A 144,179-nucleotide genomic window follows, 5' to 3' on the forward strand; every position below is an offset into this window, starting at 1 on the left:
AGTAGTAACATTTTGCAAAACTACAGGATAGTGTCACCTCCAGGATTTTAACATTGCTCTGATGTACCTATTTTATTCATATTTCAGCATTTTACTTGTAGTAGTGTGTGGTTAGTGAATGGACACACATGTGCCTATTAAGCTCCATACTGTTTTCTAATTAAAAACATTTTTTATTAACATACAATGTATTATTTGCCCCAGGGGTACAGGTCTGTGAATCATCAGTCTTACACAATTCACGGCACTCACCATAGCATATACCCTTCCCAGGGTCCATCACCCCGCCACCCTGTCCCTCTCCCCAACCCTCCAGCAACCCTCAGTTTGCTTCCTGAGATTAAGAGTCTCTTACGGTTTGTCTCCCTCCCAATCCCATCTTGTTTCATTTTTCCCTCCCTTCCCCCACAACCCCCTTGCCCTGCCTCTTAAATTCCTCAAATCAGAGAGATCATATGATAATTGTCTTTCTCTGATTGACTTATTTCTTAACTCCATACAGTTTTATTACCTGTCTGTTGATGCATACATCAACCATCTCAGACAAGTTCCAACACCACAGAGACCCCTCAGTTTGTCCTTTCTAACTGCATCCGCTTCCCTTTAGCACAGCCTACAACTGGCTTGTCCCTCACCCTCAGCAGCCTCCAATCTGGTCTCCATTCTTAAACTTTTGTCATTTCAAAAATGTTAGAGAACCAAAATCATATAGTAAGTAGCCTTTTGGGATTGTTTTTTTTTTTTTTCACTCAACACATTTAGTTGTTGTGTGTCAATAGTTAGTTCTTTTTTTATGGCTGAGTAGTTCTAGAGTAAGTATGCACCACAGTCTGTGGAATCATTCCTGTGGAAGGACATTTTAGATTGATTCCAGTTTTTTGGCTATAACCAATAAAGTGGCTATGGACATTCATGTAAAGATTTTTGTATAAGCATAAGTTTTCATTTCTCTTGGGGTAAGTACCTAAGAATATAGTTGCTAGGTGGTATGTAGTTGCATGTTTGGTTTTATGAAGAACTCCCAAACTGTTTTTCAGAGTGGTTCTACCAATTACATTCCCACAGCAAATTGTGAATGATGCAGTTTCTCAGGATCCTCACCAACATTTGGTGTTCTCCTTATCTTTAGTTTTAACTCCTCTGTTAGGCATGGAGTAATAGCTCACCAGAGTTTTCATACACATGTCCCTAATAGCTAATGATATTGAACCTCTTCAGGGTGCTTATTTGCTATCTGTATATCCTCCCCAATAAAATGATGGTGCGTGTCTTTTGTCTATTTTCTAATTGCATTGATTTTTGTTGTTGCTGTTTTTCCTGTTTAATACCTATTAGTGGTTACCTCCTGCCCTTAGGAAAAAGTTTAAACTCTAATGTGGAGGAAAGTCCTCACTACCTCACTGTGAGGCCACTCTTCTCTGCATTTCAGCCAGACAGAGCTACTTTTAGTTCCTCTAAGATTTCTGGCTTTCTCTGTCTTCCCGCCTCTGGGACCATATTTTCCTATCTTCTTCTCCCCTTTGCTAATTCTCTCAGGTTCTAGCTGTTCTCTGAGGCTTCTCCTTCTATTTCACAACACTCGCATCTGTGCTCTCAAAGCACTTGTCACAAGGACATACTGTGCATCTTTCTCTGCTTTCCCATTTGTGAAGCTCCTTGAAGGCAAGAACTACTTATTCACTGCTGTCTTTCCTTGGCTTGTCAAAATGCCTGCCACCCCGTGTGGCCAGACCTAAGTCACTGACCCCCGCCCGCGACCTACAGTGCTGCTCACAGGACCACCCCTCGGGAAAAGAAAACAAAATCTAACCAAAACATTAGCTCCAAAATGAACAACACCCTCCTCATCTCTGATCAACTTTCAAAACACTCTGAAGTTACAAAGCTGCCTTTATTATTGAGCAGTTGTGTGTGGCATGGTATTTTGGCAAAGTATTTTATAATGAGCTTGTTGATTGTTTCTCAAAACCCTGAAGAAGAAATGTTCGCCTCCTGTCAGAGACCAGGGAACGGAGCCCAGATAGATCAGAAAACCGCATCTGAAATCATATGGCAAACCATTAGCTCTCACCGCAAGTGGTTTCGTCTACTTGGCTTTGACCTTGATATGTACTGGGGAAATTCAAGAAACCCACAGAACACCCATAGGGGGTTATCCAATACAACTTTCTTTTTTGAACCATTAACCAAAGTTGAATGATGATTATTTTAAATGCCTGTTGAATGTATGAACTGAACAAATACAAGCCTACGTTTAAAATGTGGAGCTAGGGTTCCTGGCTAAAGAGGTAGGATTTTTATGAGTCATGCTTATCACTAGCTTACTGAATATTTTCTGGATTATGGACTAGGTTCCATAGATTAGTATAACCCTTCCTTTTAGCTTCCATAATATTGGAAGTAGAGAAAAATCTTTGCAAACAGCAGGAGTTAACTGTCTTTATTTTGCACAATTTAATCTGGATATCTTCTCTGCTAGTTGAGTGGATTTATAGAGAGCCATTGTAACCCACCCACATTCTCAGATGGACTTGAGCCCTCAATACTAGGCCCTCACAAAAGAAAGAAGGGCCTACTCAAAGGGAAGAGTGATCAATAAAGAAAATTCAGGAAGGCTGACCAACCCATCCCCCATGCAGCCTCCTCTCTAAGTTCTAAAGTAATGGCCACCTTGGGGTGGCCATGTTTGGGCTGAATGTGATATTAGACTTCCCTGTCAGACCAAGGCTTGATTGCCACTGGATCTCCATCCTTGCCTTCTTGCCAGAGGGACAAGACACAAAGAATGGGTCTGTCTCAAAGTATCAGCCTACCAGTGAGCTAGGTATACCAGCAGCCCCAACTTGCTGTGGGTTCAAGTCTCAGACCACATCTATCCACTGGAGCAGGACCTGCTTCTCTCTGGTTGATTCGCCCCAGGACTATTGCTTCAGGAGCAGAAGTTTACTTCTGATAGACATCTTTTCTCCTAAATCCACTCAGAAGTATTAGAGACCTAAGTGCTTTTATCTTGATTATGAAGGTAACATTAACTGATGCTATTCAAGTATTTCTTCCACATGTGCTCACTGAGTGCTTCCTCTGTGCCAGGCACTGTATTTAGCGCTGAGGATAGAGTAACATAATCCAACCTCTGCCCTCTGGAAGCTTACAGTCTAGCAGGGCAAGGGCCTCATATTAAATGGTCATGCAAGAGCATGACCAGCCTATGTATGCAACATTTATTTGTTCAAAGATACACACACACACAGAGCACCTTTTATATAAAACACTCTCTAGCAGTGCATTGAGTCTGTGTGTATTTCTCCCATGCTCAACCAGGGCCAGTTCAGCCACTGGAGTAACACCCACCATGCTGTAAAGACCCTCAGCCTGTACGTGTTTCTGAGCAGAAACGCTGGGCAGCTTACATTCAGCTCACATGGAGCTGAATGCTGCCAACAACTTGAATGAGCTTGAAAGTGGATTCTTCCCCAGAGCTTCCAGGCACCTTTGACTTTGTAGTTCCCAGATGAAAAAACCAGCCAAACCTATTAGATTGCTGCGGAACCACGAGTTCATAATTAGTGTTGTTTTAAGATGCTGAGTTTGTGATAATTTGTTACAGAAACAGAAAACTAACAGAGGGGTAAGGGCATGGACACTAATCAGGAAGTTATTGCAGAGTTGTGACTACAGGTTGGTGGGCTGGACCATACAACTGTATGAGAGAGATAAGAAATGGTCCACTTCTACATATTTTAAAAGTAGAACCTGAATGAGTTGCTGATGTGCTGTATAATTGGGAAGAGCCGAGGGTGACTCTGGGGTTTGGTCTGAGCAAAGGTTGAGGAAGGCTGAGGTTTCTGCTTCGAGTTAACTGTGAATGGAGCAGTTTGCAAAGGTGAGTTTAGAGAGGTGGATAGGAAGTACATTATACAGAGTTTTCTGAGTTACGTTAAGAATTTTGAAAGAGAGTAGATCTCAAAGTTCTTGTCACAAGGGGAAAATTCTTTTTGTAACTGTATGAGTTGGATATTAGCTAACTTACTGTGATAATAATCATTTTGTAATATATGTATGTCAAGTCATTATGCTGTGTATTTACACTTAACAGTGTATATACACTTATACATTTATACAATTATATTTCAATAAAACTAAAGAAAGAATTTCTAACATCATCTTAAAAAATAAAGTCATTGAATACTTCTAAGTAGACAAAGGCTAAAGCAGATCTGCATTTTAAAAAGAGCACTCAGGAGCCCTCACTATTTCTCCGTGGAGAAATAGATGTAGTCGGGTTTATCTACCCAATGTAAGTAGGTGATTTACACATTTAGGAAGACCAGCAAAGCTAGGGTCCTCCAAAATGAGACCAAGGAGTGTCTCCTAGCTCATTAGAACAGAATTTCTCCAATGTTAAGTAATGAAATGAGACACCATTTCAACCAGGCAACCAGGACTGATTTAAGCTACTTTAATTACAATGTTACTAAAATATGTACTAAAACTAAACATAAACACTCTTATACAAATCATTGCTCTTATACCACATAAGACCAAATAAATTTACAAATTAAACATGGAGAAAAATATATCTCAAATTTGGAACATTAATACACTATTGTAAAAGACAATTGTTTTGCAGAAACTAAATTGCCAAGGCTTGACTTAATAGTTGAAAGATGAAGTCTGTGTCTTTTTGTTTTGTTTTGTTTTTTTTAAGCAACAATACAAATGCAAATGCTTACTCTCTAATCTATTGTAAAAAATGATGTTACTAACATCAAAGTTTTGCTTGCTAGTTCAAGGTAATCAGATGTCATGGTAGTCAACATTTGCCAATGAAAAATCTTCAAATGGCATTTTTAATGAGGCACAATTTGATAGTTCTGTGAAGTTTACATAATGGCGTCAAGATGAGATAGCATTGTAACATCTGTAACATCTTAGAAGTTTTCATTAACATGACATTAAAAAGTTTTGTTGAACATTTATCATTATATGTTTACCTCTCCACTTAATAACAATGAACTATTGCAAATAAATGCTTACAAAAGTGGAACTTGTGTAACACATCTGCTTATAACACCACACAATTCTTTCAATTTAGCATGCCTATGTGGAAGAAGACAAGGAGAAGAAAGTAAAACTGCAAAGCTTAGAAAGGAAGAAACAAAATTGAAATTACTTGCAAATGATGTGGTTTTGTGCAGAAACACTGCAAAAGATGCTTCAGAAAATTAGTAGAAATAACAAGAGAATTTATTTAGCAAATTGCTGGAAATAAAATCAAATAAATGTTGGCATGCATTTCACAGACCAGCAGTAGTTGAACAATAAAATTAAACATCTGATTTTAAAATAATAGAAAAAAAGTATGTAGTAATAAAAATGATAACAGAGGCAAAAACTTCTTGGGTAAATGTATAAAACTTTACTAAATGATGTTTAAGGAGGCCCAAGTAAATGGGAAGATAGGCCATGTTTATTGATTGGAAAACAATGTTTAAAAAAGGTTGACTGTCTCTAAGTTGATTCAGTGAAAAAGTAGTCATATACCCAACAGGTTTTTCTTTTTTGAAAATTAATAAGCTGATTATAAATTTTGCATAATGCAAAAAGTCAAGAATAAGACACTTTTGAAGGAAAAAAATAGGTGAGTTGACAAGTAGACATTGCTTACATAAAGTACTACCAAGCTAAAGTAATTAAGATAAGTTGTTGGTACAGGCAGAGAAAAATCTAGTCTTCCCAAATAGATGCCTTAACAAATGCACTATAGTACTGCAGGTCAGTAGGGAAATTATGATTTTTTTTTTCAATAAATCATCCTGGGAAGTTGACCCTCCTTTCAGACAAAAACAAAGTTGAATGCCTTTCTCACACCAGAAATAAAAAATAATCAGGTAGACCAAATATCTAAATAAGAAAGCCAAAAATTATCAAACATTATGAAGATAATATCATAGACTAGGGCTTTAAGGTCATAAATTATGAATGTTAGTCCTAAGTAAATAAAGGTAAACTATAAATTGTAAATAAAAGTTATGTTGTAGATATTATATAAGGCTCATTAACTGTAAATGATTGATGGATTTAATCACATTGCAGTTAAGAGTTTGTGTTCATCAAAAAACACTGCAAAGAATGAAATGACAAACCACACCCTGGGAGACAATATCGATGACACATCAATAAGAGGGGAGAGGCTAGAGTTTCCTCTCCAGAGGATCTGCATAAAAGAAGTTGTGATCATTAGTAGCTCAAGGTCTTTGGGAAGGTGAGAGGAGCACTCAAGGAGAGACATGTTTTGGGTAACTATGGCAACACTTGTCCATAACACTTTCTGTGAATACAGAAAGGACAATGGCAAGCACAAAAACAGCCTTCAGGTGAAGTCTCCAGGGGGTCTAATGTCACCAGGGGGATTATTTCAGTGATGTCAAGGAAGCAGAGCCAATGTCCAGGAAAGAAGTGGAATGTAAGGAAGATGAATGATTATGGGGCAGGAATTCCAGAGATCACAGGGGTTGGGTAGGAGGGTGGGGAGAAGCTCAGGGTTTGGTTTAACAGATAGGACAGAGAAAACAGCAACACGGGAAGGAGCCCTCAGTGGATGGTAGGTGACCAGAGATGCCTGCCTATGTTTCATGGGACCCACAGAAATTCAGATAGGAGGTGTAAAGGAGGAGGGGACCGCCATGATTTAGTAGGACTTGACTGTGTTCTGGAAGTAAGCTCACTGACAATAGTGGGAGGCTTGTGTGCCTTCACTGGCGATGGTAGGCATTGTGACCGGAGGATGTTTGGAAAAGATGCACAGCAAGAGTGAAGCTGGGGTCTCTCAGTGGCAGAGAGAGTGGGGTCAGCAGTGACCCAGGTTATTCTTTCCAGGAATGGGTTTGTGCCATGTGTACTTTAAGGGTCCCCCAGGTCCAAGCTGTAACACTAGTCTTTTCCTTTTCCTCCTTCCCAGGGTGAGATAAACTCAACTTTTAAAATATCTCATGTAGATATTGGCAGTTGAGCCCTTTATATTGTTGAATATGAACATTTAAAGGTCTAAGCTAATGATATACTCTGGGTTAGTAGACCAGGGCTAACTAAGTAGAAACATTGGCTAGTTCTGTTATTTTAGGGGTATAGAACAGATCCTGGGGTAACGCCAGATAATATATGTCTTATAATAAAAGAATTCTATTTTTCAGAGGCACATAGTACTATGAAAGGCCTCTGAAAATAACTGGGCAAGTGTGGTAGCCTTATTATATCAGCAGGGGTTTGTTGTTGTCAGCCACAAGGCAAATTTGGGTGGCTTTTGACAGAACAGAAATTTAGGAAAAGGAGCACGGATAGCTCCGGGACCCCCTGAAAGGGCCCGAGCAGAAGGGCCCTATACTGGCAGAGACCCACCCCTGCCAGGAGGGGGCAGCTTTTTCTTCTGCACAGAAAGGCCCCTCACAAGCTCGCTGAGGCTTTGGGTGGAGATGTCAGGGTAGGGTGACAGACCTAGAAAATGCCCCCATTCCAACAGAGGGCTGGTCTAAAGAAGCCATCACTGCTACCTCCTTGAGTGCAGACTGGGGGTGATCAGGCAAGCACAGGCTCTGTCCACTGCACTGGACCGTGTCCAAGTCTCTCTGGTCCCCGGGTGGGAGACTCCCAAGTTGCTTTCAGCCCTTGCTCCCGAGGAGGTGAAAAAAGTCAGTCGCTGATTTATTTCTGCTTTAAGGATAAGCAATGTCTGAGTCGCCCAACCAGACTCCAAGGTGAGGACTTCTCCAGACGCAGGAATTGGGTTAGCACTTACTTGGTACTGTTTCCTTTATTTGGACTTCAACCTGGCATTCTAAAACACAGGGAGCCGTGGTGCCTCAATACAGTAGAGGGCTCTGGATCTCAGTACTGTTGATTCAACTGCATACCACAGCAAGGAGCATTTCAACTATAAGCCAACACGTCTTTGATCCCGGGTCCATTTAGGTCAATTTAGTAAACATTTATTATTTGTCTCTTATGTGAAACATAGGCAGTTTTTTTTTTTTTTAATTCAGCAACAAATCTTGTCTCTCCTTGTCTCTTTCTTCACACCTCATAACAGATTTAGCTGCCCCAGATAGATACCTCCTGTAAAAACAAATAAAATGCATGGAGGGATTTAGACAAGATGTCCATAAAATAAACGAATCTGTTATTTAGAAAATATTAGTGAAAGACTTCTCTTTGTCACAACCCCTTGTTTTGTTATTCTTTAACATCTGAAGACCCTGATTTTAGTACAGCACACAATAGCAAACTCTAAATATATTTGCAGGGGCGCCTGGGTGGCTCAGTCAGGTAAGCGTCTGCCTTCAGCTCAGATCATGGTCCCAGAGTCCTGGGATGGAGTTCCGCATCTGCTCGCTGCTTGGCAGGGAGTCTGCTTCTCCCTCTGTCTGCTGCCCCCCACCCCACACTGCCTGTGCATGGCTCTCTCTTTCTCTGACAAATAAATAAAATCTTAAAAAAAAAAAAATTTGGAGATCCATAAACCTATGGATCAATGAAATAAAGCACTGCTTTCTGCAAGAGAAAAATGTTAGGAGATGCTTCTCTCTCTTTTTTTTTAAGTTCTCTTTTCCAATATTTGGAAAATATATGCTCATAAAATAGTGAATGATATTAAGAAATGTATATGTAAGATTAAGAAAAAAGTTCCAAGGCACATAATTTACAAGACAATGACTAAGGTGTTACTGTTTAAATATGCTAGATAAAACTTGAGTCACTTTATTGGTAAAACACTCTTAAAACTGAACCAGGGCTATGGTGCCAATGCCCTAGGAAGGCAATGGTTCTGAGCTTGCCAAAGCCCAGGGGAGGAGGGCTGAGGGACTCTACAGAGAAGCACATTAAACTCTAATTAAGAACCTAATAAGGACACAGTTGTATTGCTTTTAATCTAAAGATCTATCCTGTCATTGAACAGTCCTGAAGACACGATTGGCTATTACCAGTACAAGTACTGTGGATTGAAGATAGTTTGCCAAAGGAGATCCTTGCTGGCAGAGTTAAAAGGAGAATGGTGATTAACAGAGTCTAAAGAAAAGGGATTTGCTTAAAGCGAATACGTGACATGCATGACCAGCTCAAAAGTCAAGCTCGGGGCACCTGGGTTTGGAGACCTTCAAGCAAGAAGTATGCGTAGCTCTGTTTTTGTTTACGTGTTCCCCCCTTTCCTGCAACCTTCTTCCTAATCTTCACCCTGGCTTTCAAGCCCCGTACATACCCAGCTCTAGCCCCTTTCTGAGCAAATGACCTTGCCTCCTACCTTTCAGGGAGAGGAGAACTCTCCCAGAGTCCCAACTTCTGCACTGACATAAAGAAGTGTGTAATGATTTGTTTAATGTCTGTGCATCTCTCCTGCGGCGCGGAAAGCTCCCTGAGATCGGGGATGGAACCTGTTCACCGGTGTCCCCTACACGTACCAGCACATGGTCTCCCCGGGGTTCCGGAAGTATCTGTTGCATGAGGGCAGGAACCCACTTCCTTTCCCTCCTTGATCAGTTTTTGTTTTAAAACACAAAAGTTTTGTTTTTAACAGAATATATTGTCATGGGAAAAAAAAAATTCAGAATAGTACAGAATCAGATGGAAGGGAACTGAATTGTCCAAGTCGCCCTCTGCGTGGAAATTCCACTGGCTCCCTTCCTCACCTCCTTGTTGGCCTCCAAGCTCACCTTCCCCTGCACCCAGATTTCATCCTCTTGCTGCGAGCTCCTTCTGGAAGCACTTCCCCTCCACGTGGACGAGTCAGGGAGGGGGCGCTTGGCAGGGCCTCTGCTCAAGGTGGCCAAGAGTTGCAACAGCTGAGGTTGAAAGCAATAGTGTCGCCAAGGGGAACAGTGGCTCCGTGCCTGATAAGCTAAATCCGTCATCAGACCTTAAGGGTAAGAGCAGGCTAAAGGAAATAAGAGGCAAAGTAAAAGGTCAGGGGAATCCAGCAGGAGGTCAAGAATGCACATGCAAACCCAGACCAAGCGAGAGGGTACAGCGCCATATCGATGAATCAAGAAGGGATAACAAGAATGCATTTTTTTTTTTAAATTTTGGGGTGTTCCAGGGGCTGATGAGGGCTGGACTGGCACTCTGATCCCTCTTTGGAACTTCAACCTATTAATTATCCTCTCTCTCCCCTGTAACTAATTCCAATTCCTTTCTCCGACTATAAATATGCTAACCCTCTTCACCTAAAAACAAACAAAAAGCCTCTCTCTCAACCCTGTCTCCTCTTCAACGTACCCCCACCCAGGCTCTCTTCTGCCAATTTCAGACGCATTTCTTTCTTTTTTTTTTTTTTTAAAGATTTTATTTATGTATTTGACAGAGAGAGATCACAAGTAGGCAGAGAGACAGGCAGAGAGAGAGGAGGAAGCAGGCTCCCTGCCGAGCAGAGAGCCCAATGCGGAGCTCGATCCCAAGACCCTGGGATCATGACCTGAGCCAAAGGCAGAGGCTTTAACCTGCTGAGCCACCCAGGCGCCCCCTCAGACGCATTTCTTGAAAGAACCAACCCAAGCTCCATGTCTATGTTCCTCGCCCCTTACTCGCGGACTGGCTCGGTTGACTCTGCCTTCTGTCCCACCACTTCCCTGAAAACCGTCTCTGCCAAAGTCATCCTCGGCCTCCATATTGCTGTCATTAGATCCAGGTTACACGGTCTTGTTTCCCTCTGAGCGGACTCTTTGGAGCTGTGACCACCGCCTCCTCATTTGGCCTCTCTGACATACCCACCCCTCTGAGGGCTCTGCCGCTCTGTCTGTGTCTCATCCATTCCGGGGTGAGGCCCTACATCTCCACTCACTTTTATCTACTGCTGCCTGTGGACCTCGGGTATCAGGAAGCAACCAGCTCTAGGTGTCTGCCCATTCTCAAGCGGTTAACATAGCGACGCTGCCCAGGCACCATGTGTGGACACAAAACCCTGCTCACGGCTTCCTTTTCCTTATAAGAAAGCATGCTTTCCCATCTTTTTGTAATAGTATTATGGTAATAATTCATGGAACATTTGCTATTTGGGTATTCACTAATTTATACATTTGGTTATTTTTTTTTTAAATTTTATTTATTCATTTGCCAGAGAAATCGAGAATGGGCAAGTAGGCAGAACAGCAGGCAGAGATAAAGGGAGAAGCAGGCTCCCCGCTGAGCAGAGAGCCAGATGTGGGACTCAATTCCAGGCCCCCGGGATCATGACCTGAGCCAAAGGCAGATGTTTAACTGCCTGAGCCACCCAGGTGCCCCTCAGTTATTTCTTTAGGCTGCAAATATTTACTGACTCTTACCTTGGGATAGGTGCTGTGCAAGTGTAATCCTTAGTTATTACAACTCACTTAGAAGATAGCATATTGTCACTTTATTTTTTTTAAAAGGTTTTATTTATTTATTTGACAGAGAGGCAGGCAGAGAGAGATGGGGGAAGCAGGCCCCCCACCGAGCAGGAAGCCCGATGTGGAACTTGATCCCAGGACCCTGAGATCTTGATCTGAGCTGAAAGCAGAGGCTTAACCCACTGAGCCAGGCAGGTGCCCTATATTGTCACTTTAGAAGCTGAAACTGAGGCTAGCAGTTGTCCCTCCTGCCTGCCATCTAAGAGTTCTTAAGAAGTACACTAAGAATTTGGATCCACAGCTCTTTACATTTCCCTAAGGTACAAAAAAATAAATCTAAAGCCCATTTTTCATTTTATGCCAGGAGCTTTCCCCTCATTGACCTTATTACACAAGTGGCACCTGATGTTATTTTTGAAACAGAGAGGGAGAGATCAGAGCAATGGAAACCCAGGAAGCTATAATATTGTTATCAGAACTACCCACCCCCCCCAACTTGTTTCCACATGATCCAGGAAAGACTATAAATCATGTAGCTTGAGATTCACTTATTTATTCATGTTTTCCAGTTCTTACAATATATCCATAAGGTATGGGGAGAGGTGGGAAGACCAATTTTAATCAAATAAATGAAAGAGTATATTTTTACACCTAAGAAAAGTCCCAGGACAAAAAGAGTACAGTTGAATACAAACTGATAGTAAAGAAACTTGACCCAGATTGGGAGGTCAAGGAAGCCTCCCTAAGGAAATAACATGTGAGTTAAGATCTAAGTGATGAATGGAAGTGAAGCCCATAAACGGGTGAGTGCTTCCTAAGGAGAGAACAGCACATGCAAAGGCTCTGGATAGAAGAAGAGGCATATTGCTTTCAAAACCTAGCAGTCAGGGCATACAGTGAGGGTAACAGAAGGGTCCAAGAGGTAGCCTGGGCCATACTATGCTGACCATGCTCTTTTTTATATTAAGACTCAGAGTCCAGTAGGATGAGGGGTCTTACCAGATTTGTGTTCTGAAAAATCTACTGCTGTGTGGAAAATCTGCCAGAGGGTCTCAGGAAGGATAGGGAAGAGTCAGGAGGCTATTGCCTTGGACTAGTGTGGTCACGGGGGAAGATGGAGAAGTTGAAGAGTTTAATATCTATTTGAGGAGGTAGAATTAGTAGGACATGCAGATAGATTTAAAGAAGTGCTGTAGTCTTGGGAGTTGGAGAGGACTAACTACACGAGTGATGGCACCATTTGCAAAGACAGAAAAAGCAGTTGGAGGAAATCATGGGTTTGGCGGGTTATGTTAAGATGGAAGGGTCTCTGGCACAACAAGGTGGGTTTTGGCTATACCAGTCTAGAATTTCAAAGAGAGACCTGGGTTGAAGATAGGAACTAAGGAGTCATCAGTGGAGTTGTAATCAAGCCATAGGCATGAATGAGACAAGTCGGGAAGAACTGGAGAGTGAGAGGAAGCCTTGGATAGAGACATCCAGAAAGCCATCATTGAAAGGACTCACTTTCTGATCATTTAAAAGAAAAATATGTTCTGAAGAAATTTAGCAACTTCTTAAGATAAAATTTCTCTTAAATAAATTTTGAAATATTAACATCAATAAGAAGATTAAAAAACAAAACAAAGAACCCTGCACCTCTCTGGCCCCAAATGAATCTGTAATGTTTTACTTATATTTTTAAAAAATTCCAAAGCATTCAAGGTAACAACATTGTTTAAGTCTAGGGGTGAATACATAGGTGCTTTTTATATGTCTTTGTAGATTCTGTTTGAGTGAAATATTTCATAATTAAACAAGTAGTAACAATAAAATGTTCCAGGAAATAGAGACTAAGTCAATGAAAATTCAGGCCAGAAAATTAAATACCAGAAGCAGTTAAGGGGGAAAAAAAAAAGGATTAGAGATATGGCCAAGGAGTCATTTGGCCCCAATATGAAAGATTTTGGCCCAGCCTAAGAAGATGTGCCCTGAAAGATTTTATTGATACATTTTCAGGAATTTCCAACATTATGGAGACCGTAACAAATAAAATCTTGGCTCTATTTATATTTCAAGATAATGAGAAGCAAGAAATTGGCCAATATTATTTGTTTTGGCTGCACATAAAAGTCATTCGCCTGGTTTAATGAATAGATGGTACTTTTGTGAGCCTTCTATACATAGCATACTTAAAATTTGGAAGCAAGTTACGTCTGAAACAAGACTAGTGATCTACAAGTGATGTCTAATTGGCAATGACTTTGATAGTATAACAGGACAATGAAACCACCGTCTGCCTCCCCAGAACCACCAACTACCACAACCACCACTGTCTCTTCTTCTTCACTACCCCCAAGAGGAGGATTGTTGAAGCATATCACCTCTAAAAACTTACTCTGGCCCTTATATTAAGGGATATATGGCTCAACAATGGACCTTTTCTCACAGTACCTAGAAGAATACAAACTTCATAGTTTTGAGAAGCTAGGCTGGAGAGATGTGGAGACAATTAGAAAAAGAAAGGGCCATAGCTGTAGCTCACAAGGATGCTGTATGGAGTGCTATATCCAGCCCTGATTTTCCTACCAAACTGCAGGGCTGCCAAACCCATCTTGGACCATCCTGTTTGACTCATCCCTATGGTGTTCCTCTATTAGTAAGTAACTCAGACTTAAGGAAATGGTTAATGATGACCAGTCCCTTGGACTACATGCTGGGGAAAGGGAAGGGCTCTAGGATGAGGGCAATCCCTGGAGTACTGAAGGGACAGCTGTACTGTGAAGGCTTAAAGAAGGGATTCTCCTGCATGGTTCATGGGCCTGAGGTAGAAGGTCTGTTACTCATGGCATGATGGCTATGAAAATTTTCATTTCTTGAGGAATCTTTTGTCTTTTATCATGGTGAGGTTATAGATGCTTCCCCTTATAGGCTAATAGTTCCTTTTTATTCTTGACAAATTTCATCAAAATCTGATGAACCCACATAACTGTGTATGATGACATTATAGAGGGGATAAAAGGATAGGCTTCAAGTGCAAGGATTGCTTCACTTTTTGTAGTGGGTTGAATAGTGTCCTCCAATAACTCACGCCCCACCTGGGACTTTAGAATGTGATCTCATTTGGAATAAGCTTTTGCAGATGTAATTCAGGCAAAGATCTCTAGATTAGATTATCCTGGATAGGGTGTGCCCTAAATCCAGTGACTAGTAATGTCCTTTATAAAATACAGAAAGGAAGAAAGCCTAGAGATGAAGAGAATAAACCATGTGAAGACAGAGCCAGAGATTAAAGGGACCCATTAGCAGGAGCGTTAAGGACTGCCTGTGGTTGTCAGAAGCTAGGAGAGAGGTGTGGAATTCATTCTAGAAGGAACCAACCCTGCCAAAACCTTGATGTCAGATCTCCAGGCTCCTGAACTGGGAAGAATAAATTTCTGTTGTTTTAAACTGCCCAGTTTGAGACAATTTGTTACAACAGCCCCAGCAAACTAACACATCTCTGCAAACGCCCTATGAGGTTGGCATAATTTCTTTTAGAGTGACTAGAATCCTTAAATTCGGGGCTGTGAAGAGCAGTAAAGTAGGCAGTGGCCTGCTACCGAGAGCTGAGGAGCAGAGTGGAACATGAGTAGTTCGAGTAGACTGCTTAGAAATCTATATACGTCCAGGGTGCCTGGGTGGCTCAGTAAGTTGAGCATCTGGCTCTTGATTTTGGCTCTGATCATTATGTCAGAGTTGTGGGCTTGAGCCCCAGGTCTGGCTCCAGGCTCTGCAGGGAGTCTGCTTGGGATTCTCTTTCTCTCTGCACCTCCTCTCCCATGCCCAATCTCTATTTCTCTCCTTTTGAGTAGATAAATAAAATCTTAAAAGTAGATAAATAAAAAGAAATGGACATAAATGTAACTGTACCACTTCCTCCCAAATGCTAGAAGGAGGTAATCTAAAGGAAGAGGGGGAAAATTGATGCTTGAGTTCCATTAGAATTCCCCTACAGGTAGGTGGCGCCGGGGTGGCTCAGTGGGTTAAAGCCTCTGCCTTCAGCTCAGGTCCTGAATCAAGCCCCGCATGGGGCTCTCTGCTCAGCAGGGAGCCTGCTTCCTCCTCTCTCTCTCTCTCTCTCTGCCTATTTGTGATCTCAGTCTGTCAAATAAATAAATAAAATCTTAAAAAGAAAAAAAAAAAAAAGAAGAATTCCCCTACAGGTAAAGTGTCCCCAATGTCTATGTCCTCTTCTCTTCCTATCTTCTTCTAATGACCTTCAGACTTCATGCACAGCAGAGCCACACATCTCACCCGTGTCCACATTCATGTTGTTCTGAAAATTACACATAACTTGGGATAAAGCAAGCTTCAATTCAATCAAGGTCATGCAAAACTTCTTGGGTATAGGCAGAGAATGAGCTATCAGGTAGAGTACTGTTTTTCTCACTTATAACAATATAACAGCTTTATTGAGATATAATTCACATATTATGCAATTCACTTCAAGTGTACAATTAAATGGTTTTAAGTATATTCATACACTTACACCAATTACCACAATCAACTCAAGAACATTTTCCTCACCCCCCAAAGACATCTCGTATCCATTAGCAGTGACTCACACCTCCCCCCACCGCATCCTTAATCCCTACCCCCATCCACAACCAGTCCCTCACTTTCTCTCTTTTCTGGATGGGGGTGTCATGCATGTAGCCCCAAGAGTAGTTGGCAGCCATCCTTAAGAAGAAGGCAGCCTTCCAAGACTGAAACAAGAAGAAATTGACAACCTGACTGGACCAATATGAGATTGAAGCTGTGAATAAAAACCTCCCCAAAAAACAAGAGCCCGGACCTGACAAATTCCCCGAAGAATTCTACCAAACAGTCAAAGAAGAAATAATACCTATTCTGAAGCTGTTTCAAAAAATAGAAACAGAAGGAAAACTTTTAGACTCTTTTATGAATCCAACATTACCCTGATCCCCAAACCAGGCAAAGACCCATCAAAAAGGAAAACTGCAGACCAATATCCCTGATGAACATGGATGCCAAGATTCTCAACAAAATCCTAGCTAATAGGATCCCACAGTACATTAAAAAGATTATCCACCATGACCAGGTAAGGTTTATCTTTGGGAGGCAAGGGTGGTTAAACATTCGCAAATCAATCAATGTGATAGAACAAATCAATAAGAGAAGAGAGAAAAACCACGTGTTCCTCTCAACTGATGTAGAAAAAGCATTTGACAAAATACAGCATCTGTTCCTGATTAAACCTCTTCAAAGTATAGGGATAGAGGGAACATTCCTCAGCTTCATAAAATCTATCTATGAAAAAACAAAAGCAAATATCATTCTCAATGGGGAAAAGTTGATAGCCTTCCTTCTGTGCTCAGGAACATGTCACTCTCGCCACTGTTGTTCAACATAGTACTAGAAGTCCTACCAACAGCAATCAGACAACAAAAAGAAATAAAAGATATTCAAATTGGCAAAGAAGAGTTCAAACTCTCTCTTTGCAGATGACATGATACCTTATATGGAAAACCCAAAAGACTCCACCCCCAAATTACTAGAACTCATACAGCAATTCAGTAATGTGGCAGGATACAATATCAAGGTACAGAAATCAGTCACTTTCTTTTATATTAACAATGAAATAATAGAAAGGGAAATTAGAAAATTGATTCCATTTACTATAGCACCAAGAACCATAAGATACCTTGGAATAGGGACACCTGGGTGGCTCAGTTGGTTAAGCAGCTGCCTTCAGCTCAGGTCATGATCCCAGTGTCCTGGGATCGAGTCCCACATCGGGCTCCTTGCTCAGCAGGGAGCCTGCTTCTCCCTCTGCCTCTGCCTGCCATTCTGTCTGCCTGTGCTCGCTCTCTCCCCCTCTCTCTCTGATAAATAAATAAAATCTTTAAAAAAAAAAAAAAGATACCTTGGAATAAACCTAACCAAAAAAGGTAAAGGATCTATACTGGAGGAACTACAGAACACTCATGAAAGAAATTGAAGAAGACACAAAAAGGTAGAAAAGCATTCCATGCTCATGGATTGGAAGGATAAACATTGTTATAATGTCTATACTGCCTAGAGCAATCTACACTTTCAATGCCAACCCAATCAAAATTCCACTGGCATATTTCAAAAGTGCTGGAACAAACAATTGTAAAATTTGTTTGGAACCAGAAAAGCCCCCGAATTGCTAAGGAAATGTTGAAAAAGAAAAACAAAACTGGGGGCTTCACGGTTGCCTGATTTCAAGCTTTACTGCAAAGCTGTGATCACCAAGAGAGCATGATACTGGCACAAAAACAGACACATAGACCAGTGGAACAGGGTAGAGAGTCCAGATAATGGACCCACAAATCTATGGTCAAATAATCTTCGACAAAGCAGGAAAAAATATACAGTGGAAAAAAGACAGTCCCTTCAATAAATGGTGTTGGAAAAATTGGGCAGCTATGTGTAGAAGAATGAAACTCAACCATTCTCTTACTCCATACACAAAGATAAACTTGAAATGAACAAAAGACCTCAAAATGAGGCAAGAAATCTATCAAAATCCTAGAGAAGAACATAGGCAGCAACCTCTTCGACATCTACCACAGCAACTTCTTTCAAGATATTTCTCCAAAGGCAAAGGAAACAAAAGCAAAAATGGACTTTTGGGACTTCATCAAAATCAAAATCTTCTGCACAGCAAAGGAAACAGTCAACAAAACAAAGAAACAACCCATGGAATGGGAGAAGATATTCACAAATGACACTACAGACAAAGGGCTGGTATCTAAGATCTATAAAGAATCCCTCAAACTCAACACCCAAAAAACAGATAATGATGTCAAAAAATGGGCAAAAAATATGAACAGACACTTCTCCAAAGAAGACATACAAATGGCTAACAGACACATGAAAAAATGTTCATCATTGTTAGCCATCAGGGAAATTCAAATCAAAATCTCATTGAGATACCACCTTACACCAGTTAGAATGTCCAAAGTTAACAAGACAAGAAACAACAAGTGTTGCCTGCCTCTCTGCCTACTTATTTTTTCTGTCTGTCAAATAAATAAAATCTAAAAAATAAATAAATAAATAAATAAAATTAAGAGTATTAGTTGCAAATGCAAATGTGAGAAAGTAATGGAATCAATGACCTCCCTAAGAACAATAATTTTTAAATCTGGTGTTTACTGAGTATTTATTACATGCGGCACTATTTTATTCCATTTTCTGTATTGTCTGTCCAGCCTCACACAGTCTCATGAAGTATAGCATTACTCCCCCAGTTTTGCTAAGGGCAGCACAGAGAAGTACAATGGCTCACTCAGGGAGTGACCAGTGGAACCAGGGTGCAAGCCCAGGGGGACTCCCCAAAGCCACTCTGGTAGACAGTTGCTCACAATTCTAAGAATTCCATGTTTATCAGAATCTGGTAAGATGCTGAACTGGAAGATTCTTCCTAAACTAAGTAAGTTGTATCTGATCTACCAACCAATGAAGGAAGAGTAGGTATAGAAAGTATTTAAAGATAGTTGGGGGGCGCCTGGGTGGCTCAGTGGGTTAAAGCCTCTGCCTTTGGCTTGGGTCATGATCCTGGAGTCCTGGAATCAAGCCCTGCATCGGGCTTTTTGCTCAGCCAAGAGTCTGCTTCCCTTCCTCTCTCTCTGCTTGCAAAATGTCTGCCTGCTTGTGATCTCTGTCAAATAAATAAATAAAAATATTTTTTAAAATATAGTTGGATTCATAATATTAATATTAATGTAATATTAATTTAATAAATAATATTAAAATGATAATATCGAAGACATAGTCATGAGATGAGAGAGGCAGTGATGAATTCTGGTGGCCTCTGCCATGTGAGCTCTGTAGTATGGGACAGTCAAGCTCTTACCTCATAGGGCAGCATCAGCAAGCTGAACAGCATGGGAAGTGCTTGTCCTGGTGCCCAGCTCCTAGTAAACAGCCAATAAACAACCGTAAATATACACAAGATCTGGTTTCAGGAAGCTATTCAGTAAAATCAGCAGATTTGATGAAAGAATGTATAGGAAAAGCACTTTGGGAAAGGACTTGGTGCTGTTCAGAGTCAGTCTCATTAATACACCTGATTAAGTTGCATTTACAAACTAGAAAACTTGTTTTCTGCAGGTGTTCATTCACATTATTCATCAGCAGAACCAAGTCTCTTTCTCTCTCCCTCTCTCTTTTTTTTTAAAAATATTTTATTCTATTTTATTTTGAGAGAGAGAGAGACCATGAATGGGGATGGGCAGAGGGAGAGAGAATCCCAAGCAGGCTCCATGCGAAGCATAGAGCCCGATGTGGGGCTCTATCTCAAGACACTAAGACCATGACCTGAGTCAAAACTAAGAGTCAGACACTAACCAACTGAACCATCCAGGCATCCCCCAAGTCTCTTTTCTGTCACCATATTATCTTTCACATTCTAACTTGGCAATCACTAATTGTAGCAACCAGGTTTTCTCAGAAACAGTTCCACTGCCAAATCACTAAGAAACCAACTAATTACACCTGAACCATTTAAAATAAATCTGTCCAATGAAGACATATTTGGTAAGTGCCCCTCAAGAAGTAGGGTAAAAGTATTCCTCCAAATTGAAACCCAAACTCTATGTTTTTGCAGAGAAATATTTGTTTTGTAAAACTCTGGTCTAATGGGAGTATTTCCTCTGGATTCCATGTCCCACTTTCATCAGTCAGCAAGACCATGCTGCCCCGAGTCCCCATCCTTCATGATTCTTTGAGATTCAGGTGTTATAGACTGCATGTATCTCCCCAAAATTCATCTGTTGAAGTCCTAACCCACAATGTGAAGATAATTATATCTGGGAGGTGATGAGGTCATAATAGTGGAAACCTCATAAATGGGATGAATGCTATTATAAAAGGGACCCCAGAGGGTTCACCAACTCTCTTTCTGCCATAAGAGATGACACAAGAAATTAGCAGTCTGCAGCCAGAAAGGAGATCTCCCCAGAACCCCACCAAGCTGGCACCTTGATCTCAGACTATCAGTCACAGAAATAGATCTCTGTTGTTAACAAGCCACCAGGTCTGTGGCACTGAGAAACCAACGTCAAGGCATCAGGTTAGAGCACCTCTTCTCATTCCCTCTGCCTCCAGGTGCCAAGTTCCTTGTCTGGCTCTGGGTGGGCACCTTATGCTTAGCATGCCTCCGTCCCTCCACTACCATCTTGAAAACCCATTTCTGTCACCCCCATGAAATTGTGAGCTCTTTCCTCATGTTTGTACTGTGTAATAGTAGAGAAAAGAGAAGTGTTGAAGAAATGGTCATCAAATGAATAAAAAACTTCAACTTTTTCCTTTGCAAAAAGAAAAGCAACCAAGGGAATTACCTCATTGAGTTGAGTTGCCCAGATTCTTCCTTTTCTTCCTTTTCCACATATGTATTAGCATCATCATTACTACTTCCATGAACACAGTTATGCAGTAATTTGAAGTGATGGCTTGGAAATTCTATCTCAGGGTTTCTGAGGCATCATTCACCCCAAAGGGGTCCAGGCTCTTGGGTAGAGATGTTACTGAAAGAGCTGATCTCTAAATTTCTTGTCAGAGGCTACATAAGAGGAGAGAGAAATGGGAGAAATCCAGCAAACCATGGGATTCTGGTGTGTTTGTCAGGAGAGCCTAAAGAGTGCTCTGCTTTCAATGTCAGACAGGGTTATATTTGTACCACTCTTTTCCAGGGATCTCAGGTACTAGGAAGCTAAGGAGACCTCAAAGACACCCAGCCTGAGGCCAGGAAAGTAGAAACAGCTCTTTCTATCCTCTTTCCTCAGTCTTACCCCCAAGGCACCCCTGACCCAGGCTCTAACACTGGGGTCCCAGAGAGGAAGGGAGGGCAGCTCACTCTCCCAGACAGGACCTGGGGGGCCTCAGCTTCCTAAAGTGAAGGTTTTACTCTCTCAACTTGAAACAGATCATAGCTGCACATGGGTCCCAATTCCTTTGTCAGTGTGAGTACTAGTTACTATACTTATATGTGAGGTTGTAATATGCAGGAATGGAAAGCCACATTCCCCAGGACTTTAAATGAAATTTTAGTATTGGATCTTTGTATGTTTCCCATAGCAGTAAAAACAGATTTTCCAGAAGGACAAATTAAGTTAACAAAATACTAGCATTATAAGCACTTCCAATATTCTTACCCCTTCTCCTATCTCATGTAGAGGAAAAACAACACTAGCCTACAAACAATTTTTGCCTAAAGACCATAGGAACGAAAGGCAATACTCCTTGGTAGTTGTCTGAAAGCTTATTAAAAACAGGATATAATTATTTTCTCCCAAGCGTGGGTTCAGCCATCACTCTAGAAGCTGCCAGGTCTTAGCTCCTTCTCACCAAACCTGCCCCCCCACTCCACGCCCTTTAGTCATTTCCTGCCAGTACCATGTGTGGGGAAGACTTTTATCACTGGAAAGCTGGAGACTGAGCTAGAGGAGGAGGCAGATGCTGGGACAGATGGGTTCTTCTTCCTGCCCATGGCCTAAGGAACAGAGAAGTACATTCTTCCCACCACTGTCCCAGCCCCTCCAGGCACTAATGGATGTACAGGAATTCTGGAGACCACACTGTGAGTGTGGGCTAGGAAATACTCTGAGCTTTTCCATGTGGCTTCTTGGACAGCTGTGGTGGAATGGGTGCCAGAGGAGGAAAGGAAGAACAGCGTGTTGACTATGGAAGACCATAGTAATTGGTCTGTGTGAGGTGTGTGAGGTGTCACCTTTGGACATACTTGGAAATAAATGGGGCACTTTGAAAGGAGAGGAACTAGCTCCTTCAGTTATTTTGATAGGAGATTACGTATCTATGTATATATTATATATGTGTACATATACACATAGCATGTAATATATATGTATAAGTGTGTACATGCACACACATGCACATGTAATATATTATGTAAATAATATAACACAGTATGTAACAAATGTTAATATATATTATAAATGATAATATAATACCATATATTATATTATATATTATACAATGTATATAATATAGTACTATTTAACCTCTATTAAATTTAGGCTTATATGTTGGTACAGACAACATTGCATCTTAGGATAAATAGGCAATAAATATCTGAGTGAAAAAACATAACTTTAAGATGCTAAAGTTCTGTCTAATGCCTTTATACATAGATGTGTAGAAAGAGAAAATGGATGACTTTATCCTTTTGCTTAATTACACATTTATTTATTTATTTATTTATAAGATTTTATTTATTTATTTGACAGAGAGAGAGATCACAGGTAGGCAGAGAGGCAGGCAGAGAGAGAGGGGGAAACGGGGCCCCGGCTGAGCAGAGAGCCCAATACAGGGCTTGATCCCAGGACCCTGAGATCATGACCTGAGACAAACGCAGAGGCTTAACCCACTGAGCCACCCAAGCACCCCTTTAATTACACATTTTAAAAATTTGTTATTTATTCCAATTCCCATAACACTAATTACTGATAAAATAATTTAAAAAAAAAACACCTCCAGAATGGCATTGTTTTAACTAATGTCTACTTGTGTACTTAGTTATGCACAGTTCTTTGCATTCTTTTTTAAATTCCTTTTTGTTATTAAAATGGGCAAAAGTTTTCCCCATTTACTGGCTGTGTAAACTGGCCCAATCTTATTGGTTATATAAAGCAGCTGCTTTTCATAAGTGAAACTAGAAATGATGGTTTTCTTTTTTTTTTTTTTTTAAGATTTTATTTATTTCTTGGAGAGAAAGAAAGAGCACAAGCAGGGGGACTGACAGAGGGAGAAGCAGACTGCCCGCTGAGCAGGGAGAGCCCGATGCGGGCCTCAACCCTGGAACTCTAGGATCATGACCTAAGCTGGAGGCAGATCCTCAACAGACTGAGCCATGCAGGTGCCCCCAAATGGGGTTTTTTACAACTACTCAGGGTTCAGTTTTCTTATAATCATTTTCTTGTACCATGAAAGATGGGTCTCTAGAGTTCAGGGACATGGCTTTCTTCCAGCTATTAGGGTGCTGTGGTCATCCTCCTCTGCATCTCAGCCTTCCCAGCAATGCCAGGCTGTCAAGTGCTGCCTCCTTCAGCCTTATACCTCTCTTTACTCATGGTGGCCCTTTGACTTCTATCTGCAGAAGCCCATTCAACTCAGTTTGGAGGAATCTCATATTCAGAGACTCCACCTCGAGTCACTGCTGTACCCAGAGTTCACAGCAAATTGCTACATTTTGCCTCCCATCTTAATTCTTCTTTGGGAATCCACCTTGGACCCCGGTCTCCTTGGAGGACTGGTGTCCTGCCCCCAATTCCGAGTGCTGTAACTAGGGTCCTTCTGCTGAGAGAATCCATGACAAAAGTATTTCCTGAATCTCCTACATCAAGGTCTCCCTCCACCCTCCCCATAGCACCCCCTAGAATTTCCTCCTCAGCCACTCCCCTTGCGCAGACACCACGCTCCCCTCCATTATGGTGAGTTGTCACCAGACCCTGTAGGTACTATATTTGGCCACCTGGACCTGTCACCTTCCGACACGGCCCTCATCTGTTGTCTCAGTCAGTGGACCTGGTCAAGATGTTCTCAATAGGAGCAAGAACCACTTGAGGAATACTTTTAATATGGACTAAACTTGTTAAAATTAGATTCCTGCTCATTCCTGAGATTCTGATTCAACAGGCCTGGGGTAGGATTCGGGAATTTTCCACAAGCACCCTGGAGAACTCTTATTCAAGTAGCCATCCAAGGGACACTGCTTGCAAACTATTGATTTGGCCCCAAGGCCCATCCTGCTGAAGTTCATGGACCAGGATTCTGGAGCAAGCAGCATCCATGTAACACATATGGACACCCAAACACAATGAATCCCATCTGTTTGGGACCTACGTCACTGTTTGACATTGAGCTATGGTGCCAGGAAAGGGCGAGAGCTGGACTTCCAAATAGACATGCCCCAACCTGGTATAATTTCAGGCGTTTCAGGACATCATGAAATTTTCAAACTTGGCCATACATGAAAATGACCTGGGGTAGGTGGTTAAACTCTATTGAGGCAAAGGCCAACATTACTGAATCAGCTTCTCCAGAATGCAGTCTGAGAGTTTCTATTTTACCCTCTGCTCTGCATCAATCTGGTGTAAACCTCCACATAGGCCTGTCAGTAATCTGGCACTATAGGGACAGAGCACCTTCCTTCTGGGTATCTGAAATTTCAATGTAGAGGGTCTAGGTCCTTTGGCCTAAAGATTGTTTTATTATTCTGTTAATAGTAAACATCATTAAGGAAGAAGCCTGCTTGAAGTGCCAGAGAAAATAATTAACATTAAACACTACCTTGCTGCTTTTGGGAAGGTACAGAGATATGGTCCTACCATGTCCCAACTGGAACCACGAGGCTGCTTACTTCATATTCCTCTGGATGACTTCCTCTGCACCGGTCACCACCCAGTGCCGACAAGGACTCTGTTTTCAATAATTACTCTTGCGGGGCGCCTGGGTGGCTCAGTGGGTTGGAGCCTCTGCCTTCGGCTCAGGTCATGATCCCAGGGTCCTGGGATCGAGCCCCGCATCAGGCTCTCTGCTCAGCGGGGAGCCTGCTTCCTCCTCTCCCTCTGCCTGCTTCTCTGCCTACTTGTGATCTCTGTCTGTCAAATAAATAAATAAAATCTAAAAAAAAAAAAAAATTACTCTTGCATGTATGACCCCCTCCACTAGATTGCACATTTAAAAAAAACTGAGAATGTCTAATTTGTCTCTCTTGTATCTTAGACATTATCTAGCATAAAAATAGTCAGTAAATTGTTGCTTAATACGTAGAAGATAGTACTTTAAACCCTCACACCTCAAAGCCAGGGAGTTTATCAGGCCTTGCTTCTGAGCAGGCTTTGATATGGAGAAGGATGAGAATGGGAGGGCACTGTCCCTTCCAATTCCACACCCCCATCCCCTGCCACGGACACATGCCACCTTTCATGGGGCCAGAGAAAGTGGAAGATATATTAGACAGATGCCAAACATTCATTTTCAGAGCCAAGGCCAGTTCCAGAAAGGGTGATACCTTTCCCATTTCAGGATACCTCTTAGGCTGCCCTAACAGCTCTCTCTAGGGCCTGCTTTGCAAGCAAGCTGAGGAGGCAACTCTGTAGGTTTGGGTTCCTAAAGGGAGTTCCTAAAGGCCTACTTGCCTTACACATTCAGGTGCTGATATTTAAATAAGAGCAGGCCTATAAGCAGATTTGGTTTGAAGAGGCTATTTGGAAATTATAGTTGGAAACCAAATGTCATAATCATGATGACAGACTTACCTACGCAGTCACCTTTGGTAGGATTCTCCCTTTATGTTATAAGTTAAATTGCTAGCATAAAAATTGGTTACACTGAAAAACATAAAGCTCTTATGCATCTAGAAGTCAATCACAAGAGAAAATCTGGAAAGACCATAAATACACGGAAGTTAAATAACAAGCTATGAAGCAATGAATGGGTCAACCAGGAAATAAAAGAAGAAATAAAAAATACACATGGAAACAAGTGAAAATGAAAACACAATGGCCTCAAACCTCTGGGATGCAGTAAAAGTGGTTCTAAGAGGGAGACTCACAGCCATACAGGCCTCCCTCAAAAAGCAAGAAAAATCTCAAATGAACAACCTAACCTTGCACCTATAGGAGCTAGAAAAAGAACAGCAAACAAAAATGTAAAACCAGCAGAAGGAAAGAAATGATGAAGATTAGAAATGATGAAGATTAGAGCAGAAATAAATGATACAGAAAGAAAAAAAACAATATAACAGGTCAATGAAACCAGGAGGTGGTTCTTTGAAAAAAAAAATCAATAAAATTGATAAACTTCTAGCCAGGTTAATCAAGAAAAAAAGAGAAAGGATTCATATAAATAAAGTTACAAGTGATGGCATGGATGCGGAGAAAGGGAGACCCTCTTACACTGTTTGTGGGAATGTAACCTGATGCAGCTACTCCGGAAAACAGTATGGAGGTTCCTCAAAAACTTGAAAATAGAGTTATCCTATGACCCAACACCCCTGGGCATTTACCCAATGAATACAAGAACATTTGTTCGAAGAGATACATGTACTCCTCTGTTTATCACAGCATTGTTTACAACAGCCAAGATATGGAAGCAGTCCAGGTGGCCATCGGTTGATGAATGGCTGAAGAAGTGGGGTGTGTGTGTTTGTGCACATGTGTGTGTCATGGAATATTAGTCATCCATAAAAAAAGAATGAAATCTTGTCATTTGCAATAATATGGATAGAGAGAGAGAAGATGATCCCAAGCAAAATAAGTCAGAGAAAGAAAATACCCTATGATTTCACTAATATGTGGAATTAAAGAAACAAAACAAATAAACAAAGGGAAAAAATAAGAGAAGGAAAGACAAATCAAGAAACAGACTCTTAATTATAGAGAATAAACTGATGGTTACCAGAGTGGAGGTGGGCGGGAGGATGGGTTAAACAGGTGGTGGGGATTACGGAGTAAAAAACAAAACAGAATAAAACAAACAAACAAACAAAAAACCCACAAAACCCAGAACATGGGATTGAGGTGTGACTTTGTCCTTTACACATTAAATATTGCAGAATATTGCAACATGTCTTTCCTAACGTACTACATGCTGCAATATGTCAACATAAGTTTAAGAAAAAATGCGGGGACTGACTGTAAATTTCACTTCCAAACTGACTTTACCATTTTTGTTTGTTCAAGATTTAAAGGAACCTCTGGATCATGGACCATAGCTTTCTCTAAATGGAGGTACCCCCATGCCCCATTTTTGGGGCTAATTCCTTACTGACTCACTCAGATAGCCCTTTAGTTTACAGTCAGGCTTTTTTAAAGAACCAGAAATTTTTTATTTTTTTATTTTTTTAATATTTTTTTGCTCTTGAGCTCTCGATGGCAAGTTGAACTAACAGATGCCTCCCTCTCCCACCTCAATCATCACCAGACGATCCAGAATGAAAAAGATTCCATCAGGCTGGATCATTCCTTCCAGACAGCAAAGGGAGCAGCCTTGACAACTAATACACAATGATTCCCATTGCAATGTGGTTGGTCTAAAGCAGTACAGAAAATTAATTGAAAGCACAGTATTCAGGTGGGATGAGCTCTATGATTCTTAAAGAATCAAGCAAAAGATTAAGTAACTCTGGTTATCTCTAGGTGGGTAAAGCATGTTCTGCAAGATGTGCTGATTCACAGGGGACCTAGAAACAGACCAGTCAGTTCATGGCTCTTACTGGCAGGGAGACAGAACAGAATCCCACATTTACCTAATTTTTGACATAGGAGCTTGTCCGCCTCTGGAGAGGAGTCCTTCTTGCGACCTGAAATGGATCTGCACCTCTCCTATCTCAGGAGCAACAGCTCAAATGCTGGCATGGGCTGCCCATGGGCACATGACTATGCCAAAGTCATGACTGTCTTAAGAAACAAAACTCTCCTCATGTTGATTCTTGAATCATGGTCTCAAGGAAGTCTTTCCCTGGACCCAGTGGATTGTTCCTTCACTACAGTCTTTGTCATTTTCTATTTATTTGTGTCACACTTTGATGAAAATATTTTCTCTTGCCACATTATAAACTCCACAAGGACAGGGATCATGTCTGTTTTGCTCATAGTTCTGTCCCTAGCACCTAACACTGAGGGGCACCCACTAAGTGTCAATTAAGTCAGAAGGTGAGTAGCTATGGACAGGACTGGGTTTTCTGAGGGAGGAGATGGTGTTCAAATCTGGGGTTACCAGATTTGAATGGAGAGGCTAGCTGTGGGTAGGCAAAGTCCAGAGGGGAGGAATGTCTCAAGTGAAGACAGTGTTCAAGAGGCTTTCTGTCAGAGCCATCCTTTGTACACTCAAATTAGTCCCATTTTCAACCTTCAAACTCTCACTTTGGAATACCCTTCTGAGATGTGCCTCACTCTTCAGAATTTTAACACATCTACATAGTCCTGTGTTTGTGGGCAGTTGAGGACTGACGGGGTGGGAATGCTACAGAAGAGAAGGGCCCAGACCTCCTATTTTGCTGAGACCCTCATCAAAGAAGGGGCTGGAAGAATGCTTCCACTCTGGGAAGAACAGAAGGCAGACTCCACCCTGGTCAGTGGCTGGAATGACACAGAAGATGATCTCAGTTAGACTCAACTTCTCCAAGGTCCCATATAGGATAGGAATATCTCCCCCAGTAACACCAGTTATAATTTTAAGACCAATAAGTGCCAAAGTCATCTTCACAGTAGTGTTTTAATCTGAAATGTTTTTGTTTGGTAAAAAGTCCATTTTTTATTATTCAACTTTTTAACTTCTTGAAAAGCAGAGAAACATCATTGATGTGCCCATCCATTCTTTTATTTATTCAGCAAATATGTCTTGACAAAACAGCAACAGAACTCACAGTCTCCAGAGAAACCATGCCAACAAGGAGAAAGAATGAAGTAATGTTCTACCCTTGGGACCGCTGGAGGCTAGAGCCCAACGTAAAAGTGAGCACATATTTCTGTCCTCTTTCACACCACCTCTCCTACATTTGAAGACTAGAAGTTAAATGCTTTCATGGAACTTAGCAAGTTTTGTTTTGTTCTATTTTAGATTGAGTCTTCTGAAAATTAAGAAGTAGATTAATAATTGTTTCCTGTCCTCCATCTCTTCAGAAGGCAAATAGGAAACTGGAGTTTTGTGGTGATGGCAAGGGAATAAAGAACACTCAGAAGCTATTCATTTGTAGAGTGTAGATCACACAGGATGCAAGGGTCAAACAGTCTGTCTCTTGTACTAAGGATGAGGAAACAGGCCCAGGGGACCTGAATAAAGTTCTGGGGTGGTTATAAGAATTTTTCACCAACAAATGATGTGACTATTACCAGCATTTTCCATTTTGTGTGTGTGTGTGTGTTTTAAAGATTTATTTATTGGTCAGAGAGAGAGAGAGCACAAGCAGGGGGAGCAGCAGGCAGAGGGAGAAGCAGACTCCCCACTGGGCAAGGAGCCTGATGTTGGACTCGATCCCAAGACATTGGGATCATGATCTGAGCCAAAGGCAGCCACTTACACAACTGAGCCACCCAGGCATCCCAACATTTTCTATTTGAAAAGGGTATGTGGTGCAAGTGACTTAATTAAAGTTTTTTAAACAACTCTGTGAGGGGCACCTAGGTGGCTCAGTCCTTAAGTGTCTGCCTTCAGGTCAGGTCATGATCCCAGAGTCCTGGGATCGAGCCCTGCATCAGGTTCCCTGCTCAGAGGGGAGCCTGCTTCATCCTCTCCCACTCCCTCTGTTTATGTTCCCACTCTTACTGTGTCTCTCTCTGACAAATCAATCAATCAATAAAAACAAAAAACCCAACTCTGTGAATAGGTACAACAATTATCCCCAAATAACGGCTGAGGAAACTGAAGTATAGAGAGGCCGATCATTTGCCTAATTATTGTGTAACTACTAAGTAGTTATTAGCTGGTAAGTGAATTCAGAGCTGGAGTTCAAATAAAGGACATCTGGTTCTAGAAATTCGAAACCAAGTGTTTCATTTCTCATTTTCTGTCTCCTATACATTTGGAGTTCGTACATAAATTTTTGTACATAAGAATGTACATGTTTAAGGAGAATGTGGTAATTCTCCTTAAACATGTCTGGTTTTGGCTGATAAATCTTTTCATTTGATTTTTCCTGATAAAGAAAATATGAAGTTAAGACTGACATGAATTAGTTTTTAACTCTCGGAGGAATGTCACATGGGTAAAATTTGCTTTTAGACTACCTTGATATCATTTTCCGAAAGCCGCCATGCTATTGTGTTACCTGGCGATGTCAAATCAATGTCAGTCCCTGTTCAAACACCAGTTGTGCAAAGCACGTCAGAGTAGCTGGTGGCCTGGCAGATTTCATCACTGTCTCTCTGGGCACCAAAACTACAGCTGGACACCTAATCGTGGTGCCTCATGACTTACGAAAAAATAAATAGAGAGAAGATACAGATTATCCTTAGGAATAAATCACAGATCATTTCATTTAATAACTCAGGAATAGAAAGTGTTTGTTACAGTACGCAAATCATAGAGCTTTCTTCATTCACTCACTCACTCATTGGCTATGGGTACTGAGTTCCTAGTGTCAGATGCTATGGCAAATGCTTGGAACACAGATCAGAATAACAGAGACTGGCTGTTGAGGGACCCAGAGTCTAACGGGGGCCAAACAATGTATTATGATCTATTTCTTGAGCCCAGTTTAATCATGGGACGGAATGAGAAGAGTTTGGAATCCCATCCACCTGAGTCCTAATTCAATTCCCACCTCTTGCAAGCCACAGAACTCGGTCCCTATTATCTCATCCGAAAAGCAAGGGTAAAAACATCCATCTCCCAGGTTGCTTGTTAAGTACTAAATTCCGCGTCCAAAACATGCTGGTTCTCTTTTTCCAGCCTTCATTGAACTCTCCACCTCCACCCCACGTCCCCAGCCTACCAAGAAAAAAGATAACTGGAGTCGGGAAGGGTTTCATTCACTTCAGTGGTGATATGTGAGCTGAGACTAGAAAGATGAGCAAAAGGTGAAGTTGACAGGCAGAGTCAGTGGCAAGGGCTTCCAGAAAGTGGACAGAATACACTCAAAGGCATGAAGGCATGGAAGACCACGGTGTTGGGAAGCCAGGGGGAAGTGAGCAGTTTAGAAGATGGATTGTATAGATGGCTATAGTTGATTCGTGCCACGAGTGTCGAGTTGGAAAAGGAAGGTGTTGTGTTTGGTGACTATGACTGTTCAGGTGACTGCATGTAATGCCATTTCCAGACCAGAGAGACGGGAGCTAACGTCCCTGGGGCTGGTGTTGAATGCTGACCACACAGGGCACATTTTCCTCTCTGAGCTATCCATGTGCGACATGTGGGCTCTGCTCTCCCTTTTCACCCCCTGGAGGGGGCCCCAGAGCTTAGCCCCTGGCATCCCAATATTGGAAATGAGGCTCTCCTGAGAGCCTAGATCTATTCTGATATTTTGTTTTGAGAACTGGTTGCTAGTTGTTTTGTCATGTGTGAAACTGAGATGGTGAGTGATCTATTCAGCTATCTTTTTCCTAGTACCAGTAAGAAATTGCAGCCCATTTATAGAACATAACACTAAAATTCAACCATAAATACAATTCTTGGTATTACTCAGTTTCTCACATAAATCAAGCTCAAATTCATAGAAAATAAAGTCATTATACTGACATTAGAAATCATGCAATTATGATAGATAATTGCTTTGATAGTGATTACTTTAAAAATCATAATTTTATGGCTAAGCAGGCTATTCAGTGTTGGCTACATTATAGGCAGGAAAACACTTATCAGTCTTAAAAGAGAAAATGCTCACAAGAAAAGGAAGGTGAGCTGTGGAAGATACTGAACTTGAAGCTAATGGTTCATGCTCCAGTCTGCCAATTATTAGTACTGTGTCTTTGGATGAACCACCTAACTCCCCTGAACCTTTGTTTTCTTTCTCATTAAATAGGGAGAAGAATAATATTACGGCTAACTTATTTTAGTATCCGGTGCCATAATACATGTTCAGGTATTTTATAGCCTAAAGCATTTTAACCAATTTTAATAATTATTAGTTGGAAAAATAATCCTTGTTAAAAGTTTACTATCAAAGAAAAATATTTATACGAAGTCTACTAAAATCACTGCCATCAAACTTCTCAACAATAGTCCGTAAACCAAGGAATTTGATAGCACTGTCTTGCGGCCTTAAATAATAATTCTGTTCTAATTCCTTCATCAGACATTCATTTATGCTAAAATCTGGTAATGGGTATACTCTGGATCATCAGCTCTGGGAGATGTTCCTTCAAAATGGGCTCACAGTCGTGGAGAAATACTTCATGCTCTTTAGGGAGATTGATTAAAACTTCTGAGGAATCCCATAAGAACTTTTGACACAATGTTTTCCAAACTTCCTGGAACACAGAGCTCTGTTTTCAAGTATTAGCTTTGGTTCAAAAGACTATTTGGGGGGAATATTTTTCCATGTAGACTTTTCTTAAAAAGAAAAGTATTCATGACAAAACTAATAACCACTCCTAGGTTAATGTGCTTTTAGAAAAGAGAGCTTTTATGTGCTCATTTAATTTTGTGTTAATATATGTGCTAATGTGTTAATACAATTTTAGAGCAGACAGCTTCGATCAAGCCAGCTTTGTCAAGATGGTAGTAAATGCTATCTGCTCTATAAATTTTTTTCTCAATTGCAAACATTTCATTTTCCTCCACCACTAGGTGAGTTTTTAGGCCATCTGAAAATAACTTCAGTCAGGAAAACAATATATTAAGAAATGCGCTCCATTTTTCAGAAGGAGAAAATGAGTCACAAAGAACTTAGTGATTGGGCCAAGGTCACATAGCTCGAGAGTGGTAGCTCTGAGATTCAGACTTAAGCTAACACCTCCGGAGCCAGTGAATGATCTGATGGTAAATCAAATGTGTTTTACACTGTGGTCCTGCAGATGTATTCATGTTGCTGGTTAGGGCTTCTTCTCATCATCTCAAAGACTGGTTTAAGCAGATCTTTGAAGATTGGGTAGATTCATCAGAGCTGTCAGCAGCTCAGGTTTGGGCTGTAGCAGAGAAAATAAAGGGCTGTCAGTTGCCTCATACCATGGAGACGTGGCTTTGAGCTCTTCTTTAACTCTAATGGACAGTAGCTGCAAAAGATGATACACTTGAACTTTGTCCGCCACTTCACTGATTCACAGATGAATGCGTCTCATTTTAGCTCAACACACACCTGATAGCAACAGTTTATATAGATGACTAACCCACTGGGCTCCAGCAAATTAGGCAAAGAAACACTGTTTTTTAATCTTTTCTGTACTAGGATATAGATGCCAAGAACTGATTGAACAGATCATTAAAGAGTTGAGCAGTTGCACAGTTAACTAGTATCTGTCTTGAATTGCATGACGTCATCTTCATTTGTTTTATTCTGAAATAGCTTTTCATTTTAGAAACCTGAGTTTTGTCTTTAATAAATGTTAGGTTAGGCAGAGAGGAATACACATCTGTCTTGATCTCTCACTAATCGTCTCTCAATCCTACTAATTTTGACACTTCAGTAGCTTTGTAAAATATACTTATGTTCATTAAATAAGAATCAATGGGAAGTGTGAGCACAAAAATAATCTAGTTTCAGCAAGTTTAAAGGGACTTGAAAATCATTCTGATGTATTCTAATTTCTCGGAATGGAAACTTCTTGTTATGACAAACTATGCAGGTATACAGTAATTGGTCAGGAGGGAGTAATCTGCTTTCATAAAACAGGTATTTTTTATTTTTTATGTTTTTAAGGATTTATGTATTTTATAGAGAGAGAGTGTGAGAGCACAGGTGTACAAGCAGATGGAGGGGCAGAGAGAGAGGGAGAGAGAGAATCTTCAAGGAGACGCCCCATTGAGCCTAGAGCCCTAGGTCGGGCTCATCCCAAGACCTGAGCTGAAAGCAAGGGCCAGCCACTCAACTGACTGAGCCACACAGATGCCCCCAAACAAGTACTATTTAAATACTGATTTTTATTCATATTTAGGCTCCAAAATGGAAACCCCAGTGAAGGTATTTATTGCATCATCCTTCTGTTGAATTTGCATTGTTGGAGGTTTTAGTACAGTTTGATGTGTATATATGTACATATGCGTATGTGTATATTAATGTTGTTTCTTGAGTGTTCTTGATCATCAGACATTATCTGGGTAATTCTTATCGTTCTATTTTTTGATGTGCTAAGGTGAGGCTGGTGTTTTAGTCAATGGGAACTCTAAGTAAGAGAAGATGGTTCTAGGCTTTCATGGAATGATCAAACAGTGAGACTTACCCTTCTGAATACAGTGATACTGGACAAGCCAGAGTTCAGAAAGCAATTTCTGAACTGTGGCATCAGTTCTCCTTTGGAGAATATTTTTTCCCCAAAGAATAACAAATGAGTATTAAAATAAACAGAGGGTTGTGAACATATTTGTTACACAGGCCTTTTTGAAACAAGAATTTTGCTTAAATCAGAAAATAGTTTTAATATAAACAGTTTTCCTTAAAGTGGTAGGTTAAAGCTTTTAATAAACAATAAAAAATTACAGTGCTATTTATTGTATCCTAATTCTTTCTCCATATGTACTGGGAATAATGTTTAAATTGAAGTCTCAGAAAAAAACATTGCCAAAGATCCCCACTCATGGTTAAATGCTAACAACTTATCCCCAACTTCACTGATCATAAAGTTACTTTAACTGTGTTTTTCATTTGTACCCCTTCCTCAATTTCTTTTCCTCCTTGATATCAAGTTCGTGTTTGATAACCCTAAACCTGGAGGCAGTTTAGAATCACCTACCAGAAAGACTTTTTTACTGACTTAGAAGTGAAGATCAACACCTATTCCCGCATATAGGGCAGATTCAACAAAGACCACATTGACATGAAGAGACTTAATTATAGAACCAATAACCAACCAAACAACGAAAACCCCAACTCACACCAAGATCCTCTCTGTTGTCGGCTCCCAGGCTGGGCTCTAGCGGGACAGCTGGACAACTCAGCCCACCTGGGAGGATGCTTTTGTTTACATCTCAGGTTGCCGCCCAACGATTGGTGGCTGGGCTGGGAGGGAGGGTCCGCAGGAAATGCGACACTGAGGATGCTGCCCCCTATCACATGATGGAAATTTCCACTCTTCGGAAAGGCGAAAAGAAAAGAAAGGAGGGTCTCTCAATCCACCCTTTTCCGATACTTTCCCTGGATCTCAGTCGCAGAGGTAGAAGGCGGCACAGGTGAGTGAAACTTTTCTATTTTCTGCTAGGCTTAGAGACTTGTCAGTGTGCAAACTTGTGGCTGGATCCCAGCTCGGACTGGAGTTTGTGCGCTCCTGTGTGCGTGTGCGCACAGGGACACGCACACGTGTGCCGTCTGGTCTCTCAACCGTCTGGGGCTTAGGTTAGGTATTGCAGCTTTTTGTAATTTATTTGTTGATTGACCCTTATTCTTCTTGTGATTTCACAAAGGATCGCGCTTTGGGTGGGTTATTGCAGACTAATGACCGGGTTGACTAGAAATTAAGGAAACCAGGGCATACGGGGTTAAGGGGACTGACTCTCTTTGCAAGAAAGGTGGCTGTGCCAAGGTAGCCCATTCCCGGGAGCGCTACTCAGCTACCCCTGTCCCCGGTCCCAGATTCCCTAGGCACTTGGATTTCCAGTTAGGTGTCCTGGGACCGCCTTCCACAGCCCTGGCGGGGCCACCAACCTAGCTCGAGTCAGCTTGGGATCTGGATAGGAAAATGCTACCCAAGTTGCAGGCCCATGTCCTTAGGGCGGGGACATTGGGTGCTGGACCTAAAATAGACCCGCTGTCCCTGACAGCTGGGCTGCCTGGGCCCGGCCAGCACGGTTCCCTGGGTGGGGGGCTGCGGGCCTGGGAGTCCCCAGAGAGTCTCCTTCAACAGAGGAGGAAGGTGAAAGCTGCGCTGGGTCTGGGGGCCGTGGCGGGGGGTGGTGGGAACCCTGAGTCCGAAGTTCCAAGAGAGGCGTCCAGCGCCGTGGGACTGGAAAGCCTGGAGCGCGCTGGAGAGAAGGCAGGGGAAGTGCAGAAACGCGGAGAGGGAAAGGCCTGTGGAGACGAGGAGACGGAGAGGGGACATCAGAGAGAGGAGAGAAGCCCAAGGAGGAGGGGAGAAGGCAAGGAGGGGTAAGAGGCTAGAGCGGGAGTGCGTGAGAGTCTGAGGGAAATGGAGATATGAGATTGAATGAAAGAAGTGAAGAAAGAAGGGAGCCTGGACGTAGAGAGCCCCTTGCGGGGTTGGAGGGGAGGTGGGAGCCCGTGGGAGTCCGGAGAGGGGAGAGAGGTGAGCGTGGGCACCAGCGGGCCCGGCCCTGGGAGCCGCTCAGGGAGTGGCTCCTCGCTGGCCGTGGCACGGGTGGGCGCTGCACCCTGGCCACGGGCAGGGGTGGAGGCGCCAAGGTTGGGGCGGTGGCGCCGGGGTGTGGAGTACGCCCCGCGGGCTCTCAGCTCCTGTTAGTGATCCAGCAGGGAGAGTGGGGGAGTGCCCTGCCTGGGCCGACAGCCCAGGAGATGCGCACCCGCCTTTCGACTTGGTTAGAGGAAAAGGATGAATTAAACTGGGAAGCCCAACCTGGGAGGCTTGGTCAGTGGTGTGCCAGTGTTGTGTACCGGGCAGTGAGGGGGCAGTAGGTGGGACCTTGAGAGGCTTGGTGAGGACCGGGAGATCCGGAGCCACAGTTCTAAGCAGAAGTGTTTAGATACCTGGGCCTGGCCGAACAGGAGGATCTTGATGTCAATTTCTCAGTACAAAACTGCATCTCTACCGGTCTCAGGAGCATCTTAGATCCTGAGAAAAGAGACGGAGCGGTAGCTGCGGCCCTGGAGGTGTAAGCGGACCCCCTCGGAGGGCAGGTCCTACCTACACCTTTTCCGTCCGCCCCTCCACCGCCTTTGCCCCCTCCGCCCCCAACTTCTAGCCCAGCTTTCTTTGTTATGCACTTCTGAGTGGCCCAGCTGTCTCACCCTTCAAGAAGGGAGGGAGCCTCCCAATTTCCTGGATTGTTATGTTCATATTTACTTGCTTCCAGGCAGCACAGACCGAGTCGTTTTGACTGAATTGTCTTACGTTATGAAAAGAACTTGCCACACCTAGATCACGATTTCCAGGGCCTGGTGGCCAGGGCTCTGGTTTGGGTTTGTTTGGTTATAGCCTTTTATAGACCTTAACTTTGGGGAGAGGTGGGGTTTGGGACATGAGCCCCACTGCAAACTGTCCTTCAAGAGTAGGGGCGCCTGGATGGCTCAGTGGGTTAAAACCTCTGCCTTCAGCTCAGGTCATGATCTCAGGGTCCTGGGATGGAGCCCCACATAGGGCTCTTTGCTCAGCGAGGAGCCTGCTTCCTCCTCTCCCTCTATCTCTCTCTCTCTCTCTCTCTGCCTGCCTCTCTGCCTACTTGTGATCTCTGTCAAATAAATAAATAAAATCTTAAAAAAAAGAAGAGTATGGAGATTGGGGGACTCTCACCTGGAATGTGTGCACGCACGTGTGTAACACAGCTTCTCGGATGCTAATAAATGAATCTACAGAAAGTCCATGGTGTGGGTGGAGCTGGTGAGGACAGAGAAACTGAGGGAGAGCAGGTGGACTCTTCAATGCCATGTGTTCAGAGACTGAAAGCTCTCACTGGGCTGATTCTATCACAAAACTTTAAGAAGCAGAGAGATTGGTGTAAGGGGGTAGATCATTCTCAAGGCCGCTGGGCTGGATGAGCTCTTCTGGCTGAGTATGCATTACTAGGCACTCAAGGAGGCTAGTCTGTTCTAGGTGAATGAGCACAGTGGCTCACACATATATATCAATTGCCGTATTTCTTTTATGTTAAATCTTCATTAACAGCCTTATGCTATAGACTCTATTATTATATTCATTTATAGAGCAGGACGGAGACATACACAGTCTGGACAACACAGAACCTCTTCGGAAGTCCTATGGGGTCATTCATTATTCATTCATTATTCTTAAATCCAAATAAACAATTCTCTTTCACTGTGTACTTTATAGGAGCAGAACTGAAAGGTGACTTTTAGGGACCCAAAGCTGACCATTTGGCCCGTTACAGACTAATCCAATACTAAGAAAGCCAAGACAGGATCATACAGCTGTAGACTGAATCCTTGCGGCTCCAGAACTAGTTTTTTTCAATAAGTGACATTTGAGAAATGCATAGTATGGTAAATGGTTACCTCTCGGTTTATCAAATGCTGAGGCCAAGCATAATAATTACAGCAGCTTTGGACTTCTGTGTTAAATGTTTTTCTGCTTTCGTGTCATTGTCATTGTTTATTTCCTCAGTGTTTTTCAGGAGTTGATTCCTCTATCTTTCCTCCTCACCTTTGTACTGACTTACTCATATTTTCTAACTATTTTTTTTAAAAAACTTAAGCCTTAGTTTGTTTTTTTTTTTAATTTTTACATATCCAAAGCAATGATTTCTATTAAAAAAAATAACAAAAGTTAATGGGATCTATGGCCACTTAGATATTTTTTGATATTCATCAAAATAATTTAGTTTTTTAAATAATATGCTTCATGTATCACCAAGCCATCTTACAAGCCACCACTGCCTTGATGACATCCTGTAGGAAGGGTAAGGGTTGGAAGTAGGGGAAAGAAAAGAGAAAGGAAAGAACTTTCTAAAAGCCAGATTTTTAGCTAAGCCCTTTACAAATGTGTCTCCCATTTAATCTTCACACAAACCTCCATGCTATAGATGTTTGCTATCTCTATTCTATTTTACACTGGAGGAAATTGAAGCCCATGGAAATTGAGGAAAGAGCCAAGGATCACCCAGTAGTAAATGACAGTGCTTGCATCAGAACTAAGTCCCTTCTATGCCAGAGTTCCTGCTTCCAATAAAGCTGGCAGAAAGAAAGACAACAAGGAAAACAAAAACTTAAGGAGGAAAGAGGCTTACGACGATGTTACCCAACAGGGAAGGATGTGCACGATGGGAGAGATGGAATTGCCAAATGTCTTTCGTGTGACTGCTAATCTTCCCCTGGTCTTCCTTCTACTATTTTTGTAATGACCTAATTCCATTCATTCATTCCACAAACAATCACTGACTATCATTATCTTCCAGGAACCCTGGTAGGGAGTCTCTTTTTATTCCTGTTTCCCTAACACCTACCGCAGTCCTGGGCAAATACTAGGTGTCCAAGAAATGGTTGTTGAAGAAATGAATTAGTCTAGGGGAAGGAAAGAATAAGCAAGCAAACAGGCATACTGACAGCATGTTGAGAGCCAGGAAGAATTCAGGCTTGAGCATGCCACCACTGAAGCTGGCTCAGGAAAGGGTCAGAGAACATTTCAAGACTAGGTAATGAAGCAGAAATAAAAGGTAGTAGGAGAGAATTCCCAACAGAGACTGGCCTTCTGAAGGGAGAAAGGAGAAAGTGGAAGCCACTCTGGGAACTTAGGAGGGAGGAGGCTGGGAGGAAGGTGTGGTCTGTGATGTCCTAGCTCATCCTCTCAGCAAGGGTCCCAAAGTTCTGCCTGCCCTTGAAATTTCAGAAGCTAACTGTGTTAACAAGGGGCTAAATGACTGAATACGGGAATCAGCAACACATTTTATTATTTTATCATTATATTATGCTCCTATAATACTGAACTATAGTGTTTTAGACTCCTTGTAATGTTTTAAACACTGCGCTTAAATGGAAAGACTTGACTTTGTTGTCCTCCTTATGAGAAAATCAAATTACTTTTCTGGCTCTCAAAGGGATAGTCTATTTTAACTAAGGTACAACCTACACAATAACAAAAAAATATTTCCAAACAAATGCTTTTGTGTGTTTTTCTCGTTGGGGAGGGCTAACTGGGGAGGATTTCTCTCCTTACTTTAGTTTTTAGTGGCTTGATTTATTTTAGTGTGGTACACAAGAGTCGGGAAGGAAAAATGTGGTTAAAAAAAATAACATGAGATAGGGCATGGAGTGACAGTAATGATGGCAACCTCCTAGCTCCAAAGTAGATGTTTATGCCAGTTAAGATTCTGGCTTTTGATAGCGGACTTGGAAAACACAACTCCCAGGGTCTCTTGTTTCTTTAGGGATCTTTCATAACAACCTCTCAACCCTGGCTCAGAGGTCTGCATGTCTCTGCACCATTTCCACGCTTAAAAAATACTCGCAGTCAACCTGTTATTTGGAAGGGAATTCAAAGGGTAAATGAAATCCACAAATAATCCAAAACCTAATTTCAGTTAATACATTAAATCCTCCACTTTTTCGCATTATATCCTTAGGCAAGTATATTAATCTTTTTGAGCCTCAATCTCTTTGGCTACAAAATGAGATCATAATAGCACCCACCTCATGGGATTGTTATGAGGATTAAATGAGTTAACACATGTAAAATGCTTAAACGAATGCCTGATTCATAGTGAGCACTCAGTGTAGGGCAGACATTACTGTTTAATGATATTACTCTGCTACCCAGAGAAGTATTTGAAATGTTAGCAAATGTCTATACTAGATGTTCCCTGACAGTGTGTTTTCCTCTGTCATAACTAAAATGAAGGAAACAGAAGAGAGGAAATGGAAAGAGGGATAAAGAATGCGCAGGACAGTCCAGCCCAGAATAACGTCATTCCCTGTATAATAATAAGGTTGAAATGTTCCCTTATTTCCTGTTGGCTATTTGCCCCTATTTCTCCTGATAAATCTAGTGTGCATCCATTATTAAAATGAACATCATCTCCAGTTCCCTTGTTTTCTCTCCTCGTTGCCTCTTCTGGTCATTCTTGTCTCTGTGGGGCCTCCCATGGCGCCCGGCACAAACAGCTACCCATCCGTGTTGGCTGAATGAAGGAAGGAAGGAGAATGACCCTCTTGTGTTTTTTACAATAGTACTTATTCTTCAGGGAAGCATGTTTTCCCTGAAATATGAAAGGCCTCTGCAAAGTGAATGTATGCACTGCCGACAGTCTATATAAATATTGTTTAATTAAATTGTTTATTCAGTGTGTGTTACTGCACACAATTAAGCATGTGGGCTGGGGAAGTGGGGTGTGTGGAAAGGAAGGCCTGTGCCATCACACAGTGGGGTTTCCTGGATTCGGCTCTTGGCTGCTTCCAACTCTGGCTCTCTCACTTCCTACCTGAGTGATGCAGAGAGAGCTAGTGTCTTAGCCTGACTGTTTCCTTCTCTTCACCTATAAAATGAGGGAAACACTTCCTACTTCATGAGGCTTTTAGGAAGGTAAAATAAAATTATGTATGGCACATGGTGAGCATTGGGGTGTTTTTTAAACAGTTATAAGAAATCCTGGTTTTCCAATTAGATGGACTGCTATTACCTACCTTATAGATGAGCATAATGGCTCTGTGTAATAAGCCCTCCAAAATATCCCTCTTCCTAGGGCTACTACTGCAACCCTTTACTTCTATTGTTCCCAGTCCTGACTTGGCTTTACCATTTTTTGGGCCCACTAAAAGTCTTATTGATTCTACCTTACATTTCAGGGTAACTTCCTCCCCACCCGCCCCGTGTTTGTCCTGTCATTTTGCCTTGCGTCATTTGCGCCTTTTTACACTGCATACTCCTAGGACAAGGACTTTGCTCTTTGTTTTGGCGTAATTTTATAACCCTGGGTACACTCGGGGTACTATAAAAATGTTAAAGAAGGAAAAGAAAGGAAAAAAAAAAAAGATGTAATCCCCCAAGAGGCAACTTTGGCCGACAGCTGGTCGGGCGTCGGGGTGTTTGCAGTGTCAGTCCGGGCACCTTCCTGCAGCATCTCCAGCGGTGGCTGGGGGCTCACCAGGGACACGCATCCTGCCCCGCCGTCCTTGGGTGCGTGCGGGCGGCGGCGGGAGCAGGAGCTGCGTTGCCGCGCCAGGGAGGACCGCGGGCAGCCGCCGTCTGGGGGACAGGCACCGTTCCCAAGCTTGCCTGCTTTCGCTGGGACTGCGCTAGAGAAACCAGGCGAGTGAGTGAGATGAACTCGGAAAGAGAAGTAGAGAGCAACTGAGAAAGGAGGGAAGGGGGAGGGCAGCCCGTTCCGTGTTAAGGAAGATTTCCTGCCTGCAACGTGGGGCTATACTCATGCTGTGGTCTTATTTTCTGCACTTTCTCCAGATGGAAGGAATGTGGTCCATAGACGCAAAATGTTTTTATAAACTGTATGATCGGACTGATCTTGACTGTGAAAGTGAACTAACTGAAAGCATTCTTGTTTCCACCCGGGCTTTGTGAGTGCTTGAAAAGCAATCAGATGGTTCAGGGCACTGCATACACGGGGTGGTTTTATTACAGACCCGAGAACACACATCATCCCTATGTTATTTCTTTTGGGTTTCTGAAGCAATTTTCTAGAAGGAGCACACTTAAAAAAAATTTCAGACACTTTTTTGGCATGTGTCACTATGCTATATTTAATTATACTTGCTGTACAGAGGGATCCATGTTTTGGTGGACTTACACATATTTAACGTTTTATTTTGAAGTAATACAGTCACAGGAAGTTGTAAAGGTCACACAGAGAGGCCCCATATACGTTTGACCCAGTTTCCTCCAATGGTTACATCCAACGTAATTTTCATATAAGATCAAAACCAGGAAATTGATGTTGGTGCAACATATGTGCTCAAAATGGATGCCTGGCTTCCACGTTATTTTTTCACATGCACAGATTTGTGCAGCCGCCACCATGACCAAGATACAGAACTTCCATCACCCGGAAGTTCTCCCTTGTGCGAATCCTCTACAAGCAAACTCGCCTCCTTCTCCCTTCCCTGGTCAATGAGGTATTTTCTGTCCCTATATTTTAATTGTTTTGTGAATGTTAAGTAACAAAATCATATTATCTGTGATCTTTTTGAGGTTGATTTCTTCCCCCCCCATTGGGCGTAACATTCTTGAGATCCGTTCAAGTTGTTGTATCAATAGTTGGGTCTTTTTTATTGCTGCATATTATTCCAGTTGCGTCGCCATATTTAGTGGTGAGGTTTTTTTTTTCAATTGGTATCTTTGTCTAGATCTTCAGTCAGGTGCTAAGGGTACTCGGTAAAAGTGTGAGGACAAAATTTGGATGTTTTCGACTTCAAAATGATATTTGTGTGTGATAGGGCAAAGGGAGGAATAAACTACATTTTAATTCAAAACAGACACCACTGGAGTAGTGGAAAGGAAAAAAGGAAGGTGGCAGAGCAAAGTATGTAGTTAGACTGTTAAGATAGAAAACCTGGCACTTTTTAAGATTTCCACACCAATAGGATAATCTATTCTGTGGTTTTTATCTTTAGTTAGGACCACTCAGATTTCCTGAAGCTAATTTTAAAAAATGCTTCTGCAGTAGGAATCCCTGCCAGTCTGTGCTCAGTCACATAGCTGATAACTCAGGGCCCCGGTTGGAAATGACCATGAGTGGTTCTCCAGTTTGACAAGGGGTCACCAGAGTAAAAATAACATCTTTAGCCCCCCCCCCCCCCGCAGGGGAAACCATCAAGGGTCCTGAGACTGTCAATGTTCTATTCTGGTCACGGGCGCCACCCATCGGTGTGAGGAGCATCTCCCAGAGTTCACTTAAGTCAAGTTTTAAAAGGAGGACATGACTTTTCACCCGAACACCCACAAGCAAGGGGAACCTGGACTCTCCAAAGGCTGTAGCTCACTAAGGGAAATGCCACACTTCTGAACAGTACCTAGAAGAGTTTGGCTCAATGCCTCCCTTCAGCCAGTACCTGTGGGAGAGCTCTTGCCTGACTCTGTCCCCCCCACACAAAGGAGAGAACAAATGGCCGATGCCATTGGAAAGTATAAATACCCCTTTATGTTTTTAGATTTTCACTCTTTGGGCTTTTGGACACATAGTATCAATTCACAAAATGACAGAATTTTCAGTCTAGAGCCCTGACTAGATCCAAGTTGAGCTGAAGGCATTGCGCTGAGTCGCGGTTTTAATGATTTCTGTTACCAGAAAAATAGTCCTTATTCCAGACTTCGCCGGTAGATGGAGGGTAGGGAGGGGATGCTGGTTTCAAAGATGAAACACATATGGAGCTGTCATAACTCTAATCATTTATAACTCTTTTTATAGGCAAATCTGCTTTCCCGAGTCTTTCCAAATGGAAGAGAATCTTTGTACTGTTTGTGTAATTTATTTTATTTTTGTGTAAATGTTAGACACCTCACATAGCTTTGCAGGCTGTTCTTGTGGATTGTATCTCTGGTATGTGGCCCCTAAGGTCCCACAGCTTGGGACAGGCAGGGAACGTGGCTCTGCAATCTTTAGGAAGTGAACACTTCCACCTAAGTCAGGAGACTGACCAAAAGGTATGCTGAATTTTGTTTACCTCTCTTATATTATGCTATTTACTTATTTAACTAATAATGACACCCATTCCAAGATGTGATATGAAATGCAGACACAGGCTATGGTTCCCAATATTACAGGCTTTGTTTTTTGATTGAAGGGGTAACTGGTGGTGGTGGTGGTGTGTGTGTGTGTGTTGGGGGGTGCTATTTGTTTCTTAAACTTTTTCTTTAAAAACAAAAAAAATAGAATTTCTCTGAAAGAAAAAATAGAAATGCTTCATGTACTGTATCAATGTAGACAAAAACCAACCAGCTATACAATTCCTTTCAAACAACTTTGTAATACTATAGCAGTATCCACCCTTTGAAGAATGACACCATATATAATGTTTTACATTACTCTTTACACCAGAATTCCAGAAAGTTCAAACTCCTCAACCTGGCAGTCAAGGTGAATCTTAGCCAGACTCTACAAAGATATCCCATGTGAGCTAAAGTAGACTCTAGTTGTTTGGGTAAAACTGGGGCCAAACTTCTCATCCCATTTCTCTTGCCTGGAATCCCCTTCCTCTCTCTCTCTGGAGTCATACTATTCTTCTTCCATGATACCTGTTCTGTTTGCCCCAGCTCCCACACTGAGCTCTCCTGCTCAGTTCCATGTCTTGAAGACAGTATCCTGTTATGAATAGTGTCCAACAAAAAGTAGGTACCCAGTGGTGATGGAAAGCTGTTAGGGAGCTGGGCTCTGCAGTTTGATGTGTGGCTGTACATCCTGGCTTACTCACTTATTTATCAGGTTTCCTATTTGAGCAAATTACTCAATCCTCTTGAGCATCAGAGGAGTTACAAGCCTCACTTGTAAAATGGGGATAATAATACTACTTACCCAAAGGTGAGGGTGTTACTAATTTAGTATATGTGATGGGCTTAGCATAGGGCTGGCTGTCACATATATGATTATTACTAATGAGAACATTAAAAAAATGAGACTTCAGACTTAAAAATTAACAGACTTATGGTCAGAGTGGAGGTTTTAGACTAGAAAACTTGATTGTTTGGGCTTCTCTGTGTCTCTTAACCATAACTGCGGTCATCAGAAGGGACAGGGTCCCTCTATGCCTATCTACACAGGAGACAATCTCTAATCCCACCCACGAAGATGGGACGCAGACAGATTGAAGCAGAAAGATTCTTTCCTCCTTAGATCTAACAAAACTATGTGTGGCTTGGCACATATTTTATTTTTGATAAACAGTAATCAAATGATGAATTAATTTCTGTGAAGAAGGGAACACATCCTAGATATTGGCTTCAGAGAGTCATTAAAATAGTTTCATGACGAGTCATTTGTCCGTGAAGCTATTACAGATCCAATCGGTAGCCTTAGGAAAGGGAAAAGTTCAATAAATTAACTGGTGGTTTGATCTGCATAATACCAAATTAGTAGGTTTTCTGACACTTCCCTACAAATTGGTTGGTATTTCACTGAAGCATAGCTTCATTCCAATCAAAGGCAGAAGCATTAGTGCTCTCTTGCTTACCAGTGTTTGTCTAAACAAACCCTTTTTGTGTTTTAAAGTACAGATCTAAAAATGATGTGTTTAGACCACAGTATGTGATTACAAACAGAACAACAGTTCTTTAAATAAATTGCAAAGTAGATCGGATTTGGGTTGGGTGGGGCAGATAGTCACATATAGATTCTGATTTTATACTATTCCTGGGGCCCTACATTCAGTAATTACTCTTTGTTAAGTGAGTGGACCTCTCTGTGTATAAGTATTCCAGAATAATAACCCCAACCTCTAAGATGTCCTCCAAAAATCACGGAGGGATACATGCACACATGGATATTCATAAATTTCACAGACACAGAAGAGAAAAATTCTGCTTACAAGTCTCATTTGTCTAGCTAAGGATTGAGAAAAACTGTTACATAATTAGAGAGTGTGGTGTTCTGGTTAAGAGGAGATTATACCTGCCATGGATGGACAATTTTCAAAGAATAAGAATGCAGCAAGATCCATTTTAAAATTCAAATTTTATTGAAAATGATTTAATATTTTAGTGTACCTTAGGCTTACTCTATTGTTAACTTCATCTATCAAAACACAAAGATGCTAGGTAATAGAAATTTCTGGTTGGTTGAAGGAATTTATAGTATCTTCCTTCTGCTTTCAGACTTTTTGGAGAGATATCAAGAATAATACATGTAGGGGCGCCTGGGTGGCTCAGTGGGTTAAGCCGCTGCCTTCAGCTCGGGTCATGATCTCGGGGTCCTGGGATCGAGTCCTGCATCGGGCTCTCTGCTCAGCGGGGAGCCTGCTTCCTCCTCCTCTCTCTCTGCCTGCCTCTCTGCCTACTTGTAATCTCTCTCTGTCAAATAAATAAATAAAATCTTAAAAAAAAAAAGAATAATACATGTAGAAGCTCTAAACTAGGAAACTTAAACCTTCTTAATATGGAACATTTCTAATGTATTCCAAAGTTGCGTGTAGAACAAGAACACTCTGTCTTCACAAAACTTCAACAACTACTGATACTTGTCTGTTCTATTTCACCCTCATGCATACCTTTCCTCCTTGTTACCCTTACCACAACCATTACTACATTATTTCCAAGCAAATTCAAGTCATCATATAATTTGACCCATGTAGGATTCAGTATCTATCTCACAAAGATAAGTCTTAAAGAAATCAAATTATCACACCTTAAATGAACCATTTTCTTAATATCGAATATCTAGGCCATGTTCACATAGGCCTGATTGTCTCAAATGGGGTTCACACACTCATTGATTGATACAGAATCAAAGAGACTTAAGAGACATAAGTTCAACCAAGCCTCATCTCTCTTTTTCATTCTTGCAAATTATTGGCTGGGGAAACCAAGTCACTTGTCCTATAAAATTTCCCATATTCTCAATTTTGTTGATTTAAAATGTCATCCTCAAGCTTCAATAGTCTGCCTTCTTAAAATCTAACCCTTATAAAATTGCTTCTCTTTTAAAGAACAATTATACTTTGTCATTTCTTTGCCTGTTTCCTTGAGGATTTTCCAGCCTACCTTTTGCTCAGTTTTGCCCAAATATCCTTCTTTTTAATACCCATGACTTACCTAACACTCCCTCCTAATAGAACCTGGCCAACCAGAAATGCCCTTTGGTCAGGTTTCAAAATGTGTACCGGCCTCCTCCCCCAAGTGCTTACTCAGCTTTCTCTAAATTGTCTCAAGACATCCCCAATAGGGTACCTGTGTGGCTCAGAAGGTTAAGCGGTTAAGCGTCTGCTTTTGGCTCAGGTCATGATCTTGGGGTCCTGGGGTAGAGTCCCACATTGGGCTCCCAGCTCAGTGGGGGAGTCTGCTTCTCCCTCTGCCCCCACCCCCGGCTTGTGCTCACATGCACACATTCTCTCTCTCTTACACTCACACACAAATAAATAAAATCTTTAAAAAAAAAAAAAAAGACATCACCAGTAATCAGTAGGTTGTCTTGATTTTAAAAATTGTGCCACATGACTACTAGTACTTTTTGATTGCTGACATACACAGATATATTTAGTAGGAAATTATATACTTGGGATTTACTTTAAAAATAATGGGGGAGGGAGAGGGGTGGTGTGGATTTAAGACTGGCCATGGTTGGTAATTGCTCAAGCTAAATAATGCATCTGTGGGGTTACACTGTATTATTCTACCTTTATTTGTATACATATGAAATTTTCCATAATAAGAAATAGAAATGAATTATGGTATTTCACCTAAGCTAAATAATGAAACATTTCATTTTAGGGCTGATGTTGGAACACCTTTGCTAAAGATCATCAGAAAATCGTGCCTAAGGAACAAGATACTCGTTTTTCCTATTCCCTAAGTCTGGTTTGCCTAAAACCAAGTCAGCTTCAAAGTAAAATAAAATCACCATATAGATATATTTAAATAAAAGAGGGACGTGGTTTGGAATGATTGAAAATAGGACTCAGGGAGAGGTGCTCCCTAGGTTTGTGATTTGTCTGAGCTGCCCTTCTTAAGATGCTGGCATGGCAGAAATCATGGACATGACCCTGTACTCTCCTAATTGCTGACCAAAGACTCCCAGAAGAGGAGGGACACAAATTACTTGATTAACCTGTAAGAAAGAGATTCTAGAATTATGAAGATCACACTTCTAGCTCTCCCTGCTACTATGCCAGAAGAACGTACAGGTCCTGTCTCCCAAGATGAAAGTCAAACACAGACATTTTCAGAGACCTTCCAGCTTTTAACTTTAGTCCAGTCGCTCTTTGTTTTGTTCAACTGTTGAAAAATAAGGGAATTTAACACTTACGCTTACATTAGCCGTATAAACCAGGGAATGCTTTTTAACGGACATATAGCCTTCATTAATAATTTTGTTGTTTCATTAGCATCGTATTAAATGATTCATAATGGTAGTTTTTAACTGTGATCAGCCATGCACCTGCAAAAGTCACGTATGGAGCTGCTTCATGACATCTTTTCCAAACTCATGTGAACTTAATACCAAGCAGTACGTACAAAGTCCCAGTCAGCCCACTTGAGGATAATAGAGGGGAAAAGAGTAAGAACTGAGGCTGAAAATGGAAAGGAAAGAAAAATGGATGCACAGTCAGAAGAACTGCTTTTGTGTGAAGGCTTGGAACACCTCAGGGGATCTTAGGGCTCAGGGTCAATCCTGTTGGGTTCTTGCTTCAAGGGGAGGGAGATCCAAGCAGTTTGTGCCTTAGGATGTAGTTTTTATGTCCCAGGTTAGAAACACCTGCTTTGAGAGAGGAATAGGCTTGAGAAACATCTACTCATCTAGGCCTAGTAGGTTAATGAAGGCTTTCAGAAGTTTCTCCATCTCAAGCATCTACATTCCTCTTGTTCCTGAGCCTACACTGGGAGATAGCAAGCAGGAGACAATGCCTCTAATCCATAAGCTCAAAAAAGCATTAAACATTTTATGGAAATACGGTCATACACTAAGAATGTGTCCCAATAGATGTGTATTTATGTACAACAAAGGAGTACGAGTTTGCAATTGTTGGAACTCTGGGAGAGATTCTGAAGACATTTTAGTCAGCAAAAGTGAAAAATCTTAATTTAATTGTTTTTATTATTACCAATTTAAAATATGTAATAACATCATTGGTAATATTTTCACTTTTATGAGGGTAAAATATTTTACAGATTCACACAGGCTTGGCCCCAACCCCATAAACTATGTTTTCTCCATAAGCTCCATAAGCTATTAAGTTACCCAACCTGGAATTCTCCTGTCATAGACTTTAAGAATTTGATCCTCTCAACTGGTGAAAAGTTATTCTATACCCAGATCCCCCAGGTCCTCTGAGCTGTTACTTCCTACATAGTTACTTTAAAAAAAAATTAATCAGAATTAAAATAAAAAAACTGTTTGGTGCCCCTTTGTAATTCCTTCAGTAAAACTATTATATATGTATATATTTCTGAGCTTGTAGATTTATAAGCATTTTAAGTTCTGCCAACAATTTAGAAAAACAATTCTATAGCCTATATGAGTACATTTTTATTGTTCTTTTATTCTCTACCAAAATTAATTGAGAAAAATAAATTAGGACAGTATACTTTTGAATAGAGAAAGTAAGGAAATAGGTATGACAGACTGCAAATTCCATGGGATTTCGGTCACCAAATACACTAATTGAGGCCACAGAAGCCTGAGTCATTTATCCTTCTGACATATAAAGTATAAATAATCTTCTCACAATAACCAAGGAAGAAATGTTTTAAATTTGCTCTTTAGAAATTGGTATAGAGTGTTTGGGGGTTCTTTTTCAATTCTTTGGGGTTCACTTTTCACAAATAAACTCCAAACTTACATAGAAAATATCAGACAAAATAAAAATGAGGCGTATTTCCATATTATGTTTTTAATAAAACGATAGTCATTAACCCCAATTTTCACATTGCTAGGGTTGTGTCTTCTCTGCCAGAGTCACTATTATGTACATCTAACATATTTTTGAATGTTCCTTTAATAAAAAATAACTTCTCCTTATCTTAGAAGCACATCTATGATTTGTGTTGCAGTGGTTGTCAAGGCAAGTCTGCATATTTTATTAAAGACCAGACCAGAATAAACAGACATTGCAGCAGACCCCGTTACTACTGGAGGCATCAAGACTTTGTAGCCATTTCTCTTACAGATATCTGTTTTCTCAGAGTGTCCTACATGTGAAAAGTGAACTGTGTGACAAGTTCACACAAGAGAACAAATGCTAATGCCCAAGTGGCTGAATGTTTCAAGGGGCCCTAAAACAGGAAATAAAAGGAAAGATATTTCTTCTGGAGATCTGTGGATATTATAAATAATAGAAGTTTGGAAGCCGCAATAGGCCTCGAAATTAAACTTGCCATTTGGTTTTCAGGCAAGAATACCAACTAAAATTTTTGAATTATGGTTTTGTTGGTATATGATAGTTATTCTTCAAAAAGAATGTCCTGCTTAAGAGTAGGTTCTCATAGAAGCACCTGGGTGACTCTGTCAGTTAGGCATCTGCCTTTAGCCCAGGGCACGATCTCAGGGTCCTGGGATCAAGCCCTGCATGGTGGCGGCGGGGGGGGGGGTGTCTCTGCTCAGTGGGAGGTCTGCTTCTCCTTCTCATTCTCCCTTCGTGCTCTCTCTTTCTCTTTCAAATAAATAAATAAAATCTTAAAAAAAAAAAGAGTAGGTTCTCATAAAAATTTTAAGAACCTAGGCTATTTTATGTGGTTCATGGATTTAAAAATATACAACCAGCAACAACAATAAGTAATATTTACTTAGTGCTTACTATATCCCAGGCCCTGTTCTAAGCTCTTTACATGTCATTATCTTATAGAAAAGTAAACAAAGAATACACATGTCTTCTTTAATAAGCTACTGGTCTGTGCAAAAATAAGGAAGGAAGGAACTAAAAAATAAAAAGAGGTCTTAATTTACCCATCTACTCATGACATAAAGTGAGGACCATTTCCATAGGACTCATAGAGCTATTGAGAATGAGATAGACTCTCATTCAGGAAGGGCCCTTGAAAAATAATTTTCTGCCCAAATCTGGTTAATACAGATGTACTCTTATGTATCAATTATGTCAATTCTCAATTGATTTCAGTGACCACAACATAGGATAACGAATTGTGATTAGGTGAGCTAATGGGATGCTTTAAAAAAAATCATTTCTTAAACATTTTAGGTGAAAACTCACATGCCACAAAGCCAGGTGATCTCATCTATTTCTGCATACTAAAAACGAATCATTTGGGTATATCCAAACATTTATGATGATGTCTATAATAAAAACTGAGTGCTTTTATTTGTTGAAATCCCAGGAAAAAGAATAAACACAGCCCTCCGTTTTTCACTCCAGCTGGAATGATTTAGCTAACTGAGGTCATCATAAGGAGATTTCTCTAAGACATTCGAAAATGCATTTCATCTTTTTGCCACATAGTTCTCAATCCTTGTATTAGTATAATAAAAATAAGCTGTATTGGATATTTAAGAAATATTTAAATAATGTTTCTTATGATCCAAAACATGACCAGAACACACCAAGTAAACTCTTAGGGAGGCTTCCAGCAGCTCCCTGTGGCCTCATTCTCTCTCCTATTTCATAGTGTAGCTCTTGCTGCTATTGTTTCTTTTCTTTATCCGGCTTTGGTACAGGAAAACCTGGGTTTTGCCCCAGGAAAACCAGCCTATACATTGGACAATGACAAATTCAGCAGACTAGCTGTGGTTATTCTACCACCAAATAGAAGAACTGATTTTTTTTTTTTAACTACATTTGCCTTATAAAATTCAAAGTGGGTTGTTGAGACCATGAATCTTAGTAGTCTGGGTAGGTACCAAGCCAAAAGACGTCTATACTTGTTTGATAAATACACTTCAGTATCACTCTGTTTTGGAGGACGACAGGGACTTGTGCATGTGAACATATTCAATGAGATCAGCTTAGTATGTCAGCGACTGGAAGACCAACTCTTTAAAAGGGGAAGAGGTGGAAAGAAAATAAAATACGAGAGTGTACATCACCCTAGCTTTCATCAGCGGTACACTTACTCACATTTATACCCATTCCACCCGATGGCTAAAAAAAAAAAACTGGCATGTTTTTCAGCTAGTTTAAAAATATTTTATAAGAATGTTAAAGATTTTAATCAATTCTTTTTAATTTCTAAAAAGCATTCTGTTGGAAAACATCTGCATGTATGTTTCCTCATGTCTATATCACAAAGAATGAATTGAACTGAAATTAACCAAGGATTTGACTGCACAGTCTTTTAAACTTCAATTCAGATTCTAAACAATCGTATCCAGGTTAACCTCAAATTAATGAGAAGTAGCATCTAGGCATGCTTGTAAGACTTCTTTGTATGTAAGAGACATAAAGATGGAAGTTACGGGGTTCTGTTTGCTCAAGAAGCTGCCTTGGAGAGCCAGTCATCCGTTCCTGTTGCCCTCTTATTCATCCACGGATTGATAATGATGAAAAGCGTCTTGGAACTGAATTAAGTGATGACAATTAGACCAGAACTGGGACTGGCCAGCCTGAGAAGGAGTACTAAAATGCCCAACAATCTCAAATCCTAGAGTGTAAGCAACATGCAAGTCACTTGTTTTTTGGCATTTGGAAAATGTGTTCTTGATATATCTTTCAGTCTTGACGTTTTGTCAGTCTCACCAAAAAGAAAAAATAAACCAAAGCAAAGCCAAACCAACCCCCCAGCCCCCCTGAAATCTACAAGTATATTTACACGTTTGAACACTGGGTCTGAGGACAGGTCCAGGGATGTGTACCATGGTGCTGATCAACTTCACAGGTTGGTTAATGTTAAACAAACACATTGCAAATCATGTCTTCTTACGAGCTTGTTTTCTGAGATTCCATGGGTCAGGGTCAAAACCTGCCGTTTTCTAGTTTTTCTACAGTGCTAATCAATAGTTTAACAAATGGAATAACGGTCTGATTAAACAGTGACAGGACGCTTCCAAAGCAACTGTGCTGAAACTATTTCACGATCAGTTTTGCTAATATCAAATCACTCTTATAAATGAACAGCAAAAAAACCCAAACCAAAACAAAACAAAAATCAAAACAAAACAAAGAAAAACCCCACATGTACCTTTTACATTTATAATGATTAAACATCCATTATCTCAGTGACAGCTCATAGTTAGCTGGTATAATGACTTTTGTTAGACCAGTTTTAAAGAGAAAATTGAGTTCCAGAATATTTACATGACTTACTCAATGAAGATCTATTAAGTAGGTGCCATGCTAGGTTTTGAAGTTAGAGACAATCTTTAAATATGCAGATGCTTACATAACATTTACTATGTTGTGCTTCTAAATTGTCTACAAATATTAATTTCATTATTCCTCAGAACAGCAGTGTAAGGTTATTGCAATAACCTTACAGTTATTACCTCCAGTTAATAACCTATAGTTATTACCAGTTATTACCTCCTCTTTATTGATGAGAAGCTTGACACACAGAAATGGCAAATAGCTCGCTCCTGAGTTGGACAGCTGATGAATGATGGGAATCGGATTTAAGTCTAAGCATTCAAGCCCTACAACCTATATTCTCTGACCTTGTGCTGTGCTGAATAAGGCACAGTGTCTGCTCCCAAGGACTTCAAAGTCCAAAAGGGCAGATGTGTAGACAATTGTGTCGGTACAGCTTGTCGGAAGCAGTACGAAGAAGGAAAGATCAACTAAAACTTGTCTAAAGGTTCTCAGCTGACAAGCAGCAGAATGAGAATCAGATTAGAATCCATGAGTTTGGAATCCAGAGTGAATGTGGTCTCCATTTCATAGGGCAAGCCTGTATTTGATAAGAGTTTGGAATGGCAGTGAGCAAACAATGCACTTACAGAACACAGCCTATGAACCACAGGATAAAGGCTGGACTTCTCTGAATAGGAAAAAAGAAAGTACTGTGGTTCCTAACAGATACAAGTGTAGACTAGATACAGGTATACAGACCTCCCTTTCATCTGTGTAACATAGAATGCATGCGTGCGTAATCCTTATAACACATCATAGATACGTAGATACCAGCAGAACTCTGAAGTGTATCAAGTCAACTGTAAAGTACCAGTTATTCTAAGGCTCACAGTCAATCAGAAAAACAAAACAAAACAAAAAACAGAGTCCATTGTTCTCAAAAGCGAAGGAAAGCCTAAAGACATGGAAACAGAGATGAGCATCCTTCTGGGCATATAAGAGATGTTCAGTGTTGACTGCTGATTAACTGCTTGATTGACTTACTGATAACGGGAAAGAGATCAGACGAGATCGAGATCGGGTGCGTTCAGGGTGGTATGGCCGTAGACATAACAGGAAAAAGAAAGAAAAAAAAAAGATTAGAGACAATGCATTCTCTGTTGTTCACCTTTTAACTTTGGTGAAAATTGTGATGAGAATTAATTAAACTGAAACATGCAGAAGTGGGATTTGATGTCAGCATATCGATTTTTATGTCTAACAGGTCTCTCCCGGATTGCCATTTTGGTATTTCTCTGACTACCATAGAAGTGCAGCTACCTACTGCTTATCTAAGTTTTGTGGTCCAGGCAGTGGCCAAAAGGAGCTCCCCAGGAAGAAATAACTATTTAGCCAGTTTGAACTCAAGTTGCGTTTACAAGCGTGTTCATGGCACATGAACCTGGTACATATCCCTGAACCTGTCTCAGAGCCAATGTTTAAACATGCAAACTATAACAGAAATGGACTATCTCACAGCATTATGAAAAAAATATCTATGTCCATTTTTCTTAACAACATTTTGAGATCTATTTGTGTACCTTCTGCTGGTGGGGGGAAAAATCCAATCCTTCCTTTCAGAACAAACTGGACATGTATAATTTTGTTGGGGCTCTAAATAACTCCTAAGTGCCTATTCAGAGTCAACGATTTTTTAAGAGAGTTGATTGTTGCTGGTCAAGCACCCAACTATTCTCATTAAAAATAGACATTTGGCTAGTGGCTAATATCCAGGATTGATTAACAGTTGTTGCAAAACCTAGGAGAGGAACTCTTTGTTTTTGTTGCTTTTGTTTTTAATAAATGTTTACTGTTTCTCTCATAGGGAAAGTAATCTATAATTTTTAAAGGTTAGCTGCAAACGTAGGTGAGGGGAAAAAAAGATTACCCACATTTCCACAATCAAGAAATAACTGCTTATTCATATTTTGATAGATATACTTTCAGGCATTTTCCCTCTGCATATGTTAGTATATATTACATGTCCATAATTTTTAAAACATAGGGATCGTATTACTAGTAGATTTTGTATCTTGCTTTTAGAACTTTTATAATTTCCCTGTGCCTTTATTATTCCTTGAATATTCTTTGAGCACATGACTGGTAATTCTGCTTTATATTCTGAGCAGGCAGCTCGTTATAAGGAGCTAATGTGTACAGTATGACCAATCATTCTACCATCTCGCCATTGGCTCTGAGCAGAAGAAGGAAGTACCTACTGCAGGATTGGTCAGTTGAAATAATTATTACAATGTTGCTTGTTAAAACTTCATATGTAAGTTCCAAAGAAAGGTTTTGGATGCATAGATCCAACCAGTGTCCTTAATAGAGATTTTCATTAATTCAACATTTATACAGTACCCATTATAACCCAAGCAGACGCTAAAATTAATCAAGGGAAACAAGCAAAAGAGACTGTTTACAACGAATCTAAATTGGCTGTCTAGAATCCTCGAATCCATCTAGAATCCTCGAATCCATCCCCAAACCTCCTATACCGCCAGACCCAATATCTCTTATCTGCTGCTGTCCGGCTAAGTAAAGTCAAGACATTTACTTTAATGGAGTCAATATTTAAGGAAAGATTGATGCACTAACTTGACACCCAGCCCTCCAGGATCCTCACTCAAGCAAACTATAAAGTATAAAAAGCTCAGGTCGTCTTACTGCACTGGGCATTGCTAACCCCTGTAGCAAAGGATGGTACTTCTGTCTGCAGGTGGCCCATGAAGAGCTCTGACTAGTGCAGCCCTGCCCTAGAGTTGCTTACAGTCCAGCCAGAGAAATGAACATTCCTGGCAGAAACCTATGCCTTTCATTTACTGCACAGCCCTGACTTAGGAAATCCTCTGTGTTCCCTAAGAGCAGGTACATTAAGAATTGTCTGAGTCACAGCTCGAGATACAGTTGGGAGTCCCAATGCAAGCAAGAGGGCACCAGTGTTACAATCTCCAATCACTGATGAAATTACAAAATCAAAATGTATAGAATTTGCTCTGCTAGAGAATTCATTTTTATAGGAAAGGGATTGATGGGTCTATGAAAAAGAGCAATGGAAATTAACATGCCATGGCCCCCAAAGAATGTAAACTTTAAACCATCCCTTGCTATTCATTAGAAAGGCAATCCCTCCAACTACCATTGTGTTAATACTGCATTCCGTACAAAGAGATTAAGAAGGTGATTTATCTGGGTGTGTTGTTATCATTATAGTTACACATCTCCTTCCTTCCCAGTTCTGTTTACTCAAGCGGGCATTGCAAAGGGTAGGAATCATTCTTTAGAACCAACTTTTAGAAGCTCTAATTTAACATTTAGAATTTCGTTGTATTATTTAAGTTGTAATCAGCCATAAGCCTCATAGACCTTGTTATTCTTCTTTATCCTAATAGATATGTAAGAGCAGAGGCCTGGAATGAACTTCTGATACATTTTTTTCTCTGCATCATATCAATGAGGAATCAAGACCTAAAACTGGACAAGAATTTGAGTTGCTTCAAAGGCAAATGTCAGAGAACAGGATATCGATGACATGAGCTGTCTTCTTTTTTTTTCTTTCTGTCAGTTGAGGCTAAAAGGAATTTTCTATTTAGCTCTGTAGCAAAGTCAGTTAGTTTGTCAATCTGCACCAAACTTGTTTGCTAGTTTTGCAACATAGTAGTTGACAATTCAAACATTTCCAGAATGCACCATTGTAAACTGTGAAGGTGTTTTCGGCTGGGTTGAAGAGAGGGGCATGCCATCAACTAAGCAATTCCTCAGAATTCAGGGGTCATTACATTTTTTTCTTGACCAGGGAGGTTTTTAGAGCAGAAAAGCCAGGCCTCTCCCAGGGGCCTGGGCTGGGAAGCCCTTTGGAGCCTCGTTTTTGAGAGTGTCCTGAATATAGACTTTTTTGAAGGTATCTTCAAATGAGGCCATTGAAAGTCATTTGGATTGTGTGTGCATTTAAGTGTTGATTTGCTAAATAGCCACGTTGACAATGTACTACACTTTAGTAACCCTGTAGTGGATTTAAGTTGATTTTTAAATACATTTGGAGCCTCAAAAAAAATGGAGGTGGCCTAAGATTCCACAGATATCTGAGAGGCTGTTCTGATAGAGAATTAGAAAGTATTAATCTTTACTTCTGTCTACAGTTACTTTGACATTTGGCTCTTCAGAGTAATATTCAGTTTTGTCTTCTTTTATTCTGTATTTTTTATTCTGTAAATTAAGGTTGACAATTACATAACCATGAAAAGAGATACCAATAGCAATACCTAAGGTTTCATTCTTCTACAAATGAAACAAAGACTACAATAGCACAGGGATAGAAGTACTCAACTCACCTTCAGGAGAACACAAAATTCTGCTATTGGAATAGTTTAAGAAGATTTCTGTACCATTTCAGAATGGATTTTTTTTTTCCTTTCTTGCATCTATCCATATTAAAAGAGATAAACTAAAGGTTTTGGAGTGTGAAAGCATGACATCAAAAAAGATCACAAATTCTCTTCAGCACTATAAGCCTGAAAATTAAAATCCAGAGGGTAAATCCTATGTCAACAAGAAGTAATCAAGATCTTGTTTCTAAATGCAGTTGTGCTAGTACCTTTCATTTTGGGGAATGGCTTAGTAGATCAGATAGACATTTTCCTACAATATGATAAGAAATAGTTGGATTGATGTGTCTGTATTTGGAAGCACTAATATTGACTGTAGGATGACAGACATAGGGTCTTGGGACTTGATCTACTTGATTAGATTTTGAGTTTATGAAGCTAAAGGCTGAAAATGCTGAAACGTAACTTTTCTTGGGGCACCTGTGTGGTTCAGTCAGTTAAGGATCCAACTACTGATTTCAGTTCAGGTCATGATCTCAGGGTCCTGAGATCAAGCCCCGCAATGGGCTCCATGCCAGACAGGGAGTCTGCTTGAGATTCTCTCTATCCCTCTCCTCCCCCGCCCCCAATTCAGCATGCATGAGCATGCGCTCTCTCTCTCTCACTCACTCTCTCTCAAATAATTTGTTTAAAAGTAACTCTTCCTGAAAAACAAGGCATCAGAAAAAGAATGTAGTATAAAAAAGTTAAAGAGAAAGAGAAGAAAAAGGTAGGGGACTTAAAGAGAAATTGAAGTAAAGGCAAAGAAAAGGAAGTAAATGCAGATACAGACACAATGCAAAATTATTAAAAATTAGGTAATTTGGTTTCTTCGTCATTACGGTTTCAACCCGTCATTTTCCAGTTTGGTATAACCAGATCCTATTACCAAGTACTATTTTGTCTCATGACTAGTGTTAGAAATTTGGGTGCAGTCCTGATGAGTACAAGAGGTTATCTTTCCCAGTGTCATTGCAAAATGCCAATATGGTCTGGCTAAGGCATTTTTTTTTGTTTTTTAATTGTTGACTCATTTTGCCTTGATCCAGCTGGAACTTTCTCTTTGAAGACATCATGAAAGGTAGAAATTTTAAACAAGATGATCAAGGATTTTAAAGATGAGCAAGAAAAATGTTAATTCAGTGCACAGGTATGATCTGGATTTATTTCAAGCCAACAGTTTGGTACTTCCCATAGATAACATATTGGGATATACACTCTTTTAAGACCTTCTCTGCACTGTTTGAAAATGACAACCACAGATGGATGGAAAGGATGCTGAAGTGGAGGAGTATCACTATATAGTGTTTTTCAGTACCTGAAGGAAAATGAAGGTCTTATTGCAAGTTTCTTGTTTTTCATAGAATAGTCACATAAAATTCATGGCCTGTATTGTGAACCAGTGAAAGTGATAAATGGAAACAGTACCCAAAGAGTCAAACTACCACTGACCTCAATTTAAATCCTTTCCATCTGCCTTTTCATCTGCCTGAGGATAACAGAAATCACCCAAAGCAAACTATCATTCAGCCTCCCATTGCCCTCCGTGTCTCTGTCTCTATCTCCATCCAATCTTCCTCCCTGCTTGTCTTCCTTCCCTGCTGACTTTATGATTTTTTGTTCCAGAAGATTTCAAGAGATCCTTATCACTAAAATTCTGTGCTTTGTAGACTTAATGGCTTTTACAGTCTGGACTATTCCATTCTATTCTACTTTTCCTTCTTAAAGTCTCCGCTACAACCAGACTGGTTCTCACTCTTGCCAGAATGTGCTTTAGCCTATCTACAATGTTCACCCAGGAGGACTTTCCCTTTTCTCTCTACCTATTGGGATCTCATGTGAACTTTTAAGTGCCCCCCCAAAGGTCCGTGGGTACCCTCATGCCTTCTTGGATGGCCTCTGCCCCAGGGGACTCTTCATCTTCTGGAGTCCTGGAGAATATTGTACAAATCTGCTGACGTTAACTGTGTTATAGTCTGGGAAGTCAGGTATCCCTTTATGTGGACATATCTTACCCTCTGGGCCTCCTTTCCCTGCCCTCCAACCCATGAATCTGTTCCTGGTGGTACTTATATGAATTCCTCATATGGAGGATCAGTTAGAGTGTTTGTCATCTCCCTGTTCAGACTGGCTTCAATATTCACTACCTACATATTTTTCATTTTATTCTTGTTTGTAAGTTGGGACATATTCTGGCTCATCACTTCTTTCTACAGTGGTCCTGGAACCAAATCAGAGACTAAATGAATATGTTGCATTTGCCATGCTTTAAAAATCAAAAGAGCATAGACATATTATCAAGTGTATGTGAAAATACATCATGTATGAATTTAAGAAACATGCAGAACATTAAATGATAGTGTTAAATATGTATTTTCCTTATGAATGGAAACTTAAAATGAGTTCTGTCAAGACCAGACTACACATTTTTTCATTAATTAACATAGCTAAACATAACAAAAATCGAGGGATAAAAATAGACAACAAAGTTCCTAAGCTATTTTAATTCAGCTACTTTTGTCAAATTAATTTTCAAGGTATACATTTGATTTTTAAGGGAAAATTAGGAAAGTTTGTGATAAGAATTTTGCAATTTCAAAGGAAATACAAGATACTTCATAGAAGTCTTTTAAGTGTGCTCTTTATTTTAATCTAATACTCTAATTTAGTATTCTTGAAGAGGATCTGAATTATAAATGAAATCTAAACTTGAAATTTTAAGAGAGGTAAAACTTGAGGTACTTAGACATTTATCTCTATCCTTTTTTATATGAAGATATCATAGTATGAAATTCACATATTTGAATCCTTTTTTTTTTTCAGTTGATCCACTATGAAATGGAATTTTACTAGAAGAGAGGTATTTAATCTTCTAAGAATCAGTGCAGGTTTTTGCTCATTTCATCTGTTAACTTTGCAAAAAAAAAAAGGAAATCTTAAGTTGGACAGATCACAGTTAAATGATGGAAGTAATTTGAAAAGGAACCTTTTAAATTTTTCTGAAATTAAGATTAATATATTTGTTAAAATTTTTCTTAGACCATAATAGTTTTCATCCAATAAAAGACAAATCTACAGAGTAATTTTGAAAAATAAAGAACAAGTTATATAAGCAAATATACCATATATAAGTTAATAGCCCAAATGGGCACATTTGAAAAGAAAATAAGAAATGGGTAACTGGACAATTTACTTAATATTTAATGCCTTGCCTCAGCTTAAGAATTTCTTACTCAAAGAACAATGTTTACTTGCGTTTTTATGGAAATTAGGAGTTGACTCACCTGTTGTAATCCAGCATTTCTTCTGATTGGTCATCAGATTGTTCCCTCATGTCATAAATATTTAAAAGGCAGAGGACCCTTAATTCTGGATTGATTTTTAATCTTTTTCTCACCTCACTTTGGTAAGTGCAACGGATGCATTTTGGTAACAGAATAAATTATATGCCAATACATTTTAACTCCTTCTCTGATGTTGGAAAGCCAGGTAGATTTCTTTGAAAAGTACGAAATGTTCGTTAAGAAATTCTTTAAAAACTCCAAACAGCGTTTTGCTTACTCAGCACCGCGCCTTGGGAATGGTAAGAGTGGCGGACAGAACCAACGATGTTCAGTCTTGCAGTGCCTTGAGGGGTTGGTGCCATTTGTGTCTGTCATCCTGTAAAATCTCCTCTGAATAAGCCAGCAATTCCAAGAAAAATAACTCTTCTCCTCTATAATTAATATTTTCTATGTATTCTTATTATAATTTCATTAAACAATTTGACTCCCTAACAATCATTGTTACTGTATTATTATACTTTGCCTTCGGTTCATAAATCTAGAAATGTTAATTTTCTAAAAGTTTTATCAACCAACCTGTAACATCTTGATACGGAATGATACCAATCAAGATTAAACTTTCAGTAAGTGGAGTATTTTGCTGTATAAAAGCCAAAATTCTAAAAACAAATAGAAATTGGTGTAACCGATGTTTAATCCACATGTACAACAGTAAACTGAGTTAGCTTCTCTTTTTTTGTTTTTTGAAGAGCTGACGCAAGTTGGACAGAGGGAGGTGTTGGGGCGAGGTGGTGGTGGTGTGATTGGCTTGTCTCATTCACGCCCACTGGTCTTTAAATCATTGTCTAGATCCCCAAAGGTTCATATAAGTCTACACTGTTACAAGAGTCTGCCATTCCAAACAATTCCAGAAAGATTGCACAGGACTGGATAAATAATTAAGGTAAAGCTCTTTTTTACATGAATAGTTACAGAGTTAAAATGATGCTTCTTTCTTCTTTTTATGGTGTAGAGTATTTATTTTTTACAGGTTAAATATTTGCATTTTTTCTCATTTTAAAAAAAGGTAACTTCAGTATAATGTCAGACATTGAAATTATTTACCTAGGTCTTAATTGCAGCTTTCTTTTGCAGATAATTTTAGGTTTGGGCATAAAATTAGGACAGTGGATAATAGAAAAGGGAAATATAGCAAAACAAAAAAAATGGTAGATAATAAGTATTTAGTTATTTACATCTCCTGGTTAATCATTGAATAAAGAGTGGACATAATTTGTCTTAAAAAATATGGAAGGTTTTGGAAGTGCATTCTCAATACTACAACATTAAAGAATTTTTTAATCTTGAAAACAAAAACACCCACAAAAACTAACCAAAGGAGGAATATCCCATGACTACAGCAGATATGAATGGCTAAGAGATTGGGCTGCACCATTATCAAATGAAAAAGAAAAAAGAGTTGTGACTTGCCTTTTTATCTTATATGTCCCTTTCAATGGAGGAGTATTTTTAGAGTAAACTTACTAGAAGAAACCAGGAAATTGAAGAGAATAAAAACATAGCTTTAGATTTGGAAGGGTTAAAATCAGTTATCTAAAAATAGAGCTGTACTCCTCAAATTTATCAATTAGATGGAGGAGAATTCTTGGTGGATTTGAGTATCCCCATGTTTTGGGTATCTTACAGAGCGTATAGTTATGGTTTAACTAAATGCCCAGCTGATAGCAGAGAGTCCTTCCTGACTCAGTGAAAAAAATATTTAGACAGAGGATATATTTCACAGTCATGGACAGTTGGCTGAAAGTTTGATTTTTGACACACTAAAGAAATGTAGGTGTGTTTTCTAGAAAAGACTACTGTATAGTCTACAGGCCAAGATCCTCCAGTTCGTCAGATTTATATTTATGTAATGTTTTAGGGTTTTCTTGAACATCTTCATTTTCCTACTCTTAAGAAGTATGTCAGCAAGATTCAAGCACTGAGAAGTATAGTTTTATGGACTAAACTTTCGAGTTTTCTATAACTGTTATACTGGATGCTTTGTAGGTTACTAAAGTTCTTATTTTTAATACATGAGTTACTTTAGAGAAAATAAAATGATTTATTAAAAAAAAAAAGTACCTCTAGAGGTAGCCCCTTATCTATTATACAGAATGTAGACATTTTAGAATTTACTGCATCCACAATTCAGGTTCTTAAATGCCATGCTTTAATACATGAAGCATGAAGAGTTCACTATGATAATATCATACATGGTATATATATTTCTGAATTTCTAGAAGCTACTGATTGGGAAGATAGGAACTGAAATTTATGCACAAATTTAAGATATTTCTTATTGTTTAAGATGACTAGAGAATCTAGGTTGCTTTCTAAAAACAGAGCTAGAAATATTATTTTGCTTATATTTTATTTTAGCCTTTATATTATATTTTATTATCTTTTAGCCTTTATACCTTTATACCTCATCCAATGGCTGCTGGAACTCTTATATTAGCAAGCATTTAATATTCTTAGCAAAAGGAAAAGTTCTCAACATAGGGTTATTTCTTTTAACTCTTCTGGTTCTCCCTACGTATTATTTCTAAGCTATGTCTGAGTAGAGGAAAGGAATGGAAATGCTAGAAGAGGAGCCCCAGCAATAGGAAGTAGTCAAGTAAATACAGTTTTGCTGTCATTAGCTGTTTCTTTTCTAAGCTGTATCTCAGACTGAATGATATTGAATGTTTTTTATGGACATTTCTGGAAGCTAATTTCTGTGAAAAATCATGCCACAAACTAACAAGACATCTGACTCAATATTCAACTAGAATGACATTGTTGGGGAAATTGTTCAAAAGAATTTAATATAAAGGTGATAATAGATTGACTTCATCGTTAAAGCTGTATTCATTTACCTAAGGTACATTTAGAATGTGGATTTAAGTCAGTTCCTTGGATGCAAAGATCATTTAGCTTTTAGAAGTTGTATGACCAGCTACTTCCCACTTGCTCAACCAGAAGGTAAATGACATGGGAGGCAATCTGCTAACTAAGGCTAGATTTCAGAGCAGATTCATCAGAAATAGGTAGGCATTAATGACGAGACAGACTGGGATGGTGGGAAATGCCCTGCCAATGTCAGCTTCCTCTTCACATTCGCTTATCAGGTAAAATAAATGTTTGCAGTCACTAGGGAAGGTCATAACTTTTGCCTCTTGACTCAAGGACAGCTTTGTTTTCCAGATTTGAGGTCTTTCTTTGAAGTTGAACTACCTAAGTAAAATAGAAGTCTGCTTTGCTGAGAATCTCCCATGCTATGTTTCTTGGGTACCTATTCAAAGAAGAAGACACAATTTTTAATAACGAATTTGGCTACAATTTAGGACGTTTAGATAGCTCTCAATAAATATGAAGAAACAAAGCCTTCTGACAGTAAGAGTATTCTAAATACCTCTGTTTCAAGTTCTGATTTTTTATTTTCATGAATAAGTAAATTGAAGCAACAGTGCAGATGACCAGAGCACTGAAGAAGTCTTTGTATCACACAGAAACTTCACTTCATTGAAAAGCTAGACTACAGAAAATTCTGTCGGATCAAATTTGCTTTTTCTTTTAGAATAATTTTGAACATTCTTTGTGCAGCAAGAATGTGGAACATTCTTTGTGGAACATTTTTTGTTCTTTCTTCTGGTAGCCAGAGGGAAATGCTTCCATTTCATTTTGAAATATTAACTTTTTAAGGTATAACAAGAATGCATTCTTGTATCTATAAAGAAGACCATATAGAGATGCAATGGTCTTGGTAGAATATGACACCAAGCATTATGCCACTGTGCCGGGAACATATAGGATCTACAAACCCAGCACTCTTCCCACCTTCATGAAGCTCTCTGCCTAGTAGAAGAGACCGGTATTTATCAAATAATCACATAATTTAAAACAGAAATGCAAAGTGTGAAAAGGATGTGAAGGAGAGGAGAATATGGTACCAGAGCATATAATGGGGGATCTAGTTTGGTAGGGGGCCTTTCTGACCATTTGGCATTTAAAGATTTTTAGGGTTTTTTTGTTTTGTTTTGTTTTTTGTTTTGTTTTGTTTTGTTTTGTTTTGTTTTTACTTTGGGAGACACTTGGGCTTAAGAATGTGGAGAAGAACTTTCCAGGCAGAGAGAACAGCCTGTTACAATGTCCCGAGGTGGCAAGGAGAAATGAAAACAGCTCAGGGTATCCAGTGAATTAGGGGAGGTGTGGTTCAACATGGGCCCAAAGAGCTGTGTGGGGGGGTTAAAGTATGTAGAGACAGATAGAACCTTAGAATATACTAGGAACTTGGACTTTGTTCTACAAAGTGATGAAAAAAATCATTTCAGGGCCTTTAGCCGATAGTCCTTTGGAATAACATTGGTCATGGAGAGAGCAGTGAATGAATTATTTTTAAACATTGAAAGAAAGATTGATAGGACTTGATGACAGATTGGATGTAGATAGGGAGATTCAGGATCGAGAATGAGAGGTGTCAATATCTATAGCCAGACTCCTCCCATGAGCAATTGGGTTAATGAAGTGTTGCCTACTGAGATGGAGAGCAGTAGAAGAACCTCTGCCTATGAAAATTTTATTCTCTCATAATGTTACATATCATGTATCACATATTACACATAATAATTTTTTTCAATCGATGCCAACATCATTCTTCCTAACCTACCCATGCAAAGATTCATTGATTGTTCATTAAGTAGTTATTTAGAGAGAAAAAGTAAATAAAACTGTAAATTATGTTATAATAGAATAGTTTGTTCAAAATCTGTTGCTTTTTTTTTTTAACCTAACAGTTCATCTGGTGCAGGGATTTTGTCTCTTTTTCTTTTTAAAAAAATTTTATTTATTTATTTATATATTATTTATTTATCAGAGAGTGTACGAGCAGGAGGTGGGAGGAAGGGAGAGGGAGGGAGAGAATCTCAAGCAAACTCTATGCTGAGAACAGAGCCCGACCTGGGGCTTAGTCCCACGATCCGGAGATCATGACCTGAGTTGAAACCAAGAGTGAGATGTTGAACCGACTGAGCCACCTGGTGACCCATGGGATTCTGTCTTAATCATGCTTTCTCTTTCATAGTTTCTGGCTCATACTCCATTTTCAATATTTGTTGAATGAATAAATGCCATCTGTAAAATACTTCCACCCTGAAGTATAACCATGTTAATAAATTTTAAAATTATGATATGGTATGAATGTTTCAAGGTATGTACTTTATACTGCAGGCAAAAGGTGCAGAATGTCTAGTTGCTCATAATGTTTTAATTCTTTTTCAATTTTGTTTTAGCTGTTGTTTCCTTAAAATAGGTCAATAATAGAATCTTCAGAGCTAAAGATATAAGCTATGAAAATGTGTTCCAGCTTTTATGAGAAGATGCCCTTGCCCAGGGCTAAAATTAGGATTTGGGGCCAAGACCTTAAATCACTGTTTCATATTTCATGGGCTATGTCATGTCATAGTCAAAAGAGAATGTAATGTTTTATACCATTCTATAAATGCCATGAGATTAGGTCTCACTTTCCTTATTTGGGAAGGGTACCTACGTTGCTTACATTTTTTGTGTGAGTTTTGAGAATTGTAAAGTCCTCTTTTAAAAAAATTATAGATATGTATATAAAATACTATGTACGTTTATATGCAGATAAAGACAACAATTAAATTCTGATTATTGAAAGAAGATTTTTTTGGGGGGGTGCTGTGTGGCTCAGTCAGTTAATCATCTGACTTCAGCTCAGGTCTTGATTTTGGTGTTCTGAGACCAGCCCCACATTGGGCTCCCCGTTCAGCATGGAGTCTGCTTCTCCCTCTTCCTCTGTTCCCCTGCCCCCAACTTGTGCTGTCTTTCTTTCTCTCTCTCAAATAAATAAACAAAATCTTTAAAATATACATATTTTTAAAAGAATGCCCAACTTTACAAAAGGCACTCGGGCCTCCACAGCAGACAAAGAGGGGTTATAAGCAGGAATGGAAGCTCCACCCAAGAAGAAAATACGTGACAGCATTTTTGCTCCCATAGAAACCTGTCCGAGGGGCACCTGAGTGGCTCATTTCTTAAGCATCTGCTTACAGCTCAGGGTTCTGGGATCGAGCCCAACATTGGGCTCCCTGCTCAACAGGAAGCCTGCTTCTCCCTTTCCCACTCGCCCTGCTTGTATTTTGCCTCCCGCTGTCTCTCTCTCTCTGCCAAATACATAAATAAAATCTTAAAAAAAAAAAAAAGAAAGAAAGAAAGAAAGAAACCTGTCCAAGAGCACCTGCTGCATCCGGGAGTGGCATTCTCCAGGATGCTCCACACATAGATACTTACAGAGAAGCCACTTCTGGGACCTACAAGAGAGCAACCCATTAATGAAATGGGGCTGTAAGATTGAAGAGAAACCCTAATACTACCTGTCTCAGTGAACCCCAATACTCTTCATTCATAAAGATGAACAGACAATTTAGGATCACTAAGAATTTATGGAAAACCTGAAAGCAAGAGAAGGACCAAGATGAACAAACAGAATTAATCCCAGAAAAAAGACATAATTTACAGAACAAAAAGAGCTTCCAGTCAATGTCCTTAGAAAGATTTGAGAAAACACTGCCACCATGAAACAAACAAAAAAGGTAGGATGCAAAAAGAAGAAGATGAAGACCAAACTATTACAAATTAAAAACATGATTGTGTAAAATTAGTGGACAGGGTGAAAAATAAAATAGATACAGCTTAAAAGTAAACAGTGTTATTCAATGGAATAGTATTCTGCCATAAAAAAGAAGGAAATCTTGCCATTTGCAGCGACATGGATGGAGCTACAAGAGTATTCTGCTAAATGAGATAAGTCACTCCAAGAAAGACACCTATCATATGATTTCATTCATTGTCAGATTTAAAAAAGAAAACAAGAAAAATGGGATAAAAAGAGCAAGAGGCAAACCAAGAAACAGACTCTCAACTATAGAGAACAAACTGGTGGTTAGGGATGGGAGGCTGGGGGAAATAGGGGATGGGGCTGAAGGAGAATAATTGTCCTGAAGACCACTGGGTGATCTATGGAAGTGCTGAATCACTATATTATATGCCTGAAAGTAATATTATACTGTATGTTATCTCACTGGAGTTTAAATAAAAACTTAAAAAACAAAGTAAACTGTGTTTTTCTACTCTACTCAGTACTTCATCAAACAAAGTTTAAGGGCAAAGCTTTTATCCAACATGAAACAACACAGAAATTTTGTTTACACACATGGACACATTGTGTGAAAAGAGTTATTCGAGGTGGATTTCAGCACAATGCAAAATGAATGGAAGAAAGAAGATGGAATGGAGTTCAGAAGACACTGGCAGCTGAGTGAGACCCAGAGGATGGAGAAGGAAACCATTCAGAAAGTGAAAGGATGGGACATTCACTTGCAAAGTTTTACTAACAGAGGACTTCTAGGTCATTTATTATGTATTTATTATCATTTATTATCCCTTGGCTCTTTGGAACATTCCATTCACACAATCATAATGTTGTCAATGCTGATTGTGGGCTTTTAGTGTTCAGAAACAACCTACAGAAAATCGTGAGAGATTTCATTGTTTTACAGAATAGTAGGAAAGTATTTATGAAACTCAACGTTGTTTAAGTCTTTCATTAAAACAATCAGGAGCTTGTGAGAAGGACAGATAGAAGGAAGTGTGCTAATTTCCTCATTTGTCATATGTACAAGTCTAGAGTTGATAAACCATGTCAGAGAGGTTTTAGTAAATAATTTAAATTTAGAATAACTAACTTTAAATAAGGAACTAAAATAGAAATGATCATTCAGAGTTCCTCTTCTTAGGGGAAGCTGGTCTGTGTGATGGATAGGAGAAACTTCTTTACTCATTTAATAGAAGTTTCTATTTTTTCTCTAACCATATGCTTATCTTCTATCCCCTCTGTGGGCTTTTATATTTTTTCTCTTTAGCTTTATCATATTAATGAGTATATTCATTTTTATTCCTTCTGCTTATAATACTATGTGCTTTTTAAAAAAGATCCTGGGAGCTACTATCTTTTTATTGGTTCTGGACAGTTTTCTGTCATTATGTCTCTCTATTTTGCTTTTCCCTGACCTCATACTTTTCTCATAATAGGAAGTTAAGTGGGGTATATTAGATTTCTTATTCTTGCTTCCCCTACCATGTCCCTCAACTTCATATTTGTCTTTTTAACCTATTTATGATATAATTTGAGTGATTTCCATGGATCTATGTTTCAGTTTCTTGACTCTCCCTTCAGCTGAGTTCTCTTTATTTTGATGACTATATTTTTTTTGTTTAGAATTCCTTTTTTGGCTCTTTTACAAACCAGCCTGATCATCTTCTACAATGTTCTTATTTTGTGGATGTTATTTCTTATTTTGAATCTTTCTATTAGTTTTTATTATATAGTGTTAAAGTCCCTTTTAGATTGCTTTGCTAGCTCCAGTTACTCCGGTATGAATCTTCTTTCTCACTCTCTCTGATGTTCACCCTGAGTTCCCATGTATGTTCTGTGGCTTTTGTACTTAGGGGTTGTGAACTTGGCAGGCAAGTGTGAGCTGCCTGCTACAGATGTGCTGCCCAGGTGCCAGATTGCAGAGGTGGGCTCCTCGCTCAGCGGGGAATCTGCCCCTCCCTTTGTCCCTCCCCCTACTTGTGCGCTTTCTCCTTCACTCTCAGTGCATGCTCTCTCTCTCTCTTGCGAAAATAAGTAAATAAAATTAATTAAAAAAAAATTAACTTGTGCTGGGATCCAATGAATTAAAGGCAGAACAGAACCTAAAAGCTGAGTCTCTTTGCTGTTAAAATGCATTTTAATTTTATATGGATGGTGACAGATACTTATTCAGAGATAAACCTATACTTCCTTTTGGTACGTTCTTAGCGTTGGCTTCCTGATCCAAGTGCTTGGAAAGCAGCTCCCTTAGTGTTTTTACCCTGTGTTGCATGTTATCAGGCATTCTGGGGATGGGAATTCTCTCATACCCAATTAGCAAATTCAAGCAGTAATTTTCTTATCTTACTGCTAGTAGAGACACTTTTAGAGTCTGCCTTGTCAGGTCTTTGTCAACAATTTACTTTTGTCTTCTTTTCTTTTAAGCAGTTGGCTTGCAAACAGGAAAGCTTCTTGAAGTTGGATGCCAGCTCTTACTGTTTTTTCTTCCCATAGTGACTAGCAAAGCACCTGCCATGTTCACCTACACAGGCTCTCTGTAAACATCCGCTGATGTAGCAATTTATTCAATGACTTTCCTTCTTTGATTTTCTGTTTTTATATTCAGTAGAGGAAATTTGCCAGACATAAATTCATAGGACATTTTCAGGAGTATACTTTCTTTCTATGTTTCTGTAGAGATCCTACACAATGTAGGTGATTCATAGTCATTTATCTAATTTAAAGAAAATCATGATTTATATCATGTTCTGCTTGCAGATAAGAGTGTTCTGAACACCAACCTAAAGTGGAGGAGCCTGAGGCTGAAGGTGCAGTGTACTGTTTACACTGAAGGAGCTGGTGTGTGGACAAGAGACGCTGGCAGCTCAAATGGACCCCATGGAGCTGAGAAATGTCAACACTGAGCCGGAGGACGAGAGCATCAGTGGAGAAAGTGCTCAAGATAGCTACACCGGGATGGGAAATTTAGACAAGGCAGCAATGAGCAGGTATGGGATTAAAAAATGACCAGGTCCCATGGAAAAATGTCAGGTTTACAGATGTGCAAAACAAGATTTTTGTCAGGAGGAACTGAATGCATTACCTAATTGCAAGATAACCATGACATTGATGTTCACACATCAACTCTCTGATCCTGAAGTTCATTATTATATCATTACTATATGTCACTCTGTTTTAGACTGTATGTGACTAATTTAGAATTGAGGTTATAGTATTCTTTTCTCCACTAATATAGAACATTTGAAGTTATCTTAACCTATCACTCCTTTCACCTTTTGGACTATTGTCCTCTTCCTTTGACTGCCTCCTCAGTGTTGCGGCATCTCCAGAATTCTGTAGGGAGTCTTTGGTCCCTAAAATGGACCTGTGACCAAATTCATTGACAACTCTCCACGGTTCCACTCACTGAGTGTGCACCATGTCTTCAGCCTGATAGACTTCTCAGCTTCATTTCAGGTCACTCTACCCAACTGTCTACCACATATCTCTGCAGGGTGCCTTGTGTGTCTGAATTGCCTCATTTATAAAGTCAGACTTGTGAGGTCTAATATTGAACTCCTATATTTCTTTTCAAAATCTCCTCCTCCTCCAGTAATCATCATTATGGTAAAAGTCGCCACTGTCCTATACATCTCAGTGAGTAGACCCTGACTATCAATCTCAAATCATCCCTTCCCCCAACCACACATCCAGTGTGTTTGATTATATCTGGTTGGTTCTATCTCAAATCCACCCTGTTCTCTGTACCCATTCTGCTGCCATCTAACTCTAGGATCACATCCTCTGTCACCTATAAAACTTCTCTTTTGTCTCCCTTTTTACATTTTGCTCACCTTCAACTGCTCTTCACATCCCTGCAAAAGTAATCTTTTACAATTGCAAAGTGACTTGGGTTCCATCCCTTAGTAAAGACTCCCCATTAGCTATAAGACAAAGATTGGGCCCTACATTGCTTGGCATGTAAGGCTCTTCATGACCTATCCCTGACCTGGCTCTCCTGTCCATCTCTTGCTCTGCTCCCTTTTTGTAGGAAAGCCTTATTGGGCCACTCCCAGCTTACTGCACCTTCACTCATCCTGCTCCATCTGTCTGGAATGCCATCTTTTTGTGTCACCCACCCACCTTCCCCTTTGTCTGTTGATACCATTCATCCTACAAGATATAGTTCAAAAGTGGAACTCCTATAGAGCCTTCCCTCAGGTGGAAGTGACCACAGCCTCCCTTGTGTGCCCTCTCTCCATCATTCCACAACAACAGTCTACTGGCTTCTGTGGACCCAGCACATAACATACTGCCTGGAACATAGTAGGTGCACAACAGCCATTTGATAAAGGAAATTCATTTCTCACAAAATGGCATATAACACAAAAGATGCATGACTTCAGATATTTAAAAGGAATTGTTTGACCAGCTCAAGGCCTGAAGTAGAGAATATGACCCTCAAACAAGGACATCTCATTTCATTTCACAACATTCAGGAAAGACCATCAGGAGGAAGCCCTGTTCTTCCTCCATGGAGCCATACAGTTGGTTTGTAAGCCGATGGACTAGAGATGATGGAGAAGTAACTCGTGGCATTTTCTCGGTTGAGCCACTCTTGAGAAGTTACAGGGTGGCAGAACTCAGGGCTTTGGGATCTGCAGAGTGGTTGGCTGAGTTGCAAGAAGATATTTATCTTCTCGTGAGCTTCAATGAAAAATGCAGAACCTACTTGCCAATGGACCAACTCTGGGGTCTCTTGTTCCGAAGGAGGCCCAGAGATATGAACCCTGCAAAGGTGACCAAGCAGAGGGGGCATCATCATGAGAACAGTCCTATAAGAGCCACTCGATTTTGGTCCTCTAAAAGCCACAGTGGAAAGATGGGAATGCTTTTGTTAAGCTTCGTACAATGTGCTCTGGACTACTTACAGTGACTTAGCTTTTAACTCCTGACTCAGACCCAGGTCATCATTTTGCAATTTTATAATCACTTTAAGAAGATGGATTTTGCTTATATTTGGTTGGGATTGATCCCTTCAATGTAAATTGTTGGGAAATTGAACATAATTCATTTATTTGGAATCATACTTATGTTCTCAATACATGCTGGATTCGGTATCAAAACATTTAAGACATTCAAAACATTTCTCATATATTTTATCCAATCTTGTCATGCTTTATGATTGTAATTCATCTCATGCCAAAATAAAAACATGTGAATGCCTCGAGAAAGAAAAATCTATTTACTTCCACACTTTAAATTTTAAAAACTACTCACGGACTAAAGGATTCTAATTTATTGACTGAGGTAAAAAAAAAAAAAAAAAATAGAATGTTGGCATTCCAGAGTTTAAATCCAGGTGACACTTTTGCTTTCTAATCCTTAGGCCTGTTTTAGGCTCCATTTCATCTTATATTGTCTGTTTTCAAATATGAACATTATGTACCAATCTCCACATAGGAAGTCTATTAACTACAGACTATTAGAATAAAGCACAAAAAGGGAACAGGGAGTAAAGGGGTTCATGCAGGGATGGGAAAAAAACACCAACAGACATTATGCTTCCTAAGAGAAAGAGGAGAATGCTGGGAGATGTTCCTAATTTACAGCCAGTGGATATCTAGAAACGCACATCAAACTTAGTAACGTTGTCTGCTGGTTTTACCTGTACTTGACATTCTTCTCCTTTACTCTCCCAAAGTAACCCTGTTATCTCTCTTTCTCACAAGATATTTTCAGGATTAGCTTCTGTTATAAAGGGTAATTTGTACAAATCTCCTATAATTACTAGTCAAGCCTTTTGGACATGTGGTTGGACTAGATTTGTCTCCTCAAATCCCCGGCAAATAATCCCAGGATCTGTACAGGACAGCTGTATGTGGAGACCAGCCTCTGCCCAGGTAGACCACAATCACAGTTTTCGTAAATGGTGACGGTGGAAAGCCCTGCTTCCTTCCAAGTATATCTTCAGAGTCATGAAAAACTGTGCACTCACACACAAAAACAACCAAACACAACACAGAGCTAACAGTGAACTATATTCTAGTAAGGAATATGTGACTATACAGGTGGAGCCAAGAAAAGAGGAAAACACTAGTTATGGAGTCCTGCCTGGGACTGCAAGGTGCCATGGAAGACCCTAGACTTGGAGCTTGGTGGGTGTGGGCATGTTATTTCCGTTTTCTGAGGCAGGGTCACCTCTTCTGTAGAGCAGGGACATGAAAGTTCCTCTCGTAGAGATATTTGAACATTCAATGAGATGAGGATCCTGTGCCTAGGTGCTTAATATTTATTGAATTAATATAATCATCTGCTTTTGGTGTGGTAGTAGTGGAGAAAACACAGTCACTGCTCTGTACTTTCTCTTTGGGAGGGCTCAAAATGAAAACAAAATTAGCTGTAACTATTCTTTTTTTTTTTTTTTCACAGTTCATGTGGGAAGAAAAAATGTGTTTTAAAGGAGAGAAGTTATGAAGGAAGAAAAAATGTGTTTTAAAAAATTATTTTCTTCCTTCATAACTTCTCTCCTTCCCAAATCTATTCAGGAAAGGATCCCAGCTCCTTTCTGCAAAGAAAAAAAAAATTTTTTTAAGTGCTTTGTTTTTCCTCCCAGATTCAGTGACTTAGATCACCGGAAACATAACTATAATTCAGAGCATTTACTTAGATGTTTTTCCTTCATTTTCTTTTTTTATGTGCATCCAGTCAATTTACTAATGAAGATGCTGAAAGTCAGAAATTCCTGACGAATGGATTTTTAGGAGAAAAGAAGCTGGCCAGTTATGATGATGAACATGTAAGTGAATCTCTGCTTTGGGGCAGTAAACAGGACTTGAGGGTGCCTGATCTACCTAGGTCTCTGTCGGAAAACAATGTGACTGAAATTTTCCAAGCCTTGATCAGCACATTCTCTGTTTATTCAGGCCCTTACTGGAATAAGGACTTGTTTTTCCTGTTCACCATATGGCTACATAAATCATTTATGAAATTCATTTGTTTTTTGGAGAAATCATTCTAACCCAAATGTAATCTGTAATCAGACATGCTTTCCCTTCTTTACGATACCCAACCGGTATTTTCTATTTTTTTTCCCCAAGACCCCTGCTGAAACCAAGCATTCCTTTGAAAATTATGTGCTTTTATGGAAGCAAAAGCTTTTATTCACTGTGATTTTTATCTTACTCTTCATTTTTAAACCATAAGCTCCTCCAGTAAAGATAATGTGAGAATAAAAATAATTTGAAAAGAGTTCATCCTTTGGCAAATATTTGCTTAAAATATATGCTTTTTTCTTGAAGCATCCTGGAACCACCTCCTTTGGAATGTCTTCATTCAACCTGAGTAATGCCATCATGGGCAGTGGAATCTTGGGCCTGTCCTATGCCATGGCCAACACGGGGATCATACTCTTTATGTAAGTATATCTGGTTCAAAGCCCATGTATGCCTAGTGTTTTTTTAATTAACGATCTCAAGTTTGATCATTATGAACAGGAATGATCTGAGAAAGTATTAACATATTCTCTGGCTTCTAGATAAAACAACAACCTGAGTACTAATCAGAGCAGACTAATCATGGTGCTTGTCCAACCAGCTGCCCCTAAACACCTCGCAGAAAATATATGTGCTCAACCACCCAAAGTACTGGAGCAGCCCTACCAGTTCAAAGGAAGCATTTTACAAAGTGATTCTCTGTAAAAAGACCTTTCCCAGAAGCAGATACAACAATATCACACTGTGAGGGAAAAGATCCCATCCCAAACCAGGCTTACAGAGTCCTGCATGCCCTGGTCCCATCTTGTGCCCCATATCCTACACCCCCTAGATGCCTGATACAATGAGCACACTGGCTTTCTCTCCATCCCAGAAGGTTCCATATTCCCCTCTCACCACAGGACCTTTGCACATGGTCCTAGAATTCTTTTTCCTTTCTTCTTCATCTAGTTGACTTCTCATAGCACAGCTCACCCTTACCCAAGTTATGCCATTGTTGACCTCCATGAATGGGACAAATACTTATTATATACACCCCACAACTTTAATTCTTTAGTGCAGTTGTTTGATTTATTTGGTTAGTATCTCTCTCCTTTGCTAGACTATAATCTCCAGGGGATTGAGCCCCTGTCTGTTTTCACTCACCACATGTCTGTATCCCCGAGACTAGTACAGTGCTTGGGACAGAAATATTTATAGACAGGCCCAAATTTATTCCTAAACCTAGGTACTTGGTCAAATGCTGCCTAAGGGCAGCAGCATCACAACCTGGGCGATGGATACCACATTGTCTGTGACAAATAGCCACAGATGTTCATGTGCATTACATACAGCCTGGTATTTTCTAAGACACAGTTGGCAGCCATGGAATTCTTCACAGGAATATAGTCTAATATTAGGCAACTGTGTGAATGCAGATCACCATCCCTAATGCAATGTTAGAGCGTTAGATAGCTGTCTAAGAATGCAATGCTTATGTTATAAATATATGCCATTTATGTTTCGAGCATCACTTATGATTAGATAATCACACAGCTATTTGAGGGCTAAGGATCAGGCAGAACTATAAATATTTATATTGTGTTACTGCTCTGATCTGTTTTGGGTATAATATTTTTTAGCTGGATGGATTTTTATATCAATGTCACTTTTGAAACAAAGTCATTTTTTAATCCTCTGATTCTTAATGGCTTAGAGATGTATTCATACACACAATTGTATACTTTTGTCATAGTCCCTATCTCTAAGACAGACTGCCTTCTCTTTATTCATTATACATACCATTACAATTAGGCAGTTATCATCGATGACTGAGGAATAGAAAGAAGAGACTCTTCCGCTGACCTTAGGCCTAGGGCCACAAGATGATTTTCATGGGAGGATATTCCACTTTTAAAACCGAGGCCCTCATTTCAGGCCTAAACATTTAACAGATTATACTGTCCAGAGCAATTACATTGTTGGATATTGGAAGGTGTATATCCAAGGAGCACAGATTGAATTTGGTTATCCCCCTTAATTCACAGCAAGTGACACAGGATTTCATTGGTTTTACTTTTAGCATTCCCTGCCAAAGGAAGTATGGTTTTAGAACACAGGGAATGCTCATTATTTTTCCAGGAAACAAAATTCTGTAATCCAAATCTCACCTTAGGTGAGTTCACAGGTGTATGGAAACTTACATAAGTAAGTAATTGATTAGACAGTTCTGATAAATGTATTTTGTGGAAAATAAGAGCACAAGATAGCTAGTGTAGTTTTAAAAATGTGTAACTCATGGCCAAATGTACATTTGCAACATTGACTTCATCAGGAATTACTAAAGAATTAGATCAATTGTGGGGAAAATGTTTAATGTGTTCTGGTCATGTGAAACAAAGAATAAGGGGTTTTTTGGTTTAGGTTTTTTTTTTTTTATGATGTCAGGTAATTTTAGTATTATTTCTTTATTTATTATATAGATGCTTTTATCTATGCTCTTGTTTTTGGAGAAACAATGATCACTATATGCATAAGGAATTCATACATGCCTGTGGACATGTAGAGGGTCCTGATCCAGAAATGATTCTTTCTGACCACAACACAAAAAGACATTTTTCTGAGCCCTATCCTTCCTTTTTTCTGTTTGCTCTGTTATATAGGCAACCCCCTGACCTCTGGCTCACACAGTATCTTATTGTCTCATGTGCAGGATCAGTAGTGATGCAGGTTAGACTCTGTGTGCTCTAGCTTTTGTATTTCTAGATTTTACATTAAAGGTTAGCCAGCTTGTCAAGTAGCCCTTCAATTATAAATGTTGCTGAGAATAGCACACAAATACGATGGACATATATTCATAAGCTGAGCATGTAGATAGAGTATTTGCTAATTCTCCTATACATTTAGCGTCTGAGTATGAACCAGATTCTACTAGTGGGTAACACTAAAAAAAAAAAAAAAAAAAAAAAAGCGAAGAACTTCTGGTGGTATGTTTTAGTACATAAAATAGAGTGACTTCCAAAGAATTTCTCAGCTTCCCCCAATTCCACATACTTTTGGAAAGTTAATGGCTGAAAGGACCAGTGTGATAATTTATGATAATATCTAACACGAGTGTGTCTTATTTATTATAGAAATTTACTGTCTACTCTCCCTTTCCAGAATCATGCTGCTTGCTGTAGCAATATTATCACTCTACTCAGTTCACCTTTTATTAAAGACCGCCAAGGAAGGAGGTAAGCTACCCCTCAAGTCCAAGATGTTCTACTTTGAACCTTGTTGAAGGCTAATTCAGTCTATTGCGCTCTAACTACAGGAGGATTTTAGTCAATTTCACATTTCATTTTCTTCTGACCCCAATGACATGGCTTCTCAATGTTTTTAGTAATTTGGGGCAGCTAAGAGAAGTGAAAGGCAACTGGCTCAGGTTCAAGCCAAATAGGAAAAAGGAGTCTTGATGGATGACAGAAGTAACAGTTCTGACTCGCTGCACAGAGCTAAGATGAATGAAGCCATTGCTTCTTGTCTGCAGAACATTTAACTTGTTTTGTTTTGGCTTCTAAGATTGCATATTTGGGGCTTATAATTTCTATGTGTGTGTATGTACACCTTTGAGACTCTAGTGTACAATTATAGAAATAGTTTAGTCATTAAAACAATACTTTCAAGAGGTTGTTTTTTGTTTCTTTTACTTTTTATTATAGGGTCTTTAATTTACGAAAAACTAGGGGAAAAGGCATTTGGATGGCCTGGAAAAATCGGAGCTTTTGTTTCCATTACAATGCAGAACATTGGAGGTAAGGGCATATAATGTTCGCTACTACTTAACTTTCTAAAGAATGTTCAATAAACCAGAAAACTCTTACAGCAATGAACAAGCACTTTAAATACAGAAAAACAACTGTTTTATATTCAGAAATTTTAAAAATAAGGATTCTTAAGTAGATTTGCTGTCCTTCTTTAATTAAAAATAATATCTAAGAAAATATTATATAGGATCCCACTAAATGAATTCTAGAAGTAAAATAGAAAGTAAAAACTTTCTTGATTTCAAAGGCTATTATGGCTTTCATTTAAATTTACAAGATTAAAACATTAGTGCTTATTTCTGTCATTGCCAGAACAGTTGATATTTCATACATATGACTGAGTCTATTTCATAAACCTGAAAATTAAGTATTTGAGAGGCATAGCCAAATATGAGGGGTCCTTGAGGAAGCCTGCGCAGAGCCAGACTATTGGAGTGTGTCCCGAGAAGTTGTGCAAAAGGAAAAATCTGGCTAGGTAGACATCAGGAGCATTATATTAAAACCACAAATTCCTTGGCTCTACAAATTCTTATAATACCAGAGTAGAACCTAAGAATATGTATTTTTAATAGTGTTCCAGGTCATATGTTTGCCCATCAGCTTCACCAGCCCTATGGAGTCTTTGACCCTCAGAAGGCATCCAGACCCTTGATTTCTATGTCCTACTGCCTACGTCCTCTTAGATGACCTGGAATCTATCATCACACAGTGCTGCTTACTTCCTCACTTCCTCTCCAGTCCCCAAACCTGCCATTTTATTCTTTTCTTCTTTCTTTCCTCAATGAACAATACCAGCAGCATCCATTTTCTTGAGCTGAACATCATAGGTGTCATCCTATAACCTCTCTCTCCCTCCTTAACCCTGAACATCCAATCAGATACCAGCTCCTGTCCATTCTGGTTTTTTACCTGCCTTGAGATGTTCTCTCTTTCCAGCTCTACATCACAGTTCAGGTGGTCACTGTTTCTGCTCAGACTCTTGCAGTAGCCTTCTAACTGGGTTTCCTACCTTGAGTTTCTCCTGCTTCTATCTCTGATTTATCTTCCAAGTTCACTTTCTCAGATGCAAATCTAGTCTTGCTTCTCACATGCATAAAATTCTTCAGCATGACCTTGTTAGTTTCAGGATAAAACTTAAACTCCTTGGCCCACCATAAGGGTCTTCATCTTTCTTCTGCCTACCTTTTGGATAACTTTCCTACCACCCCCCTACCTACCTATCTAGCTAGCTATCTTCTATATGTCCTGTCATACCATAACAAACATATTCAGTTCCCCTACTCTTGGAGTCCCCCAGCCCAAATCCCCCCCCACACACAAATTTTCTTTCTGTTTGCTCCCATGACCCATTGCTTCTCTAGACTAGTACATATTAGTCCCTCTGGATTCCCTTGGCCCTGTTTGTATGTATCAGACATGACACTGATTTTTTAAAATATTTTAAAGCACTTGAGTAGAGAATAGACTTTGGGAGTCTAGTGCACCTAAATTTGAGTCTGTTTTTGTCACTGTCTGTGACTTGTCTAATTTTTCCATCTATGAAAATGAGAGTAATATTTCATCTCACAGGGTCATTGTGAGGGTGAAATCAGATAACATATGGCCCATAATAAGGGTTCAGTACACCCTTTCCTCCCTCGTTCTCGGATTCGATGTCTCTGGAGCCTTCCTGAATATTTTTTAAATGGGCATTTTTATGATTATAAGACAAATATATGCTAATTATGAAAAACTAAAACATTACATAAATATATTAATTATAAAGAAATGTTTATATAACTCACTCTTAGAAATAACTACTCCAAGGTTTTCCTTTATGCAAAATTTAATAAATATATTGTTACTGATAAAATTAAATCATCCTATAATACTGATTTGAAGCTTCATTTTTTTACTTGACAATATGCCTTGAATGTATTTGCATATTATTCTTTTAAATGGCTTTTGAATTTTCCATTGCGCAAATGTACCATAATGGGCTTACTGAATCCCTTATTGATGTTGGATTGTTTCCAATTTTTCACTATGACAAATAATTGCTGCAATAAATAAATTTGCACAGAGATCTTGCAAGGAAGTGACCCTTCTTAAATAAAATCATTGGAGTTATCTAGGATTTCTGGAATAAGGCAATTCTCTTAATAAGTTTTATCCAACTAAACCTGCTCCTACTAATGTATGGTTGGTAAGCAGCTAAATAAAGTCCAGGCATTTCTTAATGATTTGTATTTATTTCTTTTCATATCTGTGTATATTGAGACTATTTTGACAGCAATTCCCTGGATTGTTTTGGGGCCACAAGCCATCCCCCACCAAATAGATTGCTTTACATTTGGTTCAGATTTTCAGACTTTTCAAGACTTAAAACGTCAGGCATTTCATAAGATCACCTCATAGTTGATCTGGTTTACTTGTTTGGATAACTGAAATAACTGGGCAAGCACATATTTAGCCCTAAACCCAATGAGCTAAGGGGCAACAACACTGTCTTTTGCTCACAGTGTAGCTACCATTATGCTTCTAAATAATGACATAAACGATAAAATGGTCTCTCAGTCAAGATGCACACCCATGGAGGAAGTGTGGCTTTAAGGGAATAAAACAAAATTTCATCTACCATTCCTGAAAATGCTCTCACTTTGGTTATTCTATGTGATTAGTAGTTATATTAGCCTAAGGGAAATCATTTGTATTTCTGTATTTAGCAACTCCACATTTAGAATGTTTAATTTTCTCAATCCCCTGAAAAATTAACATTTACCACAGATGTTTCAACATTAGCAGAATAATGTTGACATTACCCAGACAGGTCTGGATCATTCTAAATTTTCAAAGACCAAACACATTAACAGTGGTGACATCACTGAAAGTCAGCAATTAACAGCTCTAAAATTGAAGGGTACCTCACTGAGCCAGTTAATCAGAAATATCTCCTCTGTTTGCGCTCTGTAAGATTTAGCTTTAGCCAAGGTCTTTGTAAAGATTAACCAAATAGTATTTACAGAAGACACATCAGGTATTGTAAAAATCATTTCATTTCACAATAGAGAAGAAACACTGGCCAGAAGTCAGGATCTTATATTTTGCTTGTGGTCTGTTGTTCTCAATCTGTGAGATCTTGGACATGTCAAGGAAGCTTTCAAACCTTTATATCCTCACCTGTGGAATGAAAATAGCCTACACCTTGTTGTCTTACATGGCTTTTCAGCTGCTCAAATGGAGTAATCTGTAGGACTGACCAATGTAGGAAATCAATATCACCATTATTACTTTTGTTGGAGGTTAAAGAAATCCTTTGAAACTATTAATAGTACAATTTGCAACTTAAAAATCTGCTTTCACATGTCTGTGAGCAAAAATTCACCAGAAAGGTGTATGATATACTTAGACATTGCAATGCAAAACTCATCAATCTTATTTTTAATTTAAATTAATAAAATGAATTTTATTTTTACTTCCTGGACCCTGTGTCAAATTAGCATTATATTTCATGGCATGGATGGACTTGGGAAAGAGATGTTGCCTCAAGCCCTACAACTTTAGGCAACATTATATGTTATGAGTATGTATACATATGCATTTTTCCAGGGAGAGGGTTTATAGATTATACCGACAGATTTTCAGAAGAGTACCTGATAACACATCATTCATCACATTTATCACATATCCTATCACTTATGTAGATGCTCAAGAACTTTTGCCATACTCTTTAATTTCTTATTAGGGAAAGGGAGACTGAGATATAGAGAAAGCAAATCCGTTGACCAAGGTGGGAGAACCTATCATCTCTTACATTCTTTGTCAATCCAGTCAGCCTCCAGTTGAGATGATCTGTGCTCTGAAGAGTGGGTGCCCCTCAGGGAGGTTACAGAGGACTAGACTAGCACCCCCTTGGGAACTTCCCTCTTTACTCTGGCCCAGGCCTTTTGTGGCCAGACCCCTGCCCAAGTGATGGACACTAAAACAAGCACTCCGTATAGGCCATGATGACTTACAGCTAATTAGGGGGAAACTTTGAAAGAGCAATGTCACTGAAAACCTCAGAGCTGGATTAAAAACAGAATCACCATTGATACTGTTAGCAAAGGTCCATGTGCAAGAGTCAGAGGGCCAAATATCTATTTTGGAAAAGAACTTGGAAGCTGTACAAAACAAACTGGGTGGCTTTTCTTTCTGTCTGGGGGATTAGGTGCTCATCTTACCAGAAGACTGAATGTCCCAAATGCCAGGACTTCTCACAACTTGCCTATGACTTTAGTGCTATGTACACCACTAAGCTGTCACGTTTTCCATTTTAGCGATGTCAAGCTACCTCTTTATCATTAAATATGAACTACCTGAAGTAATCAGAGCATTCATGGGACTTGAAGAAAATACTGGGTATGTCTTATGTCTTATGTTCTCTCTGTAACATTTGTTGACTCATTCTACTTGGTCTATTCTGATCCTGATTCTTCCTTCCTTCCTTTTTTTCTTTTTCTTTTTTTTTCTTTTAGAGAGATGGGGAGAGATGAGGGAGAGAGAATCTTAAGCAGGCTCACGGTCAGCATGGAGCCTGAAGCGGGGTTCGATCTCACAATGTGGAGATCATGAGTCAAGTGTTGCACGTTTAACAAACTGAGCCACCCAGGTGCATCCTAATAGCCTTGCCACTCTTTCTCTTTCAGAGAATGGTACCTCAATGGCAACTACCTCGTCATATTTGTGTCTCTTGGAATCATTCTTCCACTTTCTCTTCTTAAAAATTTAGGTAAAGTCACTTTCAGTTTTTATTTTCATTTCATATTCTAATAGGTAATCCAATTGTAGATACAATATTCACCTTCCAGAATTTCTCTGCTAACTTTTAGGTTACCTTGGTTATACCAGTGGATTTTCTCTTACCTGCATGGTGTTTTTTGTCAGTGTGGTAAGTGATTTATTGACATGATCCCTGTAGGTCAGTGAGCATGAGACACCTAGTACCTAAATTAGTGTCCTCATTTTTCTCAAGCACTTAACTAGCATGAAATGCTTCTTGCATCACAAGCCATTTTCTTGTATTCTAAATTGGAATGAGGAAAGGGACAGTCATGAGTTTAAAAATAGTTGAGTTAGAATGCCAAGGCCATGGCTGGTAGTATGTTCAAAGCACACAGGATGTATATTTGGACAAAAGGAATCCTTCAAGCAGTAATGTGACAACTGACCATTTAGAAAGGTGAAGGAAGAAGTGAAGAGTCCCTTAAGAGAAATGAGTAGGCTATAGAATTACCCACATCTACATCAACCTGCCATTTTCTGCTGCACATTCCACCCATGAAAAGAGGGCAAACCCAGTGGAATTAAAGAAGAAATCCTTCTCCCCAGTGCCCCCACTCTGCACCAAAAGGGAGATTTTTTTTTCTTTTTATACTATCATGGATGCCAAGTTGTATACAGCATTTCCCTAAGAAAACAAAGGAGGAGAGGAGAATTTTTGATAACTCATTTTTATATTAGTTTGAAGAACTAAGAGAGAAGAAATGTAGTAAGGCAATGATCACCTTTCTCACAGAAGAATATTAATGACGCTTAGGATGGATTCATGCAAAATACGGTCCTGTTGACTCTCAGGAGCAACCATTGTTCCAACTCTTTCCTTAGAGCAGAAGCTGGAGGGAGTCTCCATTGTCCATTAGTCTAAAAGGAGTCCTCAGCAGAGACCCCTCACCTCTACCCCATAAGCCACATATATGGATTTTGTTTCATTATTTTCCTCAAAAGTCTGATTTTTTTTTTTCTTTTAATGCCTGGGCCTAGGTGATTTACAAGAAATTTCAAATACCCTGCCCTCTGCCTGTTCTGGATCACAATGTTGGAAACCTGACATTCAACAATACACTTCCAGTGCACGTGGTAATGCTGCCTAACAACTCCGAGAGTAGTGGGGTGAACTTCATGATGGATTATACCCACCAGAATCCTGCAGGGCTAGATGAGAACCAGGCCAAGGGTTCTCTTCATGGCAGTGGAGTAGAGTATGAAGCACACAGTGATGACAAGTGCCAACCCAAATACTTTGTATTCAACTCCCGGGTGAGTGATGAGCCTAATATTACAGCCGAATCTCTGTTTCATGAGGGGAGATGGTTTGGGATCATCCTCTGTGTTGGAAGGCTACATCGGCATTGTTATCTTTATTTTTCAGACAGCCTACGCGATTCCTATTCTAGCATTTGCTTTTGTGTGCCACCCCGAGGTCCTGCCCATCTACAGTGAACTTAAAGAGTAAGGCAGCCCTCATGTTAGCATGCTAATTTGTTTTGAAAATGTGCTCATATGTTCAAAGGTTTTTTATAAGGTCCTCAAGGTCATGATCTCAGGGTCGTGAGATGGAGCCCTGCATCGGGCTCTACCCTCGGCGGGGTGTCGGCTGGAGATTCTTTCCCTCCCTCTCTTTCTCCGCCCGCCCTGCTCGTGTTTTCTCTTTCTCTCTCTCTCTCCCAAATAAATACCTGAAAGATAGAAAGAAAGAAAGAAAGAAACAATGAGTAAAATGGAGACAAATCCTCAGCTCTCAAAGACAAATCGAAACAAGCTAGGTTTCCTGCACTAGAAATGTGGTTTTATAAAAGCAACACAAGCATACAGTCTTTCACTATTTTTTAAAAGTTTTAATTATGAAAAGAGATACTTCACAAGTTAAAAAACAAAACAAAACCCACAAAGCTTGGTGTTTCCTTTTCAGTCGGTCCCGGAGGAAGATGCAAACAGTGTCAAATATTTCCATCACGGGGATGCTTGTCATGTACCTGCTTGCTGCCCTCTTTGGTTACCTAACCTTCTATGGTAGGTCACCCTGTCAAAGTCATTCTCTTTGTGCAAATCCTAGTTGGGCTGATCTTTAACCTAGGTAGGTGTAATTCTTTTAACCGCCTTCTCTAAGCGGCATGATCTCTAGTACCACATGATCATTTAACCGGCTATGTGAGTCTTGTCATTTGACCTAAGAAAATGGGACCTGATCCAGCCTAGTTAACAGGATACAACCACTTGTGAATTCATGCATATTTTATGAAAACCAGCCTTCATATTTAAATTATTTTCCCTAAGGGATAGATTGTATTTCTTTGACTTGACTCCCTAGGCCATCTCAAGCTAGAAACAATGATGGTGAGTCCAATTGTATATTGGAAAACTCTCTTGGTAGAATAACTAACTACCCAACAAGTGGTAGGAAAAGTACAAAGTCCTGGAGTTGGAATCTGCTTTTTGTTTACCAGGCAAGTGGAATCTGGAGGCTTGGAGCATTTGGCAAGTTTTCTGGCTCATCTCATTCTCTTCTGTTATAGTGAACGGTTTCCCAAGAAAAGAAGACATGACAATTCCCAGCAATCTGGAAATGTACTACCAGAAACAAAGAAAAGCAACTATGGACACTTTAGATTATGTCTAAAAACAATTTCTCTATGGCATCTTAATGGACACAAAAGCCCTATAGACATATTTCAGGGATTCTAACATTGGCCTATTGTCATGAATCAGTGTTAGCAACATAAAACTATTTTTTACATAAACCTCTTTAACTTTTTAGTTTAGTTTTCTTTTTTCTGATTCAGTAAATCAAATTGATTGCAAGACAAATTGTGGAGGAAAAGACTGGGGAGGGGGTACCATTTACTTGTTTTTTTTTTAATTCCACTTGACTAATATTCCACTATTAACCAAGCACTCACTTTGGATTGGACATGAGCTCTTTGTTAGATTGTGAATTAAAAAAATCAGATTAATACCAGGGAATCTATTTTTACCCCCCTCTGTCTGCTTTGGACGGGAGTAAGGAGAAAAAAAAAATCAAACTACATCTGATTCTATAAACATCTCCACGTCATTTGTATCTGGAATTCTGAAAGAATACATTTTCTTGGTGGGTGACATCTTAATCTTAGATCAATATTAATTAGGAGACCCAGTAAAAATCATGCTAATTCATCCTTGCATGTTCCTTATACTGACTCTAATGAGTTTCATAAGACAAGCAAAAGCTTGAAACATCCCCAGAAGTCAGTGTATCCGTGTCATAACTGTTAAACTTAAAAAAAAAGTTAGAGTTCATTTGTCATAAAGTTTCCATACTAGGTTCAGAGAAGCTGCATCAAAGCTCATGGGCAGGTAGGAGTGGAGGCGGTGGCAGGATGTGAGGGACAGGCTGGTGGGGCTTGGCTCTTTCATCCCCTTCAACGGAGCACCTCAGCTTGTCACCTCTTTTGCGAGGTTTCTATGCAGTAGAGATAGACTTATTATGAAGCAAATGAGCTAGAGAGGCACCCTTCATAACTGGATTCTAGCTTCTGTTTTATAAACTTCAGGGTTCCCTTGTTCATTGAAGAAAGGTCACACAACTAATAAGCTCAGAGATATGATTAAAACAGAGGGGTCTAGATTCCCATACCTGGGTTTGGTTTTTGTTTTTATACATTATACTGTCTTCCCTTTGCAAAATGTTACTGTTGGTATTGACAGCACCAAGCGAACCCATTCTCTTCTTCCTCTTTGTAGGAGAAGTTGAAGACGAATTACTACATGCTTATAGCAAAGTATACACATTCGACACCCCTCTCCTCATGGTACGCCTGGCAGTCCTTGTGGCGGTGACACTAACGGTGCCTATTGTTCTGTTCCCAGTAAGTACATGAAACTTTGGTGGAAGAATCCTGCTGAACCTCCTAGATTAGTACATATGTTCTGATTTGATGTGGATTTCATCAATTGCAATGCCTGAAGACGTCATTTTTATACAGCACTTTGGAACCATTTAAAATGGACAATTTAATATGTAAATACAACAAATATTTAGACATTAAGCACTTATAAAATATTAGGAGGGGATCACCAAGTGTATTTCTTTATTTATTTTCCAGCTTTGTTGAGGTCAAAACTTATTGTTAGTTTCAAATTCAAAAAACAGATCTGAGTTTCAATCTTATGGGTTAGTAGAAATGAGTAGGAGTTTGTAGAACTTATGAAAGTTGAAAGCCAAAACCACATTACTTTTCAATTCATTGCATTTTCACCAGTTCTGATGGTATTTAATTCCCCCCCTCCCCCAGTGGGTTCTGCTGCAGTAACATTCAAAGTCTCCTTCATTTGATTCCTTGAAGACCAATGAGAAGGGGAATCCTCTTAAGTAAATTACATGCTAGAAATAAATTTCTTGAAAAATAATTATATTACCGATCATACATCTTTTCTACAACCCCCCAAACTGATCCACGTCCTCTGTGAGACTCCTGCTGGAATTACCTCTTCTTGGCATTTGCCTTTGGCGTCACTTGTTGTGAGATCACAGGGCAGGGCTGGTTGAAGAGATTTGGGCTGCATGAGTTAAAACCACCACCTATGGATAAACACGGGTCTGCATTCTCCTGCCAACTCTTCTCCTTTCATAAACACTGAATTTACTCATTCATTTTAGGGGGAAAAATAAGCGACCTAGTAACCAGCGCCGTCCTGTACAGAATGTTCCATGTAGGGCCCAGCATATGAGAACTACTCCTCTAATGACACTGTGGTCACTTTAAATGCAGCCTGTGTGCTGAAATATTTTTTGACACATTCCTTTTTCATGAGTGCATGAAATCGGATCCTTATTGCCAGGAGGGCTAATATTTTACTCTTAAATAATATCTCGCCTCTCATGTGTCTGAAAGTATTTCCAATGACATGCATACAGCTTTAGCCTAAAATCAGCTCCATCAGGAGAACAAAGCAGAAGACAGCTGTAGACAGAAAGTATACCATAGGGTAAAATTTCTAAGCAAACAGTGACTGAGGAAATAATGTTGAAAGACCTTTTTGTGTGTAAAGATATAACTGACTAAGTTTTGGCACTCAGTAGGCACTCCCATCATTATTGAATCAAAGTAATGTATAAAAGAAATCTGTTATGTGCTTCTGTAAGTGCCCTAAATATAGCACTTTCATGTTGTGGTCTCAGGAGATTAATGGACTTGGCCATGGTCATGAAGCTAGTAAGTCACAGTTGACCAATGCAGTGCTCCCATCAGGACACTGATGGCTAGGGTCGAGATAATGGGAAGTGGAAGTCAGCCTTTCATATACTGATGGTCATTTCACCTCAACATTTGAAATCTAGATCTCTCCATAAAAGTTCTTTCTCTCATGACAGATAAGGCACTGGTATAAGTCTGACTATCAGGTACAGTAGTAGGTGGGAAACATCTCCCATGAGATGGCCCTTAGGATCAAAACAGACTATGAGAACCAAATTTTCAAAAAATAACTGTTATCCTTAAGTAAGAACTTTAACCCAACATTAACATTTATGAAATGCTTTGCACATAATTCTGTCTTTTTTTTTGTTTTTAAGATTTTATTTATTTGACAGAGAATGATCACAAGTAGGCAGAGAGGCAGGCAAAGAGAGAGAGAGAGAGAGGAGAGGAAGCAGGCCCCCGCCTAGCAGAGAGCCCGATGCGGGACTCGATCCCAGGACCCTGAGATCATGACCTGAGCCAAAGGCAGAGGCTTAACCCACTGAGCCACCCAGGCGCCCCCATAATTCTGTCTTTGACCTTCCAATGTTACACTGAGATCATCTGTGTAAGTGCCCACCTTCTCCCCTGGGTTACAAGTCCTGGAGGTTAGGGATGTGCACAGTGACTGGCTCAGGAGCTCAGCAGTGGTTGCCAAGAAAAATGGTCTCCAAAGGAATCTTGCCTTTTCATATAAACTTCCTTTTCCAGCAAAAGCAGAGGCTGTTCCACTTGTTGACATTTGCCATAAACTTCATTTGGGTGAGGATCTGGGCTAAATGATCTAAGCCTCCATGGATATGATGGAGGGGCATAAAAGTGAACATGGAGGGCAAAAAAAAAAAAAAAAAGAAAGAAAGAAAGAAAGCCAGCCTCCTTGCCCAGTTAAACCCACAAGGCTACTTTCAGACACTTTCCCCCTTAAGTGCAAAAAGTTGGTGGTGTGTTTGTTCCTTGTGATTTACAGCCACGACTTTCAACATGTCAAATGCAGTTATGTGTGGCAGTGTTTTCCTGAGGGTTTCTTCAAATTATGAAGCTCTTGACCAATAAGAAATTTATTTACTTTGCTTTGATATATCCACATACAAATCATAAAAACAAACAAAACCTAGTCTATTAGGATTAAATTCTCTCAATTTTAGGAACAATTTTATATTTTACTTCTTTCAACAAATGACAAGTGGGCTCTTTTTCTTCGGAGCCCAAGAAGAGACAACGGGGTGTTTCTGTACTTGGGTGTTTGGATGGATTTTCCTTAGATTATTCCATTTATTATCTTAGTTTTCTCCAGTTAGGTCAGTTTTTTCCTTCTTAATCGAAGACACATATTGAGTGCAAAAATGATTATCAAACAAATGAATAAATGAAGTGAATTGCTTTTTCACTAGTGTCCCAACCTTTCTGCTTCTCATGTTGGGGTGGTGGTGGTATGGGCAGGGCTGTCCATTATGGGACTGCACCTCCTTCACAAAGACTATGAACATCATTTTCAGCTTATACTTCCCTTTATGTTCTCAAGCTCACACATCACTATGAAAAACAGAAAACCAGATAATCCTAATGAGTTTATCAGGAACACAGACTCACATTCCATTTGCCACACCTTAAAAAAAAAAAAAGATCATATTTCAGATTCTCTAGCTACTTCTATTCTATTTTATGATAGTAAAATCTTTCTTTTCACAGTTGCTGCCTTCAGAACCCCTGTTAGAGATAGGCATAGAAATATGGTGACTATTGCTGTGAACTGGAATAGAGTCATGATCCACAGATATTTCCAACACCCTTATCCCAAGCAGTCTTAAAAGTGAAACTGTGATTCACTTCTAAATAATAGTCTTGATTTTTTTTTTGAGAGTTCAGACCTAATACAGGTTTCCACTTTCTACTCTGCCTCTCAGTGGGTCCCCAGATTGGAATATGGCACCGCCTCACACACTCCATATTCCAAATATGCTCTCTGGAAATAACAGATTTTTTTTTTTTCCTAGAGCTTCCAAGGACCTTTCTAGAATCATTCTGGGTCAGAGGCCATGGCCGTTGCTAGGGACTTCCCTCCTCCCTCCACCCTGGCACCTGACCCACATTTCCAGGTTCTTATCAGTTTGTGTCAGTAGAGAAAAGGCGCTTAGATAAGTGGAACAACAGGCATTGCACTGTGGGTAAGAGGCCAGCCCCCCTTGCTCCTGAGGCTCCTGACCATAGGTAAACAGACTGTGGAGGACGCATTGATCCAGGCTCACCTCTCAAGGCTGCATTTTAACATAGAAGGACCAGCAAGTTTCCTTCTATTCTTTTCCATCCCCCCCAACCCCCCACCAGATGCAACCTGCGACCACCCAGTGTGCCCTCTTATCCTTCTAGGAATGCACTGGCAGCTCCAAATACCTTCTTTGCCGTGAGAAGCCAGCTTTCTCCTTGTTCCAACCATGAATCCTGTAAGACTTCTGTACTCTTACATTATCAGTCCCCACCCTAGTCTTCCCGGGAGCCAAGAGACAGTAGGAAACCGAATTTACAGTCAGGGACCCTGTACCTATAGGTTTACCTGTAACCTATAGGTTTACCTCTAACTCAGCCTCTTAAGTAAATAGTATTATTTTAACAAAAGACAAAAAAAGCACATATGTATGACCTCTGCCTGAAAATAACCTGCATGCTACTTGTTCATTCTGTATGTTTAGCATTCTGAGACAAATAAGTCCTGAAGCCATGTGGCTATACCATAGAAAGCTCATTTTCAAGCCTAATGAGACCAGTTTGGACAGACTGAATAAGCACGAATTGTGGATCATAATGTAGAATTTATGGGCAGCTGGGGAAAATGTTCTCAAACCATTTGCTTTCTTCAGCCTACTTTTCAGAGCGAGTTTCATAATTTTCACTAATCCAATTTTTAAAATCCTTTACAAAGTCACTCTTAAACCGTTTCCAGAGACTATCTGGTCTGCCATTCTGGAAATGAAATTGCTTTTGAAACCTAAACAGATGGCTTTAATTTTTGGTGCAGTGGTATGAAAGGAATGTCCCATTAGACACTACAAGCAATTCGGCTGGAAGTTTTTGTCGTGCATGCATGTGTTTCTAAATGCATTTTACATTTTCTCTCTCAAATGAGATCCCATCTCTCCACCAGCAAGAGACTTCAGAAGTAACATTTTAAGTGAAAAATCAACCCCAGCATTTCTAAAAATGTGAAGTCCTAGCTTCACTGACGTGCTCACTTATTGAAAAGCCAATAGAGTAATTCCCCTAAGTAAAAAGTGTCCTCTAAAAGATTCCAGCGATGAGTATTTTCTACTCTGTTGAGCTGTTCAAACATGCAGGGCATTCCCTCTAGCCAAAAGGATCTTTTTATCCGGGGTTACAGCACAGTAACTTGAAAGGCTGCTGCAAATGGAGTCTCTCTTGACCCCTCACCTACTTACTGTAGCCTCCAAAATAGGGCTGAAGTCAGTCAAGGCTCCTGAAGGGAGGGAAGGGATTTGTTCCATTCAGTTTAATTCAACATGTATTGAGTGCCTGCTGTGTGCAAGACACCAAACTATAAACTTTGAAGAATGTTAAAATTATTAGGCCCTATTCTTTGCCTTGCATTTATAATCTATAATTGGGAAGGGGGGAGGCAGAAGGGAAAAATGAGAGAGGAGCAAATACAAAGAGTATCATCTTTTTAAAAACATTGTGTGGCAAAAGTGTTAAATACAATGCCAAATTAAAAAGATTTGTAAAAATTCTATTGACGAGCAGTATATAAATCAATTCAGTGCCTGTGCTTGATACTTAATCCAGTCTAACAGATGCATTTAGAAATCGAAAAGGTTTTTACCGTGTCCCTAAATTCTATGCCTTACCTGTTATTTTATCTCTTTCTGAGATTTTTTAAAAAGATTTTATTTATTTATTTGAGAGAGAGAGAGCATGAGAGGGGAGAGGTCAGAGGGAGAAGCAGATTCCCTGTTGAGCAGGACATCTGATGTAGGACTTGATCCCAGGACTCCAAGATCATGACCTGAGATGAAAGCAGCTGCTTAAACAACTGAGCCACACAGGTGCCCCATCTTTCTGAGAATTTTAAGAAAAAAGTCTGAAAGCTGAGGAAGTGAGCACAAGGAAAACACTCTCTCAAACAAATGTCAGCATCAAAGTTGCACAATAGTATCAATGGACTTAATAACCGACCTGTACACTTAAAAATGGGTAAGATGGTAAATATGTATATTTTACCACAATAATGAAATTTTGAAAGATAAATCAGCATCGGGATCATTTTAGGGAGAAAAAGAAAAAACACAGAAGATGCTTTAGAGGGACAAACATATTTGAAATTGTAGATGAAAATCAACTTTGGACTTTCTTTTTGCAGATTCGTACATCAGTGACCACACTCTTATTTCCCAAAAGACCCTTCAGTTGGATAAGACATTTCTTGATTGCAGCCATGCTTCTTGCACTGAATAATGTTTTGGTGATCCTTGTACCAACAATAAAATACATCTTTGGATTCATAGGTAAGTTTGAGAAAAGCTTTTATTTCATCAACTCAAGTTGATAACTCCTTAAAGGGCAGACAGGGAGCTGGTGGATGGGAGTCAAAGATCCCTGGTCCCATCTTAGGCTTATGGGATGCCTATTAGCCCAGCCAGTCTCCAGCTGGTCACCTTCCCTTCCTCTCAGGTGACTCGAAGTTATTCATAGGATGAGAAAAAAACTTTAGAGGCCATCTAATCCAGCTGCCTTTTCTGAGAGATGAGGAAATGGAGCCCCATAAAAGTCAAGTCATATAAAGCTTCTCTACCCTCCCCCCCATCCAAAAGTTGAGTGTTCCTAGGAAGCCTTTTGTAAGCCTAAAAGGTGTAAAGCAAAGAAGCAATTACTATTCGTTTATATGGAAAATTTTTTGAGCATCCCAGACCACCCTTCCACCCCCAAAATCACCTTCTTGGGCTTTTCTGATACCGGAGGAGACCTATTGGTAGCAAATGCAGAAAATAAATTGAGAGAAAACACAGATATTCAGACATAGTTCAAAAGCTAAGGCAGCTTAATGTCGAGATGGAGGGTAGCTCCCAGGGAAGGAACCTGGTGATGCCACTCTCACTGCTCAGGGTACACTGCCTCTCTTCATGCTTGCTGCACAACAAAGTCTGAATGCTATTTTCATTTATTGCCTTTTTTTCAGAAAGCCAAAAATCCTCTTCAGGTTTCTTTCCATTAGCAAAAATGGGTACTAATGTAGGTCTTCCTGAAAACCAAAGGGGCGTAACGTGAACTTTCAAAATTGGGGAATACCTTTGACTTGCAGGAGATCCAGGCTTTGGATTTAGGTCTTAAAGCTGCATCAGACAGTAAGGAAGATAGATTTTACCTACAGGATGCTTTTTCAGCTCTGCGAGCATCAGCTGAGCATTGCCAGTGGTCTCCGAAAGTAGAGGAAGCTGGCCTTTCAAAGCATATTCTCTTAACTGGGCAGCCTATTAATTTAGTTTTCATCTCCTGATTCGAGGGATGATTCAAATTTTAAAGACAATATAAGATTTTTTTAAAAATTAGGTAAACAACTTGAAGAGTTAGAAGTGGATAGGAAGGGTATATGATGAGCTCAGCTTTCTTAGTATGTGTTTGCATTATCAATTTCCTTTGAATTTTAACGGGCAGCCTTTTATTGTTAATTGTATATTATGTGCACTTAGGATGCAACTGTGAGGTGAGGTATATTTAAAATTTTCTTGATAAACAGATCTTTGAATAAGCAACCAAGACAAGTTGATGGTACCTTTAATGCTAAGATTAGGGTGGGGGTAGAGCTGGTTTCTTTGAAGTGCATGACCTTGCGTCTCTGCCTTGGCAATTAAGACATTGACCTGTCCTGTGCCTCTATCCCCAGGGGCTTCTTCTGCCACTATGCTGATCTTCATCCTTCCAGCAGTGTTTTATCTTAAACTTGTCAAGAAAGAACCCCTTAGGTCACCGCAAAAGGTTGGGGTAAGTAAGGCTTTCAATTTCCCCCATTTTTAAGTTGCTCTTCCACTACTTAAAGCAGAAAAGACACAATTCCAAAAAACAGATGAAGGAGAACCAAAAATCAGATGGGCTGGAACTCTAGTGGAGAGAACGGGGTGGGGGGGTGAATTTCTGGTACTGAGATGCTTCCAGATCTTTTCCCTTCATATTAAGTATCTTGTGCTGAGTCCTTCCTACCTGTTGAACACTCATGGGGTTTTCCCACAGACATGCATGTGTACCAATGCCACCACCAAGACTGCAGCACTATCTATGGGAAATTATGTGGGAAGAAAATGGGCTCCCTGGCGGTGTTAGAAAATAATTTAAACATTTCAGTCATATCTGTTAGGTTTGTGAGGCCAAAAGAAAAGATGTTGCTTTGTTTCCCCCTCCATAGTACCTTGGTGTAGACAGAGATCCAGAACAGAATTATTCCTTTTCCAGTTAACCTCTTAAGATAGAAGATATAATTTTTTTAAACTAGAGCATATTTCTTTCCTAAAATGATGGTATAGAAACATATGCCAGAAAGAATTGTTTTTCCAGTAATTAAATATTATCAATGACTATTTAATGAAGTCTTCCACATAAGGCTTAAAACCAATGCCCCTTAGTGAGTTACGCTGAATTTTGCCCAAGAGCCATTCAACCCTCAGGACTGTTCAGGGACTTCACGACAGTCTGGCATCAAAAACTCCTCTCATCAGCTCACCCCTGAATTCCTACCCTCTTTAGTCCATCTTCCTTGGACTTTTAGGGCAGTGTGAACTTGGCAGATTACTTGTCCTGTTTGTGACCCATTCTGAGTTTAACCAGATGTAAGAACGAGTGAAAGAGTCTCCTATATCCTTTCTAGTGAAAAAAAATTTTTAACTGTTGCTTCCTTATATATAAAATAAAGACATTGATTTAAATGGTAATATAGAAGACCTCTTCAAGCGTGTGTGTGTGTATGTGTGTGCCCACACATACTTTGCCTTTTTTTTTTAAAAGGAATATGAAATTTGTTTTCAAATTTTTTTAGGGTTTTAGGGTTTTGTTCTTATTTGTTTGTTTTATAAAATGTAATCCTATCCTATATACTATGATACACCCATCTAGGACCTGCCCTTTTTCACCTAAAGTATTGTGAGCACCCCCAATGTCATTAAATCTTTTTCTGTCACTTGATTTTTAATGATTACAGGCTATTCTATCATTTCGATGTACCAAGTCAACCATTTCTCTGTTTTGAGGATTTGGGTTAAAGCTCACCCTCTTTCCCCAACTCAGGTTCTAAACTCACTGAGCCACTAGGCACAGCCAACTGAGCTATAAGGATGAGACAAATCAATATGCAATATGCCTTAGTTATAAACAACATACAAAGAGCAAGCTATGCTAAAGATGGTTTCTGTGTGTCCTAACCAGTTCTCTCTGATCGACAGGCTTTAATTTTCCTTGTGCTTGGAATCATCTTCATGATTGGAAGCATGGCACTCATTATAATTGACTGGATTTACAATCCCCCAAATTCCAAGCATCACTAACCCAAGGAAAAAAATACTTTTTCCATTGGAAATGGCTGCAAATTATGCTGCAAAAGACATTGAGTTCTGTTGATTGGAATGTTATTCACAGGAAATAACAGGAAGATTCCAAAGATGTCTAGAGTAACATCACCAGGCACCTGAGGAAGAGAAAAAACATCGTTTTTGTCAAGAATGGCTGTTTATGTGTTTAAAACCTGTGGTGCATGTTGCTACCCATGTTCTCCTAGAGCAGTGTAAGAGGATGTATTTTTGCTGTTATGCAAGCAGAGTAAGGGTAGCTGCAGGTAATGGTCCTCAGATAATACCCCCCCCCCCAAATTACCAAATACTTGTATTTTTGGAACATCAAACAAAAATGCCCAGGAGGCAAAGCTATCTAACTGTTTAATGCCTTTCTGCAATCCAATACCCAATATTCTGGGTTTACTGAATAACAGAGGCAGAAGGCAGGTCTTATAACTGTCCCTGTAAAGTACATGAATGATCAGACAGCAGGCTACAACACGTTACTCTCAACAGTAAGGAATATCTTGCCCATTTTGTTCGTGACATTGAATTCGTAACTTCTTCATCCAATAGATTTTTGGTAAATGTTAAAACATCTTACTAAACACAGACATACCTTGTTTTATTCTGCTTGACTTTATTGTGTTCAGATACTGAGGGTTTGGGGGGGGTTGTTTGTTTTTTGGGGAGGATTGTTGTTCTTTTTTTTTTTTTAACAAATTGGTTTGCAGCAACCTTGCATGGAGCATCATTTTCCCAACGGCATCTGCTCCCTGTGTGTCTCTGTGTCACATTTTGGTAATTCTCACAGTATTTCAAACTTTTTCATTATTATGTTTGTGATGGTGATCTGTGATCAGTGATTAAGACTTGCTGAAAGCTCAGATATGGTTAGCATTTTTTAGCAATAAAATATTTTAATTAAGGTATGTGCTTTTTTTTAGACAGAATAGGTGTGCACACTTCATAGACTATAATGTAAACATAACTTTTGTAGGTACTGGGAAACCAAAAAAAAAAAATCCATTTGACTTGCTTTCTTGTAATATTTGCGGTGGTCTGGAACCAAACCTGCAATGTCCGAGATATGCCTGCATGTCTTAGGACCTGTCCCAGTAAGGTATATACATGAATGATGAGACACCAGGCTAGAACACCTTATTATCAACAGTAAAGGAATGTTTTGCCCATTCTGTTTGTGACATTGAATGAGTGCCTTCTTCGTTTGATATTTTTTTTTTATAAATGTTAAAACATCTAATTAAACAGAGAGAGGGGCTTTATTTAAATGATAGAGCAACAACAAAAATAATTCTTATTGCTAAACTGCCTGATCTGGAAGCATTTGTTTTTCAATACTATTCCTAGTACTCTTGTCATGCTTGTCATTGAACAATGCTCTCCCTCTCGTCTTCCATTGTCATCCAGAAGTTTTAGATAGACCACGATTCATGTGGACCTACATTACCCAGTATTGTTTGATACATTTTTATTTGATAAACATTCAGTGCAGGAAACTGTGATTGCTATATGTTTATGTATATAATCTTATTCTGTAGTCATCAGAATTTTAATGTATGGTACATTTGATTTTTATTTTTTACATGTGTAGTTTTCTCTCTTCACAGTCAAAATGTTTATACTATTGAGGGTAAGGGCAGGGAATTAAGTTGATGGGCTCAAAAAATCCATTTGTACGTATCTGTCTATTGGGGATTTTAAATTTGAAACCTAAGTTATACATAGTTCAGGAATGCTCGCCAATGTTTACAATAATAACACAATCATTCACAAGAAAATAAGTTCCTTGTTTGCAAGTAATTATCAGTGCTAAGGTTGTTCTTTTAACTGAGCATGTCTAAAATAGGATTTAGTTCATTTTGGCTTGCACAGGAGTCTGCTGACATTCATTTGTCATTTAACACAATGTTAAATGGCTCTCCATAAAAATAGGAGTGCTAACACTACAGAGAAATGCAAACTATTATTCTTGCTCACTTCTGCAACACACTTACATGAAATGGATTTAAAAACTAACACTCACTGCCTAGAATTTCTGGAGTTTGCCACCCTTTTTTCCCCCCAAGTCAGTAGCAAGAACATTTATTGTATATTTTTGTATTTTAGTAAAGCCAAGTATGAAATACAAGTATCATAGCAGTATAATATTAAATCATATTTCAATAGTTGCTTTGGAATGTGCCTTAAGAAAATACACATTTGTTTTATGTATCATTTCTAGAGGCATAATACTGTCAAATGGTGCACTTTGTTATGGAAATTGAACATTACTAAAAACTATCATAATTTTTATGTCATTATTATTGGAGAATACTTGCCAAATAGAATCTTTAAGATTGGTTTCCATTTATGTTCACCTAAAGAGTGTATCAAAATGGAAAGTGGGAAAAGATACCTTCTGAGTGTTAAAAAAAAGAAGTTTTAATCTGATTGTATTTAAATGTAAATATCAAAGATTAATTCAAAAAAATTGGGAAAGTATAAAATCTATATATATTTTGAATGCTTTACACCTTTTATATGACTAACTTGAAAATATCAACCTCTGCAATTACACAGATATTCAAGAGCAATACTAGAGTGCCAAATAATGAAGTACCATTTTTCTTCTCATGGCCATTTTCAAGATTAGAACTTACACAGACTGCAGGGCAGACTTACATATGCTATATTGTACTGGATAATTTAACCCCATTTATGAACAGATGAAAATTCTATTTTCTTATTTCATTTATAAGATGGTTCAATGTATTGGGAGGCATTTTTTTTATTACAGAAAGTGTATATTGGTATAATAAATGAACTTTTCAAATGACCATGATTTGATTTTCTGTTGTTGAAGGCTTTAAATTATTTGTATATGAAAATCATTTTAAGTCTCTAAAAAGACTTAAGACATATGGTCTTTTGTCTACTGGCATATGTTCCATTTTCATTGTACTCTTGACATGTAACTAACCTTTATAGCTGTCGAAGAAAAATAGTCACCATCTTCTTCTGGCAAAATACACAACTAATCCTCAATCACTTTCATTTAGGTCATCACATACCTACCTGTAGCATGGGTGTGGGAAAATGTGGCTCTTTATGGTTAATTAGAGAGAATTCATTTGTGATGGAAAAAGAATAGAAGAAATATGAAAGTAGTCAAATAAAGACATGGAAGACATGGAAGAAGGAAAGCAACATGAGAGGATTGGGTCGAAACCAACAGGTGGTGGGACTCACAGGACCTGTGTGCTAAGTTGTGTGCTTGACTTTCTAAGAAAGTTCCAAATAGTTCTCCAAAGCCTTTCTACCATTTTCATTTTCACCAAGAAGATATATGGGCTCCAGGTGTTTCACAGCTTTGCCAACACCAGGCATTGTACTTCATAGCCTTTACAGTGGGTGGGAAATGGTTCCTTTTTTGTGATTTTCATTTCTATTTCCCTGGTGACTAGTGTTGGAAATTTTCCATGTGTTTCATGGCCATTCAGGTTTCCTTTTGTGAAGAGTCTGTTCCAATCTTTCACCCATTTTAAGAATTAAGAGGTTGTTTGTCTTTTTATTGTGGATCTGTCAGTTCTTTATATATTCTGGACACACATCCTTTGTGAGATGGCAAATATATTTTCTCAGTCTATGACATGCCTATTCATTTGCCAAAAGGTGTCTTAATTCTGTCTTTCTGGGGCTGTGTCTTTGTAGCCTGCAGCTCTGCAATTTCTGTCTTACTAAGATAAAATTAATTAGGATCGTGTTATTATTAATGTTTAGATTTTCAAATGCAGAGAATAAGTCTTCTTTTTCTCTTTCTTGGGGTGGGGAGTAGGTAGTAGGTTTCCTTGCCTGGTAGTGAGCTTTATTGAATATATGCAAATAGAGTTCTTATTTTATATGTTACAGGTAATTGTCTAAAAATAACTTTTGCTAAGTCACTCTGTCTCTTGGTTAGGAGACCCACTACCACTTAGATAGGCCCAGGACCTCAAAAATCCTTTGTGGCCACTTGTAATCAACATCATTAGTTTCCTCAGCTCTTGTTACAGGCACACACAGATGAAACGGAAGAAATCTCTTCATGTGGCTCTAATTCACCAGCTTGGAAGTTGTATCATTTGCTTTTTACTCTGTTTTCATCCATGTGTGAAGCAGATTTGCATGTACTCTTGTGACCATCTTTTCCCAAGAAAATATTGGGTACTAATTATTCAATAAACCGTATTGAAGAAACTGATTGGGGAAAAAAAAAAGTCAATTTAGAGCTTTTCTTCATACCACACAGCAAAGTGGAGAAATGCAATAAGAAAGGCAACACATAAGCAACAGCATTTTAGGAAGAATGACATGACAGCTGCCTGAGGAAGTAAGACACAGTAAAGGAAATAAGAAGGCCAACGATGGGATTATATAGCAGTGCATTAAAGAGCAATTAACAAAACATCACCTCCTATAAAATACAGACCAAGATATCCTTAATGTATGAAGAGGTAAAAACCAATAAGGGAACTACTAAGAATCTAATAGAAGATGGTCAATGGATAGGAAATCACTGAAGAAAAATAAATAAATTGTTTGATCTCACTAGGTGTCAAAGACATGCAAGTAGAAACACAAGTACAATTGTTTTGTCTGATGTATTACTAAAAGAAGAAAAGTTAATCCGTTGTGCTGGTGAGTGTGTGGAGCTGAACACTTATTCAGCACTGGTGGCAGAAATCTTGGCTCAGCTTCCCCGGAAAGCTGGCAACACTTAAAGATCCCGAAGGATGTTTGTATTAGGTGGAACGCCCCCCTCCCCAAGATCTAATCAAATGAGCCCTTAAAATCAGAGAACGTTCTTCACCTGAAGTCAGAAGGAGTCAAAGCATTAGAGGGACTCAAACTGCCAATGCTGGCTTAAAGACAGAAGAGACCACGTGGAAACAGAAGGAAAGGAGTTTTGCCAACAACTTTAATGAGCCAAGAAAATGGTTCTCTTCCTGGGCCTCCAGCTAGGAGCCCAGGGCACCAACACTTCGATCTAAAGCTTGAGACACCTTAAGGAGAGTACTTAGACTTCTGACTCCAGACTTCTGACCTCCAGATCTGTGGAGTCATGAGGGAGTGCTGTTTTAAGCTGCTAAATTGATAACAATTTGTTGTAGCAACAGGAAAGTAGGAAATACAATGTTCATGTCTTTTGATCCACTAACTTTTCTAAGAATCTGTTCTTAGGAAGAAATCAGATAGGTGAATTCACTTCTGTCTACTAAAGTATTCTATCACCATATAATGAGGTACATTTTTGAAGCATTCCAAAAGTCCAAAACTGGAATGATTGAATAAATTCTAGGACCTTCATAGGCTGAAATAGGCCTAGTCATTAAAAATGTTTTTGAATGGGGAATGTCTGTGTGGCTCAGTGTGTTGTGCGTCTGCCTTCAGCTCAGGTCATGATCCTGGGGTCCTGGGATCAAGGCCCCTGTCAGGCTCCCAGCTCAGCGGGGAGACTGCTTCTCCCTCTGCCTGCTGCTTCCCCTGCTTTTGTGCTCTCTCTGACAAATAAATAAAAATCTTTAAAAAAAGTTTTTGAACAATCACCAATAAAATGAAAAATTATGGCGTAATATTAAAGTGGAAAAAAAGAATAAATGCTTTATTATACCAGTTTTACATATTAAAAATGCATGGAATAGAAAAATAGAAACAGGAAAAAAGAAAATAAACAATGATAAAAATAAATGTCATAGGTAGTAAGATTGTGATGTCAATCTTCATCCTCCAATATTTCTGTTATTTTCTAAATTTTCTACAGAGATTATATATTCCTTTTTTAACTATAAAAAAAGTAGACCTTTTTCTCTCAATTTATATTTTCTGGAAAAACTAAGATATGCTGCCAATTTCTACCCATTTTTAGATTTTCAGCTGAGTCTAAAGGCAGAATTGGATGAGAGTACAGTTCACAATTAGGAAACAGTCATTAATGACTAGAGCAGACATTGAAAGGATGGGGCAGCACATCTCCAGAGATGGGGCATGCAAAGGACTTAAAAAAGAATGGTGTAGCATAGCCAATAGACCAGGATGTCAGATACATGGTTTGGGGAAGCCACTTAATTTTACTGAGCTTCAGGGTTCTTTCTTCATTTCTCTTGGTATAATTTCTGTGTGATACAATTCCTAAGATGATTTAGCTTGAAATCATTGGAATTCAGAAAGCCCTTATTGCATAGTTGTAACTCTAGTACAAATGCTTGATAGTCATAAGTCAGGGATCATCAGAGATCTCATTATTCTACATGCCTTTATCTTATTTTCGTCATATATAAACCAGGTATTGCTTTTAAGGTTGAAACACTGCGGGTGCAGTTTCTTTGCATGACTTGAGTATTGGTATCTCTTACAGAGAGCATTTAGGGGGTCTCAGGCTAATTCAGGTAAGAGAGAAAAATACGTTTTGTGTTTTTCGAGATATGTGTCATCTTCAGTTTTAGAGATTTTAACAACTAGTTTTTAATGATCAAAATCCTGTTGAGAAGAAATTTTCTTATCGTCTGTCTCTTTTTTCGGATATCTGTGTTCTTAGCATTAAATAAATATAAACAACTTTTGAAAAAAAAGAAGAAGCATACCTTGCAGCAATGATTTCTGCAGCTTGGTTTTAGAAGTGAGTTAGATTAGGTCAGTTGCTTCTGGGGAATACTCCTCCCTGCCACTCAGGCTGAATAATTTAAAGGACAAGCATGCAGTGAAAACCATGCATCAAATACCATCCTAGGCATGAGAATACAGAGTAGTCCTTGTCTTTAAGGAGCTTACAGTATAGAGAGGGGGCACATGTATACAAATATTTATAATATAAAATGGTAAATGGCCTGCCATATACCCGGGATTCTATGGAACCTCTAAGGAGAATGAATGCCCAAATCAAGTTTGGGGAAAGAGAGTAGTCAGATTTCTGGCAGCAGATGCCCATTAAGTTGAATCCCAAAGGACACACTGAAGTTGTAAGACAAAAAGACAGAGAAAGAGAGCAGCACACACAAAACACAATTTCTCCTATGACTTCCCACTCCACACATACAGACACATACATGCATACACCTCCCACTTACTCTGTATTAGATTCCTTTTGCTGCTATAACAAATTACCACACACTTAGTAACTTTAAAGAATAAATTATTATAAAGAAAAATATATAAAGATTAAAACTTAAAAGAATAAATAAATCTTACAGGCAGCTTGAGCAGGGATCAGTGCAAGCCCCAGAAAAATCATAAAAACCAAGGAAAACAACAAAGATCCTTAAGATTAAGCTGATGAGTACTACAACCCCAAAGTAGTCCAAGACCTGTGTGCCAAATCTAAACAGAGTGACTGCTTGCTACAATGAGATATTTTAATGGAATGTCTGAAATGCACTTGAAACACACCCACCATACCAAAAACAAAGAAAATGACAATTTGAATAAGATAATCACCTGATATGAACACTGGGATGAATCAGATGTTCAGATTACCTAGCAAGAATTTTAAAGGAGCCATCCTAAAAATGCTTCAATAATCAATTATTGATTATAGATTATAAATTCTGTTGAACCATATGAAAAAAATAGAACATCCCAGCAAAGAAACAGAAGTTTATAAGAAGAGAAACAACTGGAAATTATAAACTGAAAAATATAATAACAGAAATTTAAAGAAAAACTCATTGGATGTGCTCAGTAGAATGGAGATGGAGAATTAGAATCAGCATACCTGAGTAAGTATCAATAGAATTCATCTAATTTGAACCAAAAAAAAAAAAAAAAGGAAAGAAATTAGGGGGGACAAAAAAAGAAAAGAATAGAACAGAACTGGGCTATGCACCTGTGTGACAAAAACAAAGTCAACATTTGTATTATGAGAGTCTCAGAAGGAAAAGAGATGGATTAAAGCTAAAAGACAATTTAAAGAAATAATGGCAGAGAACTTCAAAATTTGGTGAGAGATACCAAGCTACACACTTAAAAAACTCAGTGAGTTCTCAAAAACAAAAAACCTAAAGAAATCTGCCCAAATAATCATCAAAATTTCTCATAACAAGATAAAAAATCTTGAAAGCATCCTGTGAGAAACACATTACCTATACGGAACACTCATTTGGATGTCTAAGCTTTGCTTACCAAAACACATGGAGATCACAAAGAACCAGCACAACATTTTTCAAGTGCTGGAAGAAAAGTTCCAACAGTAAACTCTATATCTGGCAAAACTATCTTTCAGGAATAAAGGGGAAATAACATTCTCAGAGAAAGGAAAACTAAGTGAATGGTTGCAGGCCTACCTGTAAAGATGCTCTAAAGAACATTCTTCAAACAGAAAATGATAAAGAAAAAAAAACAAAAAACAAAAAGATTCAACTGTTAGAAAATCAGGAGAGAACAAAGGAAAGTCCAGAAATATGGGTACACACAATAGACAACCTTTTTCTTCCTGAACTTCATAAATAACATTTTCTGATTGAAACAGAAATTATCATCACCTAATATTCAAGGCAATGATTTTTTTTTAAGTGAAGAAGGTAAAAGGGACTTCTAGAACTGAGGTTTTCTCAGTTTTCTCTGGGTGGTAAAATGCTGATACCAGTAGACTATGTAAGTCATATTTGTATCTTACAATACCCAGAGCAACTGCTACAAAAACTATACAAAGAGATACACTGAGAAACACCATAACTAAAGGTGAATTTCTCGAAAAATTTTAACCCACTGGAAGTCAAGAGAAACAGAGGAATGAGAACAAGAAAAAACAAAGAAGCAATCATAAAATGGCAGACTTAAGCAATAACATCAATAATTACATCAAATGTAAATGGTATAAGTATACCAATAAAAAAATTAAAAGAATAAATAAAAATCATGACCTAACTGTATACTGAATAAGAAACTCACTTCAAATTCATTGACACAGGTAGGTTAGAAGTAAAAGGGTATAAAAGATATACATGCAAAAAAAAAAAATTGAAAAGTGGGCATAGCTATATTCGCATTGGATAAAGTAGACTTCAGAGAAAAGAAAATATTGGAGACATTAAGGTGTTCTTTGATCCTTTTATTAGGTACCTGACAGGGGTGATCCAGCAGGAAAACATACTAATTCTAAATTTGCACACATACAGAATAGCAGAGCCTCAAAAGACATTACCTTCTCCATGCCTTTTATCTTTTGAAGGAAAAATCAAGCGGAGAAAGATGAATCAATAATTACAGTTGCAGACTTCTACACCCATCTCTCAGAACCTGATAGAACTATTAGAAAATCAGCAAAGATACAGAACATCTGAGCAATACACTCAACCAAAAGGTTCTAACTGAAATATATAGAATGTTCCACCTGGAAGAACACAGTAGAGTTTTTGTTTTGTTTTGTTTTCTTTTATTTTTGTTTTGTTTTGTTTTGTTTTGTTTTTCAAGCATGCAGGGAACACTTACCAAGATAGATCATGTCTTGGGTGGCATGATCCTCAGTTAGAGATAATTGAAATCATAGGGAAGATGTTTGTTAACCATAATGGAATCAACTAGAAACCAATAGCAGAAAGGTATGGAAATTGAAGAATACACTTCTACACAATCTGTGGGCCAAAGCAAAAGCATTAAAGGAAAATGGAGTGTGTAGAATTGAATAAAAATGAAAAAATAACACATCAGAATATAATGTGTGTCTAAAGTGGTGCTGAGAGAAATTTGTAGCCCTCGAAAATTACATTAGTTTTGAAGGGGCGGGGGTGGGAGGTTGGGGGAACCAGGTGGTGGGTATTAGAGAGGGCACGGATTGCATAGAGCACTGGGTGTGGTGCAAAAACAATGAATACTGTTAGACTGAAAATAAATTAAAAAAAAAAAGGAAATGAAGAAAGGTCTCAAATCAATAATTTAAGTTCCTACAGTAAAAAAGTAGAAAAAGGCAAAATAAAGCAAAAGGGAGCAGAAAGAAGTTAGTAAAGGTAAGAGCATGTATCAGTGAAGCCGGAAGCAGGAAAACAATAGAGAAAAATCAGGGAAACAAAAAGCTAGTTCCTTGGAAAACTCCAAATTGTAAAACTTTTGGCAAGACTGATGAAAATTTAAAAAAACATTGGGTCTCAATTGGCAGTTTTCCTCTTCTAGTCATACATGATACAATGGTGCATCTTAAAAATGTAGGCACTCTTAAATTTAATAAAATATATTTTTTGTAAAAAACAAATAAAACAACCTTATTCACATACTTTGGTGTATAGCATATGGGTTCCTTTTTTTTTTTCTTAAGAGTTTCTGTTCATAATAGTACAAAATGTTATGGTTTCCATCACTGTGTGACACTTGAATTCTAGAATAGTTCTGTGTGTGCATATGCATGCATGCATATGGTTTAGATGGGCCAGGCCAGACCAAAGGCGGGGTTACAAAAGATGACCAAAGAAAACATGAACTCACTGCAAACTGAATTATTCCAAATCAGTGTTAATTTTAGTCGAATTGCTTAGCTTCAAGACTCATAAGAAAATGTATCTATCTGTTTTGCCAAAGGGAAATTGAGGCTCCAGGAATGACAGGGTGATAGTAAAATGGCCTCCACATTGCACTTGGCCTTCCTGGTCTCTAAGTCCCCAGCCTGACTCAGGCAATGTGTAGCGCCAGCAATAAGGCTCCTACAAAGCAATCTTTACACTTAGTTTGACATTCAGTTTAAGAGTTCCTAAGCTCAAGTTTTTCCACCAGCCCTGGGAGGTTCCAGGAACAGGACAGAAACCCAATTCTTCCCTGTTCATGGCTCAGGCTCCGTTGACACTGGGTCATAGAGCATTTTATCAGGGTCATTTGTGAACAAGCTACTCAAGAATGATTTCTTTATGGTCCAGTCCTTGGTATTCTCTTCTGAAAGGAAAATTTGTCTGTTCTCCAGAAAGTGATGGACATATTTGTTTTATCACTGCCAGCTTTGGAACTTAAAATTTTGGAAAACCACCAAGTTTTACTAGGTAAGACATTATCTAAACCTGGCCTGGTTTGCAGCCCAAACTTCTGTTCCCAGATGGGTAATCAGCATTTCTTTCAACTTACGCAAACACGGCAATTTAAGGAGAACTAAAACCAGTTGCCATTTTTACATTTAGCTCTTTACCTAAAGGTGTACATCTTGGCCAGCCACTGAGGGCCAGCTAATACTAAAAGGGTCTTGCTACTGCTAAGAGGGCAATAATCTTGCTGTTCAGGAAACTGAAAAAAAATGGGTTGTTTCATCAAGTAATTTACCTGTGAAGTATGTTCATCACATGGTTCATTTTCTATTTAATTCCTGTTATGAAATGAAGTACTGTTTAGCAGAGCTTTATGACAGTATTTTGGCGACTTGCTTCGAACCAGTGGTGATGCCATGGTTGGCCTGTGCTGGCTTGCACAGGATGCATCTCTTTATAACTCCATTTGGTGAGATCATTTCAGTAGCATGAAATTAATAGGGAATCTACACCAGGAAAATTGTCAAATACTGCAAATCAGGGGGTTTCCTTACAGTTTAGTTTTGTTTCATTGGTAAACCTAGTTGTTGAAAATGTAGCAGCACCCCACTTTTTAGATCCTTCTGCAGTCTTCCTGTAGCACCTTCCCTCTATCATACTTAACACATACTATACTTGTTGGTTCTTTGTCTATACAACCCACCAGACTAGAGGCTCTGTAAGGGCATTCTCAGCCCATCTTGCTCACTACTGGTACATTCATGCCCTGCATCATATCCAGCTACAATGTCCTCACCAGGTATTTTTCAGTGGATAGCTTCTTCTTGTCCCCCTCCTTCCATTTGATATCTGACATGGCCAATAACTAACTGTGGCCCAGAAAAAATATGGTTAAAGACACCTCTGTTCCAGGCAATGAACACCTCTTCAGAGGCTCCAAGACAAGCTCTGGGCAGCATCTGTGAATTGAGAGCTAAGTCCCTCCAGCGTGACATTACCCTTTTATCCCCAGCCAGCTTTTAGAAGGGTGGAAGAGGTGAAGCACTTAGAAAACTATGAAGTGTGACTCAAAAGCAAGACTCTGAAAAACACTTCTCCCACTTATTAATGCCTGAACTTGCCCTAAGAGATAAATTATTTCTTGCCTCGATCAGAGAGAGATATAAAATATAAATGTCCTGTTAGAATGGTGTATCTGTTTTAAATTCTCAATTAAAGTAAAGAATTCTATAAAATCTTCCCTTAAAAGCAAGCTTTGATATAGGAGAAGGTGAAGGAGCCAAAAGCTAGAGGATGTTAATTGCCTGAAATAAGGAAAAGAAAATGGTATTCGGTTTACAAAGATGGTGGCCATCAATCCCACAACCACCAGCTCTGCCCATACGCTTGCCACTTGTCCCATTAAGAGATCAAGTGCCCTTGAACCTGGGCTGGTCTTCAGATTTGCTCTAACCAAGAGCATGTAGTTGAAAGGATCACCAAGAGCATGTAGTTGAAAGGATCCTATGCCAGTCCTTCAAGGGGCCTGGAAGCTTCTACTTTCACACTCTTAGTGGGGGTTGGTATTAAGAGTTTGCCAGTAGACTTTGTCATAGATAAAAATATGAAATTGTTTTGTACCATTTTTAAACATAATTTTATATGCTATCTTTATTTCTATAACTTTTTATCAGCATATTTTTTGAAATTTTTGTTGATTCGTGTAGATTGAGTTTATTGCCTTCACTATGACAACTCCATTGTTTAATAGAGCACATTTTAACTATTTCTCAAGTCACTGTCATTTGTTGTTTGTAATTTTTTCATTATTACAAAAATCCCGCAGAACATAATTCATATCTACCTATATACATAAGCAGGTGTTTTTCTAGGTGGGCCAAATAGCACATACAACTTTTATAAAAATGGTCAAGTTCTCCAAAACAACTGTATCAATTTATTCTCCCACTAGTTGAATAGACATTACTCATCTCCTTATAATTTGATAACTTCTTAATATTGTCATTTTGATAAATGTCTTCATGATGGATAAAATATAGAATTTCATTTTAATTAACATGAATTTTATTAATATTTAGAAATGTGTTTATAACCACTGTTCCATCATTGCAAATTTGCTTGTTTATATCCTTTACCCATTTTTTCCTATTATAATTGTTTTTCTATTAATCTGTATTAACAGTTTTTTATACACATTGTGCTAATGTGAGTTTAAAATGATTTGAACATAACCTACCAAAACTGAGACAGGAATAGAAAATTTGAACAGATTAATTATCAGCAATGAAATTAAATCAGCGATAAAAATAATAATAAAAAAATAAACCTGCAAGAAACCAAAAGTTCAGGACCAGATGGCTTCACAGGAGATTCTGCCAAACACTTAAAGAGTTAATACTTATTCTTCTCAAACTATTCCAAAAAATACAAGAGGAAGGAAAACTTCCAAATTCAGTCTATGAAGCCAGTATCACCTTAATACAAAACCAGATAAAGACATTACAATAAAGGAGAACTACAGGCCAATCCCTCTGAAAAACATAGATGCAAAACTCTTCAACAAAATATTAACAAACCAAATCTAAAAATTCATTATAAATTGGGCATATGATCAAGTAGGATTTATTCCCAGGATGTAAGGATGGTTCAATATTTGCAAAAACATCAACATAATAAACCACATCACCATGAGAAAGGACAAAAATCATATGATCATTTCAATAGATGCAGAAAAAGCATTTGACAAAGTACAACATCCATTCATGATTAAAATCCTCTGCAAAGTAGGTCTAGAGTGAACATACCTCAGCATGTAAGGCCTTTACATGAAAAACCAACAGCCAACATCCTACTCAATGGAGAAAAACTTAAGAGCCTTTCCCCTAAGGTCAGGAACAAGAAAAGTTTGTCCACTCTCACCATTTTAATTCAACATCATACTGGAAGTCCTAGGTAGAGCAAATCAACAAAAATAAAGAAATAAAAGGCAACCAGATTGACAAGGAAGTAGTAAAACTCTCTGTATTTTCAGATGACATGATACTATGTAGAGAAGACCCAAAAAGACCACCAAAAAACTACTAGAACTTATCAATGAATTCAGTAAGGTCACAGGATACAAAATGAAGCTACAGAAATCTGTTGCATTTCTATACACTAATAATGAAGCAGAAAAAAGTGAAGTTAAGAAAATTATCCCATTTACAAATGCATCCAAAACAATAAAATATCTAGGAATACATTTAACCAAAAAAGTGAAAGACCTGTTTTTGAAAACTATGACATTTATGAAAAAAATTGAAGACAACAGAAAGAAATGGAAAGACATTCCATGCTCATGGAAGAAAAAAATATTGTTAAAATATCCATATTACCCAAAGCAATCTATAGATTTAGTGCAAACCCCTATCAAGATACCAATACAGAACTAGAACAGACAATCCTAAAATTTGTAGGTAACCACAAAAGACCTTAAATAGAAAAAGCAAACTTGAAAGAGAAAAACAAAACTGGATGTGTCAACAATCCCAGATTTCAAGTTTATTACAAAGTGGTAGTAATTAAAACAGTGTGGGACTGGCATAAAAATAAAACCACATAGGTCAATGGACTAGAACAGAAAATGCAGAAATAAACCCACAATTATGTGGTCAACTAATCTTTGACAAAGGAGGAATGAATATACAATGGAACAAAGACAGTCTCTTCAATAAATGGTGTTGGGAAAACCGGACAGCCACATGTAAAAGAATGAAACTGGACACTTTCCTACACTATACACAAAAATAAGCTTAAAATGGATTAAAGACCTAAATGTGAGACCTGAAACCATAAAAAAAGAGCACAGGCAATAATCTGTCCGACATCTGCTATAGCGACATTTTTCTAGATATGTCTGAGGCAAAACAAAAGCAAAAATAAACTATTGGGACTACATCAAAGTAGAAAGCTTCTGCAGAGCAAAGGAAACAACAAAACCAAAAGGCAACCTATTGAGTGGGAGAAGGTATTTGCAAATGATATATCTGATAAAGAGTTGGTATCCAAAATATATAATGAACTGAATCATTTCAATACACAAAAAAAATGATGATCCAAGTAAAAAATTGGCAGAAGACATGAATAGCCATGTCCCCAGAGAAGGGGACAACAGATGGGCACCAGACATATCAAAAGATGTTCAACACCATCCATCAGAGAAATGCAAATCAAAACCACAATGAGATATCATTTCATACCTGTCAGAATGGCTAAGATAAAAAACACAAGAAACAAGTGTTGATGAGGATGCAGAGAAAAGGAACCCTCTTATACTGTTGGTGGGGAAGAAAACTGGGGCAGCCACTCTGGACAACAGTATGGAGATTCCTCAGAAACACAAAAATAGAACTACCCTACACTTCAGGATTCACACTACTGGGTATTTACCCAAAGAATACAAAAACACTAGTTCAAAAAGGCCACATGCACTCCTATGTTTATGGCAGCATTATCTACAATTGCCAAACTACGGAAACATCCCAAATGCCCATCAACTGATGAATGGATAAAGAAGAGGTGGTGTTTATATACAATGGAATGTTATTCAGCCATAAAAAAGAATGAAATCTTGCCATTTGCAGTAACATGGGTATAGCTAGAGAGTATTATGCTAAGTGAAATAAGTGGGAGAAAGACAAATACCATCTGATTTTACTCATATATGCAATTTGAGAAGCAAACAAGCAAAGGGTAAGAGACAAACCAAGAAACAGACTCTTAACTATGGTGAACAAACCGATGACTACAGAGGGGACATGAGTCGGGGGATGGGTGAAATGGAGGATGGGGGGAAAAAAGACCTGCATACAAACATTTCTTTAAGTTCAGAGCAATGAATCTGTATTATGATGTATATTCTAGGATTTTGTTGATTTAAAAATGCTTCATCAATTCTATCTGTATTTTCTTTGTTGTAACTAAAATAAGTGTACTGACGATTAAAAAAAAGACCTTTGAACCAAGTCTTCTTATCTCGGATATCTTAGTACATGTAGTATTTAGTCATCTGATTTGATTACAGGGGATAATATATTTATAAAGAAAATATTAATAGTGAGAAGATAAGAGGACAGAAAACCATGTAAGCAACACCCTTCTGAAATAAAAGGTTATTTTCTAAATAGTTTGTCTAGAGGTTTTAATAACCATCATGTAAGGAAAATCTCCCACTCCAAATAAAGTTACAATTTAGAAATGTGTGTATGAACCTGGCACCAGACTTCTCCCTAGCCAGTGGAGAAGCTAGGACAGTCATAAAGGAATAGCCAAAATATTCCGAGGAAAAAAGATCTGGAAACTTTTTCCAACCAAATTAGCATTCCAGTATGAGGGCAAAATGAAGATAATTTTGAACATGCAAACAATCTGGAAATTTTGCTGCCCACATAATTTCTCAAAAATAAATATGAAAATATTACTCAAAAATAAAAATGTAATCCAAGAAAGGGAAAGAGATAGGACACAAGAAATAAAACAATAATAGAGGAAATGAACAAGTAACCAGGAGAGCATATCATTAAGACAAATAATTTCCTATAGGACAACTGTAATATATATTGAAATTGTTGAGTGAAGAGTCCCAAACGTAATTTAAAAGCAATCTGTAACAATCGTTGTAGCAGCTAGGAGATGGAGAGGAAGTGGGAAGCCTGAAGAGGAGCTAATGGACGCCAAGACACTTGTATGGTTTTAAGGGAAGGCCAGAGGGAGGGCACAGCAGTCAGAAGGGTTTGGATCAGTGGGAAGAGGGGGCCCCCACTTTCACTGAAGTTTCCATTAATGTCCCAATTCAACTAGCACGAATCCCAACAATTCATCAGGACTCCAGAAACTCCAGAGGGCAAGAGGAGATGCTGCATTATCCTGTCTCTGTTTCCTGACCTCTTTTTTGAAAGTAAGTTGTCCACAAAGTTTATTACCCTGATAATTGATATACCTGAAAGTAGATCAATCTAGATATGATTGAGATTAAATGGGATGATTCACTGGATGAATGCAGGACAATCAATATGAGTGAACAAGGACTGTCTGGAAAATGGAGCTATACAGTCCTCCTACCTATAAGGTAGTCATTAGTCACACTGCCTACACCCACTACTATACACTGGAGTTGGAGAAAACAGCTGGATCCTTGCTTGGCTGCAAATCACCTAGGGGTTTCATCAGCATTGTTGAAGAACTTTCATTCCAACGTATGTACTTCCATGGAAGGGATGATTGGCAAACACCAGGCTCTGTTCTTGAATCAAGCTGTGCTAATGGCTATTCTGGTTGAGAGCCTCCCATTCTGCCATCATTTACTCCTGAGGTAAATCTAAAAATGAAGGTGCCCAATTTGAGGTCTAATGCAACCCTTGTTTAAAATGATCTTTTCCTCACATTCAAAACCTGAGAGGCCAAGACCATAAAATGTTCCTCTGAAGGGATTTAAGAGATAATACTACTATCTCAGAGGTGGAGAGCTCTGCAAGCTGTCTTCATATCCGTTGGTCACAGCTAAGGAAAACATAAGGAAGCATGTGGAGACAAAAAAGACCATCAACCAGGCTTATTAAACCCAACTGGGCTTGAAGCACAGGAAAACAAAGCTGCTAAGAGCTCTAAGGGCCCAGGTGAGCCAGAGTCAGGTTTTCCCACTGACAACCTCTGTCTGCCCCCTATGAATCTTAGATGACATCCTCACCAGCAAGGTTTTCCTGGATTTGGGCTTTCCAGAATGCAGGCTCTGAATGTAGGTTCTAGTACATTCTCTCAGATTTGAAAGTGTTCATTCTGTGTCAGTGTATCCCTGTTTTCTTACGGACTTCAAGGCCTTTAAAAAAGTTCAGGATAGGGGCACCTGGGTGGCTCAGTGGGTTAAAACCTCTCTTTCAGCTCAGGTCATGATTGATCCCAGGGTCTTGGGATCGAGCCCCGCATCAGGCTCTCTTCCTTCTCAGCAGGGAGCCTGCTTCCCCCTCTCTCTCTGCCTGCCTCTCTGCCTGCTTATGATTTCCCTCTCTGTCAAATAAATAAATAACAGCTTTAAAAAAAGTTCAGGATATAATTAAAATCGTCTCAAACATAAACGTGTATGTGATGAATAGGTGTGCAATTCCCTTTCAATTATTCCTGGGTTCTTCTGGAAAACCTGTATCTGGTCTTGTTGGGCAGGAGTACAAGTACGCATGAACAGGTGTTGAAGATCTGCGAAACTGAGCATCTTCTACAACTGGGCTGTTTTTATTTATCATATTTAAGGTTAGCCTCGTGCAGTTAGACCTGACGTTCAGCACCAGCTTATTTTCAACAGTATTTATGGGGGGTAGGATCTTTGCTGTACTAACACTGAATCATCTCCCAGTATTCTACTCTCAGGAGCAAAATTTGGTTTCAATTGGTCCATCTTGGTTCACAGCCAAAGCAGATTAGTTCCTGAAGTTTTGAAAGAACACTACTATAAGACATGGTAGACCCTGGAGTATGCCTAAGGCAGGTCATTTCTTAATTAGTAAATTAAGTTAGTCAATAAATTAAAGTGAATATTTCAAACAATGCTTACTATGTGACTGGAATTGTTTTTAAATGCTTTACAAATATTAACTCAACAACAGCAAAGTCAAAAACTCTAAAAAAAGAATACAAAGTGTTTCTAACAATGTAAAAACCTTATTTTTATGGCAGGAATGGAAACAGAGAGAGGTGAGCAAGAGAGGAAACCAGAGGGAATCGAGAATCAAAGATGAGGACTGAAAGTGAAGTTGTGTCCGGTGGGAAACTGAAGTAATTGCTGAAGGGAGTTAATGATGAGAGAGACAGTGTGAAAAGCTGCTCATTGAAAACGAATCCCCTTCTAGTATTGGTATTTTGGGAAAACCTTTCATAAGAGCACAACACCGGTGGCAAAAAGAAAATACAAAAAGGCATATTTCTACTCTGGCCTGATTCTTCAAATTGTCCCTGCCCTGGAGTCTGCCTTTTCCCTTTTGTTGAGCAATTCCAGGCCAACAACAGTAAAGGGGGCGCCTGGGTGGCTCAGTCAGTTAAGCCTCTGCCTTTGGCTCAGGTCGTGATCTCAGGGTCCTGGGGTCCAGCCCTGTCTTGGGCTGCCTGCTCAGCGGGGAGTGTGCTTCTCCCTCTCCTTCTCCCCTCCCTCGCTCATGCTCTCTGATAAATAAAATCTTAAAAACAAAACAAAACAAAAAACAGCATGAATTGAACATTACCCATGTTACTGGCACTCATCCAAAGTATATCATGTGTATTTAAGTCCTTGTGTCATAGGCCACAGACAATCCCACTCATCGCTATCCCTTTCCAGAGGATGAGGAGGTCATCAGGCAACAGATACACTCTGAAGAATCAAGAGACAGAGGATAAAAAGTGTAAAAACGGTTACTTCTCCAATACCTTTATAGTTCAGCCACTCACAGAGCTTAGGCTAAGCAGTTACACCTGCATGGAATTTGGAAGATTCATATTCTAGGGGATCTAGAAAAATAGAGCACAACTCTATTCCTCTGGGAAACAACATCATAAGAGTATTTCTGTGTCAGACATAAAAGAAGCTGGCTCCCTAGACCATCCCTAGCTTTTTTGAGAGGTAAGGAGCAGAAGATCCATTTACTGTCCATATCACGGTGGCGGTCAGGGGTGAGAGGGTCTCTAGAACCAGCAGTTGTGGAGGCAGGTTCCTATTTCCCCAGGTTCTTAATCACGACAGAGGCACAAGCTCCCTCACTTGGTAGACAAGTTTTGCGATAACATTTTGGGAATCATTCCTAGAAGCTCAGCCTAGAGACTGCTTCTTCACCTTTCAAAGTTTTATAAGCACCTAATTCCCTAACTAAATCTCTCCTAATTCCCCTAACTCCCCTAACTAGCTTGAATGGATTCTGTTATCTACCACTGAACTTTCACTGAGGTACAGGGACTGAAGGGGACTGGTTATCTGGCTTGGTTGGGTGGGAAAGGAGTGAGGATCCGTTCGCCATTTAAGAATGGAATACAAGGTGGGGGGGGCACCTGGGTGGCTCAGTGGGTTGGGGCCTCTGCCTTTGGCTCAGGTCATGATCTCAGAGTCCTAGGATCGAGCCCCGCATTGGGCTCTCTGCCCAGCAGGGAGCCTGCTTCCCCCTCTCTCTCTGCCTCCCTCTCTGCCTACTTGTGATCTCTGTCTCTCTTTGTCAAAAGAATAGACAGAATCTTAAAAAAAAGATTCTCTCTCTCCCTTAAAAAAAAAAAAAAAGAGAGAGAGAGAGAGAGAATGGAATACTTAGAATTCACAACTAGCAGTGGCAAAAGAGCTACAAAAACTATCATTTACAGCCATACATGGAAAGTGCCTGTTGAAGAAATGATTTAGGCATGTGGGGGCTTCTTCCATAGCACAGTATGAAATACGAGTGCTGAGTGTTAAAGGCTTTTAACTACACTTCAGAACTTAAAGAAAATTGCAGGCTTAGTGGTGTAAATGTTTAGACAAAGACAGAGAACCAGGGAGTTTCTCAGGTTACTCTAAAAAGAAAAAACAAAAAACCACTTAAGAATGACACAGTTAGCTAGGGAGATAAAACAGATGGATAAAAACAGATATAAATAAAATGGATATATAGATAAAACAGATAAAATAGATAAAAATCAGATGCAGAGTTTCGTCATGTGGGTTGGGGCATTGAGCCTTACAATGTATTTTATGTGAAACAGCACTGACGAAGAAGAGTGGAACCATGAGAATTAGGTAACATCTGGGAGGATTCGGAGGATTCTGAATTCCCCAAACTCAACTAATCCTCCTTTGAGAGTCACATCAGCCTCCCCGACACTATTCTTGCTTGAAGTGTCCTCAGGTTCCACACATACCTTCTTTCATTGCCTTCAGACTTTTGATTATATCCCAGCATTCCCCAGGAGACCAATGAGAAAGTCAAATCCAGGAGGAGAATGTTCACATGCCAAAAAATTACAAAACCTTGCTAATTAATTTTCCATATTGCTACATAACATTCCAACCCAAAATTTAGCAGCTTAAAGCAATAACAGTTTTATCTAGCTCGTGAGTTTGGTTGTCAATTTGGGCTGAGAAGGCCTGGGTGGTCCTTCTGCTCTGGGTTGGGATCAATTATTCACATCTGAGTTCACTCACACGTCTGGGACCTTAAGTGGATAGTCGAGAAATGTTCACAGGATCTCGAATGCGCCAACGGGCTAGCTTGGGTTTGCTCACAAGGTAGTAGAATGGTTGGTTTCCACTGTGAAAGAAGCTACAAAACCTCTTGAAGCCTAAATTCAGAACCTGAGCAACATCACTTTCTCTACATTCAGTTGGTTAAAGCTAATCAGAAGCCTGCTCATTTTTAAGAAGTGGAGAAGTAGATTCCACTTTTTGGTGGAAGTGGGGCAAATAATTTGTAATCCTTTTTTCAACCTACCATGTATTTGTAATGACAACAATAAAACTAAGTTGGCCAAATAAATAAATAAATAAATAAATAAGGAAATGGATTCTAATGGTACTTGAGTAGACCAAGTTGGGTGGGGGTGGGGTTATCGTTATGTCAGCTAAAAGTAAGGATATGGGGGCACTTAGAGATCTGAGGTTTGTTATACTAGTTAGAGCAGCTAGAAGTGATTTTAGTTTTTTGCTTGGTTGATTATCTTAAATGTGAATTACTGGCTATACTTTGAGATGTGAAAATGAATCAGTATAGCACAGAAGGATAAAATAATCAAAAAGGGATGAAAACCATCTCAAGCTCACAACCCAGGATCCAGGAATAGCAGTTGCAATTAAAGTGACCATTTGATTAAGCTTCTGATACCCTACTGTCATTCTCCAACATCTAGGTCTTCACAGTCACACAGGTGAGTTAAATGGCATGCAGTATGGCCTCATTTTTACTATTTGTTATGGACAAAGAACTGCAGGAGATTTTACTTGACCCTCCCTACCACAAAGCTAGGTCTAGAAATTATAGGAGAGGCTATGACATTTTATTGAAGTGATTCAAATTAGGCCTCTGCATTTGAGGTTTAAAATTATTTGTTATACAGCGGTGTTATTTCCAACTGAGAACAGTTTGGGGAAGGAAAATGGGCACTAGAAATAAATGCATGTATAAACATTACCAATAAGTTGGCTTGTTATTTTGGTATACATGTATAAGACTTATATTCAAAAACTCTTTAAAAAGAAAATTCTCCCTTAAAAACATACCTTTGTACATTAAAACAAAATTTGAAAGAAACTTATCTTGATTACCTAAACATTAAAAATTCATGCAAGAATTTTGTTGGAAACCAATCATCTCTCCAAGAAAAGTAAGGAAAGTAGAATTGAAAGCTTTTTGGGGGCGCCTGGGTGACTCAGTGGGTTAGAGCCTCTGCTTTCAGCTCAAGTCATGATCCTGGGGTCCTGGGATCGAGTCCCTCATTGGGCTCTCTGCTCAGCGGAAAGCCTGCTTCCCTTCCTCTCTCTCTGCCTGCCTCTCTGCCTACTTGTGATCTTTGTATGTCACATAGATAGATGGAATCTTTTTTTTTTTAAAGATTTTATTTATTTATTTGACAGAGATAAATCACAAGTAGATGGAGAGGCAGGCAGAGAGAGAGAGAGGGACTCGATCCCAGGACCCTGAGATCATGACCTGAGCCGAAGGCAGCGGCTTAACCCACTGAGCCACCCAGGCGCCCAGATAGATGGAATCTTAAAAAAAAAAAAAAGAATTGAAAGCTTGTTTTTAGATTTCTTTTGAAACACTGCAGAACTATCTAGGAGTCTGAGGCTTAAAGACCAAGATGTCAGAGAGAAGACAACATCATTGATGTGATATGATGTGAACCCAGTAGGTCTACACTTTTTCATTTGGAGCACTTTTTTCAAATTAGCAGCCTGGACTGAGCAGAAAGCATCGTATAACAGCCTGAGAAAATAAACAGAGCTTTCAGAAGTCTTACTTACTGGAAAACAAACAAACAAAATAGAAGTTAGGACCCAGAAAAGTAAGAGGAGCCTATTACAAACCTTATGTTTCAAGGTAGTCCTACAGACCTAAACACAGGAGCAAGGGGAGCCAGAAATAAACAGGTTTCTGCAAATGCCTGTATTCACCTTCAAGTCAGATCTATGCTTAACTGCATTGAGGTAATCTACCCTATTCTGTCTTCCAGAAAAAAATTAAATTTTCCTGGGAGGGAATAATGACCCCACCCCAAATCTTCATGGTTTTTCATATTGTTTAATATTCAGTTGAAAAAATCATCAAGCATGTTAACAGAAAGGAGCAACAACAAAAGGAAAACCCCACAGATGATTTAGATATTATGGTTATCATGTTAGATTTTAGCAAGATGAAGAGTTTCTTCAAATAAGTGAAATCTATTTTTAAAAAAACCTTAAGGGAACTAGAACTATAAATTAGATAACTAAACTTAAAAACTCAAGAATTGGTTAGCCACAGCCAGCACAGCCACAGACAGATTAGTGAACTATAAGATAGATTAATGGAAAAACTACAAAGTGAGGGATAGTGTTGCAGGACAGATTCCTTAGGAAGTAGACTCTTAAGATAGAAATGAGAATTCAGATTCTTTGGGCAGGAGAGCTTTTGGGTAAAATATCTGGAGGGAAGTAAAGAAAGTGAAGGAAGTAGAATTGGACAGAGGGAAAAATCAGGTCCCATTCAGTCAGCCAATCCCATGGGAAGTGGTCAAACTGGGAGAGCCCTTCAGAATTTCACTAAGGGTGGTTCAAAAGGGCCCAGTTTTATGTCTCTGCATTGATCAGTGATTTGATGCAGGCTATTCCCAGGAAGAGGGCATGAACTTCGGGAAGGTGGCTAGCTTCAGCTGAATTAAATTTTTGGGAAGGACCAACACTTGAGAGTTGTCAGCACCAACACACCAAGCAGTTGGAAAAATAAGCCTCTCAGTCCTATTTGGGGAATGGGAGTGATGCAGTACAGCATCTAAAACATAAAGAGAGAAAAAAATTTAAATTTAAACAAATATATATATATATATATATGTGTGTGTGTGTGTGTGTATAATGTGTAATATATATGTATTATATAATGGAATATGATGGAAGGACCTACCATACATATACTTGGTACTCAGGGAAAAAAATGGGGCAGAAGCAATATTTGAGAATTTTCTAAAATTGACCAATATATCAAATCACCTAATTTAAAATCCTATGAACCCAGGATAAATACAAAGAAAACCACACCTAAGCACAGCATAATCAAATCACTGAAAACAAAACAAAACAAAATAAATTTAAGCAACCAGGTTAAGAGGCATTACCTTCAAGGGAACAACAATAATTCTGAGAGTTGACTTACCAATAAAAATAACAGAATCCAGAGGACAAAGATATAACATTTTTAAAGTGTTGATAGTAACTACCACACAACCTGAAGATAATATTTTTTAAAAAATTATAGTAAAATAAAGTTATTTTTAAGAGAAAAACTGAACACTTTACTAAAAGAACACTAAGAGACTTTTTAAGCAGTAGAAAAATGATCCAAGATTTCCATTAAAAATAGAAATGAATAGAAATGAAGAATGAAGAGTGGGAGGAGTTAATCTAAGTAAACGCTATTTCTACAAAACACTGACAATAATGTCTTAAGGAGTTTACCATATGTGTAGAATCAGAATACAAGAATAACATAAGGATAGGAAGAGTTAATAAAGTGTTCTCTGGTTCTTGCATTATCCAAAAAGTAGTAACAGTGACAATTCATATTAGTCTGCAATCCATCAAGAATGCATGGTGTAATATCTAGGGCAAGCTGTGAAGAATGGTATTAGAGTATGTAATTAACAAACTAATCAAGCAGAAGAGTAGAATAATAAAAGATTTCATTAATCCAAAGAAGTTGAAGGTGGAGAAAAACAGAACAGGTGGGTCAAAGAGAGCACAATAGTAAGATGGTGAGTATAAATTTAAATATATTAGTAGTTACAGTAAAAAGAAATAGAATAGATACTTTAAATAAAAGACAAAAACAGACCCAATTTTAAAAACCCACAAATACATACTGGTTATAACAGATATATAAAAACAAAGAATAAGAGTAAAAAGGATGTCCCATATAATCACTATATCCCATAAAAACACTAACCAAAATATAACGAGTCTTTTTTTTTTAAGTTTTTTTTTTTTTTTTTTTTTTTTTGAGAGAGAGTAAAAGAGGGAGAGGGTGAGAGAGAAGGAGAAGCAGACTCTCCACTTAGCAGGGAGTCCAAAGCGGGGTTTAATCCCAGGACCCTGGGATTTCTGGGATCATGATCTGAGCTGAAGGCAGATGCTTAACTGACTGACCCAGCCAGGGGCCCCCCAAATTGGTAAGTTTTAACTAGTATCAGGATAGTACTTAAGGCAGGAAGCATTACAAAAGATAAAAAAGGTCATGTATTAATGGGAAAGGGGTTAGTTGACTATAACACATTAAATACTAAATCTGTAGTCATCTAATAATTTAGCTTCAAAACATATACAGCAAAAACTTATAGGACTAAAAGGAAATTTATATACTCCACAAATATAATAGATGATTATATATAGAAGATTTTAACATATATCTCTAAGTGACTGCTATAATAATCAGATTAAGAATCTGTAAGGATATACACAATTTGAACAACATGATTAACAAACTTCTTCTAGTTTACATATATAGAACTCTGCACCAACAGTCTCAGAAGACACTTCCTTTGCAATTATCTATGGAATAGTTACCCTACTTAGTCATTGACCTCAAACAATTTCAAATATTGAAGCCATACAAAGTATGCTGTCAAGACAGTGGAATTAAGCTCAAAATCAGCCACAAAAAAAGAGAAATTAAAAATCTCCAACTACTTAGAAATTAACTATAGATAAAAGAAGGTATAACAGCAGAAAATGAAAAATATTTTTAACTAAAGGTTAATAAAAATATGGCATATCAAAATGTGTGGGATGCTGTCAAAGCTGTGCTTATAAGAAAATGTATTGTGTGAAATTTAGATACTAGCAAATTATATCTAAAGGAGGCAGAAAAGAGGAATAATAATAAAGAACAAAGATTATTAAAATAGAAAGCTGGTGCTTTATAGAAATACTCAACAAATCCAAAGGTGGTTGTTTGCAAAGACTAATGAAAAGAGTAAACTCCTAAGAAAACTGATCAAGGAAAAGGGGAAAAACTATAAATACAATGTCAGAATTGGGGGGAAAAAACCATCCTTATGGATCCTACTGATATTAAAATGATAATGAAAAGTTGTAACTTTATGTCTATATATTTGAAATTTTAAATGAACTAGACCAGTTTCTTGAAAAATAGAGCTTCCAAAAACTGGTATTGAAAACTTGAATAATTTTATATTTATTAAAGATGTTCAATCTGTAATTTAAAACCATCCCACAAAGAAAATTCTAGACTCTGATAGATTTACCCATGAATTCTTCCAAACATTTTAGGAATCAAAAATTGATTTTATATAATATATTTCAGAGAATAGAAAAAAAAACAGAGTATTTACTAGCTTGTATTATGGGGTCATCAAAACCTGGAAATACCCTGTGCATAGACATAAAAAGATAGGGAGATTATGGATCATTATTTCTGAACAATATAGATACAAAAACCTCAAATGAAATACTAAAAAATGAAATTCTGAAACATAAAGAAAAAGAAAATGTACAATGACCAAATTGAGTTTGTTCCAAGAATTTGAAGTTGGTTTATCATTCCAGATGCAATCAATGTATCTCACATGCATTAATAGAAAAAAGGATAAAATGGTCATGATCAACTTGAGAGATGCAGAAAAGCACTTAATAAAATGCAACACTCTTCTATGATAAACTTTATCAAATTAGAACTCAAAAGGAAATTCATTTTCTGATAAGGAGTATTATAAAAATTGTGTATTACATGTCATACTTAATGGTAATAATTTTTAAGTGAGAAGATATATTGGAAATACACGTATCTGACAAAGGACTCATATCCAGAATATATAATGACCTCTATAACTATAAGCAAAAGGCAGATAACTCAAGTTTTTTAAAATGGGCAAAAGATTTGAACAGGTATTTCACAATAGGGAATATTCAAATGGCTAGAACGTGTGAAAAGATGGTCCGGCTCATTAGACATCAAGGAAATGCAAATTATCCACAGTACGTTACCAGTAGATATCCACCAGAAAAAAGAGCTACAGAAGGAGGAAGAGAAGAAAGAGGAGGAGGAAAAGGAGACAGGAAGGAGGAGAAATTAGGAGAAGGATAAGCAGGGGGAAAGGAGGAGGAAGAGAAGGAGGGAGAAGAGGAGAAAAAGGAGAAAGAAGTGGGAGAAGAAGAACTGCAGATGTTACTGAGGATAAAGATGCCATCAGCATCTGGAACAGGTACCACAGATAAGCATGTACATCACTATTACTGTTTTGTCAAACTGTCTAGCAGCATCTTTTAAAGCCGAATCTATGTAGACCGTACAATCCAAGAATTCCACCCATAAGACCCAACAGAAAAGCATACAGATATTTGTCAAAAGACTTACACAAGAATACACTTATGCCATTTATAACACTATTCACAAAAGCCCCAAACTGAAAATATCACAAATGTCCACCCACAGAAGAACAGATGAAAAAATTGTGGTACATAAAAATGAGAATAAACAACCTACCACTACATACAAAATCATGGATGAATCACACAAATTTAATATTGAGCATAAGAAGCCAGATGCAAAAGAAGTCATAAATAGAATTCAAGCAGAAGGAAAACTAATCTATGGTGATAGATGCCAGGATAGTGTTTGTCTTGAGAGGGGTAGGCAGACAGAGGTGGAGGGCTTCTGGGGTCCTGGGAGTGTCCTGTTTCTTTTCATCTGATTGCTGATTCCAGTTTATGAAAATTCAGTGAACTCAACACTTATTATTATTGCTCTTTTATATATCCATGTTATTCATAAATAAAATTTAAAATTGTGTTTCCTTGTAAAAATATATAAAATTACTAATTTATACATATTCACAAACTTCAGTCTTACATTACCTGTCTTCAACATCATGTCTATCTTTTTTAGAATTTATCTTTTTAAATATGGCATTTCAAGAAATGTTATAGCTACAATTTTCTCAAATTTACATTTTATGGTTACTAGGTTTTAAATTATTGATGCCTTTAAATAAACCTGTTTTGTAGATTTTGTCTACCAGAGAAGATCTCTCTCTATAAGGTACCTGGAAAGCTCAACAAATGTGCCTAAACTGGGCATAATTCAACAGTCTGGAGCCCAAATATCTTCTCAGAAAATAGCTTTTTGCCTGCCCTCGGGATATAATTCTTTGGTAAATATGTTTACAGGACAGTACTTAATCAATTAAGTTTATGATTTTGAAAGTTTTGCCAGATACTGAAAAATAATTTGTAAAATATGATTAGTCAATCTCAGATCATTGTAGTTGTCCTGGGTTCAGTCATTGGGGATTGTCCCCTGCCCCTCCTTCCCCTGAGGTGGCGTCTAAGTTGGGATTCATGTACCATGATGGCATCCAGGGAGAAATCTAGTCCTTAGTCATCTGTCCACAGTCACCTGCCCAGTCACAGCCATGGTCATGGTCCCGCCGCTCCTTGCTGGCAGCTTCTAAACAACCACATTCTTAGTGACTTTCTAGACATACCATCCTTTGTTGTCTTTTAATGATATCCCCCTAGCAACTGATCTAACAACTTCAGATCTGCCAGTTTTCTCATTGCTATTTTTTGTGCTTTCTTGAGGGTATGGGAAAATTCTGCTCTCCTTCCAATTCCTTGATCTTCTAAAATGGGTTGCAGGAAACTTGCAGGGGCTGCCTGAGACCCCTTGAGCCCTGCAATCCATGTTTCTGTCTCTAAGCATGAGATGCTACTGCTGAATGAACACTTCACAGAGTTCTAGAGAGGAAGCAGAACATCTTCACTCAAGGCTTCTCATATTTTGAAGAATTGTTCTAGTATCTACCCACTCCCGCATCTTGGAGGTAACCATAAGGCAGAGAAGCAGGGTGCAGCTCACCTGTTTAGAGATCCTCGCCATCATCCTGCTTTCTACTTCTACTCGAGGTTTTCCCCTAACTCCTTCTAACACCCCATCCCGCAGGGAGCAGAAGGGCTAATAAACAGACTTGGCAGTTTTGATAGGATAGGACATTTGACACTTAAAAACTCAGGACTTAAGGCATTTATCTTCTGGGTCTGATGGCCTGATTTCTTCTCTGGACAACAGGAGCCTCTAGTCTAGTCCCAAGAGGGGCAGGTAACAGGATAAACAAATAACTAAATAACAAAAACCACATGGGTGAATATGATCCCCCTCCATAGTAGGCAGCCATTCCGTTACAGTATCTGTTCAGGACAGCAAAGTCTTCTTAGCTCAGCACTTGGTATAAACTCCACATGTGCACATGCAAAGCCTGAAATCTTTCTGCCCAACAGTAAAAGCCCTGTTAAAAGGAAAATTTGGCTTTGGAACAAGAATAACAGATTGCATACAGGAGAGAAAAAAAGCGCTGGATGATGAATAGGCCATCAGACAGTAGCAGAATTTAAAAAAAAAATGATTCCTTAATATGGAATAGTGTTTCAACCAGTGTCCCTAGACTCATGGGGGTCTGTAAGTATATATATATATTTTTTTTTTTTCCTTCATTTTTTTTTTTTTTTATAAACATATATTTTTATCCCCAGGGGTACAGGTCTGTGAATCACCAGGTTTACACACTTCACAGCACTCACCAAATCACATACACATTCCCTACAGAAATTCTTTAAGTCTACATATTCTTTTTGATGATAATCTTTAAAAATATTATCAACACATTAGTAATCATCTAGACAACCACTTTACCCTCAAGGAATACTATCATGCAATTTTGGCCCCTGCACCTGCATTTGTAGTAGCTGAGAGGAATCACTTTTAGTGACCACATATAAGTTTTAAGGCATTGGAAGCATGTTTGCCTGATGTTGTATCAGCAGTCAGACCTTGGGTATCCTAATATCAAAACAGAAATGACTATCCCTTACTCTCAATTACACTCAAGTTGAATTATTTTACCAGTTATGAACATGCAAGTTCTCTTTTGAAAGATAGTTTTCTATTAAAAGATTTTCCCATAGCATGCAATCTTGATCTCACATATTAGTTAATAAATGAGATTGATCTGACAACATGAAAAGACCTCTTGTAACAAAGTAATAAATGGACTATTTTAATGATTAAGACTAGGGTAAAAACTAGTGGTTGAGGACTTATGCATAGATGAGGCATTTCTGCTAAATGAAGGCCCAATGATGTCACTGTGTACCTTATGAGAAAAGTTTCTCATACCTCAGATGAAGAAAAGGAAAGGGAGGGTTGAGTCATCCCTTGGCACAAGAGAGTGTAGGTACAGCAAACTCAGAAGACCCAAACGACACTACATCTACATTTCAAATTGCAACTCAGCCAAAGAAAACAATTATCCATCCCACTGAAATAATATTGTTAATTTTTATTATTATGGTTTTTATAGATTTGTTGGGTTTTAGCATATAAATTTTGTCCTTACATTTATATAGGAATTATGGACCATGTGGAGTTTATAACTAGTTCTCTTTTTTTCCACATATAAAAACACGAGAACAAAAACAGTTTGAGTTCCCATCAATAAACCTTCTCACACACACACACACACACACACACACACACACACACACAAGTCCAGGTCCAATGTTCCTACTTGTAAACTCTTCCAAGCATTAAAGAAGACATAACAGTACTTTTATACAAATTCTTCCAGAGAAGAGAAAAATAGTATGCATCCCAACTCATTTTCTGAGGCCAGAATCATCTTGACACCAAAGACTGTCCAGAATATTTCAATAAAAAACTGCACATCAGTCTCTCTCATGAACAAAGATGGAAAACTTCTTCATAAAAGGAGACTTTTCACTGGAGTTTGAGAATCATTGATATATAGAAGAATGAGACATTAATAGTAGAAGAGCACTATGTAGCATTTATCATTAACATAAGCATTTTTAGTGAGAAAAAATTATTTCAAAAGTCAACAGCAGCATTTTGTAGTGAACATATTATTTTTTTTACTTGACAAAACACCCTGATAGGACATGGTTCTGGAAGGTGGAGGTGTGACACAAAGAGAAAGCTAGTTGCTGTGCAAAATGAAAAAAATAGTTGGAGCTCCTTTGGCAGCTCAGGAAAGAGAACATGAAGCATCTAGACTCAAAAGGAAGGAAGGTGAAGGAGGTGAAGCTGAAGGAGGAAGAGCTCAGGATCAGAACATTTGAGACACAGCAGGGACACATTCCTGGCAAATGGGCATGTCCAATGGACTGCTGAAAGCAGAGGTGTGTGATAGTCCCAGGTAAGTTTCAGCTCTGTGTTACAAGCTGCCTCAAAGCTATCCTCAAAGCCTCAGAGAAAATTCTTCTGACGTGCCTTGTGATGGAGATACATTGGGGAAATCTAGGACAAGACGCTGTGTTCTATCTTTGGACCAATAGGTAGATAAAAGGGAAGTGGCAGAGGAGGTGAGAAAAAAGGTGAAAATTCAATAAGCAAGAGCTGCTAGAATCTACAGGAATGTACATGAATGGGGGGAGGGCACTGAAGATAGGCTCTTTGGCCATTTTAATTTTAAAATCAAGAAGAAGATGTCTTGAGAGGGAGGGAAGATGGAGGAAGAGTAGGGATTCAAGAGATCACCTGATCTCTTGAATTCGGTTGGTTATCTATCATATCATTCTGAACACTTGTGAATTCAACCTGAGATTTAAGAAAGAATTGCTGCAACTCTGCAATAGAAAAGTGATCACTTTTTGCAAGATAGGAAATGTGGAGAAGTGAATCTGAGGGAATATATAGGAAGATAAACCACAGAGGGGGCGGGGAGGGAGCTTCCATAAACTGGCTGCTGGAAAGTGATAGAGCAATGGAGTGCAAAATCAGAACTTTTAGAATTCTGCTCCTGTGAGGGACTCTCTGGCTGAAAGGTGTTCAGGTGGTGAAGCAGGGCAGAATCCTAGGTGGGACAGTGTGGTCTCAGGATCCCCAAGGTCACAGAAAGAATGGGGTTAGCTGAGTGCAGCATAATTCCCAAGCATTGGAGCAGGAAGCTGGCTTCAATTAGTGAACCTTCAATTAGCTGAACCTCTCAGCTAGGTGTTGCCATAAACTGCCAACCAAGACAAGATTGAAGACTGCTCTGTAAGCAGGGGCCCAATAAGCAACATGACCTCTCTCCTTTTCCTGGTGAGAAGCTCCACAGGTGTGTGCAGGATCAGGCAAACACTGCTGGAGCAGGGGCCCAGCAAACAGTAGAGCCTAGTAGGACATCCCCTCCTTCCCCAGGGAGGATTGGAGTGGGTGTGTGGAGTTTGGCACAAACAAAAGAGATTGATTGCTTTTCCCTGAGGGTGCACTGAAGAGTGGTGGCCACAATTGTTCAGCTCCAGGGCTGGAGATGGGGCTCTACCATTTTTATTCCTTTTTCCTCCTCTGAAGTGATAAGAAAAGCCTTCGGGGAACAAAAACCACATAGAGCAACCCAAAGGAGCTTACACTGAGCCTGGTCCCCTGCCAAGGAAAGGTGCAACTCCATCCAGGCAAAGACACCTGAGAATCAGGGCAACAGGTCCCTCCCCCAGAAGACTAGCTGATACCAAGTTTACAGAGTACACAGATTAGAAAACTCCTGAACTAGGGGAAAATTGTATATAGAATTCAAGATTTTTTCTCATGAGTGTTTAGTCTTTCAGTTTAAAATTTTCTTTTTCTTTTTTCCCCCCTTTTCAAATAGTTTATTTTATCAAGTCTTTTTTTAAGTCTTTTTAAATTTTTAGTCATTTTTACATTTTACATGTTTTTAATTTTTTTTTTAAGATTTTATTTATTTATTTGACAGACAGAGATCACAAGTAGGCAGAGAGGCAGGCAGAGAGAGGAGAAAGCAGGCTCCCTGCTGAGCAGAGAGCCCCATGCAGGGCTCGATCCCAGGAGCCTGGGATCATGACCTGAGCTGAAGGCAGAGGTTTTAACCCACTGAGCCACCCAGGCGCCCCAATTTTACATTTTTATATTTATATTTTATAGATATGTTCTTCATTTGGGCTTCCTTTTATTGTATTCAGTTTTATTTTTGTGAATATATATATATATATATATATATATATATATACACACATACATTTCTTTCTTTCTTTACAATTTTGGGATCTAGTGTCCGTTAGTTTTTTTATTTAATTTAATTTTTTTAAAGATTTCATTTATTCATTTGACAGAGAGAGCAAGATCACAAGTAGGCAAAGAGGCAGGCAGAGACAGAGGGGGAAGCAGGCTCCCCGCTAAGCAGAGAGTCCAACACAGGGCTCAGTCCCAGGACCTTGGGATCATGACCTGAGCTTAAGGCAGAGGCCTAACACACGAGCCACTCAGGCACCCTAAGTGTCTGTTAGATTATATTCCCTCTCTGCCTCCACCCTGTGTTTTTGTTTGTTTGTTTGCTTGTTTGTTTATTTGTTTTTGTTTTTTGTTTTTTATTTTCCTTTTTGGTTTCTGATCTCTTTGGATGTGTCTAGTGTATGCCTCAATGGGGTTGTGGTTGATATCCTTGATTTTGTTCTCTCATTCATCCATTTTTCTCTGCACCAAATGATTAGAAGGAGAAATTCACAACAAAAGAAAGAACCAGGGGTAATACTCTCTGACATAGATTTAATCAATATGGATATAAACAAAATGTCATAACTAGAATTCAGAATAATGATTATAAAGTTACTAGCTGGACTTGAAAAAAACATAGAACTAGAGAATTCCTTAGTGCAGAAATAAAACCTAATCAGGCCAAAGTTAAAAATACTTTAACTGAGAGTGCCTGGGTGGCTCAGTCTGTTAGCATCTGCCTTCAGCTCGGGTCATCATCCTTGGGTCCTGGGATTGAATCTCGCATCTGGCTCCATGCTCAACAGGGAGTCTGCTTCTCCCTCTCCCTCTAACTTTCCCTCCTCCTTGTGCTCTCTCTCCCTCATGCTCTCTCTCTCAAATAAATTTTAAAAAATCTTTTAAAAAATGCTTTAATGGAGATGCAGTCTAAAATGGATGTTCTAGGAGTGCCTGGGTGGCTCAGTGGGTTAAGCCTCTGCCTTTGGCTCAGGTCATGATCCCAGGGTCCTGGGATCGAGCCCTGTGTCAGGATCTCTGCTCAGTGGGGAGTCTGCTTCCCCACCCACCCACCCCCCACCTGCCTCTCTGCCTACTTGTGATCTCTGTCTGTCAAATAAACAAATAAAATATTTTAAAAAATAAAATAAAATAAAATGGATGCTCTAATGGCTAGGGTAAATGAAGCAAAAAAAGAAAACAAAATGATGGGAAGGAAGGAAGCTGAGGAAAAGAAAGAAAAACAACTAATGGAGCATGAGGGCAGGCTTTGAGAAATCAGCAAGACCATAAAGCAAAACAATATTAGAATTACTGGGGTCTCAGAGGAAGACAGGAAAGAGAGAGAGAGAGTGAGAGAGAAGGTATAGTTGAGGAAATCATAGCTGAAGGCTTCCCTAAATTGGGGAAAGAAACAGGCATTCAAGTCCCCAGGAAACCCCCCTCAAGATCAATAAAAATAGGTCAACACTGCCAACATATACTAGTGAAGCTTTCAAATTTCAGATCTAAAAGACAATCCTGAATGTAACTTGAGACAAGAGCTTGACAGACCTTTCCACAGAGATAGGTTGGCCAGAAAGAGCTGGCATGATATATTCAGGGTACTATGAGAATAACATACTGCCAAGAAAACTTTATCCTGCAATGCTGTCATTCAGAATGAAAAGGGAGATAAAGAGATTCCAGGACAAACAGAAGCTAAAAGAATTTGGGATCACTAAACCAGGCCTGCAAGAATTATTAAAGGGGATCCTGTAAGCAAAGAGAGAGCCCAAGTGTCACACAGACCAGATAGAAATAGAGATAATATACAGAAATGGGGACTTTACAGGTAATACCATGACACTAAATTCATATCCTTTATTAGTGACCCTGAAAGTAAATAGGCTAAATGCTCCAATCAAAAACACAGGGTATCAGATTGGATAAAAAAGCAAGACCCATCCATATGCTATCTACAAGAGACTCATTTTAGACCGAAAGACACCTCCAGATTGAAAGTGAGGGGGTGGAGAACCATTTATCATGCTAATGAACATTTAAAGAAAGCTGAGGTATCAGTGCTTTTATCAGACAAATTAGATTTTAAACCAAAGACTGTAGTAAGGGATGAAGAGGGACACTATAGCATACATAAAGGGTCTATCCAACAAGAAGATCTAATAATTATAAATACTTATGCTCCTAACTTGGGATCAGCCAATTATATAAACCAATGAATAAAAAAACAAAATAAATATATTGATAATAATATAATAACAGCAGGGGACTTCAATAACCCACTCACTGCAAAGGACAGATCATCTAAGCAGATTAAAAAGGAAACAAGGACTTTGAATGATCCACTGGACCAGATGGCCTTCACAGATATACACGGAGCATTCCATCCTAAAACAACAGAATACACATTCTTCTTGAGTGGAACATTCTCCAGATTAGATTACATACTGGGTCACAAATCAGGTGTCGACCAGTACCAAAAGACTGAGATTATTCCCTGCATATTTTCAGATCACAATGCTTTGAAATTCAAACTCAATCACAGGAGGAAATTTGAAAGGAATGAAATACTTGGAGGTTAAAGAATATCCTACTACGGAATGAATGGGTCAACCAGGAAATTTAAAAGAATTTTAAAAACTCATGGAAACAAATGAAAATGAAAACACAACTATTAAAAAATCTTTGGGATGCAGCAAAAATGGTCCTAAGAGAGCTGTACATACCAATACAAGCCTTTCTCAAGAAACTAGGAAAGTTTCAAACACACAAGATAACCTTACAGCTAAGGAGCTAGAGAAGAATAGCAAATAGAGCTTACCCCAGCTGAGATGAGAAATAATAAAGATTGGAGTAGAAAACAATGAAATAGAAACCAAAAGAACATTAGAACAGATCAACGAAACTAGAAGCTGGCTCTTTGAAATAATTAATAAGATCAATAAATCCCTAGCTAGACTTATCAAAAAGAAAAGAGAAAGGACCCAAATTGATAGAATCATAAGTGAAAGAGGAGGAATCATGACCAACACCAAGGAAATACAAACAATTTTAAGATCATATTATGAGCAACCATATGCCAACAAATTAGGCAATCTGAAAGAAATAGATGCATTCTTAGAAACTTATAAACTACCAAAACCAAAACAGGAATAAATAGAAAACCTGAAGACACCCATAACCAGAAAGGAAATTGAAGCAGTAATCAAAACTCTCCCCAAAAGTATCCAGAACCAGATGACTTTCCAGGGGAATTCTACCAAACATTTAAAGAACAACTAATACCTATTCTTCTGAGACCATTTCAAAATAGAAATGGAAGGAAAACTTCCAAACTCTTCCTATGAGGCCAGCATTATCTTGATCCCAAAACCAGACAAAGACCCCACTAACAAGGAAAATTATAGACCAACACCCTTAATGAACATGGATATCAAAATTCTCACCAAGATACTAACCAATAGCTTCCAATAGTATGTTAAAAACATTATTCACCACAACCAAGTAGAATTTATTCCTGGTCTGCAAGAGTGGGTCAACATCTGCAAATCAATCAGTGTGATACACCACATTAATAAAAGAAAGGACAAGAACTGTATGATCCTCTCAATGATGCAGAAAAGCTTTTGGCAAAATACAGCATCCTTTCTTGATTAAAACTCTGCACAGTGTAGGGGTAGAGGGTATATACCTCATTATCATAAAGGCTACCTACAAAAAGCTCACAGCAAATATCATTCTCAATGGGGAAAAACTGAGAGCTTTTTCCCTAAGGTCAGGAATACGACAAGGATGCCCATTCTCACCACTGTTGTTCAACATAGCACTGGAAGTCCTAGACTCAGCAATCAGACAACAAAAATAAATAAAAGGCATTCAAAATTGGCAAAGGAGAAGTCAAACTCTCACTTTTCTCATATGACATGGTACTTTATGTGGAAAACCCAAAAGACTCTACCCCAAAATTGCTAGAACTCATACAGGAATTCAGCAATACCTGCAGGATATAAAATCAATGCATAAAAATCACAGAAATAGGAGGGTATGTGCTATGGTGAGTGCTGTGAAGTGTGTAAACCTGGCAATTCACAGATCTGTACCCTTGGGGCTAATAATACATTATATGTTTATTAAAAAATAAAAAAATTGAAAAATCACAGAAATAGTGCATTTCTATACACTAATAATGATACAGAAGAAAGAGAAATTAAGGAATCGAACTATTATAATTGCACCAAGAACCATAAGATACCTAGGAATAAATCTAAACAGAGAGGTAAAGGATCTAAAAAATACTCTAAAAACTACTGAACACTTATGAAAGAAATTGAGGAAGACACAAAGAGATAGAAAAATATTCCACACTCCTGGATTGGAAAAATAATTATTGTTAAAATATTTATACTACTGAGAGCCATCTACACATTCAAAGCAACCCCTATCCAAATACCATTGACATTTTTCACAGAGCTGGGACAATTAATCCTAAAATTGTACAGAACTGGAAAAGACCCCAAATAGCCAAAGGAAGGTTGAAAAAGAAAACCAAATTTGGTGGCATCACATTGTCAGACTTCAAGCTCTATTACAAAGCTGTAATCATCAAGACAGTATGGTATTGGCTCAAAAACAGACATATAGATCAATGGAACAAAATACAGAACCTAAAAATGGACCCTGAATTCTATGGTCAATTAATCTTCAACAAAACAGGAAGAGTATCTAATGGAAAAAGGACAGTCTCTTCAATGAAGGGTGTTGGGAAAATTAGACAGCCACATGCAGACGAATGAAATTGGACCATTTTCTTACACCATTCACAAAGATAAACTCAAAATGAATGAAAGACCTCAATGTGAAACAGGAATCCATCAAAATCCTAGAGAAGAACACAGGCAGCAACCTTTCAACCTTGGCCACAACAACTTCTTACAAGATATGTGTCCAAGGCAAGGGAAACAAAAGCAAATATGAACTAATGGGACTTGATCAAAATAAAAAGCTTCTGTACAGCAAAGGAAACAGCCAACAAAACTAAAAGTCAACCTACAGAATGGGAGAAGATATTTGCAAAGGACATATCAGGTAAAGGGCTAGTATCTAAGATCTATAAAGAATTTAGCAAACTCAACACCCAAAAAACCTCAAAGAATCCAGTCAAGAAATGGGCAGAAGAAATGAACAGACATTTCTCCAAAGAAGACGTCCAAATGGCCAACAGACACATGATAAAATGTTCCACATCACTCAACATCAGGGAAATACAAATCAGAACCACAGTGAGATACCACCTCACACCTGTCAGAATGCTAAAATTGACAAGTTGGGAAACAATCTATGTTGATGAGGATACAGAGAAAGGGAAACCCTTCTACACTGTTGGTGGGAATGCAAGCTGGTGCAGTCACTCTGGAAAACGGTATGGTATAGCTACCTTATGACCCAGCAATTGCACTACTAGGTATTTACCCCAAAGATACAAAGGTACTGATCTGAGGGGGCACCTGCCCCCTCAATGTTTATAGCAGCAATATCCACAATAGCTAAACTGTGGAAGGAGCTAAGATGTCCATTGACAGATGAATGGATAAAGAAGATTGTATATATACGATGGAATATTACACAGCCATCAGCAAGGATGAATACTTACCATTCACATTGGCATGGATCAAACTGGAAGCTATTATGCTGAGTAAAATTAGTCAATAAAAGAAATACAATTATCATATGGTTTCACTCATATGTGGAATATAAGAAACAAAAAAAGAATCATAGGGAAGGGAAAACTGAAAGGGAAGTAATCACAAGGGGAGGCAAATCATGAGAGACTCTTACCTACAGGAAACAAACAGAGGTTGTGAGGGATATGGGGTAACTGGGTAGTGGGCATTAAGGAGGCATGTGATATGATGAGCAGGGGACGTTATAATTAACTGATAAATTACTGAACTCTACATCTGAAACTAAGGATATACTATATGTTGGCTAACTGAATTTAAATAAAAAGAAAAAACAAGATGACTTTTTGGGATGATGACATTTGAGTTAAGTGTATATGAGAATAATACCAACATTTATTGAGTTCTTAATATGGACTGGGCAGTTTTTCTGTATTAACATATTTAATTGTTACAATAACTGTATAACATAAGTAAGACCCTTATTTCCATTTTACAGATGAGGGTTGGGTAACTTGTCAAAGATCACACAACTCTTACATATAAAGTTGGGATGTGAACCCAGTGGGGAGGGGATTTAACAGAGCCTGTGTTTTTACCTGCCAAATCATACCATCTCTTATAAATGAAACACCTGTGTTTTTTTTTTTCTCTCTTAAATGCTCATTCATACAATAATGCAGAGGAAAAAATAGAGAAATGAAAAATCTACATTTCTGTTGTTTTCATAAGGTCCTGAGTTATATCTCAACTAATAATGTCTTAGACCAGAACCTTCTTATTTGCACAGACCGCCTCCTGGTGGGTCTCCCTTCCTCCTTCCCTAGCTCCCTCAAATCTTTCTCACACTGATTATTCAAAGTATGTTTCTTCACACAGCAATTCATTTAAAACAAAAACTCTTCAGATCAGTATCTGGCCTGAATAGATACTCCCTATCTCAGCCAAGACTTTAGCAATTAGAGTACATAAGACCAGAATAGGCCTTATAGAATGTCACCTTTTTGAAGCTTATTTCTGGGTCCATTTGTGCCCACTTTGCTCTTTCTCTTCCAACAGGTGGGCAGTTGACATTACTAGAGAAAGTCATACTATTCTGCCAATCTGTGTTCTCCAGGCTCTGCTGAGTCTTCACTTCTGCCCCTTGCTTTTTTATTTTTTTAACCTTTGTTCAGCATCTTCCCTATATTCAGTTACCACAGTAAACCTTCACCATGCCCCAACACACTCCTACTCCTCTCATTATTAGCAGGTGGCAATGCATCTTAACTCACCCAGAACACTGGAGCAAGCAGGCTTAAGCTGCTACAACTTCTACATCATCTTCTACTCACACCTCCTGCTGTTCCTGTATTCTGCATTTCAGGTGCTGACAAACTATCCACCCAGCCGGTCTGTAGAAAGGGGATCGTCCTTGCTCCCTCACCAATCCTCAACTAATCGATTACCCACATTTTCCCAATACATCCCTGATACTTCTCAGATTTGTCATTGCTTCATCATTCCTTCTAACATGACCCAGAGTGTTCTTATCATTTTTCAGAAAATGATTACAATGGTTTTCTCTGGGTCTCACTGGACCCATTTCTTTTCCTCTTGAAACTGATCACTCCCACGTATAGACTTTTTGATGGATATCAGACCCAACTTCTACCACATCATACTGTTAACCTCCCTGAATTCTTATGTATAGGATGAAATGTAAGCTAACCTACTTCTTTTCTTCCTCCAGTATTTAATTGGCAATAGTATCATTGGGTTTATGCATTTTAAAGGCACTCCTCTTTCCAACCATCTAGAATCAAAACAAGATAAAGAGGGCTCGCAACTTGAAGCTCTTTTGCAATCCCTGAATGGCAGGCTTACCTTTATGGCTCTCAGCCCTCTGCTTCAGAATGAGAGAGCAAAGGGCCACAGAAATTGAAAAGTTTTTTTTTATTTTTTATTTTTTAGAAATCAGGATCCAGCCATGGTGGAATAGACATGGTGCCCTGGGCTCCTTATCTAATTACTTGCACAGCTAGCCCATAACAAACACAGGCTAATTAGACACACTTAAGTAAAAACATGGCATATGATAAAAGAAAATTTACAACTTATTTTCTTTTTGCAGACACCATGCAATATTCAAGTTAATATCGCTTTTGTGGTGTTGTCATATATTCTGGCACCTTTGGGGTTAGGATGTCTCTTTGTTCCCGAGCCGGTTTGCACATGCCTATGTAGTCTCAGATTGTGCTAGATGCACGCTATTGGAGTTAACACCACATATTTTTTGAATTTGTCATGTCTGAAAGCAGGAGCTTCCTCCTGGTGGAATGAGGCAGGTACTTGCTTGTTTCTGTTCACATCTTCCTTCCCAAAAGGCTTAGCAACTCAAGGAAACTGACAGCTCATTATTTCAGAAATTGGAAGAAGTGTTGGGGTTGGCATGCATGAGCCTGTCTTCCCCATGAAGGCTACCTCCCTGATCCTCAATTCAGTGTCATTTAATTACACAAACTTTCATTAATTGACTTTGGTATAAAGGACCAGGCTGGGCACCCCAAGGAGGAAAAGAAGCATGACACAATTTCTGCTATCAGAAGTCTTGTTGTTGGGCTCCTGGGTAGCTCAGTTGGTTAAGTATCTTCCTTCATCTTGGGTCATAATCCCAAAATCCTGGGATTGAGCCTGGTGTTGGGTTCCCTGCTCAGCCAGGAGTCCGCTTCTCTCTCTCCTGCTCCCCCTGCCTGTGGTCTCTCTCTGTCAAATAAATAAACAAAATCTTAAAAAAAGAAGAAGAAGAAGTCTTGTTGTAGGGGCATTACCCAAATACCTGTACTATATGGTATGGCAAAGTGTCCTGAGAGATGCTCAAAGTACTATGTGGGAGGGACAGGAAAAGAGAGAACAACCTAGTGCTCACAGCATGTGCATGGTGCTACAGACAGTGTGGCTCTGCCCTTTCCTGGCTGAGCAGGGAACTCAACTCAAAACCGTTTTTTTGTATCCTATATCCAAAAGTCATATTGAGTACGAAACATATTTTATGTGAATTTCCATAGTATGCTACCCAAAAGATATAGGAACTTAGTGTATGTTGGTTTCTTTTGCTTTGTTGGTATCTTTGAGATGGATTCTCCTCTAAATGGGTTTGAGATTTACAGGCAGAGAGTGGGACATGGAGACAGGTGTTTTAGGCCCAGAAAAGATCATGAGAGGACGCTGAGGTGGGGAAAATGAATATTGTAAAGAAAATGGTGAATGCTCTCCAATTTTCCTAGTGGGAAGTAAAAAGATTGACTTAGAAAGGTAAGCTAGGGCCATACTAAAGGGATAGTAATGTCTGGAGAGCCAGGGTGGTACAGTGATTAGGCCTTGCCTTTGGAGACTGGATGTTTAGGTCCCAGTCCTGGGTCTGCCATGTCCTTGTGTGACCCAGAGTAGAGTACCAGCTCTCAGCACCTCCATTCCTTCATCTGTAGAATGGAGTTAATACAAGTGCCTTTTCCATATTTCTGTTCTGTGGATTCAAAGGGTTAAAATTTGTGAAATAATCAGAAATGTGTCTTGCACATAGTAAATACCAAATAAGCACTAACTAGTTCTTACTGTTAGTAGGCTGAAATATTCACAGTGAAGTGTCATAGCCAGAAGGCATGCTACAAGTGCTAACCATGCAGAGGAAATTTAATCTGTTTTTATAAATGGGCTTTTCTGATCCAAGAAATGGCTCTGCCTTTTTACCTGATTGAGATGATATAGAGGTTTCTTAACAGATCATAAAAAACAGGTATGATCTGTTCCCTAGGGGCTCCTATTCTTTAACTGATACCTATAAGTCCTTTACCTCCATGAAGTTCCCTAATTCTGCCCCAGTAGGGAGATGGACAACTGCCACCCTAGAACTTCCTCCCAATAGAAGACATTGCCCCTTCTTGTTTGCATGCTGAACAGAAAGAAGACTAAGGGACCAGAGGCCAGCTTGAGTAATAATTGATCAGGTTGGAGGGAACAGAAACTATGGGAACTCTGGATTCAGGGGGTAGAGATTAGTCTGGACAAACACCAGCTCCTGTTCCCTGTGTGACTGTGCTCTAGATGTTGAATAGAGAGAGGAGTCACCCAGAGAGGGACGTTCTGGAGGCCTGGGAGGCCCCTGCATCTCCTTCCCCCAGAATTTATCTTTAGCTGGCAGGCATATTTGTGGGGTAACGCTGTGTTCTTTGGGCTAAGAACATGTATTGCCTCTTGAGTAAGAGACAGGTGGTTGGAATTAATACTTTTGCTTTCAGATAACACACTAAGTGAAAAATTCAATCCACATGGCTTTGAGAAGAGAAATTATATCTGAAAACAAGGACATAATCCCTCAGCAAAGGGAAGAAATTAGGAGGGGAATCACATGTGCACGCCTGTGTGTGTGTGTGGGTGGGTGGGTGGGTGTGGGTGTAGGTGTGTACACTGTAACCGGGTGACGTGGATGAGGGTAAATTCCAAACGTTCAGACTAGGTATCAAGTACAAGACTTACTGGGGAAACGTGTAATCCAAGGAAGTTTGGAGACCCCTGCTCTCTTTATGGTACAAGCTTGAAAGTGGACTTATTAGTGAAGGGAAGAAACAGTTTCTCAGTCTCTGGTGCTAAGCCACCTGAACTTAAATGCAGGCTTACTGGGGGAGTACCAAGAAATGTTAGCTCCCCAGGACCTGGAAACCTTTAGGGTCCATAGGAATCCATAGCCCCTCCCACTATGGAAAAGAAACCACTAGTCCAGAGGCTATGATGTCCTTCCCAAATAGGGTCCAGGTACAGCTCTGCCCTGAATTTTGTATATAATTTCTCTTCTCAAAACATGTGGATTGAATTTTTCACTTAATAGATTTTCTAGGAAATGGGGGCCTTCAGTTCCAGCCAACTCATGGTTAACAATCTACAGGGGGTTCCTGGGCCATTCCACAAGCCCCTTTCCTGGAGCCCCCACACTGGGGAACCACAAGTTTTTATCAGGAAGGGAGAGTCTGAGTTGTGCTCTCATTCCAGCAATGGAAGAGGAGATTGAGGAGGAGAAGCCATGACTGTCACAGCAGCATTTGGACATTCATACAAGCTACAACCATTTTGTTCTGGATATTCAAGATGGTGAAGAGTCCAAAAACCACATCCTCACATCCTCAGAAAACAGTTAAATATACTTTAGAATGACTAAGAGGGACCAAGCTCAAGTTTAATGGATTTGTTTAGTGTAATTCCAGATAACAGACCTGCTAATAATGAGGAAATGTGACCTCCCATAGAAGCAAATGAAGACATAAAGAGAGCTGCCCAGCAGTGGATAAAGCTTTCAGAAGATGAGCTCCCTATTACAGGAGGTATTGAAGACAAGACTGGGGACCATCTATTAGCTATTGTGGAGGTGGGATCTCTGTACTGGGAGATGGCTGAAGGAAATGAAGGAGGCTTATCCGTGACCAACACTCACTAAAGCTGTTTTTGCTCTGTCAATGTCCCGAACTCTTACTTTGCTTTAATTTTGCTCCAGAGAAACCCTGAGTGAAAGAGTTTTGCTTTGGTTTTTCAAGTTCTACTTAGGACTTTAGAGATTATATGAATCAACCTTCATTTTACTGATGGGGAGCTTGAAGTGTAATGGTTAGGTGGCATCAAAGGTTACATAGTTGGTAAGTGGTAGAACAGGTATGAACCTATGACCTGGAGTGCTACAGTGGTTTCCTAACTGGTCTCCTTCCATCTATTATTTCCCCGGTGCTATTTTTCCTACACATATGCCAGACTACTGTTTCTAAAACACAGCTCTGATTATGTCATTGTTGTATTAAATCACTTCAAAAGTTCCTATGCTCTTTAAAAACATACTTAAAATTCTTTATTATGGCATTTTAAAGATTCCACTTTCTTGGTTTTATCTCCAATTCCAGCCCCTCAACCCAATTCTTTATATACATTGAGACATAAATTTATATTGATGGTAATTCCATTTATCATGGTGAACATTTCATCACATATAGAAATGTTGAATCATTATGCTGTATCCCTGAAACTAATAAAATATTTCATGTCAACTACACTTCAATTAAAAATAAAACATTCAAAGACAACAGCTAAACTTCAACTAATTAAAAATTTTAACTGAAGTTTTTAAAACACAAGTTTCCTATCCGCATTTACCACATCTTCTGAGACAACTGGCAAAAGGAATAGATGAGACAACTTTTAGAGGTATTGTTTACTATAGCCATTTCCAAGTTAGAGGTAGTAGATAGTAACAGGGTTTAGAACGGCACCCCAAAATATGGCATTCTGACACATTGAATATTTTAAGCTTAAGGAGTTTGAGTAAAACATAGAAACAGGGAGGTCTCTCTGATCTTCCCTCCACCCTTCACGCTTGAGGCAAGTCATAAGATCTTCACGTGAGAGGTGCCTCCTTATACTCAAAGGAAAGGAGCATCCTTATGTCCAAGACAGGAACACTAAGAAGAATCCAAACAAATAGGCCTTGCTAAGCTTCCCCCAGTTTACTACTCTCAGTTCATACTCTTGGGCTTATCATATCTTCCCCCCTAGATTTCAATTCTTCATCAAACTGGCTTTAAAAAAAATGTGTACTGAATACAATTGTCTTTGAAGAAAACAATTTTATTTATCAGACTATTTCTTGCCATATGGCTCCTTTGTAGGGCTTACTGATCATCTGGTTGTTGACCAACTTGTGATAAAACTCAGAATCTTTTTAAGGATGCTGGGTTGTTTTTTTGTTTGTTTGTTTGTTTGTTTGTTTGTTTTTAGGAAAATTAGCACAAGATATCATGGAGCTTGTTTTGACCAATGATGCACTAAGGGAGCTTCACATGAAAGCCTGTAAAATGTGGCAGGAAAAAAAAAACCATAGTCACAGCCCATTTCCAAGAATTTCTTAGTAATTCCTCTTTCTTTCATCATAAAAATAAATCAGAGCTTTTAAAATGTGCCTTCCAGATACCAATTTCTCAGAATCCATTCTGCAATTATGTGAGAGGATGTGCCTTCACAAGATCAACACCAGCATCTTTAGTATTTTAAGAGAAAAGTTCAAGCCCCCTGAATGCATTAAAGCCAAGGAGAAAAGATTCAGAAATATTTAAGACATCTGTAATTCTGGACTTTAATAGGAGTGACACAATAAAATGTACTGAATCACAAATTAATCTGAATTCACGATCATGATAACTTTGGTTCTCAAGCACTTTTACAAGCCAGCATTTCCATTAATGATTGAAAATCTATACCCTCTCCAAATACCATGTCAAATGAGTCAGGGTCCTACTTCTTTGAGGATGAAAAACAAAATTACTTGTGATTGATCTGTTATTTGCCAAAGCATGTAAGTTAGCTTTTTGCTGCTTAATGCAGCAAAATTTAGTGACTTAAAAACATCTACTAGGTTGTTAGATGATGATAAACCATCACTCAATATCCCAAACAAAATGATAAAACTGAACTTTGTGCTAGCTTGATCTGGGAGAGCTATCCCGATCAGGCACAGTCATTCCAAGCAGAATGCTAATCTTATACAGGGCTTGGAGGATATATGGAGAACAAAGATGGGTGGATTTTCAGGGTCACAAGTGAGTTGGCATCATTTATTGAATCATGGCTACTTGGACAAGACTTCTGTTGATTGGTTGGCACACTCAGAGACAGTGAATTCATTCCTGACTGAATGATCTACGTAAGTCAGAGGCCCATACTGATGGCTGGGCTTATGAAAGCACGTTTAATGAAGCAAGGTATAGTTGATCTATTAAATGGATTTAAAATTGGTATGGTGACTATTTGTTTCAATGGTTAGAGAAAAGTTGATCTTTCTATAAGAGTATGTGAAGTAGGAAACCTCAGAGATCACTTCCAATGATCCTTGGCTCTTGCTTTCATGTCCTTGTGTAATTCCCTCTCCTGGAATGGGGCTGAATTTAATAAATCACTTCAAACAAATAGAATGTGGTAGAAGTAATACAATTTCAGTTCTGAGATTAGGTTATAAAAAGACTGTGTCTTCTGCTTTAGGGGTCTTCTGTCACTTGCTTTCACTTAGCGCTCTCTCTCTCTCTCTGGAAGAAATAAGCTGCCATTTTGTGAGGAGCTCTGTTGAGAGACCCATGTGACAAGAAACTGATATCTCCTATTAACAGCCAGTGAGGACCTGAGGTTTGCCAAAAGACATGTGAGTGAGCTTGGAAGTGTATTCTTCCCTAGCAGAGTTTTGGAATGACTGTTGTCTCAGCCAACACCTTGACTCAGGCTCAAGCCTGAGGCACCCAGAAAAGTTGTGTCTGGACTCTTGACCTACAGAAATCATGAGATAATAGATGTTTGTTGTTTCAGGCTGCAAAACTGGGGGAAGGTTTATTACATAGCAATAGAAAAGTCATACACTGTGGGTACTTTTAATCCTCACTACAGTTTATGATCTTCAGTTATTTAGAACTGGGCAAGTTCATCTGATATTTACCAGGCTTTCTCATCTCTCTGGGGTAAGCTAGTACATTTGACAGTGACTGATCATCTTGGAGGGTCTCACTCACATCTGATGGTTGGCAGGCTACTGTGTAGGACTCTCTAGTTCTCTTCCATCTTCGAGCAGATTAGCTCTGATTATTCAACAGGGGTCTGTCTCGGTTCTAAACCCAGCAAGGAGGCAAACCTCATACGCATTAGGTTTGCTAACATTCCATTGGTCAAAGCAAGTCACATGACTAACCCATATTCAAAGGGCAAGGTTAGAGACTAGCCCTTTAAAGAGAGGATCTGTAATTTCACATTATAAGCATGTGGCTGCAGTGAAGGGAAGAACTGGTGGCCATTTTAGTAAAACACATGAAAAAAATAATGATAAAAATGGCATTCCTCTTTTTTCTTCTATTTCCCAAAGAAGAAAAGAGGTGAACCACCCAAGCATTACTAAGTATTTATAAATAAACTGGAAAGAGTTCACAGAAGAGAAAGTTAAAAATTAGGGCTGCTCTAAAAAGGAAGAGTAGATGAGTGAAAATATGTCATTTGGGTAAGAAACAATAAATGGAGTTCCTGTAAGTGTCTAAACACAAAGTATTCACAAAAGTAAGAAAGCATATACAAGTGTGATCTTGAAATC

The 144,179-nt window shown here is 39.0% G+C and overlaps 1 protein-coding gene and 2 long non-coding RNA genes across 5 annotated transcripts; 2 read left to right on the plus strand and 1 right to left on the minus strand.

The window, feature by feature from the left end:
• Nucleotides 1-4,444: 4,444 nt before the first annotated feature.
• On the minus strand, nt 4,445-34,953 carry LOC106007141. Of its 2 annotated transcripts, none has more exons than XR_001181709.2 (5): nt 34,857-34,953; nt 20,708-20,928; nt 19,222-19,282; nt 9,681-9,925; nt 4,445-8,112 (listed from the first exon to the last, which is right to left on the minus strand). It is a non-coding gene; the product is annotated as an uncharacterized LOC106007141 (long non-coding RNA). The 2 variants fall into 2 exon arrangements; XR_001181708.2 differs by having other exon boundaries at nt 9,705-9,925; nt 34,857-34,952.
• Nucleotides 20,257-29,197, plus strand: LOC106007140. The gene is made up of 3 exons (XR_001181707.2): nt 20,257-20,439; nt 28,721-28,843; nt 28,950-29,197. It is a non-coding gene; the product is annotated as an uncharacterized LOC106007140 (long non-coding RNA).
• A 66-nt stretch (nt 34,954-35,019) lies between the features above and the next one.
• On the plus strand, nt 35,020-98,997 carry SLC38A4 (solute carrier family 38 member 4). Of its 2 annotated transcripts, none has more exons than XM_004765589.3 (16): nt 35,020-35,150; nt 70,593-70,822; nt 74,523-74,613; nt 75,116-75,231; nt 77,951-78,024; nt 78,493-78,585; nt 82,896-82,977; nt 83,265-83,347; nt 83,448-83,506; nt 84,379-84,654; nt 84,767-84,846; nt 85,307-85,407; nt 87,118-87,242; nt 92,983-93,127; nt 94,504-94,601; nt 96,050-98,997. In XM_004765589.3, exons 2-16 carry the CDS (start codon nt 70,704-70,706, stop codon nt 96,149-96,151), a joined length of 1,644 nt encoding a protein of 547 aa, XP_004765646.1. In that variant the 5' UTR covers nt 35,020-35,150; nt 70,593-70,703; the 3' UTR covers nt 96,152-98,997. The 2 variants fall into 2 exon arrangements, with proteins under 2 accessions (XP_004765646.1, XP_004765645.1); XM_004765588.2 differs by lacking the exon at nt 35,020-35,150 and adding an exon at nt 61,981-62,084.
• The last annotated feature ends 45,182 nt before the right edge of the window (nt 98,998-144,179 follow it).

This window comes from Mustela putorius, unplaced genomic scaffold (assembly GCF_011764305.1).
Source record: "Mustela putorius furo isolate JIRA1106 unplaced genomic scaffold, ASM1176430v1.1 tig00537227_pilon_pilon_pilon, whole genome shotgun sequence".
NCBI classification, from domain to species: Eukaryota; Metazoa; Chordata; class Mammalia; order Carnivora; family Mustelidae; genus Mustela; species Mustela putorius.

Excerpts from the sequence above, each read along its gene's own strand:
- SLC38A4 (XM_004765589.3), top strand. The coding sequence starts at position 70,704 with ATGGACCCCATGGAGCTGAGAAATGTCAACACTGAGCCGGAGGACGAG. Across the intron at positions 70,823-74,522 it reads GACAAGGCAGCAATGAGCAG|TCAATTTACTAATGAAGATG; the intron begins GTATGGGATTAA and ends ATGTGCATCCAG. Across the intron at positions 94,602-96,049 it reads GGTCACCGCAAAAGGTTGGG|GCTTTAATTTTCCTTGTGCT; the intron begins GTAAGTAAGGCT and ends TCTGATCGACAG.